The 142791-nt window shown below is 48.9% G+C and overlaps 1 protein-coding gene across 2 annotated transcripts; it reads left to right on the plus strand.

Annotated features, from left to right (window-relative positions):
- The first annotated feature begins 8485 nt into the window (after positions 1 to 8485).
- Igsf3 (immunoglobulin superfamily member 3) lies at positions 8486 to 99041 on the plus strand. 2 transcript variants are annotated; one of them, XM_057793702.1, is made up of 12 exons: positions 8486 to 8591; positions 9191 to 9866; positions 61036 to 61413; positions 63654 to 64064; positions 68163 to 68552; positions 69902 to 69961; positions 72198 to 72599; positions 76560 to 76964; positions 88042 to 88452; positions 90936 to 91343; positions 93795 to 94268; positions 95933 to 99041. In XM_057793702.1, exons 2-12 carry the CDS (start codon positions 9824 to 9826, stop codon positions 96181 to 96183), a joined length of 3633 nt encoding a protein of 1210 aa, XP_057649685.1. In that variant the 5' UTR covers positions 8486 to 8591; positions 9191 to 9823; the 3' UTR covers positions 96184 to 99041. The 2 variants fall into 2 exon arrangements, with proteins under 2 accessions (XP_057649685.1, XP_057649686.1); XM_057793703.1 differs by lacking the exon at positions 69902 to 69961.
- The last annotated feature ends 43750 nt before the right edge of the window (positions 99042 to 142791 follow it).

Below are 142791 nucleotides of genomic sequence, written 5' to 3' on the forward strand. Positions count from 1 at the left end.
CTGTTATGGGAAAATATGCTCTGAGTTCCAAATAATTAACTTGCAAGTGAACTTTGAAACTGTCAGCCGGGCTCATGTATATTTGGGGGGAGGTTTGCCAATGTCTTTGCACTCTTTTACGGGGAGAGGCAGCATGCCAGCCCAATCAGCCCAGACAGCCCTGGCGATCATGGGGTAACAGATGTCTCAGAAAAAGCACCCCTTCCAGAAGGTTCTGTTAGGCTTTGCACTCAGCGTTGGGATTCTTAAAAATCTCAGACCTGTACTGAAACACCTCCCTGTGTACAAGGAAGGATAGGCATTTTTTTCTTCACCAGAGGGACTGAGACAAATTCTTCAGAGTTTTTCACCTGGACCACAGTGTGACTGAAAGTGGCGGCCAGCCTGGGCACCCGGCCCAGCAGCCCTATGACATGGAGCAGGAGAAAGCTTGGGGGTCAGCCAATTTAACCCAGAGAAGTCACTCCAACAAGACAAGCAGCATGGCACCCAGCCTACCCACAGCGTCTGGGGCTTCTCAGTATTTTAGCAAAAGGAGGGTGCTCACAGAGGGAAGGGCAAGAAGGGGGTGATCCAAGGCTGTTAAGTTACAACAAATGAAACAGGATTTGCCGAGATTGTGAGCCAGGGAGCCATCAGATGTTCAATGTTTGGGGCTGGGAACAAGGGTGTCCCAAGGACCACAGCTGGGGTTAACTCTTGATTCTTTGACTCCAAGTGATGCAGTGTAGCCAAGAGGCTCCTTAGTCAAACCAGAAACACTGATCAGAGAGGATGTGGTTGTGAATCCGGGCAGCTCTGGGCTTAGTCATTCCGTTGCTGTAACTTTAATACCTAAGACCACGTGATGAACCAGCCTAAGTGGCACACACCTTTAATCCCTTCACTTTGGAGGCAGAGTCAGGTGGATCTCTGTGAGTTCAAAACCAGCCTGGTCTATATAGTAAGGCACCCCCCATCAAAAAAAAAAAAAGGCTAGTTGGTTTATAAACCAAAGGGGTTTGTTTAGCTCGTGGCTTTGGAGACCTAAGACTGTGGCACTGGCGTGTACTTTTGGTGAGAGCCCTGTGGCATGTCGGTACATGCTGGTAAAGTGGAGGGAAAAGCAGGTATGGGCTGAAGAGGCTGGGAGAGAGACAGTAAGAAAGAAAGGAACAAGCTCTGGATAACCTGCTTTCTTTCCTGTGGTGTGATGCCCCCACAGAGGTGGACCCCATGATCTCATGATCTAAACACCTCTTCACGGTCCCTCCACCTCTTAACACTGTGACATTGGCAGTCAAGTGCCAAGGAACCACATTAAAACTACAGCTGACACATCCTGACATTTTGGCTCTAAAAGTCACTTGAAGTCAAGTCTGAAGCAGGGGCAGAGAAATAGAATCTTCTAGATGGGCTCAGGAACCTATACTTTTAAGCGTGTCTGAATAGCCAGTGCATAGCCAGTTTAAGGCTTTCTAATTAGTTTAACCAACCTTATTTTACAGAAGGTTCTTAGAACATAGCAACAGAGTCTGCATGGGAAGCTGGAATTTCTAGCCCTGGCCAATTCCTCGCTGGACGTTGGGAAGTATGCATTAGTATAGAAATGCATACTCTCATGAGTACTGAGAACCGGGCATTTGGCTAGGTTCTTTCCACTCCTCAAACCACTAACATGAGCAACCCCACTTTGAGGGTATGTGGTACTGTAACTCACATTTATAAATAGGAACCTCAGACCAGAAAGGCTAAGTAGCTGGGAACGGAGGGTCAGACCTGCAATCCTTGTACTTGGGCATAAGAACTGCTTCAAATCCGAGGCTAACGTGGACCACATAGTGAGTTCCAGGCCAGTCTGGGATACACATCTCAAAAACCAAAACAAAAAAGCTTGACGCAGAGTTAGGTGTCACTAAACACAGACTCGGACCCCAAACTCATGCTTTAGCTTTTAGAGCCACTGTTCTCTCTCAGGAATGAAAGAAGCAAGCACAGTTTTGTGGAAAATGGAGAATGTTCCCTAAATAGAATTAGACTTTCCCCTGGGAGGTAATCCAGGCGTCAGTTGCACTGGGGCAAACCCATTCACTCCTCTAACGCTAGGTGGCGCCTCGAAGGTTCTGAGCACCCACCTGTGGGTGAAGCCTTTGGGGACTACCCACTCTCTACCCTGGTCTCCAGATATAATAGTCTCTGTGTTTGAAGACAGATGGCAGCCTGCGTAAGCTATTCCTAGTCTCAGCTCCGGGGATCCTTGTCTGTGTAGGTGGTAATCGCTGAGGAAAGCTGGCTTTCAGGAGAACTGTTGAGCGCACGCTTTGAGCCTTGCTCAGGCTGAGCTGTGAGGTAGGAGGCTCTCTGCTCTTTTCACAGGACACTTCCTGGTGCATGGAAGAGCAGTCAGCGCCACGGGAGAGTCGGGGGTTGGGGCTGTTTGTGAGAGTGTTGTCTATGCCTACTATCTTTAGACAAAACGCTTTGATCCCAACTTTCTTTCTGATGACAAAGGAGAACGTTGGTAGACACCCTTTTTCGTTTTGCCTTAAAATTTGAACGTCTTGCTGGTTTGGGGTTTATAATTGATCCTTTCGATTATAACCACCTGTGGGTCTGCAAATCTCAAACTCATGGAATCTCTTGACCATACCTTATTTAAAAACAAAATTTGTTCCCCACAGCATTTAATTTAAACGCCGGGTCTGGTGGTGCAGGCAGGCCTGAAACCCCAGCTACGCAGGAGGCTCAGGCAACTCTAGATCAGCTTAGGTAACTTAGTAGCCCTGTCTCAAAACAAAAAGGGGGCTGTGGACATATCTCCGTGGTAGAGCACTTGTTGAGCGTGTAGGCAGCCCCAAGTTCAGTCCCCAAGATTGCCAAAGCAACAATACAGATCACGGGTTGCAGCCAAGCCTGGGTTTGATCTTCAGAGCACACATGCTAGAAGGAGAGAATTAACTCCTGCAAGCTGTCCTTTGATCTCCCACAAGCACAGACACATGTGTACACAAAACAATGAATATTTAACAAATTAGGGCTAGAGAGATGGCTCAGAGGTTAAGAGCACTGACTGCTCTGCCAGAGGTCCTGAGTTCAATTCCCAGCAACCACATGGTGGCTCACAGCCATCTGTAATGAGATCGGGCACTGTCTCCTGGAAAGTGTATATATAATAAATAAACAGATTTTTTTTAAAAAAAACATTTAACAAATTAGAAATTAGGAAGAATTCTAGAAAATCTAGTCTAGATACCTTTGTTCTCTCGAAGTAGGAAACTCAGACACCAGGGTCCTCTGTGTCTAACTGTGGTACTTGCCTGGGATTCCTAGGGACTGTGTCTTCAGCCCACCCAGCCCCAGCTCCTCTTCTTGTTGTTTCTCCATCTGGCTGCATGGGCAGCCTGGGTTGAGCTCCCTGATGGGGAAGGGGTCTTCTAAGACTCATGAAATACCTACCTTGTTCTAGGCCAGTCTAGAAGGGGATTGGGAAGTTGGGGTGTAGAGGTGAAGCAAGTGGCCAGTGCGCAGGCAGGACACAGGGTGGATTTGCTGATAGGGGTCGGTCTTCCGCACTGTCCTCCCAGCCGATGTCTTTGACCCCTTCGAGTCCCTTTTCAGCTCACTTCTGCGCCTGTCTCTCATCTCTTGAAGGGGCCACCGTCAACCCTGGTTCCGGTTCACAGTTACGTTTACTTCATCCCATCGTTTCTTTTGTGTCTGGGAGACACAGGCATTTTAACCGTAGCCTTCTCTCCCTCTCCGGCAGCTGGCATAATTCTTTGCATATTGTGTGTTTCCTAAGTGTGGAATGTAGGAAGAACCCAATGCTGGGAATCCGCTATGGTGATGTAGGCCAAAAGTTGAAAGAGAAGGTTGCTAGGCATCCGGATGGTGGAGGAGAGGCAGGGTGAGAAGGAAAAAATCTGGGAAACCGACAAGGGATTACTGACTGCAGAGGTTCAAGGTTGGAGGTCCAGGTAGAGGACCCAGGAAACTGGGTTTTGGGGAGGGTGCTGGCAGTTTGATAGGGCCGAGAGTTCTCAACAAGCTGAGATGGACCTTCAAGAAGAGTCCTTGATCCGTCTTTCTCACTTTTTCCATATTCGGTTCTTCAGAGAGTGCAGTTGAAAGGTTCCCAGACTCCATCCATTCATCACGACCTTCAAGCTTACTGCCCTCAGCAGAGCTATGAACCCCTCTCACCCGCGCCATGTCAGAGGACCCCATCCATCATCTGCCTTCTGCTTCCTTTCCTGTTACAGCCCAGGATCCAAAGTGCTTCCCCGCCAACGAGGTCCTCCGGTCTGACCTCTGTGTCTGACCTCTGTGGCTTCTCGATCACACTCCTCCCGTTTCTCCTTTATGCCATGATAGAAGTACTGGGCAGTGGTAGCACACACCTTAAATCCCAGCAACTGTGGCAGAGGCAGGTGAATCTCTGAGTTCTGCGTTCAAGGTCAGCCTGGTCTACAGATCAAGTTCCAGGACAACTGGGGCTACAGAGAAACCCTGTCTTGAAAAATAAAACAAACAAAACAATTTTTTTTGGGGGGGGGGGACTGGAGAGATGGCTCAGCAGTTAAGAGCACTGACTGCTTTTCAGGACCTAAGTTCAATTCCCAGCAACCACAAGGTGGCTCACAACCATCTATAGTGGGATCTGATGCCCTCTTCTGGCATACAGTTATACATGCACATAGAGCACTCGTAAACAAATCTTAAAAAAAAAAAAAACAACAAACTTTTAATTTCAGAGCATTTTAGCTGGTCTCTCCTTCAGACATCTCGGTTTTCTCTCTTCCTCCCTGCGTCTAAATCAAGTTTCTGTTTTAATACCTCTTTGAGAGATCCTCGTTGAACAGCGCACTTAGAACAGAGTTCTGCTCCTCACCTCACCCACCGCACATACACACCACACACACATACACACCACACACACATACACACCACACACCCACCATACACACCACACACCCACCATACACACCACACACACACATTACACACCACACACACACACTACACACCACACACACATACTACACTTATACCACACACACATACACACCACACACACATACACACCACACACACATACTACACTTATACCACACACACACATACACACCACACACCCACCATACACACCACACACACACATACACACCACACACCCACCATACACACCACACACACATATTACACACCACACACACACTACACACCACACACACATACTACACTTACACCACACACACACATACACACCACACACCCACCATACACACCACACACACACACATTACACACCACACACACACACTACACACCACACACACATACTACACTTACACCACACACACATACACACCACACACCCACCATACACACCACACACACACATTACACACCACACACACACACACTATACCATCACCTCACTTTCTTTAGAACACAGGCCATTGTGCTATATATTCATTTGTTTCATTGTCTGTGTTTCTCAGGAGAATGTACTAAGAGAACAGAGATATTTCTTCAGCACATAGATGTTTAGGAAATAAACACAGGCATCTAGTAAGCAAGAGCTGAGAGACACCAGGGCCACTGTTGTCTTGGAGGAAAGAGAGAATATGTAATCTATGAGAGGAGACTTTTAATACAATGGTTTAAATATGCAAGAAATGTTCAATTTGATATGATAGAAGTATTTATAGTTCAATTACGTATACAGATCAAATGCCAAGAGTTGTTTGGGGATAAATGATAGTTCCAGGGCAGACTGCTTTCAAGGAGTTACAACGAAGGCAGAGGGGAAAGGACAAGCACACACTTTCCAATAATCTGGGTACCCCATGACAATATCTTCACTGTCTTGTACACTAGAGGTATTGAATTGGGGGGTGTGTGTGAGTGAGTTATGAGTATATTCTAATACATTCATTTTTTTGTTGAACATGCGTGCATGTATGTATCCTTGTGTGTAGATTATATGTAGAACCCAGAGGACAACAACCTCAGGCATGGTCCCTTGAGTGCTACCCACATGTTTTTTTCTGGTTTTTCTTTCTTTTTTTTTTCCCCCTTTGGTTTTTCGAGACAGGGTTTCTCTATAACTTTTGGAGCCTGTCCTGGAACTAGCTCTTGTAGACCAGGCTGGCCTCAAACTCACAGAGATTCACCTGTCTCTGCCTCTGGAGTGCTGGGATTAAAGGCGTGTGCCACCACCGCCTGGCTTTTTTTCTGGTTTTTTGAGACAGGGTTTTTCTGTGTAGCTTTGGAGCCTGTTCTGGAACTCACTCTGTAGACCAGGCTGTCCTGGAACTCATAGAGATCCGCCTGCCTCTGCCTTCTGGGATTAAAGTGCTGGGATTAAAGGCATGTGCCACTACTGCCCAGGTCACATTTTTGCTTTTTAATGTGAGTTCTTTTTGACAGAGGTTTCTGTACCACCATGTCCCACATCCGTTTAGTCCCAAATAATCACATAGAGGTCTGCATTAATTACAAACTGATTGGTTAATAAGAAGCCCGAGCTTCTTATAATTTTTTTTTTTTTTTTTTTTTTTTGGTTTTTCGAGACAGGGTTTCTCTGTGGTTTTGGAGCCTGTCCTGGAACTAGCTCTTGTAGACCAGGCTGGTCTCGAACTCACAGAGATCCGCCTGCCTCTGCCTCCCGAGTGCTGGGATTAAAGGCGTGCGCCACCACTGCCCGGCGCTTCTTATAATTTATATTAGCCCATATTACTTGTCTGTGTTAGCCCTGGGACTTGGTACCTTTTCCAGAAAGGCAGTCACATCTTGCTTGCTCTGTGTCTGGCTTCATCTGTATCTGGGTAACGACTGCAGACTGAAACTTTCCTCTTCCCATAATTCTCCAAAATTCTCATGGTCACGCCTCTACTTCCTGCCTGGTTGCCGTTGGCCCGCCTCTACTTCCTGCCTAGCTACTGGCCAATCAGTATTTTATTAAAAATAATACAAGTGACAGGATAAAAGACCATTGTCCCCAAGCAGGTTCTGGGGATTTACACAGGGAGCGCTTTACCAAACAAGCCATCTCCGCAATGTCTTTTTTTAGTACAGTATTTTGCTCCCATATAATTCAGTAAGTCCTTTGGAGTTCTGAAATCAGCTGGTTGTTTCTTTGGATGTGGCTATCCAATCAAGATGCTGCTTGCACATCTCAAGCTCTAACCTTCATCATGATCCCGTGAGTACTGATCTCAGTCATCAAGCCTCTCTTACACCCACTTGGACATCCCACAGAGTGACCCCAAGGCCTGCTCCACCCACTCTGACCCTGTAGCTGCGTGTGTGGTCTTGCTTACTTCCATTTCCTGGATTTTTTCAGCCACCCTGAGCCATGACTTCTTCAGTCTTCCAGAAAATCCCTTCATGCCTAAGCTAAGTGGTTTTATAAAATACACAACCGTCAGCCACAGTTCCCTACTCCAACCCTTCAAGGGAGTCCCCTGGACCCAAGCCCAAGGCCCAGTCTTTCACCCCTCTGACTTCTGATTCCTTATTACAGATTCCCTTCTCGCCAATCTTCCCTCCAGCCCACTTAGGGGCCCACAGAGCTGTCTGCCATAGGTACTGAGTCTTTCCCCCTCTGGGCCTCCGAAGGTGTGTTCCCAGGGCCTGTGATGGCTTCTATATCTCCTCTGCCCCTATATTCTGTTCCACGGAATTCTGCTCAGTTTTCTCTAGGAGATGCTGGCCCCATCCTGCCCAGCAGTCCACCTCGTAACACACAGAGTTGGGGACCTTCTTTGACCCCGTTTTCCAGTTATGCGGGACTCATGCTAGTGTCCCCAAATACACAACAAGCTCCTCAACGGCCGAATGATCTGACTTGCTCTGTCTGTAATGAGTCGCTTTAGCACTTTGCGTTTGGTAATATCGAATAAATATGGAGGCACTTGCATGGCGAGTACTGTTTTAAAATAATGACAGTTCATTTTTACTGAGTGCTTTTGACATATGAGGCCTTCCGCTAAGTGCTTTACAAGAGTGACGTGGACATCTCACACAATCCTATTAAGCAGGGGTTATTTCCTTTTCGTATTAGATGAGCAAACTGAGGCACAGGGAGGTTAAGCAACCGGGGTTAAGGCCCCCAGCTAAGAAGTGGAAGCATCTGGGCAAGAGCCAAGGTTGTTTTCTGTACTAGAGTGAAACACAATGTGGGGGTTCACTACAAAACCAAATTTAAGTCTCCAGCAAAGCGCTTTGCTATTGTTTATTGGGCAAAAAACGCGACCCCAGGGCCTGAGGTTTGGTGAGGGGCCACGGTACGCGAACCGGGGTTAACTTTCCATCAGCTCAGACCAGGTGGTCCGCAGCTGCGCACCGGCTCAGCCTAGGAGCTCCGGGGCGATGGGCGGGGCGAACCGGGGGCGTGTCCCTATGAGGCCACCGCCCTCGCCCCTGCTCGCCTCGCCGGGAGCTGCGGGCCAGGCCGGAGCTGGAGGGCGGGGCCTGGGGCGGGGCGGGAGCTGGGCAGCCTGAGCCGCTGCGGGAGGCGAGGAGGAAGCTGCGCGTCTTGGGAGGCGTGCGGGACACGTACCGGCGGACTATCGGCCGCTGGGAGCTGCGGGACCCCGGGCGAGGTGAGCGCGGGCGGGCGCTGATCGGGTTTCAGGGGCGCGGGGAGCATGGCGTGGGGATCGGCGTCCCGCTCCGGGCCCAAGCCCCTTCCTCCGTTCGACCCGGCGTGCGCGGAGCGGGCTCGGCCGTCGGCGAGCGGAGCCCCGGGCCCCCTTCTTCTCGGTGCCTTTTCTTTGCCAGCGTCTCAGAATCAACCGCCGGGGAGGTAAAACAATAGCGGGCCACCTGGGACGCGGCGCGCCCCGGCTCCCACGGCCGGCGCCCCGAGTCGCGGCCCCGTGCCAGCCCCGTGGCGACCCGCGCTGCCGAGGGTGGGGCTGCCCGCCGCGCCCCGCTCCGTGGACCGCGACGGGAAAAGCCCGCGAGTGAGAGGCATTTGGTGAAAGTGTTTTGAGAACAATCATAATTGCCCTGCTCTGGGCGGGGAAACTGAGGCGTAGGGCACGGAAGGTAAGACTTGTACAAGGTCAGGATGCACACACGGGCTGCCCCTAGCCCTGGGAGGGGACCCGGGTGGCTCGGCCAACCCGGCGCTTCGGCCTCTCTTGGTTTTGCGGCGGTTGTGTTGGCCTTGGATAAACGTCTGCTGTGTTTGTTTTAGAAATCTGCCGGCTTTTGTGGGACCGCTCCCGGTCTACTGAATGCCAGCTTACTTCGTGTGCATCTGGGAGGTTTTGGGGCAGGTGACAGCACCGTGACCTATCACCATGGATGGAGATGGACTTTTCGATGAAGAAACCCAAAGTGTCTTTACCAGTCAGGGTGCTTTGACTGGCCAAGGTTTTGACAAAACCTACCTAGTTCCCTCCGGGGGATCCGAATGAGAGATCTCAGACACCTTCACTGCGAAGCCAAGGACATTTCTGTATAATCAACGGATGAAAGGGTTTTTTTCTCAGACTCTCTTTCCAACCGTTTTCCTTGAGGATTAATCTACCAGAATCCACATTTCCAGTGGAGACTGCAAGGCATACAATGTGGCAGAAGCCTAGAGCGCCTTTGGAATCACTCTGGACACTGCCTTTTTAGCCTGGAGGACTCTTCTTGCCTGTACCACTCCCCTCCCCTGCCCCCAACTCTCTCCTGCCGTCGTTGACTGGATCTCGTTTTCCCGGTGAAGTTCTGTTTCCAAACTGTTCCCTGGAGCTATAAGTGGATTGGCAGTAATGAGAGATTAGGCGGTGGGAGAAGCACGGTGCCCTGTGCCTGTCTTCTTCCTGCTGCGGCTGCCGAAATGAAGTGCTTTTTCCCAGTGCTGGGCTGTCTGGCTGTGCTGGGTAAGTGAATGCTGATCAGTTCTATGGCTGCTGGGAAAGTTTAACATGCTCCCATTGCTAATTCCTTGTGGTCCTCTCCCATCAACACTGGGCTCTGGGGGACAACAAGGGGTAGCCAGAGTGTGAGGGAGTGGATTTAAGTACCAAAAGGGTCCATTTCTGACCCAGGAAGAATGGTGGAATACGGTTGTCCTTAAGCAGGAGTATTTACTACCCTGGGCCTTTGGGTGAAGCCCCTGTGGCTTAGGGATTGGTGTGTGGGCTGAGGCTTCCAGGGTTTTCACTTTTGTGTTGGTCTACATTGGTTCCAGGGAAGTTACAACATAATTCTCACCCTGTTGGGAGAGGTGGTTTGATGAATGACGGTACCTTTTCTTTTTGTTGTTTTTGGAGGGGGAAGTGGGAGTGGGTGGGCTGGGGGTTGAAGAGAGGCTTTGTCTTGCCAAAGAAGTCTGTAGGCTAAATGTGTTTGAAGACACTAGCCTTGTGTCTCAGTACCAACGAAGCCCAGCTCATGGTCCTTGCAGGAGGTGAAGCTGGGGACCTTGGAGCTGCCCGCAAGGGGTACGTGAGGATTGGTTTTCATACCCTCAAAGGAAAGTCTGAAGGCTCAGAGTAGGAGGAAGAAGCCGTGGTCTCAGAAGTGAGCCCTTGACGCCTCTCTTAAGGCTCTCATCTCCACTGTAGATTTCCCCACCCCCTTGTCCATTCTTGTGCTGCCTCGAGCACATCCCCACAGTGTATCTGCCAATGCGTCAGTTTATAATAAACTTGATAGCCGGCACTCAGCACATTCCTTTACCAGATCTCAGACCTGGAGGATGGACACACCCCCTACCTCCTTGGTGTGACTGTACCCTCTGCATTCGGAGAAGTTGTCGGTGTTGGCCCTTTGCTTCTCTGTTCTAGGTGTCTTGAATTTACGGGATTTGTACCTGGAGATTGTCTTACAAAAGTTGACAGGTGTGTGGAATGAGGGTGGACTTTGGAGTTGAATTCCCATCTCAGCCTCATCTTGATTGACTTCTGAATCTCAATAAAACATCCTAAGTCTGCAATTAAGAGATGTAAGATGTCCTTAAAAAAATCTTGACTGCCTTGTACCATGTTTGAAACTCATAATCAGTGTGTTCATTTGGTGGTGTATGAACTTGGGTACAGGCTGATGTCTTTAAGGCATCTTCTTAAAAATCTTGAGATTCTGGTAGCCACCTCAGAGTAGCAACAGCAGATTCTCCTCCGGTGTGGGAGTGGAGTCTTCGGCTGAGCTGAGGAACGAGTGTGTGAGTCCGTAAGTGCCAGCCCTTGCCTGCCTAGTGCACTTACGCACAGGCGTGCACACCTCTGGCTGGCTGAGAGTTTAGTCCCTTTGTGCTGTTGCTGGGATGCAGGATCCCCAGGTCTCCTGTGTGCTCAGGTACAGGAAAGCAAGCAGGTCGGTTTCCCTTGGCTGGTCTCTTTGACTGTATTTATAGGTGTTGTGCGGGATCTGTCATTGTGTCTCAGCTTGAATCAGCAGTTAGTAATTCATGGAGACTGGAGGATACAAACAGCCCCAACCCCCCACTCCTGCCCCACTTCCCAGGCATGGGTGTATGGTTGAGGGGATGGATGGGTGGGCGGGACTCAGGACAGAAGGAGCCACCAATGGGAAAACAAAACTATGACATTAGTACCTTTCCCTCTTCCCTCCCTCCCTCCCTCCCTCCCTCCCTCCCTCCCTCCCTCCCTCCCTCCCTCCCTCTCTTTGAGCTGTTGAAGAGATGTGAGGCTCCCTGCTGGTCCCCCTGCTGTCCGCTCTCCAGGTCCCTCTTTGGAAGGGAGCTGGGACCCTGGCACCCAGTGAGTGCTGCCATCTTCCCTCCATTCTGGCCCTAGTGTACAAAGAGGAGGCTGGGAGTGAGCTGAGTCTCCCCGTGGCTGTAAAAGGCTCCTGGGGTGGAAGGCCCGATGTGTGTGAAAGTGGAGATGTTTGGAACTGTGGAGCTCTGTCTTAACCTGGGAGAAGGACACATCAGTCTTCTTTCCTGCTGGCCGCCTGGTGTGGTCCTCTTCGTGTGTCAGCATTCTTGCTGTGTAATGTGGATCAATGTGAATTTAAAACAGCAAAGAATCCAGAGGTTTGGAGCCCGTGTTGGACACACACCTAGAATAAAACTGTACAAAAGTTGAGTCAGGTTTAGTGCTTGTGAGACTGACAGAGGACCAGCTTCCAGAACCGGCGGTTTGAGCTAGAAAATCCCGTAACCGACTGTTATGGGGACCGCAGGGTGAACTGTGAGGTGTGTGACCTTCAGGCCTGCACATTTCTGCTCCAGTCCTTTGCCAGGGTGTGGAGTTTGGTTCAGGGTCCTCTTGTTTGTTTGTTTATTTATTTTGGTTTTTCCGACGCAGGGTTTCTCTGTAGCTTTGGAGCCTGTCCTGGAACTAGCTCTGTAGACCAGGCTGGCCTCGAACTCACAGAGATCCGCCTGCCTCTGTCTCCCGAGTGCTGGGATTAAAGGCGTGCGCCACCACCGCCCGGCAGGTTTCTCTTTTATTGCCTGCTCAGGACACTGATAATGCAAGTGTCTGTCCCTATTCTTCTGACTGCCCAGTGTTCTGTTCTTTTGCTGTCCCCCATGGCTCTTCCAGTGTGCAGCCATTGGCTGCTACCACCCTTCGTGTTGCTTCCAAAGGCATCTTAGGCCTGGTCTGGTGAACAGCAGCATCTCCGCTGACAGGAGTGGATGGTGCCAGAGGGTCAGAAGATGCAGGGGGCTCATCTGAGTGTGAAGAAGAGGGAATGGGGTGGGAGAGATGGGGTGACTGGCATGTGCCTGGGCACAGCCTGTGTGAGTGACTGACATGGAAAACTGGTAGTGGCATAAGAGAAGAAAGTAGGGTTATGCCTTCTTAAAGGGGAAGAGGCCACTCCGGAAATATGCATGTCGGCTGTAAACATGGAAAGCCCTGTTCAGTTTTGTGTACCATGAAGACTTACACCTCCCAGACCAGTGTGGATGTTGCAGGTACGATGAAGTAGCTTTGGAAGTGTTAGTGAGAAACGCGGGAGATGAGCCACCGGCATGCACACAAAGCATTCGGAGGGTTAGCAGAGAGTTAGCGGGCATTGTGTTCTTCAGTGCACACACAAACGATTCGTAGGGTTTGGGAAGCCTTATGTTTGAGCAGGGTGGGATGAACTTCCACTCACTCACTTCTAGTTATTAGGGAGAGGCCAGAGGGTGCTTCCAAAAGAGATGGCAGGAAACTTTGATGTACTGATAGGCATGAACTCAGATGCAGGAGCATGGTGATCAAAGACAGAGGAGAAGGAGGGAGCAGATGACAGAGGAGGGGTTTACATCATTCAGGGGAGGGTTCTAAAGCAGGAAAGGGCATCGTGATTGATGGATGATGAGCCAGCACTACTGTTCTTACAATGTTGGAAGGGTGGTACCATTAGAGAAGGTGCTGGAGAAAGGGGTTCTTGTCTGGAGGACCGGCCTGGCCAGGACGCCTCTTGTGGTAGTCTGCCTTCCATCGTAATAAAATGCCTGACATAACTAACCTAGGAAAAGTTCATTTGGGCCTTACAGCTTTAGGGGTTGGCTCTATAGCTTTGGGTCAGAGAGCACATCATGGTGGTGAAGCAGTGGGCCAGGCAGAACCACTCACCTTGTTGCCAGGGATGTAAAAGGAGGGGCAGGAACTGGGTCCTTCTGTGCTTTTTATAAGGGCAAACTCTCAGAGACCCAAAGACTTCCCATCAGACCCCACCTCTGAACGGTGGCTTCTTCTCTCGTTACCGCCACCCCGTGGCCCAAACCTTTGGATGTATAGGGGTCATTTACCATCCCAACAATAGCATCTTTAGACTGTAAAAGTTGGTTTGAGTCACCTGTCCGTACCCAGGGCTGTGCTCTGCCCCTTTTGCTAAACTGTCCATTGCAGCAGGGCTCCAGGTATTGCTATAGCAACAGTAATCCCAGCTCTATAAACTCCAGTCCTGAGGTGAACCAAGCCTATCCCTCAGTCCTCAAGGCAACCTCAGGCAATAGGTACCGTACACCCCATCCTTTCATCGATGGGGATGTTGAAGACCAAGGAGATGAAGTAACTTACTAAAATGGATTTCTGGCGAGGTTAATGTGTTGCCCAGTATTTGGGCCCCAGGCTCCTTCAGGCTTGTTTCCTGTGCATGGCACATGGCATTTACTCCGAGTATTACCTCAGGGTTCAGTATGGCCATTCTGGCTCTGGCCGTCAGGAGGGAGGAAAGAATTAATGAAGGACTCGTGATGAATCTTGGACGTTAAGGATACTTATCAGAAGGTATGAACATTTTTTCTCATTGACTTGAACTTGGGCACAATGGCCATACTTAACTGCAAGAGCAGCTGGGAAGTTGTGCATTCTAAGTGCAGGGGTCGTGCTTAAAACCTAGGCTTATATTGCCTTAAGGAGAGGGCAGGCTTTGGCGGACAAATATCGGCCTCTGTCATAGCCACAGACTTTTAAGCGGCAGAGTATGGCGCTGAAGCCGGGACTGTCAGTTCCAAATCCAGGGTTCTAGTAGCAGACAAGCAGTCCCTTCTGAGAGTGAGGCCCAGACTCTGGCCAATAAGGAGCCTTATTGGGAAGACATGAGCTAGACGAACCAACAGTTGTTGCCGAGGAAGCAGCAGAAGCCAGCATATAATTACGAGAGCATGTGTGGCGTTCGCAGTGAGTACTGTGTTTATAGGGTGTGCGCCAACACTTCCCGCAGTGCGGCCTTCAGTATGAAGTGCTTAAGGATGGTCTCTACATGAGCCCCAGGACTGTTCTGGGCTTCCCACCAAGGGAGAAGCAATTCAGTTAATTTTTGGTGAGTGGCTTCAAAGGTGGGTATACATGTTTTAGTTGGGTTTGCTTTGCAATGCTGGCAGTGGACCCCAGGACCCATGGCACCCTAGGTACCTTAATTACCATTGAGCTATATTCCCAGCCCTCACAAAGTAAATACTGTTTTCTTGTTGGCTACCACAGCACAGTTGAAAGTGTGGAAGGAATTTTACTCTAGAACGGCAGTTGTTCTCAGCCTGGGGGTCGTATATCAGATGTTTACACTATGATTCATAAGACTAACAAAATGGCAGTTATGACGTAATAATGAAATAATTGTATGGTTGGGCATCACCGCCACACGAAGAATTGTATTACAGGGTTGCAGCATTAGGAAAGTTGAGAACCACCGAGCTAGGAAGAGTTGGAAGTAGTCAGGGTCTGGTTTTGAACCCAAGTGTTTCTGTTTGTGGCTTTCAAGCCTTCAGTCTACCAAACGGGGGTTCTGAATCTTTTCTGTTCCCTTGGTGAGTCCTTTTGGCAGCCTGGTAATCCTAAGCATAGCCTTTAAAAATGCATAAATAAAAGGAAATTGATTCTATTGAAATAGAACTATCAAAATATTTAAAAAGAGCTATGTGATCTAGTAGCATGCCTCTTTAATGACACATTAGCCCGGCAGCTCCTAATGTTGAATCCAGTAAGCATTAGTGTTGTGATGGAGATGAGCGTTGGGTATTTTGAGACTGCGTCAACTTCATTGATAAAGTGTGGTGATTTCTACTTGGAGAATCACTGATACTAGAAACATTACTGGGGAAATTAAAGGTTCACTTAGAGGCTAATGAGAATAAAGTTGTGATTCCCCCTTCTTCAGGTTTCCATACTTCCTGGATCCCCCCTACAGACAGTCAGGCTTCAATTGCAAGCCCAAAAAGTTGTGGCGGTTGGGGGAGAAACCTCAAATATTCCCTTTTTTATTTTCGTGACAGGGTTTCCCTGTATAACAGTCCTGGCTCTCCTGGAACTAGGTCTCGTAGACCAGGCAGGCCTTGAACTCACAGAGATCCTCCTGCCTCTGCCTCCCAAGTGCTGGGATTAAAGGCGTGCGCCACCACTACTCTGTGCTCTGCAAGAAACTCGAATATTCTAATTCCTAAATGTTAGCTTTTCCAGTTAAGTAAGTTTAGATCACTTGTGTATGGACGTGTCCTTGAGGTTAAAGGCTCTAATGCGGTGTCTTTCCCAGTGTTTAGAGTGGGCAGGGTGTAGAGGGGTGGGCAGCAGTTACAGTGATGGGGCATGGGGGTGACATTTTAGGGACTCAGGAAATGACTTTGTGACCTGAAGTTGAAGTAGAAGCTTCCAGTTTAGGTGGATGGTGCTAGAAAGAGGATTGTTGTAGACTGTAGTGAATTTGGGATTTGGACTTAGAATCCAGAGCTCAGTCTGCTCTCATTCACCCGGGAACCTGAAACTGGAGGAAGGGCTCCCAGAGAGAACTGTGGCCTGTGGCACTTCCTGGCCATGGGTGCCCCCGCACCCCCTCTCCCCTCCCTTACATGTTCAGCTTCCTTTGGGAGTCCCTCACTTCCACAAGCAGGCACCTGCTTCTTTTCCACTTCCCAGTGAAGTGAAGCATGGCTCTTGCTTGTAAAACGTTGATTTTTCAATTTAAGAAAATTTAGGGCACCTGTGTGTGAATGCCCCCTGATTTTCAAAGAAATGAGCAGTTACATAAAAATCCAGCTTGTAGTTGTTAAAATCACATGTTGCCAAATTCCCTCACCAAGAACCCTTTATTAAGTGACTAATTGTGAACCACAGAGGCAGGTACTCAACAAAGACCTTAGCAGCGGACCTCCCTTAACCCCAAAGTGGAGTTTGTTTTCATTGTTCAGCTCCGCCTTCAGAAGGGCGCACTCACAAAGCTGGAGGTGTTTTCTCCAGTTTAGTTTTCAAGCGGTCGTCCACCCAGTCTGTTTTTATTTTTTAATTTTTGGGATCTATAATTATAGTAGCAAGGAGAGAATGATGAGCCTGGGGCCCTGCAAGATCCTAGATCGAATATTATGTTAGCTCTCCCCGGCTGGAAGGTGGTCAGATGCATTTTAAAAAGGTTTATAATCCGGCTTTATACTAACGAGCGTTAGGCGGAGTCTCTGCCCAGCCCTTTAATTACGTTCACCAGATAGTGTCTTCTCTGCCATCCGGGTGAGGCTTCGCCGCACGCACCCAGCCCTCTAGGACAGCGGTTCTCATCCTGTGGGTCGTGACACTTTGGGGGGGGGGGTGAACAACCCTTTCATGGGGCCACATATCAGATATTTACATTACGATTCCTAACAGTAAAGTAGCAATGGAATAGTTTATGGTTGGGGGTCATTGCAGCGTGTGGAACTGTATTAAAGGGTCACAGTGTTAGGAGGATTGAGAACCACTGCTCTCTGGTGTGATAATCAAAGGCCACCAGAGAAACAAAAGGTAAATTGATAGGCAAATAGACTGGCCAATACTGATATCACACACTCTTCGAGGAGGGGTGTCTGTTGTTGGGGGGGCATGGAGCAAGAACAGCAAAGAGACTACAGGCGAGGAAGACGTTGGAGAAGCTGGTGCTTCTCCATCTGCAAGTGCCTTCTGCTTTCTGGAGCAGCCTAAATTTTAGACATTTTTCTAAATGACATTTCTGGCAGGATTTGGGGACTTCTAGAAGGGCGGGGAAGATTGTCAGTGAGCCAGGTCCTCCTGGTTGGTAAGAATTGGAGCAGACAGTTGGTCTGAAAACTGGGTTTTGGGGTCAGAGACAGGTGGCAGAGAAAGTTGTCAGTGGGAATTCTGGAGGATCCCTGGGAGAAATGGTGGCCGAGCTCCCAGGCTCCCGAGGTGGAGGGATCCAGAGATAAAGATGGGAAGCTGCATGCCTGCTCCCAAAGTTCTCAGTTCTCTGTATTCATCTCCTAATAATCAGAGAAGCAGCAGCCCACAGAGCTGGGGATCCAAAGAAGCCAGTGTCCCCCTCCTCCCCAGCCCCCAGTTTGCTGGCGCTCATTGTTCTCGTTATTACAACAGGGAGAAATGCCACCCAGCTGATCCTGGTCATGCGTTCCTTCTGTGGTGCTTCTCTGCTGTTTGCCCAGGCTTGCCTTGAGTTGGTGTTACTTTTGCTTACAGATCAGTTTTTGCCCATGACACCATTGTCTGATACTCCAGAGTGTTGTCTGCTGCCATCCCTTGCGCTGGTGACCCCTGCTCCCCGCAGGGCCTGGGTCTAGAGGCAGGCTTCCAACCTCCACTTCTCAAGGGCCCCGTCTGGCATTCCCTGGTCCCCGAGAGCTACCCATTTTGAAAGCTTTTTCTCAGAGACACTGCCCATTAAGTAATAATTAGTGTGCCTTTCCTATGTGATGATCAGTATGATAGCTGACTTTCATATGATCCTGCTGCCAGGCTTGTGCTGTGGGTTGCAAAGGTGGGTGAAGTCCACACACACCTGTGTGCCGGAGTGTTGGTTGGCACCTTGGTCCTGGTCTGGGAGTGGCAGTACTCTCAAGTATTTTGACTTCTCCAAGGTGGCCAGCTTCCTGACCACAAGTGGCGGCTTGAGGCCACTGGGACCTCAGGTAACTCAATGGTGTGCGTTCCTTATTTACATTACTTACCTTGGCTGACTTAGCCAGGAAGCACTTTCAGTGGAGAGCCGGGGAGGAGCCTGGAGCAGAGCTTAGCACTCAGTACAGCAGGTCAAGTTGCTCCTGCCCAGCCCCGCCCTGCCCCGCCCCGAGGACTCTCACACTGTTTGTTAAAAGACTTCTAGAGAATGTACACATTGTGTAATCAAAACACAGAGTCAGACTTCTTAAATATGTGTATTGTATCAGTCCAAAGAGAAAGCCAAGAGAGAAAGGGAAAAAAGACTTCCAGGGAATGAAATGTCACAATCTCTTAGGTAGGACCTGCCTGCAGGAAATGTAGAGGTTTTTTGTTTTTTTCTGTTTTTTCTTTTAAGGCAGCATTTGGTTTGAATGAAGTCATAATTTAAAGCAGTTAATAAAGTGCTGTAGGCTAGAGTATTCTATAACAGTAAGATGATGAGATACTGGTTTTAATTTAGATGATAGCGTATATTTACTTTATTATTTTTTAATTTTGAGGCTTTTGTTTTTTGGCAGAGGTAGCAAGAGAACTGTCATAAGATCTATAGGAAGTAGGGCTGGGGACTGGCTCAGTGGTAGAGCTGGCTTTGCCAGCAGGGTGTCTGGATGTCATTCCTAACACTGAAAAAAAAGAGAAAAGGGAAAATAGAGATTCAAATGTGCAGCCTCCTGTCTGTGCCTCACACCCCTTACTGATATATCTTCCTTATGATTAGTATATGGTCTCTCAGACACTTGTGCGTGGATACTCGGATGCACATCTTTCTGACGTAAATGGAGGCAAACAGAACATTCTGTTCCACAACATGGTTTTTAAGGGGTGATTTACCTCACTTCTTTTTTTCAGGCTTAATTTTATAGTCATATCAGAACTGATTTGCTTATTTTATAGCTAGCTGAAGCTGTAATTTGTAAAGTCACCGGGGAATCGTGAACTCATTCAGTAGCTATACAACAGAATAATTTCGTCTCCCCATCATCAGGCAACCAAGAGTCATAATAAAACCCTGGCCTTGAATGTTAGTGTATTTAATGAGGATAATTGACTTGTTTATTCTGAATATTTTCTCTGAGAAACACATAAATTGACAAATTAAGCACATTCATGTTTTACTGACCAGCTTGTCATAATGTTGAAATTCTGTTAGATTATAAACGAAACCCATGGAGAATTTAAGGAGACAGCCATAAACGGTGGGGTTTGTGTCTGACTCAACCCGACATTCTTATTTGTTCGTGGACTGGAAAAGAACTGGGTCTTCCATTTCCACGCAATTCTCCCAATTCACAGTGAAGGTAACTAGCCTGCAGGCCCAGGGGGTGGAGCCACTCCAGGAAGACTACCTTCCCCTGCTGCCTGCAGTGCCGGGTACCCCCTCAGAGGATGGGTTTCTTCTCAGGCTCTTTGCTATGGCTTCCCAGAGCCTGGCTCACCTTTCTCTCCACTGTCTTTCCAAAGTAGCTGCTATTTGGGGAGGTGGTTGTTGAATTCCCATCTCAGAGTGGAGACTCTTAGGCTGCAGAGTCTGACCTCCTGCCCCCCTTCCTGAGACCACCAGAGGAGCTCTTCTCTTAGAATCTACTTTAAGACTTCATGAAACCTTTTATCCATTCACCCAGGAAATATTTGAGTGTCTACTCCAAGTGCTTATTGTTCTGTTATCTCAAATGCCTCGGAATTAAAAGTTAACGCCATGACGAACAGTCTAAACATTCACCTGATAAGTATTTTTAATCTTTAATAAATAGGGGGATTAATTAAAAACACTGATACAAAGGCTCTCTCTTTCTCCACCTTTCTCCCTCTCCCTCCCCCTCCCTCTCCTATCCCTTAAGGTAAGTCTGTTTTCTGGCTGTCACTTTGACTTCCTTCCTTCCTTCCTTCCTTCCTTCCTTCCTTCCTTCCTTCCTTCCTTCCTTCCTTCCTTCCTTCCTTCCTTCCTTCCTTCCTTCCTTCCTTCCTACTCCTCAGTTCTTTGATGGCCATGGATTACTAACACCCAGGGCTGCCCATGACAAAGGGCCTTTAGGAAAGGATTTAGAACATTGTCCATGTGGGGAGACGAAAGTAATAGATGGTACAGAGAAAATTCTTTCTGTTGAAAATGTGCAAGTATCCTGAGCACTGGATTTGTGGACTATTCCCGTTGACTGCTGGGATGCTGTTTGGATACAAGGACCGACTGTCATCATCACTGTTGGAGATGCTGTCTGGATACGAGGACCGACTGTCATCATCGACTGTTGGAGATGCTGTCTGGATATGAGGACTGACTGTCATCATCGACTGTTGGAGATGCTGTCTGGATATGAGGACTGACTGTCATCATCGACTGTTGGAGATGCTGTCTGGATATGGGAATTGACTGTTGTCATTGCCTGCTGGGATGCTGTTCGGTTATGAGGACTGACTGTTGTTATTGACTGTTGGGGATGCTGTCTGGATATGAGGACTGACAGTTGTCATCGACTGTTGGAGATGCTGTCTGGATACGGGAGTTGACTGTTGTCATTGCCTGCTGGGATGCTGTTATGAGGACTGACTGTTGTTATTGACTGTTGGGGATGCTGTCTGGATATAGGGATTGGCTGTTGGGGATGCTGTCTGGATACAGGGATTGACTGTTGGAGATGCTGTCTGGATACGGGAATTGACTGTTGTCATTGCCTGCTGGGATGCTGTTCGGTTATGAGGACTGACTGTTGTTATTGACTGTTGGGGATGCTGTCTGGATATGAGGACTGGCTGTTGTTATTGACTGTTGGAGATGCTGTCTGGATATGAGGACTGACTGTTGTTATTGACTGTTAGGGATGCTGTCTGGATATGAGGACTGACTGTTGTTATTGACTGTTGGAGATGCTGTCTGGATACGGGAATTGACTGTCATCATCGACTGTTGGAGATGCTGTCTGGATATGAGGACTGACTGTCATCATCGACTGTTGGAGATGCTGTCTGGATATGAGGACTGACTGTCATCATCGACTGTTGGAGATGCTGTCTGGATATGGGAATTGACTGTTGTCATTGCCTGCTGGGATGCTGTTCGGTTATGAGGACTGACTGTTGTTATTGACTGTTGGGGTTGCTGTCTGGATACAGGGACCAGCTGTTATTGGCTTTTGGGATTGCTGTCTGGATACAGGGACCGACTGTTGCTATTAATTATTGGGGATGCTATCTGGATATGGGGACTAATTGTTATTAACTCTTGGGAATACTGTCTTTCTTGGGGAACTGGGAGTTTCACCTTTGACTCTGAATTTCTAGGAAACAAGAATAAAAGAAATAGAAAAAGGGCACCCTTCCCATTGGATAGGAGATGGTGTCCACACCAGGCTTTCTCCTTGTATTGGAGTTTTGGTAATAAAGCTGATTGGTCTTCTTTGCCTTCCATTTGTCCTCTGTCACCATGCGGGATGACTTCTGTCAAGGAGTCCATAGCCCAGGCCACACCACTGCTGGGCCCCATCCTTACTAGGCATCCTACAGCCTTGGTGGTGACTCTGAGAAGGCATACCTCTGTACTCTTCTTCTGAGATCTTCTCCCTCCAGTAATCTGTAAGTCTGCAGGTTCAAGCTGGTTATAAACTGTGCCTGGCGAACATGGCTGTGGTCCAGCGCAGGCAGCTGCTGCCCCCGAGAGCTCTGCGCTAGCCCTGCTTTCTCGCTGTGAGCAGTGCTTGCCTGAGGCTGTTCTGGTTTTCCTCGTTGGTTTTGTTTGGCAATGGTTCTGCCTTGGTCTGAGAATTCTGATGCGCAGATGCACGTACGGCACTTGTTATTTGGGGAGGGGGGTGGCATTACGCATCTGTTCCAGGCTTAGCCCCAAACTAGACAGTCCTTTCTGACTCTGCTTAGAGATGATTTGCTGAGCAGTTTTATATTGTCTTCTGGTGTTTGGGAATGAAAAACTGCTTACCGAACAGTGCTGTGGGCCTGTGGTATCACACTGTTAAGACAAAGCAAGATCCTATTCGAGCACCCTGCTTGGCTCTTTTCCTGTCCCTCCCTGGGAATAGTGATGGTCTCTGGCTAGGAGACTAGAACAGTGGGCTTCTGGGAAGGAGAAGGCAGAACCGGAACTAATGTGTCCCTAGACTTGAATTTATTTTGAAAGAATCCCGGCAGATTTGCCGCGCAGTCTTCTTAATTATAGAGGTAAAATATTCTAGAGGTGAGGAAAAGGCTGGTGGTGGCCTTGTGGGAGGAGAGTGAAGGTGTGGTAGAAGGGCTGGAAAATTCCCCTAACATGGGCTCTGCTGTGCTTAGAACATCTCAGGAGATAAACTCTTTCCTCTCTTACCCACCGCGGAGGATCTGCAGTTTCCCATATCTGGCTTTTGGGGAGAACAGGGCCTCATTTGGGGATAGATCTCGCTTCCATGTCTGCTATCTGTGTTTGACGGGGAAGGAGTGAATCCAGGAGCCTGGCGGTGCTGCTGAATGCATGGTTCCTGTGCATCCTCCCTGTCACTGTCATTCAGCTCCTGTCCTGGAGCTGCTGCTGTGTGCCCATCAGGAATCCAACTCCTGTTTCCTTCTGCATATTTCCCCCTCTGCCAGTGTGCAAGCATTCAGCTTTAATCAAGGAGCCTTTTACTCTGTGATCTGTGGCAAGGATGACTGAAGTCATGGAGAGGATTTTAAGTAACTAATCTCTTAAGACATTCAAAACATAATCTCCCCAGCCCATGAGCATCCTGCCTGCATCTGGGAGATTTGTAAGGGTTCCGCAGAGGAGGACGGATGGGCCCTGGTATTCTTTGGAAAGGCCTGGCGTCTTTCTAGCCGGCAGCAGGTTTTTGTGTGTCACTGGCAGAGGGACAAGGCCCTGTGTTCATTTGCCATGTCAAGAGAGTTCAGGATGCCCCATGAATGTGACCAGTGTGTTACTAAGTCTCCACGCTGATACTCAGAACAATAAGAAGCCAAACTGGAGTGAAGATCTCTTCCTGGCTCACTCATGATTCTGTACTGTGTGTCTGGAGCTGGCTCAGGGAGATACTGCAAAAACCATCTGAGACCCGCTGCCCACAAATGATATCGGGTTCTTTGGGACATCAGAGGTGCGGGATCTGACATTTCCATGTGCTTTGCTTCTGGTTTGGCTGTGACTTCACACGGATCTGTGTGCTGGACTAAATTGGATTACAGTGGCTCTTCAAGTTGTTGTGTATTGATTTCCTGCTTCCACCCACTTTGAATGTGAGCTCACGTGCCCACTACCAAAGGTACCCTTTGGAAGAGTTTGGTGGGCACGATCCCAAGTGCAGCCTCAGTCATTTCTCTTGGTAGAATGATCAAATCCCTAACAGTGTAGACTAATGAGGGAGATTAGTTAAATTAGTGAAATGCCTGAATTACCAAATATTTTTCAAGAAATTCACTGTTATTACTTGTAAGTAAATATTGTAACTCAGACTAGGCTAATGGAGAGCCTAATAAAGATCCTTGGGGGACCCGCTACAGGAGAGAAGAAAAAAGGATTCGCAATTAGCAGACCCATTGTTGATGCAAATGGAGTTTCCGAAATACTAGATTGTGCCTGAGAACCGTTTGTTCTCCTAAGTATTTTAAATAGTCCCCGTGAAACTCCCGGATGCAGGTAGTTTACACGCAGTGTTAAGATCTGTGTTGTTAAGACCCTAGCTCAGCCATACCGGCAGTATCAGAGATTGCATAGTTTTCTCCTCCAAATGCTCCGATACACCTGTATTTGTCTGTCACGATAGAAACCAACACGTTTAATGCATGTGTAATGTGCTCTGTGCGCTTGGCAGTGTGTGTGTGGAGGGGACCCAGCTGCCTGTGCTAGCCTATACAGCCCTAGCAGGCAATCAGCAAGGATGCCATTTTTAGACAAACAGTGAAGTCATGCCTAAGAGGATTGGTTCTCTTGTCATTGCTGACGACCCTGAGGCTAAACTGCAGGTTACTTTTGTAGTGAATGGTTTAACACTGGACTGTACACCCCTATCCTTACAGAGAGTGTATCTGTTACCTGTTGTAGTGTCTCCAGACTCTCGCTCTTGCCTGGCACAGGGTTGATACTAAGATGAACTCTATGATGTTACCAGTTTCAAAGGTCAGAGAAAGAGCCCAGTGTCAGCAGGGCCATAGGGCTCAACCTAGTATTTGTTCAGTTGTATTGAGGGTTGAACGCATGATCTAGGTGTGTCCAGCCTTTAGATATTGCAACGTGACCTTGTCATTTACAAAGGTGATGCCAAAAAAATGGTGCAGTCAAATTAAAAATTATATCATGGTTTAAATAATTTTATGATGTTGTGTTGGGCCGTACTCAGCTCTCCCCAGCTGCATGCAGGCTGCGGGCTGTGGGTTGGGCAGGCCTGCTGGTTTACATCTGAGTATTTCATGTGGTTCTCTTTAGCCAAGGAAATGTCAGCTACAGTATTTAGAAGGGAATTCCTAGACCTCAAGTTGTGTAGTCTGATACAGCCTGGGGGCACTGGAAGGGCAGAGGGGTGGAGATCCTTCTTCTTGTGTGCTTCCCAAGATATTTTTAAGCCCCTTTACAGTCCCACATGGGGACACGTGTATTTGGGGCCTGCAGTGCTGTTAATAGCCGGAGAAGCTGGGGGAGTATGCCGGAAGTCTGAACTGGAAGGCGGGGTAGGGTTGACTGGTCTGGGCAGGAAAGAGGCGGGAGAGAAGGCATCTCCCTCCAGGCCAGCACCTCTGAACCTGTGTATTCATTGGCAGATTCGTGTGGCCACAGAGCTATGGATCTTGAATGTTCCTCAAAGGCCCATGTGCTAAAGATTGGGTCACCAGCCTGTGATGCTATTGGGAAGCCATGGAACCTTTTAGGGGGTGTGGCTTAATGGGAAGAAGTTGGGTCTTTGGGGCTATGCTCTTCAAAAGGCCACTTCCTGTTTATGTCTTTATTTCCTTGCCCCCATGAGGTTGTTAGCCCCTTGGCTCCACTCTTTTTCCCTGTCATGGTGCTATGCCTTGCCACAAGCCCCAAAGCAAAAGCACCCATAACTGCGGGGTGAACCCTCTGAAATCCTGAGCCCAAACAGCTGTCATTATTTTGATTGTCCCAGCTATGTTGTCACAGGAAAGGAAGACTGACAGGTGCACACACAGAACGGTCTGTTACTTGATGGACACAAATCCTCCTCCTCGGGAGCCTCCTTTGAGCCTGGAGCGTATGTGTGGTGAGCTGTGGGCTGGCCTGGAGCCCACCAGTCCATTAGAGGCAAGAGTTGAACTGAGGAGAAGGCCCAGCTGGGCCTGTTGGAAGCCCAGCTTCTGGCTGGGGTCCCACTCCCTATCTGTGGCACTGGGAGTTGGGCCCAGGCAAGAGTTGGATCTGAGCTACCCCAACCTTCTCTTATGAGAACATCTCTGCATCTGTTGGGATTTCATGGCTGTCTTTCTAGTTTCTGTACACAAATGTCCAATTGTACCACCACACTATGAGGCTCAGCATTTTCGCACGCGCGCGCAGGGTAATTTCTAGTTCTGCTCAAGCCCAGTTATTTGCCGAGCGTCCTCCTGCGCCAGCACAGGATGAGGCTGAAGTGTGAGGGGAACACAGATGTATGACCTGGCCTCTGCTGGTTCAGGGATAATTGGCTGCTCATGTAACTGCTATTCTTTTCTCTTCCTGCTGGTTGGGGGTGGGGGGTTTGGTTTGGATGACACACCGCTCCCTGCACACCACTCCAGGAAAAACGACCCTCCTTCCAGCTCTGGAGTAAGTGCTGATCAATCTAAGCTAGTCACAGCAGTCCATCACTGAGATGTGGGCCAATGAGATTGGTCAACGAAACTTGAGAAGTCTGCTGGGGAATTCTGGGAAAAACATTTTCTCCTAATCATAGGAAAGGGGAAAGTTCCTCCCATTAGATTCTTGGAGGCAAAGCCGCTGTTTTGTCACCATGAGGAAGGCAAGTTTGTCAAGAGAGAAGAAACTGGGAGGGATTAAGGTTCTTGACTGAGGTCCTGGAGAGCGAGCAGTCCAGCCTCCATACTTTCTGTTCTCCGCGTTTATCGGACGAGCTGATATTTTTGGCTGTTTATAGTTGGAGGCAACCTGTATCAGATACTCCCCGAGTGAGCATGAAATGGGATTTCTTTTCGTGAAAGAGTGCCATTCAGATTGTCCTCAAAAAGCATATTGTTAGCAGCCAGTGCTCGGCCCTGCGGTAAGCCGGAAAGAAGAGCGGAAAATACACTGTGAGGGAACACACGAGTGAGGAGATTGCATCTGTAGTGGATGGATTCTGAAGGAGCAGGGTCTGTGTGGAAGAGCAAGGGGTGTCTGAGGAGGGGGCCAGCGTGAGCAGACCTGTGGAGGTGGCATTGTTGAAACGGGGATATTATGTCCCAGTTTCATTGGAATTCCACAATACCTCAGATTGTGTGTGTAGACTTTGACCCTTGGTTTATACCTGGGAGTACTGGGTGGGGGCCCTTGGGCAGAGGAGAGGCTGATGATCGTGGACCCTGGGGTGTGAGTAGGGGTAAGGAGCTGTACCCAGGCTGACTGGAGGGCGGGGGTCAAAGCTAAGTGGACAGGTTAAGCTACCGAAGCAGTCATTCGTAAGGATGAATTCTGAGTTGGGAGATGTAGGGAATGGAGGTGGTGGGGAGGCCATCTCAGGAAGATTGTAAAGGAGGAGAACAGCCAGCGAAAGGCGGCGTGGCTGTTGAGGGGCAGTGAAACCTGCACGCCGACTCTGGGGGCCATGTGTGTAATGGTGTGGAAAATGACATGCCGTGAGAATTTGGGAGAGTTGGATTTTAGGGAGAGGTTATTTGTTTTTTGCCATGGGGCTTTGGGGTAATGATGGGAAAGCCACGTCAGGAGGCCTTGAATTCAGTGACACAGTGGGCTGGACTCTGAGAATGAGAAGTCAGGAATTACTGTGACATGCCAGACCACGGGTCAGCGGACACACACTGGAGTGTGGTGGGCACCACTGGCTGTCGTGGGTGCAGGCTCCGCGTGGCATGTGGTCTTCAGGCTGTAGCTGCTTTCCTTTCCCTGGTTTATTCAGGGCTCTGCAGCGAACTAGAGCTTACTGGTCGGCTTCTTTTGATCCCCGGGATTCTTATTGTTTTGGACAACAGATTTTCATACTGGCTTCAGGATTCTTCAGCTGTCCAGGGGAAGGTATTTTTGTTCATGAGTGATGGTGGCTGTTCTCCCTCAAATCCATGGGCCCCTAAAAAGTCAAGTGTCTTGCATAGGGCACTGTTTGGTGACTGGACCTTCAAGCAAAAGCTCTAGTCCCTGAGTAGCACGAATTGTCCCTCACACCTTATCATTCCCTGCTCTGAAGACATTCAAAAGGCGCCCTTCTTAAAGGTTCTGGAGTCCAGAGCTAGGCGCTGCCAGCCTGCACTGCGCACTTAGTTGGGGTGTCTTCTGTCTGCTGTCTGGCTCCCATTACTCTCCTAAGAGCACAGGGCCCCACAAGTGCCGGGGGCTCTTGGCATCTGGTTTTCGTCAGGCAACAGTGAGAGTGCGGGTGGGGGAGTTGCCGGTGGGGGAGTCGGCTCTCCCTCTAAACAAAGCTGAGGCAGAGGCGAGACCCTCTCCTTCTCCCTTGTGCAGACTGTGGGAGCTCGCGCCGTTGACTCCCGAAGCACCCGGAAGAAAACCCCTCAGGCTCGGGAGACAGATGGCATTGCCCGCTTGGGACTTTTCTCTCTGAGCTGAAAAATTTAAAGATGGGACAGCACCGTCTGTCTTCCTAATGGAGTGTGCGAGTCCTTTTCCCTCGGCTTTCCCATAACCCAGGGTGTCGTCATGAGTGTTTGTCAAGGCCATTTTGCTCCCTGGCGGCCACTCGTTTTTCAGGCCCCGAGCTTTCTTCTTTCTTCTGACAGGCCCATGTCACGTTGAATCCCTGGAAGAGGGTGGTACTTTTGGCCCAGCCTTTCATTTGTCTGTCTGTCTGTCTTTCTAATCATCCCTCCCTCTTTTCCCCAACAAGCATTTAGCAGACATTTGCTTCGGAGACAGCAGCATTAGTTTGGGCAAATTATTGAACTCTTTTCTAAGGTCTTGTTTCCTGGGCCTTAAATGAGGAGGAGGGAGCATGGTGAGAGTTAGCTGGAGCCCTAAGGGAAAGCACTTGGCACAGGGCCTGGTGCACACGCAGTTCCTGCCCTAGTCAGTGGTAGGCACCATTAGTGTTGGCCAGGCCAGGGTTGCCACCCTCCTCAGCTGACCAGTCCCAGGTCGCTTTCATCATGGTGTGGCCATTTGGAGTTTGGATTTCTGCTGTGGTACATAGTTTCAGATCATAAAGTTGTGACCTTTGACCACATTGTCATCTCCCTTGGGATGTCTTTCTTGTTTCAGTTTTGATAAGGCCATTGCGACTGCCCTCCAGAAGGCTAAACTTGTACTTGGTTGTCACTGAGTGCTTGCTTACCTGTCCTGAATGTGATGGGCAAGTGCTGGAGGCTTTGAGGCGGCTACTCCGCCTCGTCCTCCGGGTGTCACCACCTAGGTCTCCCTTGCCCTTTGCTGTCACCTTTTTGACCACTTGTTACACTGTGACTTATCGGTGCCCCCTCAACATTTAGACATTTGTATTTCTACCCTTCTTTTTCTTCCCAGACTCCTGCCAGTCCTGTCCTTCTCTGGCCTGGTGGTGAGGATTCCTTTTGTTTGCCGTTCTCCCTGTACGCTGAGAACAGGACTGAGTCATCATGTCCCAGGCTGTATGTGGGGCTGGAACCAGCACTGGTCAGGGTCAGAGTGCTTGCTTAGAGATGGCTGGGGGAGGTGCCTGACTGATCACTGAGTGGTGGGCAGGGAGGGTCAGAGTCTGTTTCCCGAGTTAGAGTTGCTCGAAACATAGGCAGGTAATGGGCAGGAGCACTGGTCAGCCATCAGGCTGTCCTGGCTGGTGACAGTGGCCTCAGGCACGGTCTCTCAGCTGCCTTTTACGTCTCAGCTGAGCTCTGTCTTCCTCCAGCGTCACAGCTGACAGCTCACTTGCTTCTGCCCCTGGCCATCCAGGTTACCTGGAATATGTCTCAGTGCCACTTTTGCCTGGCCCAGCTCTCTTTGAGTTAATCGAGGAAAGTTGTCACTGTTGGCAAGCCACGCACTGACCTTGCTTTGATGGATAAGTCATGCTAAGAAAAGTGATCCGTGTGTGAACTCTTGTGTCCTTAATAGTTTCAAGTTCCTAGAAGTGTTGGGAGCTATTCTGTTCTTGGCCCATCTCCTAAAGTCTCTGTCTTCCTGGATAAAACAGCATGTTATTCGAGGCTAGACCAGGGAGTACTCTGTTTGCATGCAGCGAGGCCTGTGGGAAATGACGGGGAGCCGCAGAAGCCTGTGGTCCATGTTTCAGCCGCAGGCTTTCAGACGGAGACAGTGGCAACAAGCTGCAAGTCACAGCGAGTTATAAAGGGAACGTTGTGTGGCGTTCGAGGGAGGGCATGTGCACAACCCCTCCTCAGGAAATGAGATGCTGAGGCCAGTGCTTGACCCTGAGCTGAATGGTCAAGCTGTTGCCACTAAACCCCTGCTTTGTGCTATTTCTGCACTCCACATTCCAGCAAGCAGCGTGACTTTCTGACTTCCATGTGCCCTAGGTTTCCCCTCATCTGTGGCTTCCCTAAGTCCAGTGTTTCCTCAAGCCTCTGGCCTCCGTGAGCCCGAGGATGGTTCACCCACACTGCTCTTTAGGTCTGGCTGTGTTCAGTGTCTGTCGCTTGTTTTCCTGTGCATCTCTAACATAGCTACCTAGAGGCTTTGTGGCTCTCTGCGGTATTCTGCACGAGGAAGGCGGGCGGGAGTGGGTGTCTCCTGTCCTCCCACGCCAGTCCAGGCTTTGTGTGTTCACGTGTGTTCTTCCATTTAGCCTTACAGATACTTGAGGCCCAGAAGGTCATGTCATTTCTTCAGGTCACTGTCAACTCATGACCGTATTTTTGCGCTCAAGCTAAGGTTAAAGGAGATTGGTGTTTTAATTCATTTTATTCTGTGGTTTGCATGAAACAGAATTCACTGATTTAAAAGTATGTGGTGGTCTGAATATCGTAAAGTGTGAACAGTTGCACATACCAGCAGGAAGGGCGGCTAGGTTGGGCAGCCTGGACACACGGAAGCCATTAGGTCTATTATATTAGATCCTACTCAATGGTAGTGCCTTGCAGTTGGCTTCCTCCCCAACTTCTAGGTACTTGGGAGCAGGGGATATGAACCCTGCGATTGCAGACTTCCCTGTCTGATATGCACAGAGTCGTGCAGTGCTGTCTTTTGGGTCTGTCTTCTAGCACAATGCTTCATGTTGGTGTGTGTCTAGTTTCTTCCTTAGTATTACATAGTAGAATTCCGTAATGTGCCTGTACCACATTGAGAAGCCACTGAATATTGGTGTTGTTTCTAGTTTGTGACTGTTAAGAATGAAGCTGTGGTGACACTTAGGTGTTTGAGTGGACATAGGCTTTTGTTTTTCTTGGGTGGATACCTAGGCGTGCCACTGCTAGGCATTCCAGTGATTACATGTTTAACCTCATAAGGAATATCTAGGCTGTTTACCAAAGTGGCTGCACCATCCCCCAGTCCTATATGAAAAGGACCTGGAACTTCCGACTTAGAAGTCGGGACCTTTTTTGTAATAAATATTCCAGTGTCCCTGTGCCTTGAGCCTGCCTTTTAACATGGGGTATCAGGGAGAAGCTAACCCCTGGGGAGCCGGTTGATGGTGGAGATGTTTCCTTGGGGAAACCCTAAGCCACTTTTCCCCAAGGTTGCCCCCTCCTCCTGCTGGCTTTCATCTCTGTTATAGCCTTGAGTGTCATTAAGACTTACTGGTGGAGGTCCCTCTGCTCTGTTGGGGACCCAGTTGCAGCCTGTGGACACTGGAACAGTCTGTGCTGTGCGACTCACGTCCCATGTTTTTGTTCACACCTGAGATGCTGGCTCCTGGCCAGAGCTGGGGTTAGAGACACCTGAGTATGGGACGCTGGGGACACTGCCTTAGCATCTCTGTAGCAGAGAGAGAGAGAGAGAGAGAGAGAGAGAGAGAGAGAGAGAGAGAGAGAGAGAGAGAGAGAGAGAGACTGACTGTTGGTGTGCAGGCTCTGAGCGGGCTGTCCTGTTTTATAGCCCGTTTTAGGCCTGGCTCTCCCTGCTAAGGACTCCTCTTGAGGGCGGCCAGACTACAGTTTCCTGCATTGCTTTCCTGTTAGGTCCCCTGTGTTTTGAAAGAGCCAAAACCAGACAGGGGCGCTATCAGGTTACAGCTCTGCTCAGTGTGGAGTCTGAAGTGGAGAGGGAAGCAGGAACATGTGGTTGGGTTTACTTTTTTTTTTCCTTTGAGGCAGAATTTCCTGAGTGGGGACCACTGATAGCTAGGCATTCTGTGATTGGAGGCTCCAGTGAAGGACAGCTCAAGTCATGTTTTCTGCAGGACTGCCCTTGCAGTGTGTGGAACGTGGAAGCTCATCCTGCAGGGTGTGTATCTGGAAGCAGCCTCACCAGTCCAGTGCATGATTGGGAAAGGCAGAGAAGGCAGGGGCGCTCGCCTGCCAGCCAGACCCGGCCTTGGGAGCAAGAGTTCTTCCCGGCCCCTCCCTGCTCCTGCCAGGATCAGTGAGTGTGCAGGGTCACCTGGCCTTTCTGGACTTTGCCTTTGCCTTCCTTACTGTGGAGTTCCATTCAGTCTCACAGGGGATAAAGGATGTGTCACCTCAGAAGCCTTTAACCCGTGTGACAGTGTGACACCTCGAGGTGGCTCTGTCTCTGAGCATGTGCTTCGCTGTGGAGGCAAGGCTGGCACTCAGAAAGCCACCTGCTGTCTCTCCCTTTATCCTGTTGTTCCCATGCCTGTCCACCCAGGAGGATCGGGTGCCCAGGAGTGGCTCTGGCAAAGAAAGGCTCCCTTCTTGCCTTTGAGCACAGGCAGGTGTGGAAGTGTCTTGATGGGGCCTCTGACTGACAGTGTCAGTAATAAATGTCAGAAGAGGACCAAGCCTTTGAGGAGTGGTGAGATGTGAAGGTGAAGGTCACTCTAGTGACCCTCCTGCCTTGGCTTTGTCAGTGGCCTGGAAGAATAGGCAGACATGGTTGTGATGCATCATGGTGGGGTGGGGTGGGCTTCTGTTTGGATCTCTAGAGCAGGAACAAGAGCATGGTTTGGGAAATAGGGAATCTAGGTTCCCCGGGCCTCTCAAGAAATCAGCAGGACCAGGGGAACCTTCCACAGGCTGGGATCACAGTTTCCTTTCTGTAAGATGAGAGGGCAGAGTCGATGACCTCATTGCACTGGGGAGTGGAGCTACACAGAGGAGCTGCTTCCCATGGCAGCCTCTTGGGTGGAAGTCCCTCGGGTTAGAAGATAATTGCTTCGGAGGCCGAGGTGAGAATGGAGGACCGAGGTGAGGATGGAGGACTGCCGCTTCGGGACAGATAGGGTCCCGGAAGGGAGATGTTCTCAGCCGCACTAGGCAGAGGCACCCAAGAGTGATGGGGCTAAGCAGTTTTGCCCATGACTTGTTGGCAGGTGGCCCTGATGGCCTCTGCTGACATCTGCTACTGGAGCTCCCAGGGCTTAGCTCAGAGAAGTGATGGATGTCGCTGCCACAGAAGTGCTTCTGCTGAGCAGCCCATGTCTGCTGCATGCCAGGTCCTGGCTTCAGGACGCCCGCCGATGGTTTCTGCAGTCCCCATTCCAAACCATGGGGTTAAGTTCTTGTTAGGTCTTGTTAGGGCTTTTCCTTTGTGCACCTCCTAGTGCTGTTGAGCCAGGATACTAGTATGAGATGATATTTTGTTTCCTTCAGGGAAAACGTGAAAATGTTTTGAATCCCACTTGGTTAGTTTTTGTTTTTATTTTTGTTTTAAGACAGTGTCTCAACTCTGTGACCCAGGCTGGCCTGGAATTCATGGCAATCCTCCTCCCCAGTGCTGGGTCATCGACTTAATTCACCATGCCCTACTGTTTTGTTTTTCCCAACTCATCTTTTACCTTCTGGGATGCCCTGACCAACTCCAGCTCCTGGACCGCTTTCATTAGGCAAAGGTTCCCTCCTTACCACCTGTTCTACCTTCCAAAAGGACCCAGAATTCCAGTGTTCTTAACTATTCTCACATTTCCATTTGGAAGAAGACAGTTTGACTTCTTATCCTTGCCAAGTGATCCCAGATTTACCCTCCTCTCCTATAACCCAGCAACTCAGATGCCCCCCAACTGAAGAGTTTTGTATCTATAAATATGTGTGTGTTGTTTGTGTGTGTGTGTGTGTGCACATGTTGTGCGTGTGTGTACACATCCTCGTGTGTGAGTGTACATCCTCGTGCTTTTACAGGCTGTGTGCAAATGTGGAATCAGAGTGCAGCTTTTGCGAGTGGGTTCTCTGTCCTCCTGTGTCTGCCGTTGTGACATATGCTCTAGTCTACCTGCCCGTGAGCTTCCAGGTGACTCCTGCCTCTGCCCCCGACCTCACTGCCTGAGTGCTGGGATTGCAGATGTGCCCAGCACATCTGTGGGTTCTGGGGATTGTACTCAGGTTGTTTAGCTTGTGGGGCAGGCATTTTTACATGTGGAGACTTGTCTCCGGCCTCTGGTTTTTTAAATTTTTTTTAGTCATTTTACATATCAGCCACAATTCCCTCTCCTCCCTCCCTCCCCAACCCACCCCCATCCAACAGGGTAAGGCCTCCCTCCTATGGGGAGTCTACAAAGCCTGGTACATTCAGTTGAGGCAGAACCACGCCCCTCCCCACTGTATCAAGGCTAAGCAAGGCATCCCACCAGAGGGAGTGTGCTCCACAAAGCCAGTTCATGCCCCATGGATAGAGCCTGACCCTACTTCCAAGGGCCCCTCAAACAGATCGAGCTACACAGCTATCTCCCACATGTAGAGGGCCTCGTTCAGTCCCGTGCAGACTCCACGGCTGTCCTTCTAGAGTTCGTGAGTTCCCACAAGCTTGGGTCGGTCCTCTAGATTTCCTCATCTTGATCTTGGCCCCCTGGCCTTTGTGTTTTAAATAATAATTCAGACAATTTTTTTAAAAATGCAGAATATGAAAATAAATGAAATGTTCTGTATTTCAAATAAAAAAATTAGAAGTAAAACCTTGAGTCCTTCCTTCCTTCCTTCCTTCCTTCCTTCCTTCCTTCCTTCCTTCCTTCCTTCCTTCCTTCCTCCTCCTTCCTCCTTCCCTCCCTTCCTCCCATCCTTTCTCCTCTTTTCTTCCAAACAGGGTCTCACAATGTAGACCAGGCTAGTCTTGAACTTAGTGAGACTGACCTGTGTCTGCCTCTCAAAATATGTGTTACAATGCCTGGCTTCAGTGATATATTTTTTTTTAAAAAATTTATGTAATTTTCAAAATCCATTTGATTTTTTTAAGTATGTGTGTGCGCACGCACATTCTCGTGCCCATAGAGGCTAGAGGTGCCAGAGTCCCTGGAGCTGGGGTTATATGGAATTGTAAGTTGCCTAATATGGGTCCTAGGAACTAAACTAAAGAACAGTGCGTGTTACGTTAACCACTGAACCGTCTCTCTAGCTTTCGTTTTTGTTTTTTTTTTTTCCCTTAAGCATCTCAAAACATTTTGCTAGGTGCTGCCAGGTTGTACAGGATCACTAGAAATGTAAATTTACTAGTGTTGGTAACTTCTGAATGAAGACATAAGACAGCTCACAAACTGCTCCTGGGCCCCTTTTCTTATCCTTTAGCCTTACCAGCAGGCTCTGCTTCTCCTTGTAGGATCAGCTGCTTCCTGCAGTCATGGTAGATCTTCTCCTGAGTCTGGCAGCAAGGACCCTCCTGCTGTCATCGCTGCTCCCCTCCCCCTCTAGAGAGTCCTGGCAGAAGCACCACATCTTTCCTTCTCTTATCTTATCTTACTACTGCGGAAAATGTCAACTGGGTACCCAAGGAGAGGGAGTGAGATAAGGAAGTTCCCTGCGCTTGCTTCTTACAGTTGCTGGCTTGCGGCTCATCTTGTTTTATGTGCATCACCACCCAACATGATTTCCAAGAAAGTACAAGGTCTGCTAGTGTTTTCCCGTGTGCTACTCAAGACTCTTGTTTATGAAGCTGAATTTCTTAGGCATTTATTTTTCCATTTAAAAATTCATTTTCAGAGGAACAAGAAGGTAGCCTTTCAACCGCAGTGGGTCGGTGGAAATGTCAAACAATGCTAGGGGACACAAGTAGGGGACACTGGAATGCTGTCTGGGACTATAAATCAGGGCAGCATTGGCGACAGAGCTTTGAACAATGCCTGGTGTGGGTGAAGGGTCCCTTGGGGACAGTGAGAAGACTCTAGGTTGCAGTGGAAAGCTGCAGACCGGTTGAAAGTTCATCGGCTGGAAGATGAGTTCACCAGGCGGCTCCTGCTGGCTGTCCAGTGTGCTCTGACACCCAGCCGCTGAAACAAGCTCTCTAACTGCGTCCACGAGGACTACCCTAGAAATCATTTCCTCAAGTCAAAAAAGAGAAATGCAAGAATGGTACCTGCAGAGCGATGTCATTTCTTACAGTTTTAAGCCATGCAAGGTTCTGTGTTGTTTATGACTGTGTAGTAAAAGTCTAAGTGTGTAAGAGTGATAAACCTGGCTACTTTGGGGCAAGCGGGAGTGACAGGGTTGAGAAGGTGGCAAAATAGGGACCCGAGCAGAATCTGTGATGGATTCTTCTTTGGGAAAAAGCCTAGAGCAAAGGGGCAAAATGTCAGGGTGTTTATTATCTACACTTTCTGGATGTTTAAAATCTTCCCTATTGAAAAAGTAAGCTAGCCAGCCATGGTGCACACCTTTAATCCCAGCACTCAGGAGGCAGAGACAGGTGGATTTCTTGAGTTCGGAGCCAGCCTGGTTTACAGAGTGAGTTTCAGTACAACCTGGGCTACAAAGAGAAACCCTGTCTTGAAAAACAAAACAAATAGATGAATAAAATAAGTAAATAAAAATAATATATAAATCAACGGCTTGATGGCCACTGGGTGGGTAGAGCGCATGTGCAGATAAAAGGGAGGTGGATGGGGACACCGTGTCTTCTGTTGTTAGTCTCTTGACTAACATTTTTTTGTTTTCCTGATCCTGGAGAAATGTGTTTCTTCATCACCTAATAATAGCTCATGGCTTTACCTACATCTAATGAGTTCCGAGAGGCCAGTGGCTCCAGGTATTTCATGGACGTCTGTGTTGAGAGGTAGAGAGAGCAGAGCTAGACATCTCTAGTGGTCTGGGGAAGAGGCCGCTCTGATGCCTCCCACTGTTCCTCCGAGAGAAGATGGAACCAGAAGTGCTTCTGGCCTCTGAGTCGAATCCATCCAAAAAGCAGCTTCCTTCTATCACCTGCAGGTGGCTCGCACCTGTCTCCACACCTGTGGTTTGCATTAAAGTAGGGAAGATGGGTATGGAGGAGATGAGACCTTTGTTGAGGCTTGCTAAGGAATAGCAGGGGCTAGTAGGCAAAAAGGAATGGTTGAGTAGATGTTACAGGATGCAGGATCTGTCTTTAGTGTGTCGCAAACGGTCCATTGACCTCTCCCTGCCTGTCCATTCTCCCCCGCTGCTCCCTGTATCCCTCCCCTTCCAGCAGACCCCACACACCAACTCAGCGACTGCAGTTTTGCCCCTGACTACACAAGTGCCCCGAAAGCCCTAGCAGAATGGAATGGGGCTCCCTGCTACCTGCCCCTGGGCTGTCTGCCAGACTCATCTGCTCCCTCCATGCTCTGGCTGCGATGTCACCTGAGTGACCCGCCCTCCCACAGTACCTCAAACACTGGCACCAAATCTGCTTTTATCCTTCATCCCATGCTTGTCTCCTTTTCCTGGGACTTCCCTAGGAAGCCATTTAGGTGGAGTGGCCCAGGCTGTGAATGCTGTGTGAGCCTGGGCAGATTGGCTGACCCAGCTGGACCCTCCTGCAGTGCTGTCTGCATCCCATGGCTGTGATGGAGCTGTATGTTGTCACACAGGTACAGCCCCTCTAGAGGGCCTGGGCTGTCAGAGCTCCTTGCTGCCTTCCCCATTGTTTCTTCTTCTGCCCCTCTTCATTTCTGTTTTGTTTTCCTCCTTGGTTTTTGTTTACCAACAAACAGTAATAAGGAAAAACCTAGAGGTCTGGGCTGGGGGTGTGTAATGGCCTGGGGGAGGGTGATGGCATCCCTCACCAGGTCACAGGAGTGTTGGGAGGGGCAGTGGGGGTCAGGCTGCAGAGATGAAGTAGGGTCGGAACATCCAAGCCTTGAGCAGGCATGTTCGTGTATACTCGTGATCTGATCCTGCTTTCCTAGAGACTCAGGCTCCAAGATCATCAGACCTGTACAGTGAGTCTCTGGCCAGCCTGGGCTTCATTTTTTAAAAATGTCAAGGCCTTGAGTGTCCAGAGAACTTTGTACTTGATGTGGCCAGCCGTGGGTAGACCTGTCTGGCAGTAGTTGATGGGGTGGATTAATGAAGCCAATGCAGAGAGTAGCAGTGATAGCACCTCCAAAATACAGTAAGACCTTGGAGACTTCAGAGAAAGAATGTGTTTTCAGGATTTTGTCTGGGTGTGTTGAGGGATTCTACCCTTAACTGCATTTTCCTAGTGAGTTCAATGAAAGTAGGGATTTCACTCATCTGAGGATGTGTGTGTACATGTGTGTGTGTGTGTCTGTCTGTCTGTCTGTCTTCGTAGCATTGGGAATTAAACCCAGAGTCTCACTGTGCTAGTTGAGTGCTCTACCACCAGGCCATGTCCTCGGCCCGTGCATGTATGATGGTGAAGCAAGAAGGGCAGCGGGTGCACAGATTGACGAGTAAGGAGGAAGGCTGATGGTTTAGGTCTGCTGGACTCTGACTCCAGATGCACCGTGTGCGGTGGAGACTGGTGGGCTAGATAGAGGCTGTTACTTGGCAGGCCTCGGCCGAGCGATGAGGCCCCCAAACAAAGCTGTCTTGTATCCCTGGATCTGCTTGCTCCATCCTGGTCAGACCTAAAGGGAAACAGCATGCAGCGCTGACTAACACTGAGGGCTGTCGACAGACTGGAGCCTGTTTGCAAGAAGTGGGGAGCGGAACTGGTCCATAAGCCAGCAGACTGTGCCCATGAATGTCCTGGAGTCTCAGTGCCAGTGCCAGCATCCTGTTGATGGTATGCACTCAGCTGCTACCCACTGAATAGATACATGAGATTGAGCTTGTCCCATATCCAAGATCTCAGAGCCCTGTTGGTGTCAGTTAAAAAAGAAAACTTTGTCTTTTCTTTTCTTTTCTTTTCTTTTCTTTTCTTCTCTTTTCCCTTCCCTTCCTTATCTTTCCCTTTTCTCTTCCCCTCTCCCCCTTGCATTCCTTCCCTCCCCTCCCCTCCCCCTCTTCCTTCCCACGGTCTCCCCCACCCCCCACTGGAATCAGGATCTTACATATGCTAGCCAATCTCCCAACCACTGAACAATATCCCCAGCCCCAGAGAAGAGCTTCCCACCAGGGCTGGTGTCAGTAGAGACCCTACCTTCATAGAGGTCATTATAGAGACTGGGCGGTCAGGCTTGGGTGGTGGTTATGACTCTGCACCCCAGAAACCCGTCTCTTCTCCACTTGGGGCTTTTTGGTCAGCGAACATGGAGAATGAGATAACTGATCAGCTAGGGCAGCTGGCAATTTACAGGTGTGACCCTACCCCCAAACAATGCTTCTTATGAAGTCCGAGGTGAAATGCCCTAATTTGAAACAGCACTAGAGAGAATTTAAGCTAGTGGTGTGAATTGCAGTCCCATCTGCTCTGTTCCATGGCCCAGTAGATCTGCAGAGCCATTTGTCACAGTTTGTGTTAAAGCCTGGAAGATAAATAGTCCTGGATGCTGTCCAGGCCCTCCCATGGAACCCTGCATTTGGAACTGAAAGGGGCGGGTGGTGAGAAACCCGGGGTTGGACAGAGGAGGGTGCTGTTGTTGCCAGGAAGAGGTACCTGGTATCCCCTTCTGGGCTTACTGGTGATTGCCACGGTGCCTGGTGCAGACGGGGCTAAGCAGACCTCATCCTCTCTAAAACAGGATGACGATTTGTTCGCTCATTCATTCGTTCATTCATTCATTCATTCATTCATTCAGCTGATGTTGTTTGTTTACTTGTTTGAGCTCTTATTTTGTGGGACGTTACATTCTAGGGACTGGGGATCTAGTACCGGTATTTCTTTCTAGCCTTAATTAAGACCTAAGATGACATATATGTCGTCCTTGTTTTACTAGTGTTACTTAAGTGCAGCATTTCTTCAGACGTAAGGACCCGAGCTCAGAAATCTTTAGCCCCTGCTCTTGATGCATTTGAAGCCTAAATGGGAAAGTGAGAAGCGTTCATGAGGGCACGGATTGCAGAGTAGGTATTGTGACAGTCAGAGACGGGTAGAGCTAGCTGCTGCAGGCCTCCTTCCTAGGGAATGTGGTTCTGGGGACAGCGGTTTTGTTTGATGGGATGCCTTCTGGGAGGATCTGTGACGGTGCTGTTGTTTGCGCTGCTCTTACACTGAGCTGGGAGCAGCAGGAAAGACTGGTGATTCGTCTCAGAAGTGTTTATATTGGGCACCTAGCTCCTGGGGCACACGGGACTGACCGCAGGATGAGCAAGATTGGCTCTGGATGGTGGTGGTCCTCAGCCCAGGGGGTAAGGTGTATATGGGGTGATGTTTATGTGGTGTGAACTTACAACACAGGAGGACTTCTGATGAAGGCAGTGAGGGCAGTTCCCTAGCGGAGCAGACAGAAGGTCTTTATGTTGTTAACTGGTCAGGAGCTGGGGCCCAGAGGAGCACAGGCCTTCTCCCCGGTGAACGACTTCAGGGGCTTTGAGTCCTCCTGTGGATGTAGGCCAGAGACCCATGGGCCAGTGTTCATTTAACTCTTGGAATGATGGGACTGTATTTCAGGCCCCCAGAAGATGGTCATTATAGTATTTGAAGAGGAGAACTCTTGGTGCTTGAGCTGTAGCCTTAAGTCTTATCTGGAACATTGTGGGTGGGAAATAAAAAAATAGCCCTTTTTTCCCTGTGTGTGGGGAGTTGGAAAGGCTGATGTTCTGGGAGGCGGCTGATGCAGCCCCAGGTGCAGGCGCCTGGGAAGTGGCCAAGCTGTGAGGGGGAAGGGAGGAGAGGGCTAGGGCCAACAGGTGTTAGGACAGAGCAGACCCAGGGAGGACAGTTGATGAAGGTCAACTTAGGAAAGAACAGACTCCTGGAGGCCAGAGAGAGAGAGGGAGGAAGCCACAGTAATGGGGCTGTCTGGAGAGGCGGGCAGGGCAGACTGCAGTGGTGAATTTATCTAAATAAGTGTCTGGAATTGGTGGCTCAAGGCCTTAAAACCAGTAAGAAATAGTCCGTTAAGGGAATGGGGAAGAGGCTAGGTTTCTGGGTCCACTGCTTAGAGGCAAAGACCACAGTTACCTAATGCTACCTTAGGTCTTAGTGACTTTCAAGAATTCGGAATAAGACTTGAGGAAAGTGCTGGGTCTGGTTCAGGTTGCAGACAGGTTGGGGACACTGGGAACTGGAGTTGGGTGCTGGCTCCGGCTTCTTCAGAGTACGGTGGGCTTAAAGCAGTCAGAATGCACACAACAGCTCCTGGCTCCAGATGCACATCCCAGGTGCCTGTGGAAGTTGTAGAGCGGGTTTTTGTTTTTGTTTTTTTTAAAATCTAGGATTGAAGTGGGACTCGTGCTAGAGTCGTGAGGCTAAAGAGGAGGGAAGCACAGAGCCCACCCTCCAGTAGGGATCAATGTCGCTTGTCTGGTGGGTGAGGAAGAGGGCGGTCGCTACTGGCTCTGTAGACCCACTCTGGCCTAGGAGGGGAAATGACAGGTGAGCTGTCTCATTGCGTGTTTAGGGGTGGAGGAGAGCACCAGGCATCGTCCAGGGTTTGTCACAGCCGAGAGACAGGAAAGGAGGTGGCAGAAGACAGGGCTCTGCGGGGGGGGATGGAGGAGAGCCAGGAGGTGTTCTGGGCACAAGTCAGGGCAGATATGGGTGCTCACAGGCAATTGTGGGCAGGTGAGGATGGAAAGAAGGTGAGCGTGGTTGGACCACGTGCTCTTGTTTTCTAGTGTTTTCTCTGCTTGCTCCAGCCACCCCCTCACCTCATTTATTTTTATTACCCAAAGATTTTTTTAAGCAATATTTTATTAGGAAAGAGTTTAAAATTATCTTTGTCTGTTTTTACCATCTCCCTATATTACTTTAGTTTAAATTTTTATTCATTTATTTTTGAGTAAGCAATGCATACATATGTGCTTACCTAAAAGGAGTACAAGAAAAAAGTGGGGTCCCATGCCTTTAATCCCTGTATGTGGGAGGTAGAGGCAGGTAGATCTCTATGACTTTGAGGCCAGCCTGGTCTACTTAGTTCCAGGACAGCCAGGGGCTACCTAGTGAGACCCTACCTAAAAAAAAAAAGGCAGTCAGCACAGATTAAATCAGCTTTTCATGCTCTCCCCTCCCATCCCTTCCCTAACCCTCTCCACCTTATGGTTTCTGTGTGTATTCTCCTTTATTTTCAGCTCTTCTATGTGAACTGCCCACGTTTGCAGAACTGAACTCATCTCGAGCATTTAGGTTCAGCCTCCGTCGCATGGAGGCCTTGCCGTGGCCGTTGCCTCCAGACAGGGCTACCCACCTCCAGAGGAGGTAGAGCCGCAGGCTCAGGGATAACGTTGGCCCTGGAGTCTGTCCAGCCTTTCCTAAACCTGCAGTTTTAAGTGCTGCTTCTAATTCCAGTCAGATCCCTGCATCCTGGCTTTCTATGGTTTCTCGGTGTTGTTTTGATCTTGAGATCAGGATTCTGCAGTTTCCCCCTCCTATCACTTAAGGGAGCGCCTTTTCCTGGCACAGAGGCAGGGAACCGCAGGTGCTTTGAATCTCACAGTTCAGTTCCTGGAATTACACAACTTTGGAGCTGAGAAGAGATTTTAAGGATTATCTGTTTTCCTTTTTTTTTTTTTTTTAAATTGGTATATAGAGAATTCATCCCTAGAAAGGAAATTATAATATCAAATCCCTGTATCCACAACACATAATGCCCCCAACCTGAAGGATCCCCGCTGAACTTTATTGGGTAGATGGTGACATTCTGTGACCTTCCCTCCCCCAACCAATACCCTGGAGCCGGAGGAGAGAAACATTTGATTCAGCTATGACAGGAATGCGTGAGCTAGGGCATCTTCAGTGGTTGAATTGTGGGCTTGTGTGTCCTGCCTAGGCCTGGGGCTGACTTCTTCGCTGGCCTCCAAAGGGGCAGACAGATTGCCACTGAACTCTGGGTACTGCCCAGATGTGGCTTGAGGAAGCCATGAGCCGTGTCTCTGCAGTGCGCATCATCGATCCGTAGCATTTGAAGCTATTTTTCTCTGCAAGCATCCACAAAATTCATTACTTTACAATGAGCCTGGCAGGCATCACGGCAGTGGGGAACTCTACACGGGTCCCAGACTCTTTTTCTTCTGGAATTTTGCCGTGGCGAGTAAATCGAATGCCCAGGAAACACGCTTGTGCCGCTGTCACTCGAGGGGGAGATTTAGAACTTCTCCAGAGCGGCTTCTGTCGGTGGCCTTTGTCTGTTCCTCTGCTGTGGCCTCTCATTGTCCTGGGCTGGGCCTGCTTCCCCCCCCCCTGCGCTGGAGTTGGGTCCTGTAGTTGGACAGGTATGGCCAGCTAATCCTGCCTGACAAGGTCAGCAGCAATGAATGGGCATACTCTCTTTTTTTTTTTACCCCCTAGAGCCAGAACTTCCTTTGACAACTCTCCCAAATATGGAAAAAAGATTGAGGGGGAAATTGAAAACTTAAGCCTTCAGATCCACATACCCATTCGTTGCCCTGTGAGCTTGCCCTGTCTCCTCCTGCCTCCCAGGGCTGTTTATCTGGAAAGCTGAAGCCTTGGGTTGCACTTATCTTGAAGCTGGTGCCTGAGATGCTGCTTAAACCCTAGTGCTCATGTCACACCCGCCCGATAGCAGCCTTCTTGCTGCTGTGGAGGGATGCTGGCCCTCCTCAGATCCCTATCTTACCTTGCTGTACACAGAAGAGCTCTGAAACCTTTTCCCCCAGAATAGATAGAAAGGGGAGTCCTCTAGAGGTGCTGACTGGTTCTGAGTATTGGTTCTCAGGAAGGCATTTCAAATGTTCAACCCCATCAGGGTATATCGACCTCTACAGCTGACAGTCATTCATGGATTGTTTTCTCTTCTGGTCCTGCTTTTTTTTTGGGGGGGGGATGTATATGTATGTTGCTGGAGGTGGAACCTGGTCCGCTCCCCTAGTCTAAGCTCATGGCCTACCACTGAGGCCAACCCCCCCCCCCCCCCCCCCCCCCCCCCCCGCTCCTCCCTGCCAGGGTTATTTTCCAGTATGAATGTCTCCTTTGTCCTTCCCTCTCCTCTCTGGCAGCCTTCTGAGCCCTTCCTTGATTGAATGTGTAAATTTGGAGTCCACTGCTTTCCAGGAATGGGCTCTGCCTTGGTGACTTTGGCTTTGTCTTGCCCTTTGTGGCCAGCACAGCCTATTTGGGAGCTTCAGGGTATACAAGTGATTGGGACTGTGAGGGGATCGAATGGCAGGTGTTTTAAAGCGGCCTTGAATTAACTGTCTTCTGGCATCCTTCTGCAATCGATGGGCAGGTTATCGTGGCCTGTAAAGGCACCGGCTGTCGGATGCTTGCCGTCCTGTCAGCTCCCTCTGTCTTGCTGAGCACTGGCTGCAGGGGAAGATGTGGAGCTACAGGGCAGGGTGGGTTTCTTCCCTGCAGTGGTCACTCAAGGCCTGGACGACTCTCAGTACACCCTCTGTACCCGGAAGGAGTTCCGGGCGGCTCTCAGTTCACCCTATGTACGCCTGTCTCTTGTCCACATTTCCACCTTGTCTCTCCTGCCGGACTGCCTACCTCCTTCTCCCATTCCAGCCATGACTGCTCTGGCTGAGGTCTCAGCAGCTCTAGACTTGATCATTCCTTCTAAAACCCTCTGCTAAGACACAGTTTGAAGTGCACACCCCCTACCTTTCCTCCTCATCAGCCCTCCACTATACGGAGGCGGAAGGAACATCAAATTGTCAGCCAGCCTTCTGGCTCCACCTGGGTCCGGCTACTCTGCTCCTGCCTCATGGTTTTCCGCTATGCCCGTGTGTACTTGCCACCCAACAATACAAGACACTGTCTACTGGGCCTCCAGTTACCCACTGTGGCTCTTTAGACTTTAGGCTGCCTTCTGGTGAGATCCTGTGTCCCTGTGTGGAAATACCAATTTTCTGAATTTAAGCCTGGACCCCAACCCCCCACTTTTGTGAAACCCTCCTTGACTCCATCCCTCCCCCACCCCTTGTTCTGGAAGGACTCCTTACTTAGTTTTCCCTGTATCCTTCAAAGCACTGTTACACACCTCTTCTCCTTCCTAGGCTGGGGATATGGCCTTGTAGTTTGGCTTCTTAGCATCTTGTTCAGCAAAGAAGAAGTACCATATGTGTTTGTGGAAGGAGTGAACTGAGCCTGGAGTCTCAAAGCCTCTTTTCTGTCCCTGTAAAATGGGAACAGTCTACTTTTCTGTAGATGCTAATGCATCAGCCTGTGGAGGCCCTGGCGGAATTGCTAGTGTAGCACAGGTTTGGATGGGGTCTGGAATGACAGGCACTCAGCCCCATTTCCCCTCCTGTTGAAAACCTTGGAGAAAAGCTGGAAGAAGCGGGCACGCCTCGGGAGTGGGTGGAGTGTTGAGTGAATGTGTTTGTTGTTGTGAAGGTGACTGTGTCAAGGACACAGTCCCCTTTAGCCTCAGACCCCTGGGTATGGCAAAGCCTTCCTCTGTTCCCTGTACACATATGTGCCAGAAATGCCATTGCAGCTTCCTCCTGCAAGATGTTTACAACCCAAGACTGCTCCTTTACAGAGACCCCTACTGAGATGAGCTAAACCTGCTTCCTCACTCCCTGTATAAAGTAAATCCAAATCCATCTCCTTAATTCCGCATAAACTCGGAGTTTCTGAGCTGCAGCTGGTGTCTCCATCAGAGCTCGAGGCCCATCCTACCCCAGCTTGTCTGTGTCTGTATTTGTCCTTTCTTCATCCCTGTGTTCCCCAGTCCGGTTTCCAGGATCCAGCTTCACGGGCCACTCTTTTAACTTCAGCGCTCAGGAGGCTGAAGCAGGCTGATTTCTGTGAGTAGGGCAACCTGGTTTACATATGGAGTTAGTTCCAGGCCAGCCAGGGCTAGTAACACCCTGTCTCAGTTCTCCTCCTCCATTCCCCACAAAAACAAACAAACCCATGGGAGGAAGGTTTGTTTCAAGATAATTCCTCTCCTATCTTTTGTTGTCTTCCAGAGAAGGCTTAATCAACCTGAAGTAGTAGGGTGCACCTTAGGGAGCCCCTTATGGAAGAAATCAGAGCTGAGGCTGCATCACGGTGGGTGGAGGCTTTGGAGTCCCCCTGCTGGGTCGGCCCCTGTTGCAGATGTTCACACCCCAAATCCTGCATTCGCAGTTGCTGCAGGGCCCCCACCAGGGCTTTAGAAATAGCTCTGCACTGAGTGGCATCCTTGGCCTGTCTCTTCGTGCTCTGGCTTCTGCTTTCTCAGTACTCCTTGGGCCATCTGCCATTCCGGTGCCCTCTGTATGTCCTGGAAGGCTGATCTGAATCCTTCCAGGGCTCCTGGTGTCTGTTAATGCTGCTTGGATTGGGAGACGCCAGCAGCAGGGTTGTGTTAGAAGGCTCAGAAAGGATCAGCGTGGAATTGAAAGTTTAATAACTCAAAAATAAGGTGTTTTCAGGAAAGTGACTAAGCTTAAAAATATATAAGCAAATGAGGTCGTATCTGTTCATACAGGCCCCTGAGCAGCTAGGATCTGGGCAGAGGGCAGCTGACACCCACACACCTGCCCAGCTTACCTGACCAGGGGCTCCAGCCATTCTTTTCTTCCCAGCTCTGCTCTCCTGTCCCACCTCAAGCCTTTGATCACAATCCTGTCACATTTACACAACCTCAGGGTAGTCCGTATCAAAATACGGTCTCGTGACTCCTTCTGTGGGTTCTGCAAAGCAAGTGATTTGAGAAATTGGCCATGATTCATTGCTGTGAATTAGGAAACAGCGCGGGGAAGCAGCCCACCCTTTGTTACTCACCAGGCCTTTCTCTGTGAGGGCTAAAAGCTCAATCCTTCCCCCATGCCCTCGGAGGTGGGGGAGCGGTTTTATCTGGAAACATACTTTCAATCCTTTTGATAATTTCTTTCCTTTCCCTTCTACTTGGTAACATCCTTAAACGTTTTCAGATGTTTTTATTTTCTCTATGAGTTTTTTTTGGGGGGGGGCAGAGGTGAGGGATTGCTGGGGACTGAACCCAGGGCATACTGGGCAAACACTTTACTGCAGAGCTAACTAAACTCCTAGTATCCTTGCTGTGATTTTTAGTGGCCAGACCTCTAGTGACAGATGCTGTGATTTACTTGATACATTCTTTGGTTTGCTTTTTTTTTGTTTCAAGGAGTTGAGACAAAGTCTCACTGTGCAGCCCAGGCTGGCCTCAAACTCTTGATTTCTTTGCCTAGGTCTTCCAAGCACTGGGCTTCCAGGTGTGCGCCCCCCAGCCTGTCTGAGCTGTTGTTTCTTGGCAGGCCTCTGCTTTCTCTTGTGAGCTCCTTCCATGGTTCAGCCTGACACCTTCCTGGCCCCATGTATCCACCGGCTCTCCTGTCTGAGTTGCTGCAGAATTCATCTCTGCCCCTGGGTTCCTTTGTGTGTCTATGATGCTGACTGCTTCGTGTCCCTCAGAAGAACAAACCAGATGGGTGGGTCCACAGCTCACACCTGTGTGTAGTCATGCTCAGTGCATCTTCCTTGGATTGTGCAACGCTAGGGCTTCCCACAGAGGAAGCCCTGGACACCAACAGTGAACACCAGGGATGCGGGAAAGGGCAGAATGATGAATGTCACTGTTACCATTCATGACGAGGGTCGGGAGGGAGTCCGGTCCCACGAGGGAAGGCGGGTGTGTGTGTGTGTGTGTGTGGGGGGGGTGACCCAGGGTGGAAGACAGGTTACCCCACACAGAGAGAGCTTGGGTATAGTTTATTTAGTGGGTATTGGGAACGGTATAAGAGTAAGGGATTATGGAAGCGGGGGAGAAGGGGAGAGAGAAGTAGGCGCACAGAAGAGAAGAAAGGAAGAAAGGGAAGGGAGAGAGGCAGAAGCTGCCTCTTCAGAAGAGGGTAAGGGAGAGAGGGGGAGAGAGCTGGAGTCCAGGTGGGAGAGATCTCAGCGGGAAGGGGGAAGGAGAAGGAGGAGGAGAGATTGGGAGTGGGCAGGGCTTGTCTCTTAAAGGGACAGGGTACACAGGTAACAGATCAGACTAGCAGATTACAACAGTCACCATAAGCAACAGGTACATGGGACACCCCCCGCCCCCGGATCTGTATCAGTGCTTGAGACTATTTAATTTTTTAGTTGAGTGCAGAGATTGCTCTCTGGATAATGCTAAATATGTTTCAGGGGCCTAACCACCCGTGCTTCAATCCCTGCCCTATGCATAAATCTGGCTGACAAGACTCCAGGCCCACCTGACCACACACTGCTTGACCTGGGCCGAGTAAATACATGCCATAATGGATTGTTTTAAAAGAAAAGGCTTGGGGGAGGGAACCCCCAAACTGAGCCATTGGTGGCTCAGTAGGCTAATATTCCTGCTGCACGGCTTAGAGACCTGGAAGCCACGGTGGAGGAGAGAAGAGACTCCCCAGAGTTGTCCCATGCCTTCCACACACGCGCTGGACTACACCTGCCCACACAGTCATGCACACATTCATACGCGCACTGATAACAGCTAGTGCTCATGCTGTAAACTGCCTGGGTGCCTGAGCTTGGCCTAGAGAATACATAGATGCAATAGTCGCAACAGAGAGCATCTGTAAGCGGCGCCCTTGGAGCGCACACTGGCTGGCGGAAGGACATGCCCTAGAGGACAGAGTGTCAGGGAGGCTCTGCAAGCATCACTGCTGGGCAGGAAACAGTCCTTGTGAGGTGAAGGATGAAACTTGGGTCAACATACTTTAGGAGGACCGAGGTTAAACCTTCCAGAGTCTGACCTTGCGGTTTATTTTTCTTACACATTTAAGCACAGTAAAACTTTTTGGAAAGATGTTTCCATGTGACAGTTATCAGAACAAAGCGTTAGGCATCGCTCCATAGAATCTTCCTAGCAAAGTAACAAAGCACCTCCAATCTTAAAATAAGAATAGTTTCCGTTGGCTGATAAATAGAGCTGAGGGCAAGCCCTAAGGAGGAAGGATTTGTAATAAACAGAAGGATGGATTCTATTTATGGAGGATGCAAAGTGCTTGGGACCCGTTTCTTAAGGGTGTGGGTTCTACTCACTGAGAGACAAAGCTCAGGATCGGGGGCCTAAACAATGCTCAGGATTTTGGGGGACTCAGGAAGGTTAGTCACCAGATTAGACAACACCCACTCCAGCCTCCCCCTAGCCAGGCATCAGTCATTTTCTTCCTCTGGAGGTCCGCGTGTCAGCAAGCCTGGTTCCTCCAGTGCTTTTTCTAAGCTGGGCCTCCAACAGCACAGGAACAAGGGGACAGATGCTTGGATGAGCGGGGATCCAAGCTACAGAGCTTTCCTCTTGTGATCCTTGGGGCTGTTCTGAAATCCCGCTATGCATCTTTTCATGTCTGCTGTGCCTCTCCCCTCACCTAAGATACTCGGTGGTTATCAGTGCGGGCTTATCCCTGGTAGTTCCACCTGCCTACTGAGAGGCCCACTGCAGCTCTGCCAGGCGTCCAGAGGGACCTTGTCAGGAAGGCACTGGAGTGTGAAGAGCCCTGGAGATTTGCACAGGGCACTTTTTGAGAGTCTAACTTCCTGGACTAGGGAATGCTCTGTTCCTTTGACCATCCCTACTGAGAGCCTGTGCATTCCTTGAGGGCTGTATACCCCGTTAGTTCTAACTCCACTGCCTGGGTACTGGGGGGCAGGATGAAGACAGTGTGCTGATGGATGTGGCAGACTGAGTTCCCCCTAAGTTTTCCTGGATCAGTGGCCACCTCTTCATAGCCAGGCCTTGTTCCCAAAGCCGCTGGTGAAGCTCTTCCCAGCCTGCTGTCTCGCTCTGCTGCCCGAGTGAGTGATATTTTGACACGCCTGTTTTCAGCAGCTTATTCTAGTGGCCATGTTGGGCGTCATGCATGGAGGGCATGCTGATGACACCCCGCATCTTTTGGGAGGACATACAGGAGGGACTAAGTTTTGGAAGCCGAGGAAGCGTAGATTCTTCTGGACCTCTTTGTTTGGGTAGGCTGGCGGGGCTGGTAAAGAGGCAGAAACACAGCAGCCACCTTGCCAGCGTCAGAGAATCTGGGGAGACTGGTATCCGAAGCCCGAAATAGTGACAGCAGGGGTTGTGGATGCCCTGTGACAGTCCTCTGTGGCAGTCCTTTACAGGAAGTCACACGAAGTTTGTGGTCCATGACTCCCAGAGAACAGCGCCATGAGGCCGCTCTTTGCAGCAAGCAGCTCAAACCCAGCCCATTTCCGTCATTTCTGAGACCAGAGGAAGAGTGGGCAGGGTAATTATAAGGCTCGCATTTACAGGCAAGTAATCTGATGCCATCTTTTAATTTCCCCCATCTAGGAAACAGAAAGTATTCAGACAGAAACACTGTGATTGAGTACTGCGTTGACTCCAAGTGGGGTGGAGGGAAGTGTCTACCCTGCAGCTGTGGGCACTGGGTTGGCGACAGGCTGCAGATTGTCCACTGCTGCCCATCCTTCTGGAAGCTTCTTTCCTGTTATCTTTAGCATGGGTGTAGAGAGGGAAGCAGAACTCTGGGCTGCTTCCCTTACCTCTTCAGGAGGAGTAGAATTGAGAGCACAGGAGATGTGGTCTTTGGACTGTGTGGTGCTCAGCCTGTCGCTGGAGGAATGAGCAAGGTCCTCTGGAAGGGAGCCTGAGCAGTGGAAAGGCAGGTGTGGCTTTGGGGATGGTCCTTACTGGAGCTTCCACTAAGTGATCACTGAGACTAAAGATGGGGAATTGTATCAGTTCAGATGAGGAAAGGACAAACATGTGAAAAAGGGTTGTCTGTAATAAGAAAAAATGTATAGCTGTCTCTCTGTATCTGTCTGTCTATAATCCAAATGCCCATCGATATGAAATGACCATGTGCTAGAAGACTGTAGCTTTATAAAGGAGTGCACATCATTATAAAGTATATTTAATCTTTTAAAGATTTCTTTTCCTGCACGTGTGTATGTGCATCGCACGCATGCCTGGTGTCTTCGGAGGCAGAAGAGGATGCTCAATCCGTCGGAACTGGAGTCATGGCCAGTTGTGAGCTACCACGTGGGTGCTGGGAATTGAACTAGGATCCTCTGCAAGAACAGCCAGTGCTCTTAACTGCTGAGCCGACTCTCTAGCCCCTAAAGTATGATAGTTAGATAAGAATTCTGAGTAATACTGCATGTTTTCAGTGGCTGTGTACACACAGCCCTGTATCAGAGGTCTGAGAAAGTCGTCCCTGAAGTACATTTTGAGACAGTCTGAGACGATGAAGGGGAACAAGATCAGTACAACGATCAAAAGACTCTGTGATGGTCTGATTAAAAAATAAAAACAAAACAAAAAAGCAAAAAACCCGAAGCCAGTCTTCTGGCCTAAGTAAAGAACACAGTGTCTCCAGTGTGTCCAGGCTGAGGTTTGGCAGGCACGTGGCTTCAGCGTTTGCTCATGAAGGACTACATGGAAGCGGAGACCCTGCCTAAGACCCTAGCTGAGTGTCTGTGTGTGGGACTGGTCGTGTGCTGGCCACCGAGCCGTGCAGGTGTCAGGGACATAAAGTCATCAGAGGCAAAATGAATCATTGGTAGTTACACCTTCTTAGAAGTGGCATTAATAATTTAGCCTTTATTAATCTTCTTTAGGCCATTTCTATTTTAGGTACCACTGGAGGAGATTCACATTCTTTTCCCCCAAATACTGAAAAGATGAATGGATGAAGCTGTGCCCTTGAATCTCTCAGCAGGTCAGCTCTCCTGCTGGTTCCCTTGACTGTTAATTTGGTATCCCCGCTTCCAGCCCTGCCCTCTGCTCTGTCTTCCAGCCGCTCCTAGAGTGAGGATTCAGAAATATGAATCTGATCTGTCTCCCTGTTTACCTCTGTACCCTCCTCCGCTCTCCAGTCCTGGAAGAAGATTGCCTTTATTAATGTCTCTCTGTGCCTTCTGCTAACTGAAATTGAAGGGTCCTGTAGTCACAAGACAGACCCAGGCCACCTTCATGCTCAGCCAGGGACGCAGCAAGGCTTCCATGTGGCACGCCCTGCTCCGCATCCTCTGAAACAGTTCAGATGCCTCTATGCCTGTGAGGCCCCTGTGGATCCGACCGAGAGGCTCCTGTGGATCGGACAGACCGAGAGGGTCTCACCCGGCACCCCACTGCTGCCATCCTTCCTGTTGGGTTAGAGTAGTCCTTGTCTTTCTATCAGGAGCATCTGCTTAGATGAAACTGTTGGGCTTACCCTTCCCTCACACTGCTATCCGGCAGGTTCTGAGAACACAGCTGTGGAAGAGTAGCTCGGGCACTGGTTCTCTTTGCCGTGTAACGAATCATCCCAATGCTAAGCAGCTTAAAACGGTTGCTGTGTTGTGCTCACAGAATCTGTGGATTGGAAAATTTGGGCCAGGCACAGTGGGCTTGACTGAGGCCTTAGCGGGGGAGGTTCCTACGACTGAGAGATTTATGGCATACTTTGATGGTGTTTGTCATGTTTGTCACCCCAATCATGTTACCCCTTTTGGCCTCACCTCCCCCACCTCTGTTCTCTTCCGAGGGGACCATTTTGATGAAAGTGAGGACTCTGATCCAGTTCCGTGGACCTGTGGCTTTCTTTACACAGTGAGGCTTGGCTATCTTTGCACCCCACATGTCAAGCCTGTCTGTGGACGGGCATGGCACTGACCTAGCCATAACCTCCATCTTTAATATACTTTATTTAGTGCAGGTACATTCAGCCCCACTGTGCTCTCTCCCCTGTCTTTGCCTCAGGCCTCGGCCTCTGGGCTGCAAGGTCACTAAGCTGGTGTAACTCCTAACTTGCCAGGAGGATTAGATCAGGTCATCTGTGCAGAGACAAGCTTTGTGTCTGCCTGTCCCCTGACCTGGAAGGGGGTCTGACCAAGAATCGCTTTAGCTTATTCCACTTCCGGTCCTCCCCTGACTGAAGCTCACAGTGGGGACTCCCAATGCTGACTGATGTGTTGGTTGAAATGCACTTTGGTCTTTTCTGTCTGGAGACTGCCTTGACGCGCTCAGCTGACCTGCTTTAGATTATTCTAGGCATTTGGGGCTTTCTAGGTTCCCCATCATTTTCTTTCAGTGCCAACTAAGCTAGGAGGCAGATAGGCACCTTCTCACTTATCTCTGATACTCACCAGCCTCGGCGCCAGAGAGGGGAAAGCCATTAGTCATGTTCTGTGTCATAGAGAAAGTTACTTAACCTTGAAGACCATTTCCTCCTCTGGGAAGTGTAGCTATAATGAAATCGACCTCATTCAGTCCAGGATGAGTCCAGGTGAGGTGACGTGCGCAAAACTGAGGGCAGGGCCCTTCACTAGCCTCGTTCATCTTCATCTTCAGATGCCATATACTTGCTAATTTAAAAAGTGGAAAAAAGTGAAAAAATGGGAAAGAGGAGATGTTGCTGTTCTTGTAACAAGTGAGAGGCAACCCTGCCCTCACTATCCAGCAACTCCATACGTTATTGAAAATGCTTTGTTACTTTCTAGGGACAGGGTTACCAGCGTATTTCCCTGTGCACATATGCTACTTTGCATCTTTAACCCAAAGTTAAACATTGATGTTCCTTTTAATACTCCTATACTTAGAGCTTTTATGAAACCCATTTTTAGATCAATATCTCATATTGGTAGAAGTGAGATGAAATTTTAAAATGCTCATTTGTTGGCTTTCAAGTATTATTTGCTCTTCAGGGTTCCCCAGGAGACTGGTACACGGTGCATTACATCATTCCTATGCTTAACTCCATGCATGCATGCATGTATGTATGTGTGTACGTATGTATGCATTCATGTGTGTGTGTGTGTGCGTATACACACATGTGCACACCTGGAAGTCAGAAGTTGACCTTAGGTGTTGCTCCACAAGCACCACCAACCTTTTAGTTTTTTTATCTTAAATTTCATTTTATGTGCATGGGCGTTGTGCCTGCATGTATGTCTGTGCACTTTGTGCATGTGTGGTGTCCGCAGAGGTCAGAAGAGGTTGTTGAATCCCCTGGAACTAGAGTTAACAGATGGTTGTCAACTATCATGTGGGTGCTGGGAATTGAACCCAAACCCTCGGAGAAGAGCCAATGTTATTAAAACTGCTGAGCTAGCTCTCCAACCCCATCAACCTTGGTTTTTGATATAGAATCTCTCACTGGCCTGTAGCTCAAGTAGGCTTGACTGACTGGCCAGCAAGGCTCAGAGGCCTGCCCATCTCCCCCTCCCAAAGCTGGGATTACAAGTGGGCTTTGCCACACCCAGCTTTTTTTTTTTTTTTTTTTTAAATGTGTGTTCTGGCCATTATTACAATTGAGTCCCCATGCTTATGTGTCAAGCTTTGCTGACTGAACTGTCAAGCCCTATTTCCATATTCTGGGTATTCTGGTAAATCAGTGTGTCTGAGTCATGTGCAGAATCCTGAGTGTTCAGTGAGCACTGAGGCGTGGGGCTTCAGCTAAGGCCCTCAAAGCGCTTTGGGCGGAGCTGTCCTCAAGAGCTGTATTCATTCCCAGAGTCTGGATGTTTGCCCACCTGCTCAGTCATATATCTTGAACATAAAATATTGGCTCCTGTAGTGAGAGATGTATGTGCCTGAATCCCAAGGCATGTTTTAAGAAATGGATGTGAAGTATGTTGGCCGCTCCCTGGTCCTGAACTGCTGGGTCTTGTCACCCAGAGCCGGGCTCACTAAGTTGAGCATAGTGAATATGGATGCACCCTTGAACAAACAATGTCTCGACATTTTGGTTGTGAGCCTAGCTTTTAATGGCTGAACCGTCTCTCCAGTTCCAGACAAGCAATGTCTTGAAAGTTAGTTAGTTGACAGTGTGTGTTTCTGTAACTGGAGACAGGTGACTCCCCTACCCACAGACCATGGCTCTTTCAGACCTTGAATAATTCTTTTGAGAGTCTCCCTAGAATATATAAATAATACAGGTGATGCGGTTTTATGTTTAATCTTAGGCTTGGAAGGAGTCTTTGTTCTGTAGTGGCTCAGGATAAATTAGCCCTAATAACAGCAACAAACATTTACATTTAAAGGGCATGGGGTGTCTCTTGACTCAGGTATTCAGTAGTATTCTAGGCTTGTGATCTCCTAGGAAGCAACCGTCTTCTCCTGGCCAGCTGGATGGCGTGTGAAGCATTGACTATGGCTGGAAGACCCGCTCTTGGTGGCTCTGTCAGCCGCTAGCAGGTTAGTGTTGGCTGGTGGCACCAAGCCTCAAGTGGGCCCCCATCTGGCTGCTTTGATGTCCTCACACAGAATATGTGATTTGAGAGGAGACAGATCCACCCTCAGAAGTCATTTCCTGTGTCCCACGTGTCAACCCTACTCACCTTCTCAGGCAAAGGATGGAGCCCCTAATGCAGGGCCTCTGTGCCTGTCTTGGACACCATCCTCCTGGCGCACTGTGTCCACGAGCCTAGAAGGCATCTTAACCTATCACTGAGATGTTTTTTTTCTTCTTCTTCTTCTCCCCTTCCTTCTCCCCTTCCTTCTCTCTGTCTCTGTCTCTGTATCTGTCTCTGTCTCTCTCTCTTTCTAAGTCAGAGTCTCACTGTGTAGCTCTGATTGGCCTGGAACTAGCTATGTAGGCCAGGCTGGCCTTGAACCCACGGATATTTGCCTGTTTTTGCCTCTGTCCCCTGAGAGTGTTGGGATTAAAGGTGTGCACCACTATGCCTGGCTGTCACTGAGGGTTTCTGTGTAGGGTTTGGTTACATGGGCATGCCTCTTTAAATCAGTGGTTATTGGTGATTGAGCTTAGTCTCTAGCCACATCCTGTTCCTGTAGGTCTCACATGGAGCTGAAATTTCCAACCTGCTACTCATGGCCAACTTTGGAAACTCTAAGGGTCTACCTTGAGTCATCTCATTAGCGCATGATGTGGTTGAGGAGGCTCATTGGGTATCAGAAGCCTCCTCTCATTAATATTGCAAGGGAGTTAGGGCTTAGACCAAGGGTATGAAGTGTGTGCATGTAAATTACATATATATGCATATATATCTCACATAAATATATATACTGCAATATAGATGTTGCATACAAATGTTTATTATACTATACTAGTAACTAAAGAAGAAATTTTATACTGCAGTTGAAAATCACTTTTTTGGGGGGGGGGCAAAGCTTTGGTTCATACTCCTTGTAGAGGAGTGCAATATAAAAAAGGAAATAGGGGGCTGGAGAGATGGCTCAGAGGTTAAGAGCACTGACTGCTCTTCCAGAGGTCCTGAGTTCAATTCCCAGCAACCACATGGTGGCTCACAACCATCTGTAATGAGATTTGGTGCCCTCTTCTGGCCTGCAGGCATACATGGAGGCTGAACACTGTACATAATAAGTAAATAAATCTTAAAAATAAATATAAAGGAAAATAAAATCACTTGTCCTATGGTCCAGTATTTATTTTCTGGTCCTTTTTATGTTGTTATATATGACACTTGATGTTTCTTTTCTCATTGCAGAAGTGGAATTTGCCTATTACATAGCGATCTGAAGTGTATAGAATGCCTTAAGTTGTGATTATTATTTTTTAAAGAAATGGTCCTCATAGGGAGGAACCTGCTGTTGCAGTCTCAGAAAGGAGATGGCCAGGCGGATGCTGTGGACGGAGTTAGGTACTGCTCTGTTGGAAGGCAGCAGAGAGTAGTGTTTAGTGTCGCAGAGACTTTCCAGGGCATTGCGAGTTTGGAGTGAGGAAGTGGGATTCGTCTATGAGAAGAAAGTTCACTTTATTTCTGTGTTAAGGTGTATTCCCTGCAGGGTATGGTAATACATGCCTGTAAGCCCAACATTTGAGAGGCTGAGGCTGGAGGATTGTCAAAAGTTCCAAACTAGCTTTGTTAACTAGTGAACAAGATCCTGTCTGAAAAACTAACATAAGCAAGCAAACAAAATCTCACTTTGTAAGAACAGTCCATTTCCAGGGCTGGAGAGCTGTTTGTAAGGTGGCTGTGGGGTGGCAGAGATGGTTAATACAGAAATGGCTGGCTGCAGGAGAGCAGAGATGGTTAATAGACATGGCTGGCTGCAGGATAGCAGAGACGGTTAATAGACATGGCTGGCTGCAGGGTGGCAGAGATGGTTAATACAGACATGGCTGACTGCAGGGTGGCAGAGATGGTTAATACAGACATGGCTGACTGCAGGGTGGCAGAGATGGTTAATAAACAGGCATGGGTGGCTGCGGCTACCGTGTTTGTCAGGACAGATGGTAATCTGCTTCCGATCTGCACGACTTGTTCTGACCCTGTTGCCCTGCTCATTCAAGCACTTGACACTGTTTACCCTTGGGTGTCGGGGTATAGGATCTGTGCTTGTGCAAGGTCTGCGAGCTGAATGCACTCTAGTTAAACTCATTATCATCTATTGCACCAGATGAAATGAAGCTCAGCTGTTTTCTTTGGACAAGAAAAGACAGGAGGAGAATGGCACTTTGTGTAATCTACAGTTACGATGCATCCATTTATGGAGGCACCTGACTGGCTCTATTCAGAAAAGAGACATCTTAAGGCTGTCAGTTCTTTGTGTACGTGTGTGTGCACGCACATGTGAGTGTGCACTTGAGGCCAGCATTCAACTTCGGATGTCTTGATTGCTCTCAGCTTTGTTTCCTTTGAGATGGGATCTCTTACTGAGCCTGGAGCTCTCGAGTCTCTTAGACTGTGCACCTGTCTGCGCCTTCCTGGCACTGGGATCACAGGCCTGCGCCTCTGTGTCAGCTCGTACATGGGCGATGGGGATCTGAACTCATGTCCTTGTGCTTGTGTGGCCAATAAAGCCATCTCCCCAGCCCCAAGGCAGACAGTTCTTACGTCGGAGACACATATTTAGGATTACTTGAGGGCATTTAAAACTTGATTCCTATGTGCACTTCATGGGGCTGGTGAGATGGTAAGGACACTTGCCATCAAGCGTTGTGACCCAAGTTCAGTCCCTGGAAAGCATATGGTACAAGGAGAGAACCAACTCCCCCAGGCTGCAGCCCAGAGTGATGGCATCATAGGGGACATCAGGTCACTGTTGTTTTGTGAGGCTTCCCCCACCGCGGTTGTTCCATGTGGGTCCAAAGAGGAGAAGCAGTCCAGGAAGGAAGGTGCTAGAGTTCTCAGACCTGCCCCCAGCCTCCTTCGCAAGGGGCGAGGCATGCATGAGCTGCTCAGTGTGGGATCACTGAAGTACAAAGTCCTAATGTCAAGGAGACCTAATGTTAGGATGCAGCCAACTTGTTTTCATAGTATTGTGCATCCAGGAGAACTCGTGTTTGCTTGAATTGTCACCATGTATGAGTGTATTTCAGTTTCATAAAAGCGCCTAACTCATGTTAGGTGCCGAATACTAACTTTGGAAATTACTGTCAGTTGCCTCCTCTGTGACTTTAAATATAGTAATGGCTGTCATCAAGCAGAACAAAGCAGGTTCTCATGTCGCTTTTGTCCTGCTTAGGTGTCCTCTCCCCATGTATGTGTGTGTGCAGGGGCGTTGGAGGGGTGGGAGGGGTTTCGGGTTGGGGTGTGTGTGTGTGCATGCATAGACATACATGTACATGTGTATGGAAGAGGGAAGTCACCTTCGAACCCGGAGGTCCCCTTTCTCTGCCCACACTGCCCAGAAGTTGGCTGACTCTGCTGGCCAGCAAGCCCCAGGACAGCTTCCTTTCACTGTCTGCCCAGTGCTAGGATTACAGATGTGGGTTTCTGTGCCTAGCCAGTGGGTACTGGGGCTCAATTGTGCTCCTTATTCTTGTGTGACAAGCAGATTAACCAACTAAGCTCTCTCCTCAACCCTTCCCTGCCCTTTGTAAAACAACAAAAAAAGTTTATTATTTTCTTTTTAAAATATTTTCTGCTTGCAAGAAAATCTTTTATTTATTTATTATGTATATATTATGTCTTCCTGAATGTCTGCAGGTCAGAAGAGGGCGCCAGATCTCATTATAGATGACTGTGAGCCACCATGTGGTTGCTGGGAATTGAACTCGGGACCTCTGGAAGAACAGCCAGTGCTTCAACCACTGAGCCACCTCTCCAACCCCCAAAAGCTAATTATTTTCTTGTTATTGTTATTGTTAGCATAGCTGGCCTTTGGGAGTCTGTTGTCCTGCAGATTAGACTAGCTTGCTTTGAGGCCCAAAGGCCCTGTGAGCTAGACTGAGCTGGACCCACTAGGATTGTCCCACCTCTGTAGCAGCCGCGTCTGCTTAAGCTGAGTTTCTACTGGGTAAAAGGAAAGGTTTCGTGGGAGTGGACTGCAGTGTTGAGGAGGTGTGAGCAGCCGGGATGTGGTCATTCACCGGAGGCTACAGAAATGTCCCTAAGCAGTTATTGACCAAGGTCAGTCTCCAGATCCAGGTCCATGCTAGTTTGAGACTTAGCATCTTTTTACTGAGTGCTTTGTAGACATCCAATCTTTTTCGTCTTGTACATGAGGAAACCGAGGCTTGTAGGCCTTAAGTACCTTACCCAACGTCCCAGCTGAGAAGTGACAGAGCCAGCATTGCAACATTGTCCTCTCTGAAGTCCTTTTGTAAGATGAGACCAGGGTCTGGAGATGAAAATGGGTACCAAGGTGACTCGGCTGTATCTGGTCTGAGCTGTGCTGACTTCTAAGGTGGCTCTTCTTGTTCGAGTGGAATGGGTAGATACAGCAATCCATTTCCTCCTCCTCCTCCTCCTCTTCCTCCTCCTCCTCCTCCTCCTCCTCCTCCTCCTCCTCCTCCTTCTCCTCCTCCTCCTTGTTTTCCTTCCTCCTCTTCTTTTTTAATTTTTCAAGACAGGGTTTCTCTATGTGTGGCCCTAGCTGTCCTAGAACTTGCTCTGTCTCTGGTCTCAGGCTGGTCTCTTAACTAAACTCACAGAGATCAACCTCTGCCTCTCAAGTGCTGGGATTGATGGCATGGGCCACCACCACCCAGTTAGCAATCCATTTTCTATTGCTGTACCAAAATCCTAAGATGGAGTGTTCTGGTTTATTTATTTATTTTTTCTTTTGATTTTTTGAGACAGGGTTTCTCTGTAGCTTTGGAGCCTGTCCTGAAACTAGCTCTTGTAGACCAGGCTGGCCTCGAACTCACAAAGATCCGCCTGCCTCTGCCTCCCAAGTGTTGGGATTAAAGGCCTGTGCCACCATCGTCCAGCTGGAGTGTTTTGTGTTAAAAATTGGTTTCTTTAGCCCATGGTTGGTTGGCCCTGTGTGTTCTGTTTCTGGTGAGGGCCCTCTTGAGTGTGTCACATCATGGTGGATGGTGTCCTGGCTGGGAAGTGTAATGTGCAAGAGTGAGGAGCCATCGTATAGTGGGGCAGGAGGTCAGACTGGGAGGATTTTAAACACAGACACACAGACACAGACACACACACACACACACACACACACACACACACCACCCTTGTGGAAGCTAACTCATCCCAGCTGTCGACATTGATCCCTTCTAGTGTTCCCATGTCCTCTTGACCTTGTCCTAGGCCCCCGTCTCTTACAGGTTCCACCCCTGGCTTCTCCTCACCAACATATGAGCCCATAAGGAGCACACTCAGACCCTGTGAAAGCAGAGCAGATGCCATGGGATGAGAATCTTGAGTCTCCAGATTTAACTTTTGCCCCTGCAAGAGGATGCAATGTGAAGGACATAGGGTAGGCAGAGACAGAAGTGACCCTGGAGAGCTGTGCCTGAACCAAGAGGCAGGGATTTGATGGGCCGGGCAGAGCCAAGAGCCCAAGGGCAGCTAACCTTGGTTCAGTACTGCTATGTGCCGCCTCTCTGTGCCAGCTGGTGGGAATCTGTTCTGCTTCACACACACATACACACACACACACACACACACACACATACACACAACATGCGTGCGCGCGCTCACTCCCATTGCCGGATCTGCTGGCCTCTGTTTGTGCAGGGAAAAGGAGCTGCTCCTTGGGATGAGATGGAAGAAAGAATGCAGCACTGCCCCACCCCTCCCCCAAATAAAAAAGACTCAGTGGCTTTCTTGGGCCAGCCCCGCTAATCATGGGAGAAACATTTAATTTCAACCAGATTACAAGGCGGTTGCTTTTATTTGTTTTTGGCTGGACTTGTGCCAAGGATTCAACTTTTCCTGTTCATTTTATTAAAAACTTTATAAACAGTATTAATAAATAGATATAAAACTGCCGTATAAATGACAGAGAGACCAAATGAAATTCACAAGGGTCAGCGTTGAATAAGTAACAGAGCCACGTCCTTGTGCGATCAAATGCTCATATATGCAAATTAGATCCAGAGCTTTACTACAGTGTTTTAATTAATATTTATAAATCACAGAGTGCCTTGGAAAGGGCCAGTAACCTATTTATATTGCCATCATGTCGCACAAATAACAGATCCTCAGGGGAGTGCTGTCTGTTTTGCATTTGGTCAGAAAAGTAAGCACGTTGTTGTGTCTGTCTCCCCTTAGGTGTGGTGTCTGCACAGCGACAGGTCACCGTCCAGGAAGGACCTTTGTACCGCACAGAGGGCTCCCATATCACCATTTGGTGCAATGTGAGTGGCTACCAGGGTCCCTCTGAGCAGAACTTCCAGTGGTCCATTTACCTACCCTCTGCTCCGGAACGTGAAGTCCAGATCGTTAGCACAGTGGACTCGTCCTTCCCTTATGCCATCTACACCCAGCGAGTCCGAGGCGGGAAGATCTATGTGGAGAGAATCCAGGGGAACTCGGCCTTGCTGCACATCACAGAGCTGCAAGCCCGGGATGCTGGGGAGTATGAATGTCACACCCCCAACACGGATGAGCGCTACTTTGGGAGTTACAGTGCCAAGATGAACCTAGTGGGTAAGGAGACATTGCTTTCGTGTGGCCGGTGTCAGGCCTGAGCCCCTTCTGTTGCCGTGTACCTTTGCTGCATACTGTATGACTGAAAGACAGACTCCCCAAATATCTTAGGATACATAGGGGTGCATAAGCAAACACAATTTCCATGTACACTTGTGAACACTATTTGAGGCTGACACTTGGGAGTTCTTGTGCAAATGTTAAGAACCTCAGTGATTAACCAGGCCTTTCCTGGTCAAAGGCAATATGAGTACGTAAAGGCAAGATCCGGGAGTGGTGCCCATGCCTATCATCCCAGCATCCAGGAGGTCGAGGCAAGGCACCACCCTGTGGCAACGACATTTGTGGGTGACAGTTTGGAGGGATGGCTCAGAAGGTAAAGGGGTAAGGTCAGCGGGAAGAGAGCAAAGCCCCTAAAAGAGCAAGAGCAAAAGTCCCACCCTCCAGAGGCAGGGACAGTGGCAGTAGATAGATGCTAACAGGAGGATGGCTGCAGGAGGGCGGGAATGTGTGTGAGAGCAATCTCAGGAGAGTCCCTGCCCAGATAACCAGTGAGTTCCAGATGCTCAGAGGGGACAGAGAGCGAGAAGGGAATGAGACCATTTGAGATATAGTAAGTGATTTTAGTGATTCTCAGACAGTAATGGTTCTTCTGGGAACTGAGTGAATCTCAGAGACAGACGGGAGCTTGTGACTGAAGCTGCCCATGAACAGTTGTGTTCTTTAGTCTCCTTCCCTGTTGATCTGAGTTCAATTAATAGAAAATCCAGCGAAGAAGCAGAAGGTGAGAGCTTCTTCAGCAGGCCGGCTCTTTGGGCAGACACGCACTGGAATAGCGCTGCTTGAAGCATCCACTACTGTCCAAAGGGCCTGTCTTTAGTGTGAAGTGATCAACAGAAAGTGTCCCTATTTTGGGGTGCAATTCCCTGGACTCCATCTTTCAGAAATGATGAGGAAAAAGGACAGGTTTTGAGGTCCGGGGAGAGAGTAGGGCTCTGGGTACTGAGACCTCCCTGGCTGCGTGCTAAGAAGCTACAGACTGCCTGTCTCTCTCAATGCTCTCTGTGCTGGGGAGGTTGTAAGCTGGAAGAGTAGGGAGCATTTAGCGTAGGCCCCTCTGGTTAGCACTGCCAGTGAGAAAGGGCAGATAGTAGCAGGAGTGTTCTGATTTGTACCCAAGTCCTGAGCTCGGCAGGACCTGTTGGTGGGGCTTTTGTAATAAGGACACTGCCTTTGCTTCTTCTTCATTTCTGTAATGAACCTCTAAAGTAAGAGGACTTTAAACATCAACATTGGGACAGGAACAGGGAGGAAAACATGCCCCTGGCATGGCTGGAGCGCCTTTATCAGGCAGCAGAGGCAGCGGAGTACGGTGACGTATAGTCTTCAGAAAGATAAAGGTCGGGGGGAAAAAACCCCAGTGACTAGACACAGCAGTGTCTTCATTTGCCCGAGTCCTCTGTGTACAGCCATGGTCACTTTGATGAACCCCATGAAGGCACAGGGGTGTAGCCAGGCTTAATGGTGCCTATTTGTCATCCCACCCACTTGGAAGGCTGAGGCTGGAAGATCACAAGTTCGAGGCCACCTTGGACAACATTGTGAGACTCGGTCTTCAAATTAAAGAGATAGACTGTGGGGGTTGGAGCCCAGTGGTAGAGTACTTGCCTATCAAAGTCCTAGGCTCTTTCCCCAGGACAAGGGGAAAATAGGGAATGATGGTGGTTTTCTCTAGTCCACTCCCCAGTCCCACATCTCAGGACAGTGTGCGGATGAGGTGAACTGGGAGATGGGATGGAGAGGAGGGTCCAGAAGGGAAGAGGGAAAGGGTTTAGGAATGGAAAGCCAGAAGGTCCGGGAGCCATTCCCAGTCAGAAGTGAGGTGAAGGTATCTCAAAGCAATACCAAAACCAACATCAAATCTTATTAGACCTCAGCGATTATTCTTACACAGTTTTCTCAGGGAATTTTTTTGTTGTGTACATTTTTAAAATAAAGTCCATCTTTGCTCTGAGTGTTATTAAAATACCAAGCAGGTGTCCGTGCCAAAAATATTATCTTGGCTACCATAAAAGAAAAGTGTATTTAGGTTTATATGCCTTTCGGGGTTGTCTGTGGCCTCGAATCAATTGTTAGGGCTGCTTTTGTTGAGGCAGTAATAGTGGTTTCTGTGTAGAGAAGGTGAGTCTCAGATTCTGTAGCCTTGTAACCGTCCTCTGTTGGAACTTTCTATGTTACAGTGATCCCAGATTCCCTGCAGACCACAGCTGTCCCCCAGACTCTGCACAAAGTGGAACAGGACCCACTGGAGCTCAGTTGTGAAGTGTCCACTGAGAGTGACCAGCACAGCCACCTCTCAGTATCCTGGCTTCGGCGGAAGGGTGGTGAGAAGCCGGTGGAGGTCATTTCCCTGAGCCGAGACTTCATCCTGCACTCCAGCAGTGAATACGCCCAGCGGCAGAGCCTGGGGGAGGTGCGGCTGGACAAGCTGGGGAGAACCACCTTCCGCCTCACCATCTTCCACCTGCAGCCCTCCGACCAGGGCGAGTTCTACTGCGAGGCTGCTGAGTGGATCCAAGATCCAGATGGCTCTTGGTACGCCATGACTAGGAAGCGCTCCGAGGGTGCTGTGGTCAACGTCCAGCCCACCGGTCAGTCTCTCTCAGCTTCTTGTCCTTTACCTGGTGGGGAGTCAGACACTAGGAGGGTGTGGGGACACCTTGTTTGGTGACCATGACAACACAGTAGGGTTTTGGGTGAGGTTAGAGATGGTTGTGACGTCGGCTGGAGAAAACAGGCTCACATAGACCCAACTTGCAGTGTGTCACAGATAGCTGCCCGTACGGCCCCTGCTCTTCATCGTGTTTTCTTTACTGTATGCTACCATCCTTTATTTTAAAGAAGAAATTTGTTTTTTGAAAATGAGAGATTTTGCAGAAAAGTGTGGCTGGAGAAAAGGCTGGAGCATGGCCAAGAGCATGTATTGCTCTTGCAGGGGACCCAGGTTCAATTCCTAGCTCGTAGCTCACAACTCTTCCTAACTTCAGTCCCAAGGGATCCTTTGCCCTCTTTTGATCTCCAAGCACACATGTGATGTGCACTTATACATGCAGGCACATAAAATGAGCAAATCTTTTTTTAAAAAAATTTAAAAATGAGAGATACCATAGGAAATCTTTGTGTCTTATGACTCTGGGTTCCCATTCCTGATAGCCGTGGATGCCACCCATTTTGATGATGTTTCGATTGCAGAGGACATTTGAGATGATGAGCCTTTTGTTGGATGTGTGAACCAGCAAGCAAAGGAGATGTTAGCGTACCATTATTTTTATATTAATATTCCTGCCATTTTTTAACAACTTCTAAAATGCTTTAACACATATTGTTATGTCTGTGGGGCAAGGGAGGATGGCTTCCTCACCTCGCGGTTAAGCGTAGCGAATACAGTGCTCTGTGGTGTGGTCCCAGTAAGAACCAGATGTGTGCCATGAGGCCCGTGTGTAGTATTAGCCCCTGCTGTGGACGCTTTGTCAAGGGAAGGCCTGGCAGGGTCCCTGAAGGGGAAGCATGATGTGCTTTGGGCTGAGGTAGTGGTGGCGGCCTAGCAAGCTGCAACTCTCCACAGCTTCTCTTGATATTTCCTGAGACTCCGGGTTCTCCTCTAGGTTCTTGCACCTGCAGAACTCCATTGAGAATTGATGCCGTTGTGGCCGGCGTTGGCTGAGCTGGGGCGGGTTCTTACGTGGGCCTGGCTTTGGTTGGAGGATGGTTATCACCTATCACCGGAGGGCCTTGTCTCCTCTCCCTGCTGAGGGCTGTTGGTCCTGCTGACGACAGGATATTTCTGTGTTACAGGTGGCAGTGCTCTTGTCAGCACTGTCTCTTGTCCTCCTTGCAAAGGTGCTGGGACATTTGAGAGCAATGCTTCCGAGTCACCTGATACTGAACTTTCTGACTCATCCCGGAAGTCCCTCCTCAGAGACTCCTGGGGTGGGGCTGGGGAAGCTGTGTCTCTGATGGACTCCCCAGGTCCTTCTTCACTGGTCTGCATTCTGTCTAGTGCAGCTCCAGAGGGAGCAGGCGTGAGGATCTGAACACCCAGTGGGCGTGAAAGCAAATGGAGGTGGGGTTCTTGGTGAGAGGGGCACGCTCGATCTACACTTAGGACCAGGGCTCTTAGTGCCTTCTGGATCTTCTAATATAGAGGCTTCAGTTCCTGTTTATCATTTGCCTTCCTGCTTGGTCTTAAGATCAGTGTCAAAAAAGTCTGGGCCTAATTTCGAGTCTTAATGCTTTTAAATTAGGTTGCATCAGCTAATCTTCTTTTATTTTAATCTTACCAATTTAGAATTAGGACATTTTGAACTTGCCCTGCAAATGTATCCAGACTAAGCCAGCAAAGGAAAATTTTAATGGAAAAAAATAAACGTTGATATCTTCACGGTGTGTACATATTCAGGCTCAGGAGTTGCAACTCCATCTTCCGGCCTTTTTCTTCATGTTTATTTTAATAGACATTAGTCTTTCCAGCACTGAAGGTGTAGTGCGAGGCTCCAGGGCTGCCAAGATGAGTGACATCTCCCTGTGCGGTGATGCAGGGTCATGGGGACATGTAGAGCCCCGCTGGGAGGTCTGTTCACCTGTTGGTGGCAGCACTGGTTGTCTCTGTAACTTAGTCGAGGGGTCCATTGTAAGCGGACTCTCAGAGACACTCATAGCATGACACACCCATCGTGTCGTTGGACATGGACATCTAAAGACTGAACACAAGTGAGGAGGACTTGGGAGAGCCCTTAGGGCAAGATTAGGACCAAGTTCAAGAGACCCATGGCAGTAGGAGGTGGTCCGAGAACAAGCCCCGTTGTCAAAGGAGCAGAATGGTCAGGCAAGGCAGGGGAGAGGCAGAAAGGATGCTGTCCTGGAACCAAGGGAGGAGAGCAGCTCCAGAGGCTAGAGCTTGCTCGGGAGGATGAGGGTCGGGTCAGCCATTGGTGTTGCTCACTAGGTCAGTGGACAAGGGATCAGGAAGCCAGATGTCAGTGGGCCAGGAAAAGGGGATATAGCTTACGTCCAATTCCATAGTCAATTGATTGGGTATAAGCAAGAGCAGATTGCTCTGCAGAAAGGGGGGTTTGCATCTCCAGGAAATGTGAAGGCTCCATGGAACTTGAGGCATCCTCATGGGATAAGCAGCATCCGGGGCTGCCAAAAGAGGAAAGCCCTGGCGGTAGCCCACTTAGCCTAGGACAGATGAGAAGGTCTGAGACCCTGGGATTCCCTGTATGCCACACTGGCAGTCTCCTGGAAGGAGTGCCTTTTACGGTTGATGATGGATTATGAATCACTGTGTTTTATTGATCAGAGGGCTAATGACAATGGATAACATGGGCACGGTCTCATCTGGGTACATTGCCCTAGCAGACAGTAGCAGAATAAAATCCTTTTGCTTTCTGCCATTGTCTCTCAGGACTATTTCATATGAGATGGGGCGGAGGCCACAGCTGACATGTCACAGGTATTCTTGAGAGGGCTTTGGGTAATACAGGGAGGAGCTAGTCACGGGCAAGAAATGGTGTCTGACTCAGGAGACTGACCTGTGTGGAAGGAGGAGACGAAGAGAAAACATGCTGAGTGGACTGGAGAAGAGCAACGCTTCCTTGGCTCACACGGTTCATTTCCACGGGGAAATAGGACGCTCATGTGCTTGAAGAGCATGAGGGATGGGCTCGGGACAACTGAGGCACGGATCTCGCAGATGGTAGTGATGGCCCGGAAATGCCGCATAGGGAAAGCCATTATGGCATTGAGTTTGATGAGTCCTTAGACACTCACACTCCACCATGATGGGATTTTCCTCTCTAGTCTCTTCAAGAAGCATAGCTGGAACTGGAAGGAGTTAGGAGCCACGGGCTCCCACAGCAAGGGGAGATGGTACCCTTCCCCAAGTCCTAAGGCCTCTTCCTATCCCCTCACTTCCACCGTGAGTGCTCCTGCTACAGGGTGAAGTCTCTTGAGTCGACCACCAACTACTACTGTTTCTTGGAGTTCGTGGCATTGTTTGCAGGGGTGATACTGCTGGGCTTAGATAGATACCAGCTCTTGGGAGAGTTCCTGCCTTGATCCTTGGCCATTTCCAGAGGCGCTTGACTGTTAGTGGAAGTAGATTCTGTCCTGCTCTGTCCGAGTAAAGTCATGACCAGCGGGTTGTAGGCTGGTGCAAAGACATTTTGTGGGTCGCAGCTAGTTTGTCTTACCCACATCTAATTCTCAGTGTTCTTATAGTGGTAGAGAAGAATCTCAGTAAATCCACCGAGTTTTGATTAGAACTGGGGTCAGCGCCTGATTTTGTCTCACAGACCTCTGTGAGGTGAGTCTTACAGGATCTGCTGAGCAAACAAACGTCCTTGTAATCATGTTGCTCTAGCGGAACTCAGGCCTGGACCTTTGCCAGCTGCCACTGAGTGAGACTTAGGCTTGTCTGTGGGCGCCGGAGGTTTAATCTGGAGCAGTGTGCTCCTTGACAGAGTCCTGTTGGTCTAGATGCAAATGGTAAGCTCCCAAGAGCACCTGGGTTTGGTTGGGACTCTAAGAGTTTGCATGGCTGGAGTTGGGTTTTTCTCTCAAGATGAACACTGAGTCGTCTCTGTGGTTAGTGTCATGAAGAAGGTTGGGGAATAGGGATTTCCTGAAGCAGTTTGGGTTGCAGCCCTCATTTGCCCAGAATGCATCCAATCTGTTTGTGTTCGCAGACAAAGAGTTCACCGTGCGCCTGGAGACAGATAAGCGGCTACACACAGTGGGCGAGGCAGTGGAGTTCAGGTGTATCCTAGAGGCTCAGAACATTCCTGACCGGTACTTTGCCGTCTCCTGGGCCTTCAACAGCTCACTCATCGCCACCATGGGGCCTAACGCTGTGCCGGTCCTCAACAGTGAATTTGCCCACCGTGAAGCCAAGGGACAGCTTAAAGTGGCCAAAGAGGGTGACGGTGTCTTCGTACTTAAGATATACCACCTCCGCCAGGAAGACAGCGGCAAATACAACTGCCGGGTGACAGAGCGAGAGAAGACTGTCACTGGCGAGTTCATCGACAAGGAAAGCAAGCGTCCCAAGAACATCCCCATCGTCGTCCTTCCCCTCAGTAAGTAGAAGTGCGTCGTTTCCTATTTCCTGGTGCAGTGACTAGTGCCATATTGAGAAGTAGTGGAGAGAGAATAGCTCCAGGCAGTACTGGGATAAGAGGACCAGAGAGAGGGCCTCTCTGCCTTCTCCAGCCCCCGGTCTACAAAGCAGCAGGGGCATGTCTTGGCTGGAGATGGTACTTGCAGACTTGAACTCACGCAGCTTGGTGTAAAACACCAGCCTTGCCAGCTCAGCTTGGGAGAAGACCAGGAAGTCATTTGCTCTTCTGGAGGAGTTAAATCCCAGAAGAAGTGGGTAGAGGCCTGCCTTGAAATCTCACTTAAGGAGAGCTCATCTCTTATGGGAGGATTTGGGTATCATCAACTGCATTGTTAGGAAGGATTTGCTGTCTGGGTTTTTCCAGGTATCAAGGCGGGTAGTTCCCTAATTGTCTCTTCTGTACTGAAATTGCATTGTTAGAAGGTGGTGGGTGGTAGAGCACTTGGCTGGCGTGCACGAAGTGATAGGTTCATCCCAATGTGCACATAGATGGTCAGGGGATGGAGTGTCTGTCTTACTGGAGTGTGCTTTGAGAGCTCAGGCCTCTCAAGGCTGCTCCAGGGGCTCTGCCTCCATGCACACTGACTGTGTCAGGATGGGTGGTGCCCTTCTGGGAACTTCAGCGATGAACAGAGTGCATGCATGCTGTGTTTAAAATATCCATGGTGTCGAGATGTTCTTATTAATCTCTTTTCTCTCACAGTTCTGTTTTTAGCAAAACGTTAATCAAAACTCACAACGCTCTGATTTTTAAACAAGATGGTCCAGTTTAAGAACTAACCTTTAACCTTTTCTTAGCTCCTAGGACTGTTCCTCCTCTTAGCCTTGTAATGATTTCCTTTACATTTTTATTTACATGTTTATGTGTTTGAAATGTTTCTCTGTTGAGTGTGAAGTCCAAAATGGATTGAGGAGGCCTGTCACCCTTCTCTCTCTTTTCATCAATGGGATTGTTTTCTGTCATGCTTGTTGTACTTAACACACACACACACACACACACACACACACACACGTAACCTTGAACTCTGGTGCTTTTCTTGCAATTGCATGGTGCTTTGCATAGAGTAGGTGCTTGCTGAATATATGTACAGTTAAAACGATCAGATTGAATGCCCACACTCTATCCTGTTTTCCTGTGCCTGCCCTAACCACAGACTCCGTGCTTTTAAACTAATCTCTCCTTGTTTCGTGAGGGTGGCTGAAGGGCGGCCACCCTGTTTGCCTCCTCTATCTTTGTACTAAAAGATTTCCCCCAGCCCTTCCAAGAACTTGTTTGATGATCTGTGGCCTGCTATATTGCTTTTCCAGCAGATAACTGGGTAGTTAAAGTCCCCCAGCAGCACCAGATCCCGCCCCAAGGCCACTTGGGTAAGTCTACTGAAGAACAACAATCAATCGGTAATGGTGATAATGCCCTGGATTTTAATGGCACCTTTCCTCCTAAGAACCCAAAGTGCTTCTGCATAAACGATCTCTCTGCTCTCAATCCTCCAATCTCCGTCCAAGCTAGCGTTACATCCATCTTGTGAATGGAGACGTCAGAGCACACACAGGGAAGTGTCTGATCCGGTTGTTCAGTTAGTGGTTGAGCTTGCAATTGCATTAGGAACATTTGCTCTAACTCCAAACCCGCTGCTCTGCGCTTAGCCTGTGCTCCACCAGCAGCCTCCTGATTGGGAATTTCATTTATGAACACACACTCAGATTTTGAATGATTCTGTCCTAGTTTTCATTCAGTCCGGAGGATTTTACCTTGTTCTAAGCCTGGGAACCCAGATAAATAGTTCAGTGCAGCAGCAAATCTGTGCTTGTCCAGGCCTCGGCTGCCAGAGGCTTTCCTTCTATCTAGGTTTTCCAGGCTTCCTCCAAATAGCCATCCCGAATGTCCTTAGGAGTCCACTGGGGTGGCAGTAGTGCATACGACTGATGTCCGACAGGTCGTTTTTCTGCATGAGACAGACCAGACGGTTTTCTTCCTTGATCCTGAAGCTGTCTTCTGCATCTCACCTCGAGCTGAAAGCAGTGGGGAAGGATATTGGTGATGACGAATAACACTGGGGCTGTAACTCAGCAGTGGAGTGCCTGTGGAGCACCCATGAGCCTTAGCTTCAACCTCAGTTCTCCCACTTCCCCATTCTCAGTGTCATGATCCTAAGTAGACACTCGGTAGAGTCCCAACTGTGCACGTGATAACTGAGGCTTGGTGAGAACACCAGGATTCCAGTCAGGAGGCAGGCAGTGCGGCCAAGCTCCGAAGCCCTGCCGACAAGAGCCTTGCCCTGGGCAGGCTGTCCTCTGAGGCCTGCTCTTCCCACATGGTCCAGACCCACTTCCTGTGGAGCAAGCACAGCCTACTCACTATGACACAAGCTAGGCGCTGAGGCCCGGTGCTCTTCTTTGCCGTTTCTGTCTGTGGGGAAATGAAGGGGGGAAGAATAAAGTGGATCCAAATGCTGCAGTAATCGGGTGCTTCTTGATCTGGGGTTTGACTTAATCGATTGTCAGTGGTGCCTAGAAAATTGAATCCAAATTGATTATGACACTATGTGTTGTGTTGTTTAATTTATATGAGCTTATTGAACTCAATATAGGTAATTATACAAAATAATATATGCATAATTAGGAAAGTGTTAGCCATGCTGTTTATGAAGGCAGAAATATCCGAGTATAGTAAGATCAATCATGATTGTGGACACCGCCTTTAAAAAGCGCAGTGTGTTACACAATCTGTGTGATTGTCTTACTTGCTTTTTAATCTTTTGTAAGTTAAAAATGGTATCATACAGAAGAAGAAGCTGAGGCTTGTCAAGTTTGAATCATCCCCTTGACTGAGACCAGATATCCAAAGGAGTGGCAAAGGCTAGACCAAGCTAGGCTGGGATTGAAGTTCTTATCCCCACTTTTGCTTGGCAGACTGTCTGGGTGGCGAGCAGAGGTGCCCCAGGGCTGAATGAGTGGGTAGGACAGGGGAGCGGTACATAGTGAGCTTCTGTGTTAATAAAAACATGAAACTTCGCTCTCCACACACTCCTGCTGAGGCTAGACCATCTGTGCCCCATTTTCCACACACAAGCATGTGCCATCTTCCAAATACTTCCTGACATTTTTTTCTACTTCCTAATATTTACCCGAAGGATTCAAATGGCACACTAAGGATTTTATAGCTTTTGTTTGACTGCTGTAACTCCAAGTGCTGGAAGATTGGGGTGTGGTCGGATTAGGAAGTTTTTCCTCATGCCGAAACTCCGAGCCTTGAACAGCATCTGAACAGGTCACCCAGAAATAATTTTATGCTATCAACACCCTGTCATTGTATTGAATTTCTCAGGTTCTGATTTACTCTTAGGTCTTAGGACCTCATTATTCCAATCCACTCCACAAGCAAAGAGCATTCTAGGCTACCAGATCTAGGAGGCAATGCCCGGTCTGCACCAGCCAGATCGTACAGCAGTAAGTTGTCAGAGCAAATCAGAATGGTTTGGCTCCTTTGACCTTCACTGTCAGAGTCATGGGATTTGGTTTGCACCCTTCTTCTGGTGTCACCTGTGAAGAAGGCGCCATGGAGACCGTAAACCCCCAGTGTGGCACTCTCTCTCCTCCCCAGAAAGCAGCATTTCCGTGGAGGTGGCCAGCAATGCCAGCGTCATCCTCGAGGGTGAGGATCTGCACTTCTCCTGTAGCGTCCGCACAGTGGGCAGACTGCAGGGCCGCTTCTCTGTCATCTGGCAGCTTGTGGACAGGCAGAACCGCCGCAGCAATGTCATGTGGCTAGACCGGGACGGCACCGTGCAACCGGGCTCGTCCTACTGGGAGCGCAGCAGCTTCGGGGGCATCCAGATGGAGCAGGTGCAGCCCAACTCCTTCAGCCTGGGCATCTTCAACAGCAGGAAGGAGGACGAGGGCCAGTATGAATGCCATGTGACCGAGTGGGTACGGGCTGTGGATGGAGAGTGGCAGATCGTGGGAGAGCGCCGTGCCAGTACCCTTGTCTCCATCACGGCTCTCGGTGAGTGAGCAGTGAGACCATGGCAGATGCTTTTTGCCAGGCTCCTTCCCTTTTAATCAGTGTTCTGGTTGGAGGGCCTGGGGAGATGCCTCAGTTATTACAGTGCATCCTGTAAGCGTGAAGATCTGGAGTTCAGGTTCACAGAACCCTGGTAAAATGTTGAGTGAGCTCAGCATCCTGCCTGTTGTAGGAGGCCACTTGTTCATTTCCCGGCTGCCCAGACTCCTGAAATAACCACACAGAAACTGTATTAATTAAATCATGGCTTGGCCCAATAGCTCTATCTTCTTATGGGCTAACTCTTACATATTAATTTAACCCATTTCTACTGATCTGTGTATTGCCATGTGGTTGTGGCTTACCGGGTAAAGTTCCAGCAAATGTCTCCCGTGGGGCTACATGGCTTCTCTCCAACTCTACCTTCTTTCTCCCAGCATTCAGTTTAGTTTTCCCTGCTTACCTAAGTTCTGTCTTGTGCAGGCCTAAGACAGATTTTTTATTAACCAACAGTATTCACAATATACAAAGGGGAATCCCATATCACATGCCTGTAATTTTAGCCCCAGAAGCTGACAGACATGGGTTCCTTAGAGCAAGCTAGCTATCAAGACCAGCCATTATCAGTTAGCTCTGGGTTTGATTGAGAGACCCTGCCTCATCTAATAAGGTGGAAGAACAATTGAGAATGCCTGACATCAGTCCTGGGCCTGTGCATGCATATGCACACACAACCATAGACAGACATGCATATACTCATATGCATCACATCACACACATGCACACATACACACATACGCACACATGCGCAGCAAAAAGGAAAACAAGTTTTGATTAGAGATAATGGTATCTTCTAGAGTGTTTTATTGAAGGGCTTGAGGATACTAACAGTAGGTGGTGGGTGGGGCACCTGGGGCTAGGAACTCCTGTAGGCTGATGCCATCCCTGGCGCTGGGTGAGCTGGGTGGTATGAGGACCCTAGTGGATAAGTGCCATCAACTAGCAGGACACGGCTGTGGTAAAACTGGCCTGGAAAGGAGGAATGACCAGGTATAGTGATAAGTTTCTCCCACCCACAGGGTGTCTTACTCAGCTGCTCACAGCCCAGCCCCCCAAAGTGTCTGAACAGGATGGAAATCCCATTGCCCATGACACAGCATTTGCCCCACGTCTGGCCGAGTCTCAGTACTCAGCTCAGTTGTCCCATTTAGGCCTGTGTTTTTATCTCTTCCTCTATGAAGCTCCCACTTAAGAAAAAAAAAAAAAAAACATTTCCTCATTTGCCCGGAGTGAAAAGATACCTTGAGATCTGCAGAAACCAAGTGTGATTAGATTTGTGCCTCACGGGGTATCCAAAGAGGCTTCTTTCCGTGTTATCTGCCAGATGCAGTCCATCTATCACGGTTTTAAAAGACCAACCTCCTGCTTTGCTGGGAAGATAACTTATTTTGTCAGGCCTTCTGTTGTCGGTCCCCATTCCCAGGGACTGTGTCGCCACCTCAGGTAAGGCTGGTGGTGCTGTCGAGCACTCAATAAAGACAGCAGCACAGGGTAGATCTGCCCACGACCAAGTCCGTGTTCTCCCTTCTCGGATTAGGGCAGCACTGGCTTTATTCTTAAATGTCTGTTTTCAGTTTTCTAGTGATAAAGCGTTTTCCATTTGATGTTTAACTCCCCCGTGCCAGGGCTTCCCTCCAGCTGCCTTGCAAAGGGGGGAAGCCACCTGTCACTGTTCTAGGAATCCTTGGGCTTTTCAGGGTAACAAGGTGTCTCCCCAAGCAAGGCATGCAGTAAAAAGAGACATGCAAGCAGCAGGAAACAGGAAGCTGCTCTAGACCCCTGGCGTTCTGTGGTTGCTTGTTTGGTTAGACTGGCTGCTGTCTAGGTCCTGAAACAGACACAGCATCATGTAACCCAGATGCAGCCTGTGTCCCCCTGCACCTCACTGCGATTGCATCAGCTTTCTGAATGCTTCATACCAAAGATGGGCTTGCCTTCTGCAGTCACCAGGCAGCTCTGATGTCTGTGTCTAGAAACTTCCTCCAGTGATGATTGCAGTCCCTGCTGCCTATGCTTGGCACCACTGTGGACTTGGACATGGGAACCTGGGAGATGGTTCTGAGATCTCCTACGTGTAGATTGTTCCCCACTGAAGACATTAGGGTATCCAGGGAGGGTGATTCAGGGTGCTTTCCCTGGAAGGAATTTTACAGTTTCAGGTAATCTACCCTGGGGGTGTTCTTAAGCTCACCATGTATCTGGCCGCCCTCACAGCCAGGACAGATGGAGTAGCACTCCCTTGGATTCCCGAGGCCAGCTCTGCTCACTTGACCCTCTCTCTAGATTCCCTCTAGAACTAGGACCGTGGTTGTCCAGCCAGCCATAGTCTTTATCTAAAGTAAACAGCAACGCATAAAAATGTTTGTATTGCTATAATTAATAATGGATCTTCTTCAACCGTGACAGATGTGCGGATGAACTAATAGGCTGCCCACAGACCATTGTGACTATGAAGGGATACCTTGGCTATGTGCACTTGGTCTGTGTCCACGGTGTAGGCCTGTGTTGCTTTGGGCACCATGGCTTCATATGTGAAGCCAGAAACACCCAGTGCAGGACCTGTTCCCTGGCATCTCCGATCTTTACCTCTCTTATGGCATGTGTACTACACACCACTGCCTAAGTGGCCATCACGGCCACACAGGGTTGATCTCTGTGTCTTCATTTTTTAAATTAAAGATCCAGAGAGTTCAGCAATTTTTGCCAACCTGTTCTCTAACAACTCCCCAGGGAAATCCCCAAGATTCTTACTGTGCTTTGAGTTTTACCTGCAGACTTTAAAGTATTTCATCCCTTTGGTTTCTTAGACAAACTGCATATTTTCTAGACTGTATATGATGTCCTACATACTCATTTAAACTTCACAAGGACCCTTTACAGAAAGGAAAACAGAAGCAGAGGGGACTTAGATTATTTACTCAATGTCACACAGCTAGGAAGTGTCCAGAAGGTGACTGCCTGCAGAGTTGGTGCCTTTAATCAGTCTGATGATTCCCCCGGGCAGAGCAACCCCAGGCTGGCCCTGGAGTGAGGTGCACACAGGGCTGTACCCTGACTCTACCATTTACTACTCACAATAGCAAGCAGTTTACTTGACTTCTCTGCACTCTGCAAAAGGGGCAGCAAGCCCACCTGAGCTCCCAGTGCTGATCCAATGAGGGGTGAAAGCAGAGCCTCCCACACCGGGCTTGGCACGCAGCATTCAGCACACACCGACCAGCATTACTTTCATATGATCCTCGCCAATGTGCCCATCCACACTGAAGGAACTGTGACTCCCTTGTACCAGAGAATGAGCGTTAGAGGCCAGGGATGCCTCCCAGTCAGTAAGAAATATTGAGAGACCACAGCCCACTGGGACTGCAGGAACCTCAATTTCGGAGTGATGCCCCACCCACCTCAGGTGTCCATCTACTGAAGACCAGGCCCTCCTGCCATATGTCCCTTAATACCTGTCTGAACCTAGGTCTTGTGGGGACTTAGAGGAGAGGCTGACGTCATGCACTAGAAGACCAGGGACAGGTATCTAAAAGTGTTGGGTACATGCAGTGAAGGAAACTGGCTTTGCACAGAATTCTGGGATTGCTAGGAATGGCCGTGGCTTTGGTATCTTAGCTTAGAGGAGGTAGTGCTGTAAACCCACACGAGGCGCTCCGGTCTCACTGGGAGGAGACAGGGCCGGGTTGCTCAGAATAGCCTGGGCCCTCTTTGTTTAAAGTCTTAGGAACCGTTGAGTCGGGCCTCAGCACAGCACCTAAAGAAATAGCTCGCTCGCGACCAGAAAGCTTAAGAACCTGCAGCCTCCACTCTGACTGCCAGCTTTGCCAGGTGACCCACATTTGATGACACACTACCCCAGAAAAGCCAGATACCGTCTGCCTTACCTCTCTGCTCTCCCTGCAGAAACGGGTTTTGCAGTCACAGCCATCTCCCGGACGCCAGGGGTGACCTACAGTGACTCCTTTGACTTGCAGTGCATCATCAAACCCCACTACCCATCCCGAGTCCCTGTGTCGGTGACATGGCGGTTCCAGCCAGTGGGCACGGTCGAGTTCCATGATCTGGTGACCTTCACGCGGGATGGAGGGGTTCAGTGGGGAGACAGGTCATCTACCTTCCGAACTCGGACTGCCATCGAGAAGGCCGAGTCCAGCAACAATGTCCGCCTGAGCATCAGCCGGGCCAGTGACACGGAGGCAGGCAAGTACCAGTGTGTGGCAGAGCTGTGGCGGAGGAACTACAACAACACCTGGACAAGGCTGGCGGAGAGGACCTCCAACCTGCTGGAGATCCGGGTACTGCAGCCAGGTGGGTGCTCAGGTTCCAAGGCCTCCCTCCTGTAGGGCCCACGTGTGTCTGCATGACATGGTGAGAGACATGGGGGTGTGTGCTTATGTGGTAAGAGACATGAGAATGTGCCCTTAAATGACACAGTAAGGAGGATGTGTGCTTATGTAACACAGTGGGGTACACAGGGATGTGCGCATATGTGCTATGAAGATATGTGCTCATATGATGTGAGATACGAATGTTTGTTCTTTCCTGACATATATGAGGGTGTGCTTGTCCATGATACAAGAGCCGTGAGGATGTCTGCTCCTGCTTATGTGACATGGTAAGACATTGAAGGGCATCTGCTTGCATGACTGAGAGATGTGAGGAAATAGAGTACTGAGCCCTGGCACAGCATGTTTCCCACTTCTGAGAAATTCCAATCACATACACCCCCTTTCCTCGGTGGCTAGTTCATGTCTTGCATGCGTTTTCTCCCTGTGTGTTTGTAGGTGGCGGGCACTAGGACACTTCTAGATCCTCCAGCATGAGACCCCTAAGAACAGGACGTCGTCCTACCTAACCACAGCCCCGTTGTCATACTCAGGAATTCATCATTGCAGTCTCGTTACCCGCAACTCCCCAGTTGTCTCAGCAGGATTTTTCAGTGTAATCCCACACACACCACACACACCTCCAAGGAGACTTCAGTTAGGGAGCACACAGCACTTGGAGTTGTCCTGTCTCTTTGCACTCTCTTAACCAAGAACTATCCCCAGCCTGTGTGTGTGTGTGTGTGTGTGTGTGTGACATTAAAACATGGGCAGGCTGTTCCGATCTTTAAACCTGTCTCTTAAAGTCCTGGCAGTAACTTTGTGTGTGGGATTTCCCTTAGAACTTAGAGGAGAAAGGAAAGACATTGGTATTTATCGAGCTTCTCTGCCCCCACCCCCATTAGGAAGAACAGCCCTTTGATTACAATTTTACATTTCCTGGAATAATTAAGGGACTAGCCTAAGGCCATAGGCCTGGTCACTGGAGGAACCATGTGGTTTTTTTCTATAGTCTTCTCTTAACTCATTTCCTGTCATATGGGCAGAATTCCTTTCTCTTGTGGAAGTCCATTCATTCAGAAGTCACTAACTTGGCGGGCATTCTGCATGGAGATGCCTTCAGACACCTTCACCAGGCATTCCACTGACTCGAGAAGTAACTTGGGTTTTTCTATCTGTTTTGTGACTGACTAGGTTGGAAGGTGATGGCGCAGAGTGCCCAGTCTAGGATGCTGTACCCCTAGAATAGAAAAGGCACCCACACAGCCAATGGTGGTGTTTAGAACTTACAAATAGTTGAGTTGTTTTGTTTTTTTTGTTTTTGTTTTTCCTGTCTTTCTGACCCACTCAGTTTGCAAACATGGTTTGGACCTTGTTCTCCCGTTATGATTAGTGTACCCAGACTGGTCACATCAGAGGCCACAAACAGGGAAGTTTTTAGCATGAGAGGTTAAAAGGGGTAAGGTCTGAGTTTATCCTTCCCCTTGCCTGACCCCATCACAGAGGCCTCTTCTGTACCACATTTGAACAAATGGGTTTTGTAGATGGTGAGACTGTGTCTGGCCAATTAGAGCTCAACTGGGCCAACAGGATGCTGAAGAAGAGGCTTTCTTCAGTGGGCGTTCAGGTTAATGGAGGGCTAAGCGGAGACCCCATTTGATGTAAACACTTGTCGAAGACGGGGAGATAACCCCTGGCTGCCTTATGGCGTAGAGTGTGTGCGGGTGGTAATTGTGTTTTTGTTGTCTTGTCTGCCGCTCAGGGTCCGTGTTCTAAGTGGCAGTACTGTCACATGGTTTTGCAGCTTGCAGAGGTAGCAGAGGCAGTGACCCCGAGACCTTGCTTGTCTTTGCCCCTCTGAATAAGCCCCTACTGTTTGCTGTTTTGTTACTACTTGGAATCAACTAGAGCCCTGAAGCCCATGTGTGCACTTAGTCCTTTAAGGTTCTCATTGCTTGGATTCTGATTTAAATTTATGGTGACTCTTTTGACCACCATGAGCCGTGACCAAGGCTAGTTAAGTGGTAGAGTTAAAATTCAGCCTGAGGTGAGAGGCCAGATCCCTTTGACTCCACACACCACACCTTCCCATCATACCCTCTCATCAGTCTCCTCACTGTGGGCTTAGAACTGCCTTCATGGCTCATACACATGAGATACACGGGACGGAAGGGTCCAAGCAGGGCCAGTCCTGCTCTCCACACCTGGAGTGCCGTTGAGAAGGCTGAATCCAGCAACAGCATCTGCTTGAGCATCAACATGCCACTGAGACTGTTTGTGGTTTCCCTGGGAAATGTCTCCAAGTAGTGCTTGGCACTGGAAACTTTTGAGCATTCCCAACTGCCACCGTCTTCAGGAGGCTACTGGGCCTGCTTGCAAAAGATCATTCCACCTGAGCTTGTTGGCTCTTGACTCTCCCTCATTGAAGGAGAGGTCAGAAAGGGTCATGGGACCCTCACCTGAGTATTTAGGCACCCCTCCCAACTAGCTGTATTGCAGTTCTGTATTAATTGCGGGTGGTCCATGGGGAGGCTAGAGTGCATAGGTGCATAGTTGGGCAAAAGACTTAGGAAAATGAGCTCCATCTACAACAGCTGTGGTAACCACGATCCCTGCTGGGCGCATACCTTCCAGTGTGGCTGCCTTAAAGGCGCCCCGCTCCTGCCTGTAGCCTCTCACCTACTGCTCTGTAACTAAGCTGAATAAAATCATTGGTTCTCCCAGGTAAGCTTTGATAGCATGAATTCTGGTTTGCTATTGGGACCTTGAGGGGTGAGGTGTTGCTTTGTCCTCCCTAGAGCAAAGTTCCTGGCATAGCTGTCACAAGGCCTGCTCATATGGCTGGCTCTCTGGAGACTGGGAAGAGCAGCAGTGTGCGGCTCCCAGCATGGCTAAGGCACTGGAGCGCATCCCTCAGTGTTACTGTTTCTCCTGTGGTAATTATCTATGCACTTAGCACTGAATCCTTTCCAAAGAGCTTTTCCTTGAACGCCCAGCTAGTACAGGTGCTTTCCTTTGGGTGCAGGGAGACAGTGCTAGAGACACACTAGTGCGGTGTGCTTTCTCACTGACTCTTTTTGATAAGTGAACAGTCAAACAGTGCCCCACCCCCAGCGTCACCACCATCAGCAATGAGTGGGAGCTTGGAATTTGAAGCTAGGTATGCCTTAATGAAGTGCTAGGAGTGGAGAGACTTTGCCCTTTTTGGAAACCATGTAATCACATCTTCTTCCTTCTGCATTCAACCCCATAACATTCTTTATGGGGGATATTTTCCCTTGCAGGTCCCTGGTGTGTGGAAGTCACAGCAGTGGTAGGATAAATAACAGTAGCAATGTGTGGCTGTCACCATTGGAAATGTCTTACTTCTGATGACTTGCTTCATTCTTCCTTAATCCATACAGGGTCAATGGCTTACAGATGAGGACCCTGCCACCCAGGGTGAATAAGTTGCCCAGTGACTCATGATAAGTGGAAGAGCCAGGATTCAAGCCTAAACAGGCAGTCTGGCCCAGAGCTAAATTTTTAATTTTATTATATTATCTACTTTGTAGATGATGAGCCAAAATTATACTTACTTGTGTTTTCTTCTCTCCATGGCACCATTTGGTACAGTGTGTGTGTTGTGTGTGTGTGTGTGTGTGTGTGTGTGTGTGATGCAGGATTTTTCTACTCCCATGGCTGCACCCTAGCACCAGGCACTTCCTGTGAATGCCCTGTCTGGTTTTGCCATCCGGATTCCCTGGACTTTTGTAGCCTTAAGGCTACAAAGCATTTGGAGCTACCTTGAGATACAAGTTGTTAAAGAGAAAATCAAATATATACCTATTTCGGGTTCCTTTATTTAACTTCTGCCACAAGGTGGCTCTAGGTCCAGGGGAAACCAGTGCCAGCCTCCCTCCTCCCACCCTCCCCGTAGAACCTTCCCCTTCAAGTCTGGGTTAGCATCTTCCAAAGGGTCGCCATCCACCCCTAAAGAATATTTTAGGGAATGTTCTTATTTGAGGAGAATCAGCAAGAAACCCAGGCACTGGTAACGGACTCTGTTCATTTATCATCAGCTTCTACTGTTGCAACGTCCTTTGTCCCAGTCAAGTTCTTTGTGGTCTGTACCCAGACTCCTCCTGCCAGAGCCACTGATGGTGACCACACCACTGCTGTTTACTTCATCAAGCTCTCTGGTTAGCTGGCGTGAGCAACCTGCTGTCAGCAGTGACTTGCCATGGATTTATCATTGGCCACCTCCAGCCCAGCCCGTAGGTGTGCTTCAGAGCCTGTGATTCCCCAAGGCAATGCTAACTTCCCTTTCTGCCTTGATTTAGTCTAGTCTTCTCTGAATGATGCCGTAGTCAAGACTTAGCCAGCCCAGTGTGTTCCATTCTTGTTCGGTTCTTTTTTTTTTTCTTTTAACTGTGAGGCATCATCTTACTTCCTTCTGATTTTCTTCAGTTCCAAAAACACCCTCCAATTTCACATGGCTAAATACAGAAGCAATAAGGGAAATGTCAGCATTCACTTAGCCAATGTTTATGACTATCCCTTGCTCTGGCTATTAAATATTGTGCATTAAAATTGACAAAGCAATAAACAAGCCTCCAGGCGGACAGCGTCCGCTGGTAGAAGGCTGCTTGTCAGTGGGTGCATGCTGCTGGGATCGGACTGATGGGCAGGTGGATGAATATTTAATGCCCTCTGCCTGCTGCCAAATCCGTTTTCTCTGTGTTCTCATTGCTGACCTGGCAGATTGGGCTAGCTGAGGGCCCTTTCTGTAACTGTATGAGTCCAAGGTCTGTGAACGTGTGTCCTTGTCAGGGCTGCCTCGGTTCTCCTCCTTCCTACCCACACAGCTTCTGCCTGCCTGTTGTCTCTGCAGGGCACGTGAGTAAGAGCCCCAAGAGGAGTTCTCAGCCTCCATTCATGCTTCGGCCTCATTGCCATTCTGGCGGCTGGTATCTACCTGAAGCTTGTTACTGGTGTCAGCTAGTTAGGGTCACCGCTCTGTCTGTAGACAGGTCTGGCAGGGTGGGTATGCCAGGCTCTCTGCTAATTTGCTGTCTCACCTACCAACTCTTGCTGCTTTCCCTTCGCCCCACCCCTCCATACCCCTGTGGGCATGTTCGAACACCTGCTGAGACCGCAGAGGTGGCTGTCACACAGGACTCCAGTGCAGACTGTCTGGGAGAGAAGGCAGGGCATTCAGACCTTCCAGATGTGGGCTTAGCCAGCACAGAGAATGGACATGTGGGGGTGGGGCAGTTCATACTTTTTAAAAGTGAGAGTGAGCCACATGACCTGGGTGGGATTCCGTGTCTACCAGATCACTGGCTCTGTGACTGAGAAAGCATCTTTGTAAAATCGGGACTAATATTTACTTGATAGGACTAGCGAGGAACACAGTTAATATTGGTAAAGAGCTTAGGGTAGGAGGTAGCAAGAGATGAGCCTGTTAAGGAAGAGCGCCCCAACTTGGGGAATTAGGAATTTGGTCACGTGTAGACCATATACCCCTTTCATTTAATATTTTCTTTTTAATTGTGTGCGTGTATGTATATGTCTCCCTGTGTGTGCATATAGGGATAGAGGTACTTGGATAACCCAGAAGATGGCGTCAAATCCCTTGGAGCTGGAGTTATAGGTGGTCACCAGCCACCTGACCAGTGCTGAGAACTGAGCAAAGGTCCTCTGTAAGAGCAGTACATGTAATCTCTGAGCCACCTCGCCAGCCCTCATGCACCCGTTAGGTGACAGTTGGTCTTTACTGGCCTGTAATGAAGTTATATAAAATCCAGTGTGACATTTCTAATCACATAACCTTTAAATAGGGTCAGGGTCCCCAGTTGTACTCTTTGTTTGGTTTGGTTGGCCTCAAACTCATGATCCTCCTGCCTCAGCCTCCCAAGTGCTAGAATTATAGGTATGTGCCACTACATCTGGCTAGGAAGAATAATACATATATTCAATATATTATAGCAAAATGCATCTCACCATAAATAAGTACTCAGAGACAGTGACAGGGGGACCCAGTCCTGGCCAGAGGGGCTGTGAATGCTGCCCTTAACTGCAGAGTGACAGCCACTACAAAAGGGACAATAAAGATCCCTCCTGATTGACCTACATATTAAAAACGTGGGGGAAAGAGTGCTGTGTTAACTATAAAAGCCAAGTAGGATTCGGCCCAAAGGCAGCATTCTCACTCCTGTGAATGCCATTTGAAAGTCACAGAGGACACGGGACAGAGCTTTACTGGAGAGAATTTGAGCCATTAAATTTCTCCCACTCCCTAAACCAGTGTAACAATGAAAAGACTTTTTGCCTCCAGATCCCTGTGAAGATGAGCTGTCTGCGGCAGGGGAACAAGGGACTTGTCTGCCCTGTGGAGAACTGCTGTCCAGGGACAGGTTGTCAGTTTGGGAGTGACCACTCTCCTGCTTGCTCCCTGGTCTGAGGGAGAGTTTATTAGGGCTTAGAAGGTCATGGCCATGCAGAGGGAGAAGAGGAACTGAGGCTTGGCAGGGGCTGGGGAACTTCAAGTGCAGTGACTTCATGAGTGGCAGCTGCTTTTGCTGCCTGCTTTCCAAAGTGTGCTCTCATGTGTTTGTGCGTGCTGAGGGAGGGGTACCCCCAGAGCTCTCCCTTCTTCTTAGTTTTCTGGTGGCCTGCTTCCTTGCACTTGAAGCGTCTCCTACCCCAGCCCCTGGCCTCCTCTGTCCCTGGCATTCCTGTCAGATGTTGTGGAGAGAACGGAGTCTCCCCTCCTCGTCTTTGTTCTCTACCCATCTCTCCTCACCTTTCCTCTGCTCTCTTCTTGCTCCCCGCACAGAATTTGCCGCACCTCTACACCTGCGGCTTCTCACACTTGAATACACCTGAAGAGCCTGCGGGCTCACAAACCCTCAGGTCCCTGGGTGTCCCTCTTCCCCATCTCTGACCCAGTATGGGTCTAACAAGTTCCCAGATAGCTTTGCTACTTATCCTCTGAGTCCTCTCTGAGAGCTACCGGTGAGCAGGATCAAGAACCAGCCCTGGGACCCCACAATCTTGGCACTGACCTTGCGAACTGCGTCCACCATGCCCAGCCACTGGCTCTTCCCTGATCAGTACGCAGAGAAGTTGGCCTGTTTCCTGCTCTGGGTGCCTGGTCCCTTTTGATTTTCACCTGTTGACCACCTGCTCATTTGTTTTTTGGAGCCCAACTCAGGGATCACAGCTGTTTTGCAAGGTTATCTCTTTCATCACAGTCAGAATTAATGGCTCCTCTTTCAAAAGATTAATTGGGTTTTTATTTAATCACCCATTTATTAATGTGATTAGCAATGACTGGGTCATAGTTCTTTGCCCAGACGCGCAAAAAGAGACCTTTGCAAAATGGCCCTTGGTGTGAGGCAGCTATGGTTGTGTTTTAGGAGAGTTTGCTGATGGAACAAGTGTATCTGCCCGAGCAACACACACACACACACACGAAACCGATCCGGAGGATGGGTGGGTTGGCCGGGGAGCAGCCTCCATTCTCTGCCGCTGCCTCCACCCTTTCCCTCTCCCTCCTCCATGTAGCCCTGCTCCTCTTAGCTCAGCGGCCTTTCCTCCACTGAGAGACTTTGATCCCAAGCCTGGGGTGGAAACTGTCCAGCTGCCACACGGAAGGGCATTCCTGTGAGTGATGGGAGCTGCTGGGAAGGCGGGTGCCGCTGTGTGAGTGTGCTGCACAGCCGGCCACCGCCATCCTGGCAGGCCTCTCTGACTCTGCTCTGGCCTCCCACTGCATTCTCTCTTCTGGTGATTGACTGGGGGATTAACTAAGCCTCATTTCTGAGTGTCTTTACATTTGCCTAGGCATTCATTGGTTCTCCAAGCCCAGCGTTTGTTTCTCTGGTCTAAGGCAAGTCTGTTAAGGGTCTTCTTCAAATGGAGATTCTGACTTAGTGGGCCCCAGAGTCTGTTTCTAAGAAACTCACCCTCCCCCCTCAATTGATCTCATGCTGCTGCTCCATAGCACTTAGAATGTTTTGTTTATTATTATTTTATGTATATAGTTTTTTGCCTGCATGTATGTCTGTGTGCCGTGCGTGTGCCTGGTGCCAGAAGAGGGTATTTGAGTCCCTGGACCTGGAGTTATAGATACTTGTGAGCCTCCTTGTGGGTTCTGGGAATTGAACCCCGGCCTCCTGGAAGAACAGTCAGTGCTCTTCTCTCCAGAATTAGGATTTATTTTTTTTGTGGGGGGTGGGGGCGTGGAGTGAGGGAAGGAAGTAGGTATGTGGCATAGCACACACCCTTGGAGGTTAGAGGGCAACTGATGGGAGCCAGTTCTCTCCGTCCTTGGATTTGAACTCAGGTTGCCAGACTTGGCAGCAGGTGCCCTTATCCTCTGAGCCAACTTGACGGCCATATCTACAGCACTTTTAAAAGTCCGGTTGCCAATTATATCAGTGTCCCGTTTAATTATGAGCTTTGATCTTGGGACCAGAAATAGAAACCAAAAGGGAGTGAGAAGAGCTAAAACTTACGTAGTGTTCAGGGTACACCCAGCCTGGTACTAGACTCTGTAGCTACTGCATTTAATCTGCCGGGCGCTCTGGAAGAATTAGATGCACACTTCCGGTGCTCTCGCTGGCAGATGAAAACACCTGCTCTTAAAAAGTCCAGGCTGTCCTAAGGGGGGGAGGGGGGGCTAGCAGCCGCACCTTGCCCCAGGCAATGCTGAGACAGGCCTGTGAATGCTTCCTAATTAGCGTGGAGCCTCCTCCGGGCCTCAGGACGTGTCCTCCCTACCCCTGAGACTTGGGAGGAAAGGCAGAGCTTAGAGTAAGAGCTGACCCCCTGCCCATCTGTCAGACAGGCACCAGATTTCAAAAGTACCCCTCTTTTAAGCTCCCCAACACTTCATAATATTTTGACACGGGATGGCAAAAAAAGAAAAATTGGAAATGCTTTGAAATATTTCTCTTCCTTGGCTTCTGGTTTTCTGACCATGTGACTGACTTGAAGTTGAGTCATAGGATTCCAGTTTAACATATGCGGTTACTATAGCAATTGAGGTTTCCTTAGTAACAGTTGCAAAAATAATCTGGCCCCAATTAATAATACATTTTAAAGCTCTTTCTACTCCACACAGAACAACCCAGTTCATCTGGCCGTACACCAGATAATTCAGGTGGTGTCGTCTGCACTGATTGAGACACCATTTGCATGTGGTGAATTGGGTCGGAAGGGATGAAAGCGAACCGGTTGTTTCAGGCCTCGCCGGTGTCCGCTCGGAAAAGTTGTCCAGCAGCTGATGCCAGCCCAGTCTCCGGGATTCCCAGGGTGTCCCGAAGGACTTTGTGTTTGACGAAAGGAGAAAGTGGAAGACTGGAGAAAATAGAGGGCACTAGAGTGTGGGGCCGTAGCCCATCTTGGTGTTGCTCCATGGCTTGAGCTCTGTGTGTGAATTCAGAGGTCCTTCATGAGGAGAAAGTCTGCCTCGGCAACACAGGACAGATCCTCAGAGGTGCTTCTGTAGGAATGTGCTGGGTGCGGACCTGCTGCCTTCTCGCCACAGCCTCAGATCCGTCCTGAACGCCCGTCTGTGTGTTACCTGACACACAGGAGCAGTCTATGGCTGTCAAAGCTCTCCTTCCTTACACACGAGACTCAGGAGTCCCAGGGTCACAACCAGGGGCCCAGCTCACACCGGGACAGTTTTTGTGCGTTCCAGCTGCAGTACTCTCACCTTAAGGAAGCAGGCTGTGCAGCCTGGCCTGGAGATGGGCCTGGCTAGTCGACAGGGGCCCCGGCTGCCCCCTCGCTGTGGGACCTGTACCATACCCTGTTTCCCTCAACTGGCAAAGTGGTCCAGAACCAGGGGTGAAGACAGGAGTGGGGTGACTCCTGCTTCCATGATCAGCCTACTAAGAGAATTGCCTTCTCCTTTCTTGTTTTTGTTGTATTTTTTCGGTTTAATAGGAAGGTTTTTAGCTTGGTAGGGAAAAGCAGAGGCAAGTGTAATGATGCCCAGGGGAAGAGTCTCCAGTTATCACCCTAGGATACATTTGACTAGAGTTCGGCTTCTTGGCCCTTAAAGGTGAACTTTGTCTCCATTATTGAACAGGGATATCTGGAGTTGGCCATCCCTATTATCATCATCTGGAGTTGGCCATCCCTGTTATTATCTGGAACTGGTCACCCCTATTGCTTCTGGACTGTGATGGTGAGGGTAGCGAGGCTGGTGCCCGCTCTGCTCTGACCATTGTTCTTCTCATCAAGCCTTCCGTAACTGTCGGTTGCCACATCTCCAGCATCCCAACAAACATCGAGGGAGGGCTCTCTGCTTTCCTGAGCCTACACTGCTAGGCTCTGGGGTGCAGAAATGAGGAATTCCACCAGCAGTTAGCACTGTGAGTCTGGGACTGTCCCACTCTCAGGGGTCCTCAGCCTTTTACAGCCTAGCGGGACAGTGGGTGATGGAGAATACCAGCTGTCTGAATGGAAAAGCTTGATCTCTGTTCCTGGGAACTCGGAGTCTAGGGGAGAGGCGAGATGGGGGTGCAGGGACAGCCTGGGTATCAGAAGGCAGCAAATGAGGAAAGACCATGCCTGTTGGGATGAGAGGCAGAAAGGTCAAGAGATTGAATGGAAAGAAGAGTCTGGCGGGAGGGGGCAGAAAGGACAGAACGACAGGGGGAGTGGCCAGAGCTCAGGGTAAAGGGTGGGTTGGGGGAGCTGGAGAATCTGGAGGGCGGGTCCTAGGCGATGAGTCAAGACAGTTAGGCAAGGGCCAAGTTCTGAGGGGGCTTCGTGCTGGCCAAGTGACTTTCTTCTGTGAATTCTATCAGCAGTTGGGAGCCATTAAACTTTTAAAGCAAGGTCAAGTTATTGTCAGTTTGGCATCTTGGCTGGGGGCAAGCAGTGGTGCAAGGAGAATGGACAGAGCACAGGAGGTAACAGGAAATGGGTGAAGGATGTTAGTTACTTCATGGTATATTTCCTGTTGACAGACCCCGCCTCCCAGCCTGGAAGTGAGCTTGGGACAGGCCTCATTTCCATGGCTGGGTCGGTCCTAAGTTGCCCTCTTCCCTTCACAGTGACAAAGCTGCAGGTGAGCAAGTCCAAGAGAACCCTCACCCTGGTGGAAAACAGGCCCATTCAGCTGAACTGCTCAGTCAAGTCCCAGACCAGCCAGAACTCCCACTTCGCTGTGCTGTGGTACGTCCACAAGCCCTCGGATGCAGACGGCAAGCTCATTCTCAAAACCACGCACAGCTCAGCCTTCGAGTACGGAACCTATGCCGAGGAGGAGGGCCTGCGAGGCCGGCTGCAGTTCGAGCGGCATGCGTCAGGCGGCCTGTTCAGCCTCACCGTGCAGAGAGCCGAGGTCAGCGACAGCGGGAGCTACTACTGCCACGTGGAGGAGTGGCTGCTGAGCCCCAACTATGCATGGTACAAGCTGGCCGAGGAGGTTTCAGGGCGCACAGAGGTCACTGTGAAGCAGCCAGGTAAGAATGGAGTGTGTGGCCCTCATAGGCCTGTGGCTTTCCTGCAGAGACTAGGGCCTGGGGAGCTCTGTGCCCCACCACGCATGTGCATAGGCATGCTTGTTGCCTGTGTCTCCCAGTAGATGAAACCTCCTGAATGAGCACAGGGATTTGTTTCTTCATCAGACTCCCAGCAAAGCAGTGGGACCAGGGACAGAAGTCCAGCTGTGGCCTGATCCATGCTGGATGCAAGGGCATCATTCCCTTCCTTTCCCTGAGGATGCTATGTTCTGGGATCCCTCTGGCCACACAGTGACAGTTCCTCTGGTGCATAAAGCCGGAAGCCCGTCTGTGAGGTGCTTTCTGTGGCTGTCCGTCACCGTGTCCTGGGTCCTGTCTGCCTGCCGGACCACATTATGAACTCAAGCTGCACTCCTGCCTCAGCCTCCCAAGTAGCTGTGGTTACAGCTATGCTGTAGTGTGTCACTAGGGCAGCCTTCTGAGAGCTGATTGACAGCTGCTATCAGGCCTGCCAGAGTTCTTGCTCTGCCTCTGCCTTCCATCCTAGCTTGTCTCCTTTAGGATAGCATTATTTTCGCCCCTCTGACCCCCACCTCCCAAGGTCTCTTTTCTAGCCACCAATCCTTTTCCTTTCTTCCTTTCATTTGATGCCAAGAAGGCCTACTTGGGTCCTAAATATATTGGAGGAGTTTCCCCACCTAAAGCTGCTGTCGAGCTAAGTGACAATGCCAAGGGTTACAAGGGTCCCCATCAGCAAGCGCAGTGACATCTCTCTATAGTGAACTCAGTGCAGAAAGCTCACAGGGTGCTGACTACGACTGTTTTTGCTTTTTCAGTTGATTTTATGGTTTGCGTCCTCATCTCTTTCTTTTTCTGTTTCTTGTCCCCTTCTCTTTTCTCCTGATAAGCAACCATACATTACTGAGGCTTTGCAGGGACTCACGATGGAAAGCATCATAGTTTTGCAACTCAGATATAGTGCCAGCGTTAACATCTCATACATATATTTTAGCCAAGCTGTTTAAAAATAGAACCATTTTGTTTTTTAGCCTTTTATTTGCAACAGCAGTCTTCTATGTGGCACAAAACATTTAGACAACACTGAAGCATAGAGAGTGAGCGAGTCAGGCTCTCCTCTTTACAAGTCACTCGGGGGTGCTGGTCCCAAGGCTCTTTTGTTTAGCATCTTCTGGTACAGAGAGGTCCATAAGGGTCTTTGTGAAGTTTCAGGGATGCTATCAGCAAGAGCCTTGGTTTGTGCACTTCTTCCATGTAAGGAACCCTTTTCTGCAGCTGTTTACAGCTCCCAGCCCCATCAGTACCATCTTTTCTGTGCTGATGTCACATTGTTCTCTCTCCGCCTTGAAAAAGAAGCCATTTGGAGGCCCATTGTCTGTGCATATTAAACTGGGTTTTCCTTGCCAGTTCCTTTATGGTTCTGGCTCTCTGCATGGTCCATCTATCATGTGGTCAGACTTAAAAGTTTTTCGCTAGCATAGGCCTGGTGGCAAGGACCTATAATCCTGGGTTCTTAGACAGCTTGAGGCAGGAGGATCCCAAGTTCAAGGCCTGCTAGGCTATAGAAGCTCCAGGCCAGCATGGGCAACTTAGTGAGACAGTTTTCCATGGGTTGGTGATTGTCTACTCCTGTTCTACTGCTGAAAGGAGACACCGTGACCAAGGCAACATATAAAAGAAAGCATTTGATTGGGGGCTGGCTTACAGTTTCAGAGGGTGAGTCTGTGTTCATCATGGTGAGGAACATGGCTGCGGGCATGGGGCTGGAGCAGTGGCTCCCAACTACTGCTGATCTGATCTGATCTGAGCCACAAAGCCCAGGCAGAGACAGAGAGAGAGAGAGGGAAAGAGAGAGAGAGAGACAGAAACAGAGAAAGAGAGAGAGATATGAGAATGGTGTAGCCTTTTAAAACCCCAGTGCCTGCTCCAGCAAGGACACACCTCCTCCAGTAAGGACACACCTCCTAATCCTTCTCAAATAGTTCTACCAACTGGGATCCAAACATTCAAATAAGTAAGACTATGGGGCTGTTTTCATTCATAGCACCGCAGTGATATTTCAGTAATACAGTACATGCATAGCATGTGCAGGACCCTGGGTTCAACTTCATGTTTATCGCTGGGAAGGGGCTGTCACTCTGCCCTCGCCTGCCCCTTCTCTTGCTAACTGCCTCTTCTGTCATCCGCGCACTTTGGAGTCTCTGCCGTTAGTCTTTTCTTGCTCATTTCTCCTCCTCCAAACATCGAAACCTCTTAGGGAAGGGTTCTGAACCAGAGGCAGCTGTTGCTGGGCTCTGGACTCCCACACAGCCAGGGATCCAACACACTTAAGAGTGCCACGTTTGAGAAGCGTGCGTGGGATGCCCTCCTGTGCTCCAGGGACACCTGTTTAGCTACCCTCTCGAGGGTGCTGCACACTGCCTGCTGTCACGTCACCGTCACCGTGTCTCTTTCTCCCTGTTCAGACAGCCGCCTGAAGCTCAGCCAAGCCCAGGGGAACCTGTCTATCCTGGAGACCCGGCAGATCCAGCTGGAGTGTGTGGTCCTGAACCGTACCAGCGTGACCTCCCAGCTCATGGTTGAATGGTTTGTGTGGAAGCCCAACCACCCAGAGCGAGAAGTAGTGGCCCACCTGAGCCGGGATGCCACCTTCCACTATGGTGAACAGGCCGCCAAAAATAACCTGAAGGGGCGGCTGCACCTGGAGAGCCCTTCTTCCGGCGTGTATAGGCTCTTCATTCAGAATGTGGCGGTCCAGGACAGTGGGACCTACAGCTGCCGAGTGGAGGAGTGGCTGCCCAGCCCCAGTGGTGTGTGGTATAAACGAGCTGAGGATACAGCTGGACAGACAGTTGTCACCGTCATGCGACCTGGTAAGGCCCCTACCCTTCCGTGTTTCTGTGTTAAGAATATTTTGGATGCTTGTATAGGCACTTATCTCGTCTCTGTGACCAAATGCCCAATGAGAAGCAACTTAAGGGAGGAAGGGTTGGTTTGACAGACGGGCCCATCATGGGGGGACATCAAGTATGAGGCAGCTAGTCATGTGACATCCAGTTAGGAAGCAGAGAGATGTGGGTGCCGCTGCTTAGCCGGCTTGCTCCCTTCCTTCTGGCTCACCAGGACCCCAGCCTGTAGAATGGTGCTGCCCACATTTGGAGTGGGTGGGTCTTCCCTTCTCGGTGACCCTCTCTGGAAATGCCCTCCTAGACATGCTCAAAGGTGGTGTCTTCTACGTGATTCCAAATACAGTCGAGTAAAGGGTAACTGTCACAGTTCTTAAGAATGATCCGCATGGCCTGGAGAGATGGCTCAGCAGTTAGCAGCACTGGCTGCTCTTCCAGAGGACCCGGGTTCCATTCTCAGCAGCTCACAGCTGTCTGTAACACCAGTTCCAGGGGACCCAACAGCCTTACATAAGCAGTGCACATAAAATAAAAATAAATAAATCCTTTGATTAAAAAAGCAAGAAATTGTTTGCAGCTAAGCATGTGAACATTTGTATTGTACACTTGTATTCTAAATTCTCTCAACTTGTTTTTCCTGTGAATGGGAATTTGCACATCAGGCTTTCTCCTCGGGGAATTAGATTTCTTAATTAGAATCAAAGCCAGCAGTTAATTATTCTAGATCATAAGACTATTTTCCTTTTAAAGCATACATTCAGATCGGAACAGGTGGTTAGTATGACGTAAACCTTGAAACACTGGCCCTGTGTTCCGAAGTTGTGCCGGTGGGTTTTCAATAGGCAAGGCTGGCTTCTTTAAGCAGAAAGCAGTAAGGACCTCCAGCCGCCACTCCTGCTTCCAATCATCTCACTGGCACTAATGACTGTTCCATGTGGCCTTTTGTTCCTCTTGTCTCTATTGCCATTTCTAAAGTGTGTAAACGCATATAATTACTGGGTATAATTATTGTTACATTTAACACATAATTAAGACTGAGATGTGCAGCGTCCCCATGCCTCCCGTAGCACTGCAACACCATTGAGCCTTATCAGCAAAGAGTCAACCATCCCTTGAGGACACGGCATGGAACTGAACTTGCGACCTGTCGGTGTAAACGCCTAGCCTTGTATCTTCCGGGCATCTTGATGTGCACTCCCACGGTCCTTGTAGCATTGCAGGCTCCTCTCCTTGTGTCACATCTGATTTGAGCTGGAGTTGGAGTCAGCAGCTGTACTGTGTGCCATGCTGTCTCAGGGGAGGGCAGTGGTTGACTTCACCTGCGCTTGTCCCTGCTGGGGGAGAAATCCCCTCCGAGTTCTCTTCTTCTGTGTACATAGTTGGCTGTTCTGCTGCTGCTGCTGCTGCTGCTGCTGAAGAAGAAGAAACCTTGCCTGGAGGCTGGTGCTTCTCTTTCCCTGGAAGTAAAGTGTAGGGAACAGGGAACGGCAGCTGGACACACTTCCCCAACTCCTACCCATTTGGCAGATCACTGGGGAAGCTCCCCATGGAGTGGGCAGAGACAAACATTTATGGAGAACCAGCTAGGTCCATGCCAGTTAGAATGATGTCTAGTCTTCCTGGTAGATTTCTCTAACAAGGAAAATGAGCCTGAAGGAAATTTCTGCACAGCTGAGAGCAGACAGAGTGGATGCAGGTTTATGTCCTGCTGTAGACGTGATCCCAGTGTGGCCCCTAAGCCTGAGACCCTATACACAGTCTAGAGTTCCCCTCCATCTTCCCTCCCTCCTGCCCTCCCTTTCCCTTGTTCATTTATGCATTTATTTAATTAATTTTCTCATGGGGGTGGTGAGACAAGGTCTCGCTATGTAACCCTGGCTGTCCTGGAATTCTTAGACCAGGCTGGCCTTGAACTTACAGAGATCTGCCTGTTGTTGCTTTCCAAGTGCTAGGATTAAAGATGTATGCCACCATACCATAAAAGAAAAGTTTTTAGATTTAAAATTTTTATTCTATGTGTATGAGTAGTGTGTGTGTGTGTGTGTGTGTGTGTGTGTGTGCATACATGTGTGCGAGTGTGTGCCTGGTACCTGCAGAGGGCAGCAGAAGGTATTAGGTCTCCTGGAACTGGAGTTAAAGATGGATGTAGGCCACTATGTAGCTGCTAGAAATTGGGCCCCAGTCCTCCACAAGAGCATCAAGTGTTCTTAACCACAAAGCTATCTCCCCAGCATCAGCACCACCATCCCCCCCACCACCACCACCGCTTCTCCTGCAAACCCTTGGCATCTGGCTTATTGACTTGGGTTCTGGGGCAGCTTGAACTCAGGTCTGTGTAGCAAGCCCTTTCAGCTCTGAGCCACCTTCCTGGGCAAGTGAATCAGCCTTTTTCCCTTCTCTGTTCTTGTCCCTCCCCAGATGCCGCCCTGCAGGTGGACACAGTGGTCCCCAATGCTACCGTGTCTGAGAAGGCAGCTTTCCAGCTGGACTGCAGCATCCTGTCTCGATCAAGCCAGGACTCCCGCTTTGCCGTGGCCTGGTATTCTCTAAGGACTAAAGGTGGAGGAAGAAGAGGCAGCCTTGGCATTGAGGACCAAGAGGAGGAGGCGGTATCAGAAGAAGAGGATGGTGAAGACCCGACAGAGAGGATGGTCCTGCTAAGCGTGGGACCTGATGCTGTCTTTGGTCCTGAAGGCAGCCCCTGGGAGGGCAGGCTGCGCTTCCAGAGACTCTCGCCCCTGCTGTACCGGCTCACGGTGCTTGAGGCGAGCCCCCACGACACAGGCAACTACTCCTGTCGTGTGGAAGAGTGGCTGCCCAGCCCTCAGAAGGAATGGTACCGGCTAACCGAGGAGGAGTCGGCTCCCATTGGCATCCGGGTTCTGGACACAAGTGAGTTTCCCCAGTTACACAAGAGGGGTGTCCCTGTTGTCCTTGCAGGGTTTGGAAAGTGAAAGAGCTTGGTTGTGGGTTAATAAGCACTTTTCCTCACTGCGATGGGCACTTACTAGTAGGGTTTGAGATGTGGAAGAATTTGACACACTAGCCCACATTGCTGACTGACCCTTAGTTACCCATGCAAAAAAAAAAAAAAAAAAAAAACGGGCTAGGAATTAAAATGATGACAAACCATATGGCTTGTGTGATCAACCTGATGTCTACCTGAATCAGTACAATCTCACTGCACGCGTGTCTTGCTTGGTGTTTCTGTTACACATTAGAATGCCAAGTCAGCCTGCAGTGACTTAGCGAGTGTTTCCAGACTACAGGAGGGAGGGAAAAAGGGAAGCCGTCAATCACGCCTTCCCTCATGTCCCTGGGTCACTTTTATTCTGGAATCTGACTTAGGGGTGGGTGTCACAGATTTTGCCTGGTCACTGGGACCAGCCTAGAAGGACAGAGCCAGGGAGTTTGGAGAGACACAACAGCAGCCTATCACCTCAAATGGGTCCTGAACACAGTCTCCTTCCTGTGAGGGCCTTTCACTCCAGAGACTAGAGGAAATGCTCTTTTGATTGCCCGTTTGTCAAAATGTAGAGTAGATCAGGCCGAGCATGGTGTTTGCTCCAGTAGAATCGGCTTAGAGTTCAGAAACTGAAGAAATCTCAAGTTTTTACCCTCTTTTCAAATCAGTTTGCTCATCCTGTCTTCTGTCATCTTGATTTGAGGTTCAGGCTGCTCGGAAATCTCTGCCCATATCACTTCCTGTTGACCTCATGTTACGTGAAACCAAAGCTTTTATGGGTTGAGAGTGGTTGGCCACCAGTAACTTGATAGAAATTGCAAACCATGAGTGTAAGCACGTGCTGACTTAGTTCTGATGGTGTGCAACTGTCTGACAGAAGGGAAATGGAGAGAGCCTGAACCGATGTGCACCAGTGTCAGAAATGAGAGTGTCGAGGCCACGCTTGACCTGCTCTGTGGATCCCTGTAATAAGCTTCGTGAACACAGGGCTCACTGGGAGACCGGCTGCCTGCCAAGGGCTAATAGTTACCGTGCAGCCTGACCTAGTATCGGGGCTTTCGCTTCATTCTCTACCACGTCTGCTGTAAGCCCACCCTGTGCAGGCAGACACTGGACACTGTCCATGGCCCACACTGAGTGGATAGTGTTAAGCAAGCGTCTTTCCGGTACAGTTGCTCCTTGAAGCAAGCAGGCAGGCAGGGAGTGTGCTAGATTCCCTGAGAGAGGCGTCTACAGCAGAACTGGGCACAGAAGGACCTGGTAGATACCCGCTTACCACGAAGGGGGGGTGAGGATGAATGGGGGTCAGCTTCTCTGACACTCCAGACATCGAGTTCACGGTCCATAAGATCAACTTTAGTGTAAGACTGTCCCAGTAGAAATGGAAACACTGTATCATTTGAACTGAAGGGGAACAAATGGCTGGGGTGTTGTGAGAGACTTAACAGGGAAAAGTCTCCCGGTCACTGGAGGGGGGGGGCTAGGAGAGTGTGTGGAAGAGCTCCATAGGGCAGGTGACCCCTCCTCTCAGGAGCAGGAAGCAGTTCCTTCGAATCCAGGCTCCCCCCTGACAGTTCTTGCTGCCTTCCAGGTTCCACCCTGCAGTCGCTCATCTGCTCCAATGATGCGCTCTTCTACTTTGTCTTCTTCTACCCCTTCCCCATCTTCGGCATCCTCATCATCACCATTCTGCTGGTGCGTTTCAAAAGCCGGAACTCCAGCAAGAACTCAGAGGGCAAGAACGGGGTGCCCCTGCTGTGGATCAAGGAGCCGCACCTCAACTACTCCCCGACTTGCCTGGAGCCCCCAGTACTCAGCATCCATCCTGGAGCCATAGACTAAGGGAGGCGACCCCCAGCAGACGTTGCCCATGGCAGGGTCGGGTCAGAGGAGCCCTGTGGGCTTTTCCTCATTGCTTCATGCTCTGTGATTGGACAGGCGACGGCACCCGAACTCTGCGGTTTCCCTGCAGGAACCAGTCAGACCTGGAGTGTGTTGGAAGATCCCGGTCACAGAGATGACTGCCTCCAGGTGGCAGTTCTGGTTAGCTCTTTGCACCCAACATCCTGGGTTTCTAGTTTTTGGTTTTGGTACCGTAGTGCGTAGCTCCAGGTGCCGCATCTACTCGCCCGTCTGTCTCGTGTTTTCAGATCGGTGCTACGGGGTTTCCTGTTCTGTGTAATGTACTCTTTTAAGCCCCTTTGGTTCTCACCGTGTGGATCTCACAGTGTTGTGGAAGGGTTTCTCTCACAACTGAAAAGCAAGAGGAAGATGACTTTATAGTAACAAGAAATCTCTTCCAAGACATTTTTGTTTTTGCACATTTGAAAATGCCACCCGTGGATCAAAATACACCCAAACATTTTTTTTTTTTTACTTTCTTAGCAAGACTTGAAAAATATGTGTAGCGTGGGCCCAATTTGTATCTTATCTTTTCCCTCAGCTGGAGTTGTTGGGACCACTTTATAGTCAAGATGAAAGCATTGAATTTTGCTTCAAAGAACTGCGCATGTGCAGAAGAAACCCTGCGGAACCCCATTAGGATTAGATGGTGTCCAGCGAGCCAATCTGCCAGTGGGGGCGAAAGGGGATCCGGTCCTTGCCAAAAAAAAAAAAAAAAAAAAAAAAAAAAAAGGCAAACCAGCCTGAAGGATGGGCCCAGCGTTCCAGATGGTGGCGCCTGGTTTCCGAGGGTTGCCCTGAGCATACATACCTACTATTGTAGTGACCAAAGCCAGTGATTAGGGAGGGAGGAAAGAAGGCTTGTCATCGGCAAGCTCAGTCTCCTGACTGAGCAGGCAGCTTTCATGTGCAGGTGCTTTGCCAAATCTTCAAGGGGACAGGTCCAGTGAACCCGGAAGGTACTGCCTGAGTGGAGTGCTGTGGCCAGAGTGGCGGCTGTGCGTGGCCCCATGGAGGGGTACGGGGGTGTCTCTAGAACCCATTGGAGAGGCTGGAGGAATTCTCACCTCTCTCTGTCTTCCTTCCAGATGATGAGGTCTTCCTTATCCGTCACTGCTCTCCCCAAATCTCACTGCTGTGGGGATTTTGTCCTAGGAGAGGACCAGGAGCAACTTCTTGTGATCTTTGCTGTCCCCTAGTCTCAACAGACAAGGGAACACAATGTTGAGTCAGGGGTTATCCCTTTCCTTTGTTGGAATGTGTGTGTGGTTTTAGGGTGTGTGTGTGTGTGGTTTAGGTTGTCTGGGTGTGTGGGTGTGTGTGTGTGTGCCATGTGTGCTCAGGTTGTCTGGTTGTGCTGGTGGCTTTTAATTTTCAGCCCACAAATCAGAAATCCACTGCCCCTCCCCAGGCCAGATGCTTAGCTGCCCTACAGCCTCGGCATCAATCGTGAATCCTGCCTTTTGCTCACCCTGAAGACCTTGTGAAGCTTCCCCCCTCCCCCATCTTCACCAGCCATACCTTCCCATGGGAATTTGCATCCTGAGTCCCAAGATAGAGAGCCCCGTGGAAAAAGCTGCCCAAGATTGTAGAAGTAAATCTAACGAGAATAAGCAAACATGGAAACTCCAGGAGTTCCAGGCCTCTGGACCATGTGGTTACAGGTCTTTAAGGGGTCTACTGGGTGTGGGCGCTTGCAGGGTAGCAGAAGAGGAGAGGGGAAGCAAGACAAACCTTCCTCTTCCCTCCTCCTCTAGTTCTCTGAGAGGTGTCCAGGCACCTTAATTCCTCGGGTGCCTACCCTGCTGGTTCTCATTTATGCTGCATCAACAAACAGAGGGACCAAACTGGCTCAGTCAGGAAGAAAGAATGTCTTTTGTTCTGTTCCTTCATTTCATGGGTGTGGGCTCTTGGTGGGTAGTTGCTGACTCCCGGCTTTAGGCTGAGTCAACGAGGGAAGATTGACTCCGCCACTGGATGGGGAGACGCCAGAGGGCTGGCCTGGATTAACATTTCTGATGGGCTCTTTCGCCATAGAAAACTGATGCAGCACATAAGTATGCAAAACGGTTGCAGGACGTTTGCAAGGAGCAAAGAAACCGAAGTCAGTATTTTAACAACTGCTTTTTGTGTGTATGTTCTGGGGGCTGGGGATGCAATCAAAGTTGAACTCTGAGCTTTCTATGAAAAACAAACCAACAAAAACCACAGGGCCTCTCTGTGGCTGGTTCTATGGACATGTGTTGTCAGCTGAATGGTGATGGTGCCCTCCAGTGGCTGGATGACCTCACTGCACATTGTGTGCTGAGCTTTGGTTTTCTGAGTTCAGAGAGAAAAGGACTCCATAGAGACTCCTGACACCTGTCCTGTCCACTGTGCTAGGCCTGTCCCAGGACACTCTATGACCACACCCTCTCTCACCAGGGTGTTTCTGTAGCAAGTTTTCATATTCGTTTCAAACAATGGTTTCTCTGCATTCATTGTTGGAGAGGGATGGGTTGAAAAGACTATCCGTGCATGAAGTAGAGAGCTGTTGGTTTCAGTTTTTTTTTTTTTTTAAAGGAAAAACTATTTGTAAGCCGCTGCACTAAGACATTTTATATACACTGCAGAGACTGTAGTAAATTATGTTGACAATACGCTGTTTACATTTTCTGGAGTCCGATACCCTCCTGCCCCTCACTGAACCAGCCACCTCCGGCTGTGGGACTGTGCTTGGTGGGTGGCCTGGAGTTCCGCCCTTGGCACTGATGTACCAGATTCGAATTTTACGAGCTGTAGCTTTTCTATGCATGCCCTCGCCCAGCCTAAATTATGTTTTTGTACAAATGATAAAAAAAAATCTTTCTCAAGATCCTTTTGCCACATGCTGAAGTGTATTACAACTCTACGCCTACCCCATTAAGACTGCTGCCCCAGGAGCTGTGACATGGAGGAGCCAGAAGATGACATTGGGAGGGGTTATGTGACTCCTTTTCCTTTGGTGGGAAATTTAGGGTAAGAGGACAGTGATGCAGAGAACCTGCCGGCTCATTGGGGCCTCTGCAGCAGACCCCACCGTCCCGTCTCAAGCCCCGTTAGTGTTCGTGAATGGAAGTGGGCATTTTCCCGGGTAGACATAAGGCCAGGAGCTGGACAGTCTCAGGCAGTGAGACTGAGCACCAGTCACCGAAGCCCTGAGATACTGTAAGCCTGGCAGTGGTCACACCTTGTTGGGTCTTTACAGTTCACTGGAAGTGCAGAGGGGGAGGGCACAGAAGGCTGAGAGCAGAGGAGGTGCTCCCTTCTTTCCCATCTCCGTTTTCAGTCCACCTTACCAAGGCTGGGCCTTGTGCTTTCCTCTGCTTCCCGCCCTGTTTGCTGTGTTCTTATCACCTTCGTGCAGCTGCTAGCTTGGCCCCAGTTAAAACTGCGACTGCTGATCCCTCGGTGCCCACAGTGATTCCATGTTAAGTCTTCTGTATTAGTTTTGCTTATGAGGTAAAAATGTGACTGTTGATTTCTTAGGTACCCATAAATGGTCCCCAGCTCAGTCATACGCATTAATTTTGCTTGACTCCCCCCTCCCCATGCCCTCTTTCCACCAGGAACTAAATTTTAAAAGGGGAATAGAGTGTATTGAAGTAAGACCGCCCCATTAAACCCTGGGGTTAAGTGAACGTGTCCCTCCCAAGAGGTGTATGATGAAAATGACCATCTGTGTGTTTGGGCTCGGGGACTGTGTCTTGTCACTGTGTCCCAGATTCCTACACTGTAATTCCCAGCGTATGGTGAAACCAAAACCCAGAGCAACAGAGAACAGCCTGCCACAAAATGTGGTCCAAGCCCCTTGGGCCATCTTTTCTTACCTTCTCATCCATAATTCCCCATGGTAACGAAGGGAACACTGGACCACACCATGCCAGTCACAGGATGAACACACATCAGACAATCCTTTAAGAAAGAGAAGTAGAAATAGTTCAGCCTGGGAGGGAGTTTGTTGGCTCTCTGCCAAATGCGTTATGGGGTATCGTAAGCCACTTTTGATTCCTGAAGTCTGCTATGCAGGGCCCATCGGCACATCTAGAGATTCTCAATGGGAACACAGCCTTTCTCTTAATGAAAGGCCTGGAACTGGTCACTGGGCTCTGTCTGACAAGTCTGTCAAACTCACCCAGTACAGGGAGACCACGACCTGAGGCGCTTACCCGGCCCCAGGCGATAGATAGGGCTGACCATTCTGCAGCTCGCCTCTGCCTGTGCTGACAGCCCTTGCAGCTCAGTCCCAAGCCCCATTCCTCTCAGTCCCTTCCTGTGTGGGCAGGGCAAAAGACTCGGCCCCTCGCTATGTCTTGGGCAAGCCATTTATCTTCTCCAAGTCAGTTTCCTCACAATAAAGATAGAAGCAGCAACCCTGTGAAAAGCAGCCAGTGATACCCTTACCCCTGCTCACATACAACACTCGCTGTTCCTTCCCAGCTCCAGTACAGACTTCCGACAGCTGCCTCGTACATGAAATGTGACCTCTTCTGCCTTTCCCAGGTGGGGGACATTCTGACTGTCAAGGGGCGGGGGCCACGCCTTGCACCTGCCTAGTTCCCAGGATCTACAGGTAATAAAATGAAGATTTCCACGGGATGGAACTTCAGTCCCAGGAATTCAGTGACAGCCGTTTGAGACATCTATGAGTTCCTGTTCACACGTCTGTGTGCCTGGGGCACCACCTGGGGACGAAGGAGAGACTAGCAAGGAGCGCACCTCAAGTTCACAACTGGCAACATGCCTTGGTTGGACAGCAGAGAGTCCTGTTCCCAAGACAAGCATGCCTTCCTTCCTTCAGCTGCTCGGGGCCAAGCTTGATGCTTCTCTTTGCATGAAAGGGGACAGCCAGGAAGGATCTGGAGGGGCAGGTCTGAGACTAGTCATTTGGCCTGGAATCTGGTGGGTTGGAAGAGTCTAAGCCTGTGAAAGCTAAATCAACAGGCTCAGACTGGAGTGCTTGGGGGCCAGGAGAATCACTCCTAAGGGACAGAATGGATCTGACAGCCCGAGCTCAGTTGGCAGTGCCTTCCTGACCTGAATTCCCTGGGGGCACTGAGAAATCAGTAGCCCAACACTTGGGAGACAGATACAGCAGGATTAGGAATTTAAGGATAGCTTTTACAAGTTCTAGGCTAGCCTGGGCTATGAAACACCCTGTCTGTAAACAAAGAACAAGGAGCTATGAGACTAGCCCTAAGGTTAAGAGTACTTAATCTCTCTGTTCTTACAGAGAAACAGATTCACAAGAGCTTATGATTCCAGTTCTGGGGGATCTGGTGCCCTCTTCTGGTCTCCTAGGACTACTGCATACATATGGTGCTCATGTCCTCACACACACACATACATAGATAAGAAAGTAAATAACAATAATAATAAAAGTCCACACCCAACAACAGGGCAATGGAAGAGAGAAACCAAGGCTACTGGTAGTCCTTGGGAGATTAAGGAAAGGAAGTGCTTGTGTGAGGCACTCCAGGGAACCCCCCTTTCTAGCAGTTATCTCAAAGGGCTCCTTTTACTATTTGAGGAAAAAGTAGGAAGGAGATTATCTTGTGTGAGCTGAGTCGTGGGGAAGAGGAAACACACCTCTTGATGGGCCAACCCCGTAGGGCAAAGCCTTCTGGGAGTGGCAGCCCCTGCCTGACCCTCCACTCCTCATTGCCTTCATCGGGTTGGCATGGCTGTGGGAGGGGGTCACACAGGGCAGCAGGAGAAGTGATGGGTAATGTGCATATGCTTCGTCTGCTGTTTAAAACTAAACCTTATGTCACGACTCCCAAAGATGGACTGGGGGGGGGGTCACTGGACCCCTGTGTTTGTTCCTCTTCCCAATATGACCACATTGAATCAGTCTCCCTCTGCTTTCCATCAAACGTCCTTTTTCCTTTCCTTCCTCCTTTCTGCCGCCTTCATTGGCATATTAGGATGAGTGTCTGAACTCCTTTTTTTTTTTCCTTTTTTTGAAACTTCTAGAACCCAGGCTTGTACTCTAAAAGCTCCTGAAATGGTGTCCCTTTGAATCCATGAATCCCTTCAGAGGTCACTTCAGCCAGTCGACCTGTGTGTAGGATCTGCTTTACAGAGCTGTAATGAGTTTTTACAACTGAGTGTTGTAGCCCCATTAGAGGTGAGCCTTCTGGGAGACTTGCCTACATCCTGATGATGACGTAAGTCACAAAACAATTCCACACCAGTTCAGAACTATGAATAATAAAAGGGGAAAACTTAAAGGTCACTGTCCAAGATAACAGTCATCTGCACAAACAGAAACAGCGTCTAGCAGCTGGAAGCGGCAAGAGAGCCGGCACAAACTTACAGCTGCTTTTACAGTTTAAGAAACCACGCCCAAGTGGGCTGGTATTGGCAGAAGGATCGGAATGTGCTCCCACAGCACATCCCCAGAAACCTGAGAAACATAGGGAACAGTCCTAAAACTGTAGTTAGACCAAACATATAACACATGAAAGAGAGGGAGAAGGAGGGAAGGAAGGAAAAGAATAGAAATACTTCACAAACACAAATGGCAATCACCCAAGTTAGTAATTTTCCTTCTCAACTCAGATGGACTCAGAATCACCTGGGAGACACACCTCTGGGTAAGTCTATCAGTGAATTTCCTAAGAGGTTTAACAGGGAAGATCCATCCTGAGTGTCTGTAACACTCGTCCCATGGGGTGTGGTTTCAAACTGAAAAAAAAAAGAAAAGGAAGCCAATATTTCACTCAACCTCTTCCTGTGGTCTCTAGGACACCAGCAATGTTCCTGAAGCTACAGCTAGAGCATGTCTTACTGGGAACCAGGCTGTATCTCACAAAGGATATACTCATTGCCCTGAAAGTTGCATACCTGACTTTTTTTCCCCATGAATTTTGGGAACTCTTAAAGATGGACAGTCAGGCTGGTAGTGGTACATGCCTTTAATCCCAGTACTCAGGAGGTAAAGACAGGAGGATCTCTGTGAGTTCAAGGCCAGCCTGGTCTATAGAGCAAGTTCCAGGACAGGCTTCAAAACTACATAGAAACTGTTTTGGAAAACAAGAAACCAAAACAGCAACAACAACAAAAAGATGGTCAGTCAGTGACATGGAAGGTTCTAGAGGGTTTTGAATGGAATAAATTTACATTATGGAAATGGTCTCTGATAGCTGTAGCTTCAGTTTTGAACAAATGAATCTATGAAGTGCTTAGAAGCAGAGGTACATGAACAGATTTTCAGTAGCAGACGAAGCAGCAGAGAGGTAGCAAGACATCCTCAAAACTGTTTATGGCACTCAGCATCGCAAAGGACTAGCCTGAGATAACATCAGACAGGGCTGTATACAAACCTCAGCAGAAATCCACTGGGGCAGCTGAGGCAGTCATTTGGAGCTCCCTGTTCCCTCAGGCATTGCTATATCATGGAATAAGCAATAGTAACCTCTGCTGGCAAAGGGTTCCTTTATAGCTGTGTTCAAGGACACAACATTTTTTTTTTTTTTTTTTTTTTTTTTTTTGGTTTTTCGAGACAGGGTTTCTCTGTGGCTTTGGAGCCTGTCCTGGAACTAGCTCTGTAGACCAGGCTGGTCTCGAACTCACAGAGATCCACCTGCCTCTGCCTCCCGAGTGCTGGGATTAAAGGCGTGCGCCACCACCGCCCGGCAGGACACAACATTTTTAATACCCTTAGCTGCCTACTGTTTTCCCCTCTCCCCATTAGACAGCCAGGGGCGAACCTGATTTGGAACAGGGTGGGGTCTGTTTTTTATTTTGAAGAGACAAAGGATCCCCCTCCCACCCCATTCCCAGAGTCTTTATCAACAGGTTTAAAGAGCACATGTTGATTTATCAATATAATAGGTATTATGAAGTGTGCGTGTGTTTTAATAATTCCGCCGCTGAGTGGAGACTGGCCTGTAGAGAGGAGCAGGGGTCCCAGAAGCAGCAACACAGGCACAAAAGGGGTGGAAGCTTGGGCTGGCTTTGGAGGGAGTGAGAAATGCCTGGCTTTGTTATGAAGGCAGAGCTGGCATGGGTTGGCACTGGCTGACTTCAACAACACATGGACAGGACCAAGCAAGAGTTTAAAAGCTGGAGGCTTTGGTTTGCGAGCCATCTTCCTGGTAAACGTAGCTCTCACCCCTCATCAAAGAAGCTTCTTTGCAACAGACAGATACCATCACAGAAAACTATGACTGTAAATACAGAGAACAGCTGGTCATGGGGTGCCCGTCCTGACAGAAACAACTACAGCACTGCTTCTGCACCCCAGACTCAGGGAGGATGGGCAGGAAGTGGGCCTTGCAATCATGTGTCCTGGAAACGACAGAGAAGCTGTTCTCAGGATGCTGTAACCGTATGGCTGCTAAAACTAGATCCAAGCAATGCCAACACCAGTAAACATACTAACCTAATGTGGGGGGGAGAAGTCTTGTGGGACCCCACCTCAGACGAAAAACTGCTGGCAACTAACTGCTGAGGGGGACAATCAGTCTTCCCCACAGACAAGTCTCCTGGTTGACTACCCAATACCATGTGATCAGCCCTGAAATCAGGCACATACAAGCAATAGTAAATAGGTAGTCAGAGGTTGGATTTATATATTTATGTGTGTGTGTGTGTGTGTATATATGTGTGTGTGTGTGTGTGTGTGAATATATGACATAAATAATATAAAGGGGCCACAGATTTGAAAGAACCTGAAGAAAGAAGCATGGAAAGGGCCAGAGAGAGGAAAATAAAAGGGGTGATGATGTGAATATTTTAATTTTTTACAAATCAAAGAGGTGGCTCAGTGTTTAAGAACAGTGGCTGCTCTTTCAGAGGACCCAGGTCCAATTCTCAGCACCCACATGGCAGCTCACAACTGTCTGTACCTCCAGGTCCAGGATATCTGACACCCTCATATGCAAGCTAGACACCAATGCACGCTTTTTAAAAAAAAAATTAAAAAATAAAAGACAGTAGGGGTCCAGATGTTACCTTATACAACATACAAATCTGTTGCCCAGGTGTTTTATGTTTTTACCTTTAAAATATGCTAAAGCTAATTCTTTGAAAAGTCTTATAAAATATAAGCAAAAAAAATCAGAAACAAAAACAGTTAACCTGACCTTGACAAAACATGTTAGCAGCTTTATTATTATCCATCGGTTTATGCAGACCTGCATCTTCTGCTGTGGCTGTGACTGTGGCTGAGTTTGCCTTTGTCTCCCCGTCTGGAAAGTGAGCTCTTTGTACTCAGGCACTGATTCCTCTTTCAGACGCTCCCTTTATTGGCTCACTTTAGTTTCTTGCATCCCCACAGCAGTGTTCAATGGGAGCCTCGGAGGATCCAGCTTGTCAGCTGTTGTCTCTCCATCTGTGGTAATTCACGTTTTTGCGTGACATATGTCCGCACGATTTGCTGCAATCACACTCGGAGAGTCTTGTGTTTTTCCTGAGAAATAGTAAAGTCAAACCCAAACTGTTGTAGCGGGGTAAGTAGTGCTTTGCAGCAACGTAATTTTTTTTTTTTTTTCGTTTTTTGAGACAGGGTTTCTCTGTGGTTTTGGAGCCTGTCCTGGAACTAGCTCTTGTAGATCAGGCTGGTCTTGAACTCACAGAGATCCGCCTGCCTCTGCCTCCCAAGTGCTGGGATTAAAGGCGTGCGCCACCACCGCCCGGCAACGTAATATTATTGTATGCTTTGTATAGACATCATTTTCTTTCTTAAATTTATTATTTTGTGGGTACCGGTGTTTTACCCTTTTACTTTTAAAATGTGCTAAATCCTTTTCTTTGAAATGTCTACTAAATGTGTATTATCTATTACTCAAGTGAATATAAGCAATGCCCGGTGTCCTGGTGTCCGTGGAAGTCAGAAGAGGGAATCAGATCCCCTGTAACTGGAGTTAGAGAGGGTGGTGAACTGCTCTTTGGGTGCTGGGATCCGAACCTGGGTCCTCTGGAAGAACAGCAATGTTCCTAAGCACTGGGCCATCTCTCCAGCCCCCCTTTTCCTATCTTTTCCTTCCTTCCCTCCCCAACGCTTTCCCCCAAAGTCAGACGACGTTGTCCAGACTGGCCTTGAACTTCTGTTTTTTTGTTGTTGTTGTTTGTTTTTTTTTTTTTTTTAATGTATAAAATATTCTGTCTGTGTGTATGCCTGAAGGCCAGAAGAGGGCACCAGACCTCATTACCGATTGTTGTGAGCCACCATGTTGTTGCTGGGAATTGAACTCAGGACCTTTGGAAGAGCTGGCAATGCTCTTAACCGCTGAGCCATCTCTCCAGCCCTGAACTTTTTTTTTTTTTGGTTTTTCGAGACAGGGTTTCTCTGTGGTTTTGGAGCCTGTCCTGGAACTAGCTCTTGTAGACCAGGCTGGTCTCGAACTCACAGAGATCCGCCTGCCTCTGCCTCCCAAGTGCTGGTATTAAAGGTGTGCGCCACCACCGCCCGGCAGCCCTGAACTGATCTTAAACAGTTGTTCTGTCTCAGCCTCCCGAGTAGCTGAGGCCGTAAATCCTTGCCATTGCATCAGGGTATTGGGTAAAAAGAACAAGCTCAGGCAGGTTCAGTACCTCATCCAAGTTCACACAGCACAAAATGGCATAGTAGCTTGAACCTTCTTGTGTGTAGCTTTTTCCTTTGCGTTCCTGGACGGAGGGTAGTCATAAGACTCAACGGACTATCACAACTTACAAGGCTTATGAAATGCAGGAAGTCGCAAGGTTTGTAAGGCCCTTCCCCGAGATTATAAGATCAGAAAGGGATTGCTGGGAGAGAGGTCTACTCTTGTGAAGTCCTCTGCAGCGTGCCTGAGGAGGAGACAGGTGGTGCGAGTCTACTGGTGGTCTGGCAATGTGAGGTAGACATGTCTTCCCGCAAAGCTTTCTCACAGGGGGTGAGAGTAGATTGTTCACCTAGATCAGGGCTCTTTTACCAGCTAGGTGTAGCCAGAGGAAAGGCAAGAGCCGCAATATTGGCCTGGAGTCTGTCAGGTCCAGGACAAGCACCAGTAGCAGGCACAATGGGCTAGGCTAAGCAACATAAGCTAGTCCTACCAAGACTGATATTGCTGAAGAGAGGCCTAGTAGCCCTGCAAGAGCAGTGGCTGAGTAGCCCTGCAAGGGCAGTGGCTGAGTAGCCCTGCAAGGGCAGTGGCTGAGTAGCCCTGCAAGGGCAGTGGCTGAGTAGCCCTGCAAGGGCAGTGGCCGAGTAGCCCTGCAAGAGCAATGGTACTGGGCATAGGAAGCAGGATACATCATGGAGAAAGACTGGATTCGGATGGCTAGATGGCGGTAGTGCCTTTTACCCCTTGTTCTTGTGCTGAAACGATTGGCAGGAGTGATGGGCCCTTGGCATGCGGTCCTGGACCTTGCTAACACTTCCTTTCTAGTATTTCTTTAGCCATGCCAGATCAACAGGAGCCTGCTTGGCAGACCAGTGCCCATGCTCCATTCAAGAGTTTCATTATATAACACTAACATTTGAGTGAGCGGGCCAATTTGGAAAGCATCTGAAAGAACAGCAGAAACAGAAGCTGAAGAGTTTGAACCAAGGCATCCTACATGGGTGGGAAGAGGCAGTCTCAAAACCCATACATTTAGGCAGAAATCCCAATGTCAAGGGCGAGTTAACCTCCCTGCAAGTTTCGGCCATGGAGGCCCCCTGAAGTTCCATAAACCATGAAAGGTATTGCTGCAGTTGTTTTATGCTAGAATGACTTGAAGACATCACGTGTTTTGGTTGCAGTAAGTCAAGCCGGGACTCAGCTGGTGGCTCTCTCCCTAATGGATGATGGCATCTGTGGGAAGGGACGGTGTCCGGCATGCTACTGGGGGAGGGTAGGGTAGTCATCAGCCATCCTGCTTGGTTATGGACTCTGGCTGCTGGACTACCAACATATCAGGAAAGATGTGCCCGCATGGTGCAATCTGACATGATTGTCAGGAATGCAGACAGTGGCTTTCTGGTTGGATGTAAGGCCCACTTCACAGGAGGGAATTCACGTCTGGTAAGATAAAAACAAGGCAAAAGCTGTGGCTAGGGAGGTCATGGGCCCCATCAGGGAGGCCATTACTGCTGTTTTGTTAAATGGATGTGCCTTCCGTTTGTCTTCTGCTAGTTTGTTTATACCCATAGATCACTGATGCTGCTGCTTTCCTTTGCTCAGGCAGGGAAACCACTTCTGTGCAGTAGGTGGTACCTACCACAGAGACTCATAGCTTAAAGGAAGAAAATAATCAGACGTCTATATTACCCACTCCAAGCCTTAAGGAACACTGTGGAAAAGGGGCGGGGAGAATGTGTGAGCCAGAGGAAGGGCTGGGGTGTTAGGTAGCTATGTCCACTGAGCTGAAACATTCCTTCCTGCGAAGAGGAAGGAAGAAGGGATGTTAGGAAAGTTACAGGATTCCCCCTCCTCTGCCCAGGGTTAGAAAAACAGTGAGCAATTGCTGGGGGCTGGAGGGCAGGGTGCTGGGCTCTTTCCACTGAAACTGAGCAAACCCTCAGGGATGCAGCTCTCTTGGGCTGTCACCCGTGGTAATGTAAGCAACCCTTGGCAATTGGTTGGTTCACTTGGGTACACGTGATCCTCAAAGGCAGAAACTGTGCCAAGCGGGGCTGGTTTATTCAGACTTCTGTTCTGATGCAGAGAAATCAACATTACCTGGATTTACTAGACACACACACACTGGGTATGAGGAAGGCAATCACACAAATTCCCAGACCTATTTTCTTCCTTTTTTTTTCTTATTAGAAAAGAAACCTTAGGGATAAATAAAAGCATCACACGACAAAATTAAACAGACTCAAAGACTATACAACTTAATGAATGTGTGCACAGTTAGAGTTAGCATTCAGAACGGAAGCTGTGGTGTTCCCCACTACAGCTTCCACTTGTTTGTTTTTTGAGACCTAGAGCTCATTCTGTACCAGGCTGGCCTTGAACTCACAGAGATCCACCTGTCTCTGCCACCTGAGTGCTGGGATTAAAGGCACGTGCCACCACACCCAGCTCCACCTTTCACTTTCAATATCAAAAAAAAATCTTATGAACCTATCTACTATCAAAACAAAAAGTCCATGACTGAGTTAGAACTAGATAAACAATTTTGCACTCTCTCTCTCTCTCTCTCTCTCTCTCTCTCTCTCTCTCTCTCTCTCTCTGGCTTTGTCTAGGGTAGTTTCTGCTCAGTTACAGAAGACTGTCCATAGCCTTTTCTGTGGGGTAACCAGAAACTTGTACTTGAGGGACCTCTTCACATTCTCTAGACAGAAATGTTCCGTCTCAGGCCTGGGAGTGAAACCCTGATACAGTCATTTGCATATGACATGTTGTTATGCCCAAATCCGCGAAGTCCCCACACAAGGAAACAGAGTCTCTTATGTAAAAGCAAAGAGCCTTTATTTTTAAATCAAGTTTACAAACTCGGTCTCTCCACATGTCCAACGTATTGGAATAACTGCAGAGCCCTGAGCTCAATTAGAATTGGGCTTTTATAGTAGTAAAAGTGGGGGTGAGGGGTCTCTGAGGCTCAGGACCCCTGATTGGCTGACATTTGTCTAGGGGTGTCCTGGTGAGGCGCCCTGGCCGGTGATCCTATCTACCACGGTTGGAATGTTAGGCATTTCCTTTGAAAAGTCTCCTCCTGGGCGGTGGTCCAGGTAATCTCAGTTCCTGCTACCAGGTATTGCTTCAGGGTAAACTGCTGAGACGCGTATTAAATTTATTAAATTTATCGAGGGCCAAGTTCTACTCTGGCAGGTGATAATGGTTGGAAATAAAGAACTTCCTTTGGGTGACCTGTCCATATGTAGCTAATCATGGCTGGCCCCCACGTTGTGACCAGGAAACCCTTAGGAAAGAGCTGTGGAGCTCTTGTGTGAGCTCCCCAACATCTGCTGCTCCTCGGGAGGAACACGCTTTGCATCCTCTTTGACCTCATCCTTTCATTCCCTGCCCCTGGCTGCTTTGGCCTCTTGCCGTTCTCACCTCTTGCTTGTGCCTGGGCTGATGATTCCTTAGTCTGTGGCTCCACAGATCAAACCAAGACCAGGGCAAGTAAGAGAACCTCTTGCCTCGGGGCACTGAAATGACTGCATGCCTGCTCCCTGCCTCGAAAGTGGGACCACCGTATATTAAATTACATGCTTCATCCATGTTCATCAGAGGGGTCCACATAGGCGTCTTCTCAGGAAATGAACTTATCTTGATCCTCCTGATTTTTGCTTTATTTTCATAAAAGGGCTAGGGATGTAGCTCAGTGAAGAGCACTTGCCTGCCATGCTTAAGGCTCTGGACTCAATCCCAGCATTATGGAAACAAACAAACAAAAATACATAGTGTTCTCTAGTGCGGCTGTGGATTCTCCAGTGTGTGCCAGAGTTTCCACTGCGCTGCTGGCCCATTGCTTTGTGTGCATTTCACCTATGCAACAACTAAAAATAAGAAGAAGGCACGAAGTTCCATAAATAAAGTCAAAGACTGATAAAACATTCAGATGAATAAGAAGGTAATGATCCCGTGCATCATAAATGAGTTGCCGTGGAGTTTCCCAGCGAGGGACCGAGTGTCTGGAAAGTAGCGGGGATTATAGGAATTTTAATAAAATGATCAATAATGTATTGAAATGCTGTGAATCAGACTTTGGAAAACATACTTTAAAAGCCTCGAGTTTTAAATAGCCCTATAAGAATCGGATCCCCCAAGGCATGCTGTAGCTGTCTGCTCTGTGTACCCAACACAGGAACAGTTGGAAGTAGACATGACCTTCAGGCATGCTGGGATTGAGTATCTTGAAAGGACAAGACTGGAAGAGAGCCATCAAATACAGATAGAATATGGAGCAGGTAACATTTGTCACAAGCCTCCATGTTGGGGGCCATCTGTCAGGGTCCAGTCTCGACAGAGTTCACACGTTCCTAGGTAGGAGCATGAGGATCAGAATTATTAAGCAAAAGAAACAGAGATGAGAGAAATAAAAGACAGAAACAGAAACACGGGACGCCACGGAGAGGAAAATTCAGTGAATACTGAACTACCCGCGGGTTATTTTCCACATGCTAAATACTTCACTCCAAAAGGGGGGGGAGGCAACAGACTTCATTAACACGATATAAGGAATGGACCAAGTATCCTGCAGGCAGCCACTTCCTAGAACCTCCTGCCAATCACCTTTGAAGGAGCAGGAATAGCAAGGTGGAGCCGATCCACATCTCTACTCAAAATACTAATTAACCACACCCTAGGTCAGGATCTTTTGTTTGGAGCCACATCTGTTGTCGACAACTCTGAAAGAGTAAAATTAAACTCAGAGTCTCTGACCTTTAGTCAAGGTAGAACAGGCTCCCCCACCTGTGGGCCCCACTAAAATTAATTTTAATGGTGCATTTTATTTAACCTTAATCCACAGCATTTCCTTTCAACATTGTTAGAAGCAAACGTTAACGAGAGATTGTCTGTTCTGCTCTTTCCTATTAAGCCTTCACGCCACATTCCTGTTTGCCCTAGCGGTGAGTGGCGAGTGGCCGTTGCATTGGATCTGTAGATTTAAAGGGAAACATCATGAAGGAGAAGGACTTTAAGTACCAAGGATAAGAAATAAAAGGAGCAGGGCAATGGTGGGGCACACCTTTAACCAGCTGTACAGGAGACAGGAAAGCATGGGAATGGGCAGGAACAATGGGGGGTGGGGTGGGGGTGGGGTGGGGTGTATGACCTGCTCTTGCAAAGGACAGGAGTTTGGTTCCTAGCAGCCACATCAGGTAGCTCACAACCACCTGTAACTCCAGCTCCAAGGAATATGATGACTTCCTGCCTCTTCAGGAGCATACACTCATGTCCTGTGAGCTCATGTGCACGCACACACACACAATTATAAAAGGAGTCTTTAGAAACCTTTTCGAAAAAGAGAGCACAAGAGGATGTTGATTTGGCAGCTCAATTCTGCACCAACGATTCAAGAAACAAATTGGCTGCCAAGGGTATATGTAGGGCCAGTTTCCAGAAAGTCTTAATCTTGGGGTACAAGGGTTTGTCGCCAGCTGAGAGGACAGATGACTGAAGTCCCAGTGGAGGTGGGGGAGCTGTGACAACATGACTGATGCAGGCGGATCTCTCTGTCTTTGGCCATCAGAGAGAAGTCATGAACTTGGACTGAGGATAAAAGGACAAGGTAAGACCAGGGTGACCCCACCCAAGGTGACACTTAGCTTCAAAGCTATTGTCAGAGCCTGGACATCAGCTGTGCCCCTGATTTGCTGAGTGCTCACTGTTAACTTCCCAGTCCCTCTGAGCACAGTCTATGTGCTGGTTTGAATAGGAATGGCCTCGTAGGCTCATAGATTTGAATGCTTGGTTGTTATGGAGTGGTGCTATTTGACAAGGATTAGGAGGTGTGACTTTGTTGGAGGAAGTGTGTCACTGGGGGTGGGCTTTAGGGCTTCAGAAGCTCAAGCCAGGCCCAGAGGCACTGCCCTCTCTCTTCCTGCTGCCTGCAGATCCAGATGGAGGAATCTCAGCTCCTCCTCCAGCACTATGTCTGCCTGCACGCCACCATGCTTCTCACCACAGCAATAATGGCCTAAACCTCTGAACCTGTGAGCCAGCCCCAATGAAATGTTTTTCTTTATAAGAGTTGCCATGGTCATGGTCTCTTCACAGCAACACAACTCTAAGGCAATCTTTACCTGTAGCCTGATGATTCTCCCCCTCTGGGTGTTCTACCCTCTAACCCCCAAATCTCAGATTCAGTCTTACTTTACTCGGTTCTGCTCAACTGCAGCCCCCCCCCCCATTATTTGTACTCTCCAGTCCCACCATTCTGCTTGGTTTTTCTCACCAGCCCCTAATTTCACTCAGCACTGCTGGAGACTCTGCTGTTGTGTGCTCTGCGCCCCCTGTAGACTCCAAGAGGGCAGGGGCTCTCTATTGTGCCTTGAGCACTTACCACAGTGCCCGGCACCTCTCAGGGACTCCGCAAACATTTGATGAATGAATAAAGGAATAAGACCAACTCTCTGAGTTCTGAGGATTAAATTAGCTGATAAGTAAACCTCTGAGGAGAAGTGCTTGGCCGGTGGTGAGCCCTCTGCCAGTGTTTGTGCAGCTTCCGTGGTTCAACATTGCTTCTGAGGGGACATCGCCTCCGTCTCAAAGCAATGGATTTCTGGAGAGCTTGGTGGAAGAAGCAGGCTGCTCACACCGGCCTGGGTACAAAGATGATGTAACCTTCTTTTCTGTCTGCACACCCACGGAGCATGCTCACCCCTAAACCGGGAACAACTCGCCTGAGAATTCCTGGACGTATTTGATATCCAAGCTGGCCTGGACTTTTAAAGAGCATCTGTGGCTGTTCTGCGGACATACAGATGCGTGGAGGGAGGCTTTCCTTCCCAGGTGGCCGCTGTTCTGATCATCCAGGAGAGCTTATGGGAGTGCACGGTGCTACCTGCAGAGCAGACAGGAGCCACTGTGCGACCCCAAAGCCACAGCCAGGAGACTCTCACTGGGAATCAATGCCTAAGGCTGCCCTTGCTGTCTCAGCGCTGGGACAAGATTTTAATCTGTGATGTCAGGATCCAGAAGGAAATATCAGGATCTACAGAGTTGAGTGTTGAAACTCTAGAGAGACTTCTTGTCCAATGATCTTTTTAAGAACAGTAACTGCTAGCCGGGCGGTGGTGGCGCACGCCTTTAATCCCAGCACTTGGGAGGCAGAGGCAGGCGGATTTCTGTGAGTTCGAGACCAGCCTGGTCTACAAGAGCTAGTTCCAGGACAGGCTCCAAAGCCACAGAGAAACCTGTCTCGAAAACCCAAAAAAAAAAAGAACAGTAACTGCTGCCTTGGTTTTATTTCTCGCGCTGTGTTAAAATAGCCCAGCAAAAACCACCTTAGGGGAGAAAGGCTTTATTTTCACTCATGGTTCCAGGTCACCTCTGTCACAGCAGGAAAGCAAAGGCAGCCAGAACACAAAACCACGGCCCACATCGTCTCAGCGATCAAGAGCCCAGAGATAGCGCATGCGTGCATGGGCTGACTCCTTTTCGCTCACTGCAGGGTCCATTCTGGATGATGGTTTCCATTCAAGAGTGGGCCTTTCTACCTCGAAAACGCCGTTAAGAAAATCCCGCACGGCCGGGCGGTGGTGGCGCACGCCTTTAATCCCAGCACTCTGGAGGCAGAGGCAGGCGCATCTCTGTGAGTTCGAGGCCAGCCTGGTCTACAAGAGCTAGTTCCAGGACAGGAACCAAAAGCTTCGGAGAAACCCTGTCTCGAAAAATAAAAAAAAAGAAAAAGAAAAAGAAAGAAAGAAAGAAAGAAAGAAAGAAAGAAAGAAAGAAAGAAAGAAAGAAAGAAAGAAAGAAAAAATCCCCCACGGGCGCTTCACAGGCCAACACCATCTAGACGATTCCTCACTGTGACCCCCTTCCCCGGGTGATTCTTGACTGGGTCCCATGGACAGTTAAAATTAAGCATCAAAGCCGCCTAAATCTACAGGCCACAAAGAGCAGGAGAATAAGATTTTTATGCTTGCCTCTAGGCCCATATTTCTATTTGGTATGGCAGCCAGGCTCTCAAGCCATAGTTCGCACCTGAGGTGGTCACTTAGCCTTCCAGATAGGCTGTTCCTACTCTAACAAAGGGTCAGGATGCTGTTCTGCTCCTCCTTTGTAATTTGGAGGATGCCTAGGATAGAGATGCTAATTCAGGCCTATGTACAGAGCTGGCATACAGAGCAGCAAGATAGAAAGACGTGACAAAATGGGCATAGAAAGGTGAGTGTGGTCAAAGGTGTGGACGTGACTAAAGCCATTCACCTGGTTACCTAGGAAACAGAATGCTAATGAATTTCCCCCTCAGCTTATGTTTTGGTATAAAGGCTGTTTGGAGACTAAAAGAGAGGAATTTTTCAGGATGTGAACTCAGGATTTCATGAGGGACCACTGAGAATCTCCCTCCTGATGAAGCCCTGTGAGTTGTGTCTTTATTCCTGCTCCTCCACGCTGGTCCAAAGAGATAGTTTATGTTGGGGGCTGGTCCAGAGAAATAATTTAGGGTTCAGGCTGGCACCAGACCCTGACACTTGCCTCATTCATTTTTAAGAACAAACTCAAAGAAATCCTGCCCTCCAAATTCTGTAAGATACATTAGCCTGCCCCTAAGCAAGTACCACCCAAGTCTTATTTAGAAGCTGCCCTCAGCATCAGCTGCAACCTCAGGACCCAGGGAAAAACTCACAGAGGGATTAGTGGTCAGCACTGAAGGATTCTGATTCATTAACTGCAGAGTTAAAAGTAAGGTGGTGAGGGGCCTGGAGAGATGGCTCAGAGGTTAAGAGCACGGAGTGCTCTTCCGGAGGTCCTGAGTTCAATTCCCAGCAACCACATGGTGGCTCACAACCATCTGTAATGAGATCTGGTGCCCTCTTCTGGCTTGCAGCCATACATGGAGGCTGAACACTGTGTACATAATAAATAAATAAATCTTTAAAAAAAGAATATGGTGGTGATCAACTTTTCAAAATGAAAAAGTTGAAAACTGAATTGCACTTATGTCATGAATAAGATGATAGATAAAAATGGGGCTGTTGTAAAGATATTTTGTTGTTGACGCAAGGTTTCACTGTGTATCCACCGGACTTGAAACTCACTACATAGACCAGGCTGTCCTTAGCTTACAGAGATCTGCCTGCCTCTTATTTTATGAGGACGGGGGTTTTGCTCGCATGTGTATCTGTGTGGCCAAGAGAGAGCCTTGTGACCAGAGGTACAGACAGCTGTGAGCCGCCATGTGGGTGAAACCTTTAATCCCAGCACTTGGGAGGCAGAGGCAGGCGGATCTCTGTGAGTTCGAGACCAGCCTGGTCTACAAGAGCTAGTTCCAGGACAGGCTCCAAAACCACAGAGAAACCCTGTCTCGAAAAACCAAAAATAAATAAATAAATAAATAAATAAATACATACATAATGTGTGTGTGTTCAGTCCTGCTTGCACCTGAATTTTCTTGCACTTTTTTCTGTTTCCCAGGTCCTATTGCTAGTGCCCTTTGCTCATCTACATCTCCATTGACTCCCTCAGATGTATTTACTCCTGTGCATAGTGTCTCTGTGTGTACATTAGGTGTGTATGCCTGTGAGGGCGGAAGGTATCCAGAAGAGGGCGCTACCATTCTTCTGTTCCTTTCTTCCTAAACTTGGAACTCACTCTTGACTAGGCTGAAAATCAGCAAGCCATACTACCATCCAGTGTCTCCCCGCCCCCAGAAGCTGGGGTTACAGGCCTTTGTGGGATCTGAACTCTGGTCCTCGCGACTACAGAGCTAGAACTCCGAATCTGTTACCCATCTCCCCAGCCCCGAGGAATGTGTCAGTTACGACGGTTACTGAATCATCCCCTCTTGATCTCCATCTCGGATCACTTTTGGTCTTCTTTGCTCCTTGCCAGCCAACTTCTAGAAGGCACCCGTGGGCCTCCCTGTCTCCCTTTAGCTGCTCTCCCTAGGTTGTGGGCCTCACATGCTTTCCCTAAGTCACCTGAAGGTCTCTCCTTCTCCTGAGCCCACACCTGCTACCAAGTAGTCACGAGACATCTACTCTGTGTTTACAGGGCCCCTTACACTTGCACTGACCCCAGCTTAGAGCACCAGCCTCCAGCCCAGCTGCAGGGCTCTTCCTTCCGCCCCATAGGAAATGACGTCACCATCTACCTGGGAAAAGGGACCTGACACCCCTCCCCTCCTTACTCACACGTTGTCATTCCTCTGCTCCTGTCAGTTCTACCTCCCAGATGTCTCTTGAGCCCACCCATAGGGACTGACCAGGAGACCATTGCTCAAGGCAGACACGGAATCTGCCTGCTGCTGACTGGCCGCTCGCTCTCTCCCCCGCTCCTCCACTGTCTCCCACACCGAGCCAGAACACATAGACATTTTGATTATGTGAAGATTTAGAAGCTTTGTACAGATGACATCCATTTACTGAAGGCATCAGGCAAAGCTGGATTTAAAAACAGTGTAAGACTTACAACAAGAAATATACATCTATTTTTTTCTATATAGTCTACCAGGCGCTCTTCAAATTTAATGAGAAAAAGACTAGCAATCTGACAGGGAAAAAAAGATGGCAAAAGATGTGAAAAGATTGATCTCAAAAAAAGCAGTGTAAGCCATCAACAGGAAAGATGCTTCTAGCCTGAAGGTCAGAACAGCACATCTTCAAATAGCAACAAAAGGTTGCTGGTGGCCAGTAGCGAAGTGTGAGAATCTAAACCAAAGGGCACAGAGAAAATATGTCTCAGACATCACTAATGGAAATGGGAATTGCAACATATTTTTTGTAAGTCGTACTACAGCTTCTATTAAAACACAAAATTGATTTGCTCTTTGATTCAGCAACCCCAACCCCACTCCTGCATCATCATTTTATAAATACAAAGCCCACACACACATGAATGAAGTTATGTCAGAGCTGCTGCAGTGAAGAAATCCAGGGACAGAAGGCCCCTTCGCAGGCTAGAGAGATGGCTCAGTGGTTGACAGCGCCGTTGCTGCTCGGTTTCCAGCACTCACAGGGTGATTCACAACTGTCTGTAACTCTGGGTCCAAGGGAGCAAATGCCTCTTCTGTCCTCCTCAGACACCAGGTATATAAGCGGTGCACAGACACATATACAGGCAAACACTGTGCACATCAGTGGGGTGGGGTGCAGCGGAATTTCACTATTGTGGCATGCCAACCAGTTTCTGTAGAAAGAGGCCACCCAGACGCGGAATAAGCACACAGAAAATGTATTAAATAAAACACTGCTCAGCCTGTTAGCTCAGGCTTCTTATTAACTAACTCTTACATCTTAAGTTAACCCATTCCTATTATTTTGTATTTTACCATAAGGCTTGTGGTTTACTGGTAAGGTTCCAGAGGGCAGGCATCTATCTCCTCTAGCAGCTACATAGCATCTCTCTGACTCCACCTTCTTTTCTCCTCTATCTCTGCTTGGAATTCCTGTCTTGCTCTATTCTACCCTGCCATAGGCCCAAAGCAGATTCTTCATTAACCAATGGTAACAAACCACATTCACAGCATACAGAGAGGAATCCCACATCAAGTTATGATCTATGAACACCTTAGAATATTGTATAACTAGATCATTGGACTTGGTGGGGTCATAAGATTATTGATGAGAGTAGGGCATGGTGGCTCACACCTTTAATCTCAGCACTCAGGAGGCAGAGACAGGCAGATCACTTTGAGTTCAAGGCCAGCCTGAGTACATAGAGAGCTCCAGAACAGAAAAGGCTGCATAGTGAGACCTTTTCTTTGAACACACACACACACACACACACATGAGACAGGAGAAAGGTAAAGGAACATATACATAAGACCACTTTATTTATTTATTTTTTTTTTCTTTTCTTTTTTTCTTTTTGGTTTTTCGAGACAGGATTTCTCTGTGGATTTGGAGCCTGTCCTGGAACTAGTTCTTGTAGACCAGGCTGGTCTCGAACTCACAGAGATTCACCTGCCTCTGCCTCCCAAGTGCTGGGATTAAAGGCGTGCGCCACCACCGCCCGGCCATAAGACCACTTTAATGAAACAATGCACGTACATGTATTATATGTGATACACATCTGTATATTATCAAAATAATGAAAGATATACCCTACGGTTTAAGATAAATTGTTTTATTTAATGTGTATGTGTGCATATGAGCCACAGCACATGTGTAGAGGTCGGAGGACAACTTGGAGGAGTTGGCTCTTTCCTTTCCTGATGTAGGTCCTGGGGATCAAACTCAAGCCACAAGGCTTGGCAGCAGGTGCCTTTACCCACGGAGGCTTTAAAAATACAGCTTATTGAACTAGAGGCTGTTATGGGTGCTTATGGGGAGGGTAAGGCATCTAAACAAAAAACAAACAACAAAACTCTGATAAGACTGGGTGAAAACACACACAGGATTATCTGCATTCTGGCACAATTACCTGCATGTGCCTACGTGCGATTCATGTTTTAAATATATTTGTTCTCTCTCAAGCACCCTCCTTTAAAAACTGTTTTTATGGTTTTTGATCTATTTATTTTTTGTGTGCCTATGTAGACGTGCATGTGCCCCGATGACAAGAACTAACTTTTTCTGTGGGCTGGAAGGAAGACTTGGCTGTTAAGAGCATTTGCTGCTCTTGCAGAGGACCCAGATTCAGTTTCCAGCACCCACACAGCAGTTCCAGGGGATCTGAAGGCCTTTTCTGGCCTGCATAGGTACTGTATACACTCATGGTCATATATGCAGACAAAACACTCATATACATATATTTAAAAAAATTTTTTTTAAAGAGAGTACATGCTCTCTCACACACAATGTCCTGTTTTCTGACTACAGACTCTGGAGTGGATACATTGAGCTGTCTGAAGAGGAATGGGGTTTTCTACGTCCTCAGAGGAAAGTTAGAGTCTATTTTGGCTAGTCTTATGTCAACTTGACACACACTCTAGAGTTATCTGAAAGTAGGGAACCTCAATTGAGAAACTTCTTCCATTAGATCTGGCTGTAAGGCATTTTCTTGATTAGTGATTGATGGGGAAGGCCCAGACCCTGGTGGGTGGTACCATCCCTGTGCTGGTGGTCATGGGTTCTATAAGAAAGCAGACTGAACAATCCAGGAGAAGCAAGCCAGTTAACTGCATCCTTCCATGACCTCAGCATCAGCTCCTGTCTCCAGGTTCCTGCCCTGTTTGTCTTCCTGTTCTGATGACGTTCTTCAATGATGAACTACCATGTGGAAGTGTAAGCCAAATAAACCCTTTCCCCCCAAGTGTCTTTGGTCATGGTGTTTCATCACAGCAATAGTAACCTTAACAAAGATAGGTCTGTTCTTCTGTCTCAGTTGTGGCCCATAAAGTCACAATGGAAACTGAATCAGCCCTGAACCTCTTGGTCCTAAGGAGCACAGGGTCAGATTCCCAGGTGCCTCTGATCAAAGCATATCCATTAGCTAATCCCCACATAGGTCTGTTTGGTGTGTGCTTCTGTTTAAAGATCGGGAATCTTGATTATCCAACCTGATGAGATTTTGAATCACCATGGATACAAACTCGGGGTATGTCTAAGGAATATATCCATAAACACTTTAATAAAGCAGAGGAAATCTACTCTGAAGATGGGTGGCATCAGCCTGAGGGCTGGGGTCCCAGAATGAGTATCTCTCATTGCTTCCTGGCTGTGGTTGCTAAGTGACCAACAGCTTCACGCCCCTGCTGCTATCCAGGCCTTCCCCACCATGATGGACTGCATCCTTAAACTGAGAGACAAAGTAAGCCCCTCCTTTTCCTGGAAGTTACTGCTGTCGAGTGTTTTGCTATAGAAATGAGAAAAGCAAACAAAACAGACTCACTGTTGATTCATTAGTAATGGATCATTAGTAATTCACAGTAAACCACACTACAGTTAGGGCCAGATAGAGCTTGGCTAACATATGCTTTTGTAGTAATGTGTGATAGCCTTCTCACACTTAGGAACTAGCTGAGCTTCAACACCACACACGGGAACCCTTTAAAACCAAGAAATCAACACAAAAAATCATAAACATGTAAAAAGCATGGTTCTAAACTGACTGTAACCTCAATACTTGTTAAGAACAGCTAAAGTCAAAGGCAGCACTTTGGTGGGCTCCACCTCAGCTGAGAACGGTTCCGGGGGCAACTTAGGGCCCTGCTCATGCCTGAGAATGCTGCTGTGAATAATGATTCAGAGAATACACATAAATATTATCAAAGAGGCAGATCTCAGGTAGGAATGTGCTGCTTGCTCTCTCTGTCTCTGTCTCTCTCTCTCTCTGCATACATACATGTGAATACAGGTACCTGAATAGGCCAGAAGAGGACATCAGATCCCCTGGAGTTGGAGTTCTAGGCAGTTGCAAGCCACTTGACATGGATGCTGCTGGGAACTGAACTTAGGCTCCACCCTGGAAGAGCAGTGTTGTGCCCTTAACCGCTGAGCCACCTCTCTGGCCTTCAGTGTGTGTGGCCTGTTTGTTTTGTTTTGTGACATGGCCAAGGCCATCTGCAGAGCCCAGGATGATTTCTGTACCAATGCTCCTGCCTCAGTCTCTCCATGCTGGGATAGCCGCAAGTCCAGCTTTGATAGTGTCTATTTCGATGAGTCTGGCTAACGCTTTTGTTTGTTTGTTCCAGACAGGGTTTCTCTGTGTAGCCCTGGCTGTCGTGGAACTCACTCTGAAGACCAAGCTGGCCTCGAACTCACAGAGATCCACCTGCCTTTGCCTCCCAGGTGCTGGGATCAAAGGCGTGCGCCACCACTGCCCGGCTGATTCTATTTCTTTACTTGTGCAGTTTATTTTGGGTGCCGGCTGCTGTTCACAACAGCACCGTTACTTGTCATTGTGACCAGTGTTTTTCTGTTTTTAAAGGGATGCAAATGCTTCTTAAGAAAATTAATTTCAAACCTAACTTGACTTTTCAAAGTCTAGAAAATAAATGTCTCAGAGAAGAATTCAGTTTGACGTTTTAGGCAGTTGAAAAGATACAAAGCTTTTTTGTTTTCTTTGTTGTCTGGAGTTGCCACGCATGCCAGGTCCCTCTGCAGAATGCCAGTGCTTTGAGTCCAGAAGTATTTTGCAGGTCTGGGAACACAGCCTTCTAGTCCCTGGACTGGCTGGGGAGTGCAAGGGACTGCCTACTGTTCCTGGGACTGGCTGAGGGGGGCGCACAGCATACTGCTCCTGAGACTGGCGGGGGTGGGGGTGGGGAGGGGCACAGCTTACTATTCCTGGGACTGGCTCCAGAGCCTCCCTGTGACCGTGGTCTGTTTCAACACACATTCTACTTCTGGCCTGGAGCCAGACTCTGCCAAAGCCCCCCCCCCCCCCCCGTTCTCCTGCCTGCCACTCACCCCACTTCCAAGTGGCTGGCCAGGGACCAAAGGGGTTTTCAGGGGTTTGTCCAGGGACCAAAGGCGACACTAACTTGAAGCATGCAACTATCCTGCTGGTATCACTTCTCCTCATTTCTCTGTCCCTTGGGAGCTCTTAGAGGAAGCCATGCACCTTGAGGACGTGGTCCCAACTTGTCCTTTTCTGCTGACCGGGAACCCCCTAAGTCTTGAAGGATGTTAACCGGGATGAAAATGGGAGGGGCAAATGGTTGACACCAGCTGTCACCAAAATGAAATCCGCCAGCTGATTCTCCTCCACAGGAAACACTTGGAGGACATTTCCCACAAGGTCGTGAGTGGCATCTAAGACCTGTGTCACTTCACCTTGGGATACTACAATCAAATTTACAAATTGGGTTTCTGCTTCCTGAGCATCCCGTTTCCATATAGTAGCCACACACGGTGATTTAATACAATCTGTTTTCATATTTTAAGTACATATTTCAAATTTTAATATAATTCTGTTTTCACATTTTAGTTAGGGTGCTGTGGTGGTGTATGTCTTTAATACCAGTGCTTGGGAGACAGAGACAGGTGCATCTTTGAGTTTGAAGCCAGCTTGGTTTTTTAGGTAGATTCCAGGCCAGCTAAGACTACATAGTGAGATATTGTCTCAAGAATAAAACCATACACAGACACACAGACACACACACACACACACCAGTTACCTTTTGGTCCTCGGTCTCAGGACAGGCACATTTTAAGTGGTGCATGGTAGCATGTGGTACCACACAGGTTAGCACTGGAGCAGGCTCAGTCCATTAGTGCAGAAAGCTCTGCTGGCCAGTTTAGACAGGAGCTATTTGGGAGCACTAATGCTCAAATGTAATTTCCCAATGTGCTGTTTCCATATGACAAGCTACAAATAGCACAAAGCCCCCTTGGCAATGCACTGTTAGCCTGTTGGCTGTCCACTAAACAATGTCAGAGAAGGCCGTCAAAAGAAAGTTTTTACCCAAGGAATAAATGTTTTGTGAGGACTATTTTTAATACATATTTTTAAAGGTGTAATTTTGTGTGTGTGTGTGTGTGTGTGTGTGAGTGTTTAGCTTGCATGTATAAGAGCACCATATGTATGCTGTGCCTGCAGAGGGCATTGGATTCCCTGGAACTGGAATTAGAGGCAGTTTTGAGTCACCATGTGGGTGCTAGGAACAGACCCTTGGTCTTCTGCAGGAGCGGCAAGAGCTGTTAACTGCTGAGCCAGCCCTAGGAGTATTTGTAATGTACCACAGTGTTATAATTACTCATTAGTCTCCAGAAGCTGAGGTCATTTCCTGCTCTCAGGATGTCTTAGCTAAGGGGAGGGGCACTGAGCACCTACGGGTCTTGACAACACATTAGCTAACTTCACTTAAGTTCCTTCAAGTGGAGAAGATGACCACCTTCGTGCTTAGTACAGTTCATCCTGAGGAACTTCCAAGAACTGATCCTACAGAAACATTCCATTCCTTCATTTAACCTTAATACCTTTGATTGGAAAGCAGTGTAACTCTTGACAGAGAGCCCTGAGGAGGGCCAGAGGTAGAGTGTGAACAGCCTAGACAGCTGGTTGGAGGGGACAGAGAGCCCTGCAGCCAACCCTGTGGCTGGGGCTTGTGGATCACTGGCCCAGCTCTAGGTTGAGCCCAGTGCCCTCTGTGGGGAGGAACTGTATGGTGTGGCTGTCCGGATGCCTGGGCTCATCTGTACTAGCCCGAGTGGCTGTGGAGCACGGGACCGTGGCGGTCCACGTGGGTACGGCTGCCAGCGGAAAATACACAATGGAGTTTTAGGACTTAGTCTGGCAAGATGTAAAATACCTCATTAACAATGTTTATACTGTTTGCTTGTTGACATGATAGGGTTTTTAATCCATTGGTATAAGAATCTATTATTCACCGTGAATTAATGGCAATGTTCTAAAATGGATGGCAATAATCATACAGCTGTGAATACATAGGTTTGTACCCTTTCAATGGGTGCATCGTACAGTATGTGAATTATGCTTCAATCGAGGCTGTTTTTGTTTGCTTGTTTTAAAGAAGAGAAGAAAGGTAAGGAATTAGAGGAGGGTAGAGATTCTCATCTAGACTTCTCCCTTCAGCTTCTTTACCAAGACTGAGCTCTTAGCATAGGCCAGTGTGGGTCCTTCCGGACTCTGGTTATTTTCCCCACGCTATTAGGGAAGGGAGTTTCCAGGCTATGAAGTACTTGGTTGGAAGCCCCAGAGCCAACAACAGTCTAAGCACACAGAGGCTGGGGAGCCGGGGAAGGCTATTTCACCAGAATGCCAACAGATTATCTAACTCTCCTCCTGGGCCTGACATCCAGTAAACAAGTCTCAGGGCTGCCTGTCTTGGGCTTCTATCCCATCATGCTGTGTGCTCCCAACCCTCCCCCTTCTCCTGCATTGTCCTCTGGGCCACCAACATCCCAACCAGTTCCAGTTCAGCTGCAGCCACCCGTCCCCACCTCAGGCCCCTCCCTGTGGTTCGGTGCCTTTTCTCTGCTTCCAGCATTTTCTCCAACTCTCCTCATTCATTGTGAGTTGAAGGCAGAGCTATTGCTGACACAGTTCTACAAAGGAGGGGACAGACAAGGATGCGCCCAAGGTCATTTGGTTGTAGGAGGCAGAGTCCTGGAAGCGTGTGCCGCCAGTCTTCTCTGTAAAGTTCGGAGTCCTCAGAACACCGTCTCCAAGCTTGATTTTGTGGCTGCCCCGCAGAAGACCTTTTCCTTCATTCAGTATTCTCTGAAGAGCTGCTTCCTTCTAGTCACGTGAGCTTCACATGGCGCAAAGGCACCACAGACGGTGTCTAACTCCACTTCATAGCTTTAAATACTAGAGGAACCTTGGGCCTATGGGACGGATGAGAACACAGAGAGGGAGGTCCCTAAACAAGGTGTTAGAGCCCATTCGATTTGAAGGATGCTCAGTGGTTTGGGCTCCACTCCCTTGCATAGCATGACCTCCCAGCATGCCTTGCAACAATTGCCCTCAGCAGCTGCCCTCCCCTGAGTCAGCTTTTGCCTTGCAGCAGCCTGAGGATATAGCATGAGCCCGTGAACCACACAGGAGTGGACCTGGCTATTGCCAGCGCTGGGTGAGGCTGACAGCCTTGGCCATCTTTCTTTCTTTCTCTTTCTTTCTTTCTTTCTTTCTTTCTTTCTTTCTTTCTTTCTTTCTTTCTTTCTTTCTTTCTTTCTCTCTCTCTCTCTCTCTCTCTCTCTCTCTCTCTCTCTCTCTCTCTGTCTCTCTCTCTGTCTCTCTCTCTGTATATGTTAGCACACACACCCCACTATGAGGTCAGAGGACAAGTGGCTCTCTTTTTCCTCACATAGACTCCAGAGAACAAAGACACCTTGGGGAGGGCAGGCGCCAGCAACTCTAGCTGAACCATCTTGCCATCCTCTTTCTCGCGCTTTTGTTCTTTCGTTTTTGAGACTTCATCTCATGTGTAGCCCAGGCTGGCCTCAAAAGTGTGATGACCCTCTTGTCTCAGCCAATGCCGGGGTTACAGGTGTGAGCCAACTTCTTGGTTTCCACAGTGCCTTCCCCCAAGATTCTTCTCTTCAGAAGAACAGTTAGAGTTCATTAGAGCTGGCTTCCATGACTTGATGTAGAGATTGCTCGGAAGCACCCAACCCCCAAGGTCTCCTTCACCAACCTCCGGGGTCCCCTCACCTCCACTTAGAGGAAGCAGCTCCGATGGTGTGTTAGGTCTGTGATGTGGGGTTGAGCTTCGCAGGCGGTTTCCTGGGAGGGACAGCTGCTCAAACCACTTCATCAGCTGGTGTCTCCGGAGATCTGGCATCCTGCCAGCCCAGACGGCGCCTGGTGCCCGGAGCAAAAGAAAAATGTGTGTGCCCTCACGAGCATATCTTTATGCCTCTTATTAATAGTTAATTGTTCTAGAATATTAAGGTAGCTTTAAAATATTGAAATGTAGGTATATTAAAGCTCTTTATTATCTTAAGTTTAAATATTTTATTTATTAAGAAAATCAAAACCAGAATACATTAAAATACTGCTTTCCTGGTATTAACAAAAGAAAGGCTATTAATAAAACTTCAATATCTACCTCTCTGCTTATCTTGTTTTAATTAATTTAATCAATTAGGAGCATTGACATCTTTGGGGATTTCTCCTGACCAAGTGGTGATGTTTAATGATCTTTAATTAACTTTCCCTCCACTGTTAGTTTTCTGGATGGTATTTTATTTTATTTTGCTCATCTTTCATTGCATGCATTATCTTTTAAAAAGTGGTGCCTTCCGGGAGAGGCCAGGGGAGGCCATTGTTGAAGGTGCAGCCCGGTTGCAGCAGAAGACCCCAACATTTTGGAGAAGCCAGTACCATGGGGTGACTACCAAGAACAGCAACAGCAGCGGAGTGGAGCCTGCTGGGCCTCAGAAGACAAGCTGTGTGTGCTACAGGGGGCTGGACAAATGACCCAAGCCCCTTGGAAGAGTCCAGAAGATCGTGAGTGAATCACAGGCATTGAACACGAAATTATTTACACTTTTGGAGTTTGGTTTTGCTTTGCTTTAATTGTGACTGTGTCTTGGTTCTTCTTTCTGGAAGTAGGAGAGTATTTAGTTTATTTTTGATTTTATAGGAGTCCACAGTTGAGAGACTATGAATTTTAAAAGACTTTGGATTTAAAGAGATGGGCTATTTAAAGAGACTGAAGCTTTAATGTGTTCGAATCTGTAAAGGCTGTGGGACTTTCAAAGTTATTTATGTTTTTAGTGTGAGATCTTGGAGATGGATGGAAAAGGAAAGGTTAAGACTTAACAGTGTGATGTTTGTGTGTCAAGTTGACAGGGAGATAATAGGGCTGGATAGTTTTCTGTCAACTTGTCACAAGTTAAAGTCATTTAGCTTGAGAGGAGAGAACCTCAGTTGAGAAAAACGCCTCCATAAGATCTGGCTGTAGACAAGCCTGTAGACTCTTTTCTTTTCTTTTCTTTTCTTTTCTTTTCTTTTCTTTTCCTCTCTCTCTCTCTCTCTCTCTCTCTCTCTCTCTCTCTCTCTCTCTCTCTCTCTCTTTCTTTCTGTTTGTTTTTGAGACAGGGTTTCTCTTGGAACGTGTCCTGAAACTAGCTCTTGTAGACCAGGCTGGCCTCGAACTCACAGAGATCCGCCTGCCTCTTGAGTGTTGGGATTAAAGGAGTGTGCCACCTGGCTCCATTTTCTTAAATGGTGATTGATGAGGAGGGTCCAGTCCATTGTGGGTGGTGCCATTCCCGGGCTGGTGGCCCTGGGTTCTACAAGAAAGCAGGCTGAACAAGCCATAAAGAACAAGCCAGTGTGCAGCACCCCTCACAGCTTCTGCATCAGCTCCTGCCCCCAGGTTCCTACCCTGTTTGAGTTCCTGACATGACTTCCTTCAATGATGAACTATGATATGGAAGAGGAACAGGAAGCTCCCGAGAAAGTGATTCCCAGAGCCTCGCTTCTATCCCTAAGAGTGGGCTCTCCACAGGATCTCGGTGCCTTGTGGTAGGGGGAGAGTTCCTTGCTGTTTCTCACTGCTATAGATGTACCCAGATGCTAACATTGTTGTGGCATAACCCTTTAAGAGTCTCCCTCGAGTCTCAGAGGAACTTGGTGGGTCAGGTAGAGTCATCCCTTCCTGTAGACAAGGGTCAAATGTGATGATTCGTGACAGGGTATCCAAAGTCACCCAGCACTAACCTGGGATCTGAAGCTGGGCCTATACTATATTGCCCGTCCCAAGGCAGGATGGTAAGCCTTTTGTCTGCCCCGTCCAAGCCAGGACCCCTACCTCAAATGTGCCACATCAGTCCCGTGCTATGCAGTGGATTGCAAGAAGAAGCCTGTAGTTTTCCATGCCTCCCCAGCCACACCCACTGGGTTTGCCAGCCGTCCATTGCTATGACGAAACACCTAAGAGAAATCAACTTCCGAGGGAGGGAGGGAGGGAGGGAGGGAGGCCTGGGGATATCTTAGTGGCATGCTTTCTTAGTGTGCCAAGCCTTGGATTTGCCTTGTAACACCACAGGAACCAGGCATGGAGCCACAGATGGGTAATTCCAGCACGTATGAAGTAAAGGGAAGAAATTCAAGATCATTCTTGGCAATATAGACCTGTGATCCTTATATCTACGACAAGGATGTAACCCCAATGACTCAACTTCCTCCCTAGGCACTATCTCCTAAGGGTTCTGTCATTTCTAATGGTGTCATAGGCTTTCCAGAAGCCTTCCACACCTGGGCCTTTGGAGGATAGTCAAGATCCAGCCACAGCGAGTAGTCATTCTCTTGTAATTCTGCATGTTTCAACTACGGAAGCAATGGCAGAGGGACGGAATGAGAGGACTAGGGGTTACCCAACTCCTGGCACATGGGGCTTCTGGAGAACTTCTGCTTCTAGAAGTGACTCACCAGGTCACATGACCTTGCTCTCTCTCTCTCTCTCTCTCTCTCTCTCTCTCTCTCTCTCTCTCTCTCTCTCTCTAAGGAATACTCACTGCTGCCTCCTGTGGGTACACTAGGTGCTCAGGCCAGAAGGCTGCCCACCAAGGACGGGCAACTGAGACATTGTTCTGTTGCTAGTTCGTGGGCCTAGAGGAGCTGGGCTCCCAAGCCTCTTTTGTGTCTGTTCTGTTTTCACCCGTGTCAGGTAAACTGGTGAGATATGATTGCCAAAGAAAGGGAGGCATTGTTTCTGCAAAAAAATGAGCTGACAGGTTCACAAAGACGAACTAAGGATGCTAAAAGATTATTTTTGAATGGGGTGTAGGCAAGGCAATGGGAGAGAGGAAGGAAGCCAGCACATTTTCACTTGTTCTACAGAACTAAACCAGAAATGACACTCAGGCACCAGGGGCGTGATCTTTATCTGAAAGGCAGGATGCTGCACAGCCGCCCTGAAGAGATGTACCCTCAGTGAAGATCGGGGCTCCGTGTTGAAATCTTGGTGAGGCAATGTGAACCTAAGGCCAGGCATGGAGGTGCATACATTATCCCAGCACTCAAGAAACAGAAGCTGGTGTGTCTCTGCGTTGAGGCCAGCCTGGTCTACAGAGTGAGTTCTAGGACAGCCAGGGCTACACAGAGAAAGACAAAAGCATGTGAGCCTTCATATAGCTGTCATTTTATATTCTTGATGATTCCAGCATGCATTTTATTCCTCTGTCTCCTCCTTCCCTCCAGCCTTTCTCCTACGAAGCCTGTCCAGCCAGTAGAGCTCATAATAGCAATGTGGTCTGGATCCTGATATTCTTTCCCCACTCATGGATCAATCACACGCCTGAATAGACACAGCACCATGACTTCATAAAGGTTTATACCCAATTTTTCTGCCTTTGGTCTGATCTCAGTTATTCATGAAAAGCCTCAAATCTTCCAATGATACTGCCAAGTTATTCTCTTAAATGTCTGAAGAACAGTCCCAAACACTCTGCTTTTGAAGATCCTTAGCTTTCTGTCCAGACTTTGTCTCCTGCCATAAACAAAAATGTAGTACAGATACCATGCATATAGCCATGTGTTCTGATGTCTTCTACTTCTATGGAAATACAATGTCAAAAATTATGTGCATTTTATATTTAAAATAGCAAAGTGGGAAAGCACAAACCTTGCATGCACAAGGCCCTGGGTTCAGTCCCCAGCACTGGAAAAAAAAAAAGGAAGGAAGAAGGGAGGAAGGGAAAAAGGAAGGAAGGAAAGAAAGAAGGAAGGAGGCGGGCAGGGAAGAAGGCAAGTGTATTTCAAACTCAAGCAAGAAGGAAAATCTCAATATGCGCAGAATCATAACTTTGTGTCCTGTGCTGACGGGTAAGATTTACGATGTAATAACTATTTGTCTGTTGCTGTCAGAAACCATGCAAAAACAAACAGGAAATGAAGGCTTAAAAGGCCTGTATATAATGTGGAAGAGGCTAGAAAATTGAAAGTAAGAGAAACATGAAATATCAGGATATGAGCAAAGTTAGAATTTATGAGTCACGTGAGACAGAAACTAGTACAGTATAAAAACGGAAAGTCAGTTGTTCAAAAGAAAAGCGCAGGTAAGCAGACAGACACACACACACAGACAGACACACTGCCATCCACAGCACATTTGCTGCAAGCTAAGCTCTATGCTAAGTGCACTGGTTGCATCTTGCCCTTTCTGAGGCCTTGGCAGTGACAGTCCTTGGTACAGATGGGAAAGCAGAGTCACAGATGAGAGGCCACAGGGCAAATGTCAGACTCAGCCAGTAGAGACACAGCATTTAGCCCCAGTGTGCCTGACCCCATACTCCTAGCCGAGAACCACCCAGAAGGGCTGGCCCCACTGGGGACTAAGCTGGCCCCAGAAGATTGAGGCTGGGTTCCAGGCTGGGTTTGAGCAGGGGTTGAAAGGGAAATGGGAAGGGCCAGAAGTGCTGACACTTGGTGTAGTCACTTTCCTGAGACTTCTCTGGGGACCAGAAGGCTGGTTCCAGTCATATAAGGCTTCCCAGGGCCTGAGGTGGGGCAGGAAGGGCAACAGACATACTGTTTATAAGGGTCACTGTACCAAATGAGGTCTCATAGGATGTGAGCAGCAGCCGGCCCAGATGTTACACCACACCCTCAGCCGGTCATCATGGGGACGTTAACCGTCACAGCAAGTTTAAGGATACGTGTATTTAAGGGACTGTCACTATTATTGGCTCAGGCTCCAGAGGGAGCTACGAGTCTTGTGACCAAGGCTACTTACTGCTCTTGCTGACACCTTTCTTTCCCTTCCCCCACTAGCTTTCCTGTGACAAGAACCTGTGAGAACAAAACACAGAGAGATCTGGAACAGCCACAGGCTGTGGCCCACAGGCGAAGGGAAGCAGCGGGTGCTGTGAGTGAGCGAGCGCAGAAGCTGGAGCAGCTCTGAAGACCACGTGTCTGCTGCTGTCCAGTCAGGAGGCCCCTGATGGCACCGCATCAACTCCACCTGCCTCCCAGGAGCCCGTGGGAGCCCCAGGCAGCACTGAGGAGTTAGTCAGCATGAATGTTTCTGAGGGCTCAGTGTGGTGGTAAGCTAAAAGCCTTGCTGGCTAAGGATCCAGCTGAGCGTGGCCCTGGCCCTGGGTGACTGTGCTGCTGCTCCGTTCTGGCTTCCACTTCTTCCCCCACGGCAACATGAATATGAGTTAGGTGGGGTAATGCGTACCTATAATTCCAGCACTTCGAAAGCTGAGGCAGGGGGATTGCTGTAAGTTTGAGTGTGATACCAACCCATGTCACTTAGCAAGTCTCTCTTCAAAGACTAACCAAACAGCCAAACAACAACACAGCCTTAATATGGGGCTGCATCAAGTACACTACATAAAAACAGCAGGGCTTCCTCGAGCAGCCCCTGAGCAGGAAGTGGCCCAGAACATTGTCCTAGGTCAGTCCCAGAGTTGTGGCTATGATGCTATGAAAAGCCTACGGGGCAGTATCAGCAGACTAAGATTTAAACCTCTATTACTCCATGCATAACGGGTGGCCCTCCCCTGAGCCTTGGTCTCTTCTGCATGATAGAGCCATAGTGTCCACCACCTTGTGATTGCTTCAGTATTCAGGGTTCAGTACCACATGTCAAAGAGCTGAGGAAGCTGGGGCACATCACAAGCATGTACTCGACAGACCCAGCACACCCCTAATGTACCTGTGATTCAGCTGCACTCCCGACTCCACTTTGGTTGCCTCTCCCCAAGGAGACGTGTCTTGTTAGGGTTTCTATTGCTGTGAAGAGACACCACGACCATGGCAACTCTTATAAAGAAAAACATTTAACTGGGGGCTGGCGTACAGTTCAGAGGTTTAGTCCATTGTCATCGTGGCAAGAAGCATGGTGGCATGCAGGCGGACATGGTGCTGGAGAAGGAACTGAGAGTTCTACATCCAGATCCTAATGCAACACGAAGAGAGAGTGACAGGACCTGGCTTGAGCATCTGAAACCTCAAAGCCCACCCCCAGTGACACACTTCCTCCAGCAAGGCCACACCTACCCCAACAAGGCCACACCTCCTAATAGTGCCACTTCTTGTGAGCCTATGGGGGTCATTTTCATTCAGACCACCTCAAGAGCACAGACAACATTTATAAGAATTTCACTTGGCACAGGGCTCCTCACTGTTCGCTCACTCACTCACCTACTCTCTTGCCCACCCTGGAGGAGGCGAGGCCTCTGGTCTAGACTTTCCACGTGTTTGACAGCCACTCAGAGAGGGTGATCAGTCTGCCTATAGCCTCACTTTTTGAGCCAGGCCTGACATCAAACTCTGTGCCCTGTATGGGATGGCACAGCAGCAGCTGATTCAAAATCTACAATTACTTTTCTTTTTACAGTGAAAGAAAATCTCATACACACAAATGAGGTAACGCGCCTGTAGACTCTTAAGGTGTTCAGCTCCTCCCCCCCTCCGCCGCACCTCTCCCTCAGGTGACAGCTCGTCATGATGCCCATCTCTTGTATCTCTGCCTCCACTCTCAGGCTTGTGTTGGAGGAGACTTAGAGGTTACCAGGCAGTGGTACACTTCGATTCCAGCACCCAAGAAGTGGAAGCAGGAGGATGAAAACATTCAAAGTCATCTTTGGCTGCATACTTCTTGGGCTACTGAGTATGTCTAACCTCAGGACAAACGAAGCGTAACAATCACTGAAGTGTAACGACACTCGCTGGACAACCGTGGTGTCTCCCTTCCATCGCGGGCAGGCAAGACTGTGGCTCAACCACACGAGGGAGACTCCTACTGTGCATCATTAGCCCGGGAAAGGGGAAAATTCCCAAGACCGGTTTCCACCCAGTAACAGTTTTCACACCATGGCGAACGGAAAGTCCTGGGCTGAATCATCATAAGCGGGGGACCATGTCATCAAAGTCCCCTCCCTTCTTCCTCCCTGCCCACTTCTTTTCTGCAAATCTGGTCTATGCTCTGCACTAGAGGTGCAAAAGTCAGTGGACATGACCCAGTCCCTCTCTGATGGCATCTTGGACCTCACGGACTGCAAGGGTGGAGTGTGGTCACCAGGCTGCCAGACCTGAGATGGGGAGAAGCCCAGTGTGCCAGAGTAGCTGCCGGGGACCTCAGCCAGGCTGTGAGGTCAACGGACACACTACTGTGGGCAGTGACTAAACAGACCCATAGACCAGAAGAGCAGCCACAGGCTAGGAGGGCAGGAGGCGTGGAAAGGGAGCTTTCCTGACTGAGGACTGGGCTGGTAAAGTCTCAGTAGATGGGAACACGAGTGTCATACAAACTGGAAGACAGGAAAATGCTGGAAGAATTTGGGGTGGGAAGGGCTAAAGATTCTGGAGACAGGGTGGAGGCTGTTTGGCTTTGTTAAAGAGAAGGTTTTCAGACTTCTAAGTACCTTGTTACTCCGACAGGGGGATAACAGTAAAGGGTAGTTAAGATCAAGTGAGTCCACTTTACCTCTGAAATAATTCACCAGGGTCAGCAGTTGAAGGCACAGGGCAAAGCAGTGGACATTTGGACAGGCGAAGGAGTAAGGAGAAGATCTGGAAGGGAAGAGCTCCAAGTTTGGACCTAGACCCCGAATCAAAGCTGCGTCCCTTGGGCCACCTTGGAGGACCTCAGAGCACTAGACTGTATCAGAAGGATCTCAAGGCAAACGTTCAGCAGAAAGCAAAGGGACCTTGCGCATTTGCCACAAGACATTGCCTCCCTTCATGGTAAACGTGAGAGTTAGCCGTTCTCAAATCCCTTCTGTACAGAAACGAAGAAAACCCTAGTGATCAGGAACTTCTTCCTGGGTTGATCATACATTACCCAAACCACTGAGGAGCCCATTCTCCAACGGGGAAGATGCTCAGGTCCGCAGCTGAAATTCGGATCAACCCCGCGCACTGAGGGAGATGTGGCCCGATGGTTGCTGTGTTCTAGGTGAAGTCCGAGCCTTTCTGGCCACGGCATAGGCACACAGATCTTGTGCTTTGAGCCGCGGGCAAGCTGTTTAGGCTGCGGACTCTGATTCCCATCTGCAAATTGGCTCAGCGCGAGAAATGAGAACACGCAGGGGTTCAGCGCGGCATCTGTTCCCCGTGGCAGCAGCTATTATAATAATGATTCTCCGTGATAAGTGGGAAGCAATCAGTGACAGGAAGTTGGGGACATTTGCCTCTAGAGAATCCTTGCCTGTCAAACAGGACAGCGGCTCCTCGGCCTCAGCTGCTGGCTTCTGAGTACTTTTCAGCCCAAGAACTTGAACAAGCATCACCTGGTTCTTCCAGACATGCTGATAGTCCTAATGTATGATGTTGATACGTAATTAAAATATACTAGCAAAATGGCAGCTTGACCGGTGATTCACACCAGTAATCTCAGGACAAAGGAGGTGGAGGCAGGAGGACAGTGAAGTCAAGACCAGCCCAAGCTACGCAGTGAGGCCCCATCTCAAAAACAACCCCTGCCCCCCAAAATGAGGACAGTGAGGTGGATTGGCAGGCTAAAGGCTCTTGCCACCAACCCTGAGTCTGATCCCTGGAACACATATGGAGAGCTAATTACTTCCGGCTCTCCTCTGACAGCCACACATATATGCTAGCACACATGCGCAACCCAACACGAAATAAATTCATAAAATACAATAAAAATATTGTTAAATCTCCACAAAAGTTAACCATAGACTACTTTCTGGAACAAAACTGAGCTGAGGCAGTTAAGAGAGCTTTCCAAATGTCAAGTTGTTGTGGAAGGTTGAATTTGTCTGCAAATTAGACTCCAAAGCTCACAAAAGACCATCATGTCCTGCTGAAGGAAAATCCTGCAAACGGCTATGTGCAATGGTTATTAGGAAATGCATGCAAGAGCCTCTACTGAGGGGTTTTGAAGACAGCAATGCTGTTTAGGTATTTGTACTAGGGCCATTCCTCAAAGGCCACAATAGCCCTATAAAAACGACCCCTTATTCCCCCCCAATTTAGAAAATTAGTGTCCTGGTTGTTCTCAGAGCAGATGGTAAAGGGATGCAATACCACAAAGTTACACTAGAGGGAGCTCTCACACAAGCGATGTGGTAGCCCTTGGGAGCTGAGAAAGGGCAGTCCACGCCTGGGTGGGAAGACTGCTGTAGCTTGAGCACAGTCATGTGATAGTCTGCTACAGATTTACAGAAGCCAAACTTGGCTTTCAGTGGACTTTTTGACCAGCCTTCTTTCCTGGTGACGCTGTGTGCTAGCTGAGATTACTCCTGGGCGTCTACACCATGTGCTGTTGCTTCCTGGGCCTGTTTCTCTCACATTAAACCCTGAGACCTATTGCTGCCCTGCTGCTGGGGCTGAGAAAGGAGCACATTCATGTTCCAGCACCAGCTGCCACTTTCCACAAAGCTCTCTTCAGAGTGCTGAGTTCTGGGTTTGCCACTTGCCGGCTGTGTAACCTTGGGCAAGGCCAGCCATCGCCTTCCCGGGTTTCCTCATCTGTGGAACAGTTGGTGCTAATTTCAAAATGATTTCCAATATTAAATGGAGATGAATGGTGGCCTAGTCAGGGTCACTATTGCTACGATGAAACATCATGACCAAAAGAAACAGGGAGGAATGAATTTGTTTTCCACTTCCTTAGCCTCAGTCTGCCATTGAAGGAAGTCAGGACAGGAACTCAAGCAGGGCTGGAACCCGGAGGTGAGAGCTGATCCAGAGGCCATAGAGGGGTGCTGCTTGCTGGCTTGCTCCCCGTGGCTTGCTCAGTCTGCTTTCTCATGGAACCCAGGACCACCAGCCCATGGTTAACACCCAACAATGGGCGGTTAACATCCCCTATCAATCACTAATTAAGAAAACGCCTAGGGGCTTGACTACAGCCCAATCTTATTGGAGGTGGTTTTTCTTAGCTGAAGCTCTGTCATTTCTGATAACTCTAACTTGTGTTAAGTTGACATAAAACTAAACAACACAAATGGGAAACACCTTTAAAATGAAGTCTATTGAGTTAGCCACGTTATTAATTCAAGCAGGGCTTGGCAAACATCTTCTATAAAGGGTCAGTCAGCAACGACTCTGACAGATGAGTGTGTTTCAATAAAACTTTATTAAAATGAGGAGTGAATTGTGTTTGGCCTAGAGGCTTTGTTTTACCAACCCCCACCGCTTTGGAAAGGCATGTGAGCCTGGGGTGGGTTTTGTGTCTAAAAGGGTGTGAGAAAAACAAGAGCTATGTTTGGTGCTGTGAGTTTATAATCTGTTACGTGAGAAGCTGAGTCAAGAAGATTATAAATTCAAAGCTTGTCTGTCTTGAGCTACGGAGTGAGTTCAAGACCAGCCTGGGACTTAGCAAGAGAACACTTGCCTAGAATACTTGAAGCAAGTGCTTCAGACAGAAGGAAGCAGAAATACCCAGGAGATGGGTGGGAGCCTGCTCGGTACAGATCAGTCTGAAAGAGAACTGCATGGTTAAAGGCAAGGCGGATGAGAGAGGACATGGGGATATACAGGCCACAGTGACGACCCTGGACTGCCGCTGGGTGAAATGTAAGGCCTTGAACCGGAGAACGTGGTGACTGGTCTCAGGTTCTGAAATAATCACTCTGGATGGAAAGAAGCTAGGCGTGGGGTCGGGATGGCAGTGGCATTCCCTGGGAAGTGGTTTAAGAGGCGATCACAGCAGCAGCTTCCAAAGTGGTAGAAACGAGGCAGAGGAAGCCAGCGGCCCTCCTGTTGAGCCTTTGCCCTCTCCTCTCCACAGTCTTTGAGAGTGCGTGTGGAACCCTAGGGTACCTAGAAACACAGTTCAAAACTGTATTTGTGTATCCAGCACAGGCTGGAGTGTCTCTATGGGCCCATTCAGCTCTGGGTTCCCATGCTGTGTAAGCCTGTTTCCTGGATCACCATGGGCTGGCTCATTCAGAGGAGCAGGCCTGGCCTCCATTAGCCAGGCCTCTGAAGACTGGACAGGTTTCAGGGTCTGAGGAGAGGGATTTTGACAATTAACTCTGCTCCTACAAAATGCGTGGGGAGCCCTGTGTGGTGGAGATTACAACATGAAGCGAGATCAGGGAAACTTACTCGCTGGGGTGGGAAATAGGAAATCACATAAATGGCCAAGCCCCATATCTGAGGCATCCCTGGTCTCCTTTCTCTTACATTTCTTCTCTGTGGCTCTGAGCCAGTGGTTCCCAAACCAGGATGGCCATGATGTCATTCCAAAGAGCTTGAAGGTATGCAAACTCCCATGGTGCTCCTAGCTAGATTCTGACTCAGCTGACCAGGGTGCAGCCTAGGAATCGGCAGGTGAACAGTCTTTCAGGGATAATAAAGAGGTTAGGTTTGGCATCTACGGGACTGTTTTATCTTCCCGGGTCTCCTCAGCTGCCCCCCTGGCTTCCCTAGGTTTGGATTAGCTCCCAGATCTCTGTTGGGTGGAGCTATTGATATGAGAGCATTCACCACTGAGATTCAAGGCCTCATAGATCACACAGGGACGGGGGCGAGGGGGACCCTTCCAGGGGGACCCAATGTGGAGTAGTATCCCCTGTCCAAAATCTGAAGGAAAGCAGACGTTCCCAAGCCGTAGATACGAGCAGGGAAAGAGCGTAAAGAGGTGGTATTTTTCCCTTGGTTACCAGGAAAGGAGCCCAGGTCCAGAACCATCAGCTAAAATGATTTCTGACTCAGGCTTCTTTCCCGGAAGCTGTGAACTTTATCCTCAGCAGCCATTAATCTAATATTAAGCCCCTTAACCTTCCTAATTGTTCTCTTTCAGTATCAGCTGGCTTCATATTAACCTTTCAGTCTTGCCTATAATGCAGTTACCTCCAATTCCAGCTGGATCTGATTTAGAAGCTGCTGCGGCAGATCTAGAACTTTCCTCTTGCTGCCCCTCCCCCACCCACCTCTTCTCCTCACAAAGTGATCTGTTTTCCTCAGCCTGCTGTGTAGAGACCGCCTGACTGCCATAGGGGCTGGGAACAGACCTCGGGCTCTGGGGTCCAGGCCGTCTCTCTTATTTGACATGGAGGTTTTTGGTGGGAAACAGCCATGGCCTGCCAGAGAGGCCTCAGGTGGGCACTGAGGTACTGGTGTTGAGGCATTGCTCTCCGGTGTTCCCTTCCCTGCCACCTCTCTCTCAGGAGAAACCCACCCAGGTGCAGGGAAAGGAAACATTTGGTCCCTGTCTGTCTTGGGTTCCTGTTGGGCATGGAAAGGCCCTTCCTTCAGCTCCAGCACTGGCCTGTGACTCTGCCTCTAAGCTGGGGAACACTCTGAGGCCATCCTGTGACTAGCTACACAGCCTGAGCTCAATGCTGGACTTTGCAGTTTTAAAGAGGGAAGCTGTATCTTCTTGGGTCATTGCTAACCAAACATAAGCCGTGAAGGCTCGGAAGAGCTTTGGTTCTCCTGGGAAGGGTACTGGGAATGCTTCCTTTCTCTGTACACTCAGGATAGAAAGCTAATAAGAACTTAAAAGTCACAACTCTAGCCCCTGCTTCATGAGCCAGAGCTACAGAGTTCAGTTAGGAGAGATGCATGAGGAAGGGGGAGAAGGGGTGGGTTTTGCCAGCTTTACCTGCCCATCCTGAGCAGGCTGAGAGCCTGAGGACAGCCTTCCCATCAGGGCTCTGGCTAACAAAGCAGAGGAAAAGAGTGAGGGAAATTTTCTTTTGACCTGTTCTGACAGAGGCCTCCTGGCTACGATGGGCCAAAGTAGCCCCGCCCCCTTGTTCCACGGTTGCTAGGCCAGGTGTGAGCTTTGATGTCTTGGTGAGGGTGCCTTGCCTAACACATCAGCATTAGGTTCCAGAAAGACCCCCCCAGATCTCTCCCTCACTGAAAGAGAACTGAGGGCGGGAAAAGGCTACCTGCCATGTGTGGCTCTCTTAACCAGGCCTCACATACACACTAAGCCCCTACCTTCTCCCCATGTCCTGTCTTTGGGCTCCATCTCCACAGTTCTCTGGGTTGCTAGTCCGAGGGATGTCCTGGGCAGCGCTGGCATGACTAGACAGGTGTGGGTTCTCCTACATTTTCTCCCCAGCGGCATCCAGGGCCCTAGGGGCCTGTCTTACTGGTTAGTTGTGTGTCAGAACCCAAGCTTGGAAAACCACAGTGTCAAGTAGACACTTCTCCATGACATGGAGTCTTGTTTGCACACACGCACACACTGAGCCTTAGGTAAGGAGTGGTTAGAGAAACCAGGCATGCCACGATGGACAAGTCGTGTATAGAAAACCATACTCAGTGGGTTCGTTATCATTCCCCCATGAATGAGGAGAAGCTCATGAGGTCCCTCACATAGGCAAGTTAGTGGTTGCTGGGGGAGGGCTGACCATACTCCTTGGTGGTGTAGCCATTTGTTATATTGTCCTTGGTCAAGTAAATATATCCCCATCTCATGCCGTCAGCAAACATGTGTCCCCAAAGACTTTAAAAGTGTGAGGGGGCATTTGATAGGAAGGAGGGGATTGGCGGGAGTGGGAAGGGAATAGAGAGAAAAATAGGAATGTGGCCACAGTACAGTGTGTGTGTGTGTGTGTGTGTGTGTGTGTGCGCACGCGCACACTTAGTGATTGGGAGCTCACGAATGACTGGCTTGCATCAGACCCTAAGCCATGTTTAGGATCCCCGCAGCCTCACTCCCACACTGCCCTGCCTGTATGCTGTGGCTTTTCTCAGGCTCACGCCTGGGGGGAAGGGGGGTGTGCAGGCATTTCCATAGCAACCAATTGTTCTGTCTCAGAGTCAGGATTCTCACGACAGGTGGGTTACAACAGAGACGGAGTTTTCTAGGAAGTCTCTGCTAACACCAAAGAGGATGAACGGAATGGGGTAAACAAGTGTAAAATTTTCCATGCGGTCTCAGCTGTTTGCCTAGACAGCAGTGACCGTCTAATAGGCTCGAAAGGACAGCACTGGCTGAGTGAAGGTGCCTCGGAATGGCTCCCATGGGTCGGCAAGAAAGGGCAGAGGAAGGGCTTTGGGGTCCTTTTTTTTTTTTTTTTTAAAAAAAAAAGCTTTTATTTAATTTTGTTTTATGTGCATTGGTATTTTGCCTGTATGTGAGAGTGGAACCAGACTTACAAACAGTTGTGGGTGCTGGGAATTGAACCCGGATCCTATGGAGGGCAGTTAGTGCTCTTTACCACTTAGCCAACTCTCCAGCCCTGGGGCTTTGGGTTCTTAAGGCAGAAGAGGAGGTGCACCAGAGGTGGTCCTTCACGCTGGCATGCATCCCTAGCCAGAGAAGGCACCTGGTTGATCTGGAGAGCAGAGCTGAGGCTCCCAGGCATGTTAGTCACCTGCCTGTCCTGGTCCTCATCTTGTAGATGAAGTAAGTGGTTTAATTGTTCCACACTTAAGTCCGGTCTAATGCAGAGGCCTGTTTAAATGCTGAGACTATATATTGCCACAGTGAATTGACTTCTAAGTTGTATGTGAGTATGAATATGTATACATTGGAGGGAGGCTGCTTGTTCATCCCGGCCTCCCAGAACCAAAATAATCACACAGAAACTGTATTAATTTAATCACTGCTTGGCCCATTAGCGCTAGCTTCTTATTGGCCAGCTCTTAATTAATTTAACCCATTTCTATTAATCTGTATATCACCACGTGGCTGTGGCTTACTGGGTAAAGTTCCCAGCGTCTGTCTCCAGCAGCTGCATGGCTTCTCTCCAACTCCGCCCTTCTTTCTCCCAGCATTCAGCTTAGTTTTTCCCCGCCTAGCTAAGTTCTGCCCTACTTGTCCAAAGCAGTTTCTTTATTCATTAATGGTAATCACAGTATACAGAGGGAAATCCCACATCATATGTGTGTATGTATGTGAGTGTATGCAATATGTGCTGAAAAGAATGTATTGTTTGTGTGGGTATGTGAGTCCACCATGCCTGCTCCTATCAATGCCAGATGTCAATTATTTTCCTCTATAGCACTCATTTTTTTAAAAGTTATTTTTGGCCAGTACTCAGAATTGAACCCAGGGCCTCACCCAAGCTACTGGTCAGGCATACTATCATTGAGCTACAGCCCCAGCCCACACATTGTTTTTTTGAGGCAGAGTGTCCCACTGAACCTGGAACTCATTAATTGGCCAGACCAGCTGGTTGGAGAGCCCTGAGACCCTCCTGTCTCTAACTTCCCAACCCTGGGGTTACAGGCTCATGCTGCCAGAGCTTGGCTTTGCATGTTCTGGGGATCTGAACTAAAGTCCTCACACTTGTGGCTTGTGCAACAAGCACTTTCCTAACAACCATCTCCCCTGCTGCAAATGTTTTCACAGAGCAGAACAAGGTCACTTCTCATCCATCATTTCTGCTTTTGATTAATATTGACTGACCACTATTGTGGCAATATTAGTCCACAGGAATAAAAGTAGGAAGTAATTGGGACCCTCACAGCAGGATGATAAGGCTTCTACTCAGAGCCACAGGACCCAGGTTAGCATTCAGGTGTGAGCAGTGATACCCCAGGTAGTAGCTGCAGAGACCTCTCTATAACCCCAGGTGATCCGAGAACTAAAGGCAGGAAGTGGTAAACCTGCCTGAGGGGTGGTGTTGGGCAGAACCAGTGTCTGTGGTACTTCCGAGTGGCAAACAGGATGCTGGGGCAGCGCTCTGACCTCTTTGTTCTTTCCTAAGGCCCATCATTCTGAATGAACAGATCACACAAAGAGGAAGAGATAACAGCTTCAAGGGAAAGAAAACAGGCAGATGCAGAAGGAGAGAGGATAAGATGCAGGGACAGAGGTTGCAGGTCAATTTAGAAGAGACTTGAGACCATTGTCATTACTAAGGCCCTGGGGTGAGGCTGAGAGACGTGCTCCCAGGGAGCCAAGAACACTGAGAAAACAGATAAAACTGCCCAAGGCCTGGAATACATGGTTGGCCTCTGTGTCACCCTCCCTAAGGCTGGCAGGGGGCAACGGACAATTCTAGGTCAGGGCAATATCAACATCCTTCCTTACTCAGGAAGGACTGGTGGGAAGGCTTATGTTCCTGTGGTCAAAGGTGAGTCTCTCAGTCTCGGAGATAGCCACCCTGAATCTTCTTTGTCCTAACAGATATCCTGTGGTGTCTCCAGTAATCTCTCAGTACAGTATGCCTCTACCAACAATTCCTTCACATTTTCCATTATGCTAAGAATTCTTGGGCCCCAAAAGGCTTTATCTATGTCTTCAAGGGTTCTGGAGTATGACCAGGAATTGCTTATGCCCATGAAAGTTTATATGAACTCATTAAATACTATTTAAGGGCTAAGCCAGGAGTGTAAGCAGAGAGGGCCATAGGGGGTGGGGCCAGGGAACATGTCATTTCCCTTGAGACTGGCTGATCAAGAAGTCTATGTAGAAGGAAAGTGGGAATCAAACGGGGCTTGCAGGGTAGATACAAAAAGCAAAAGAGGTCAAAGCGAAGATGAAGATGCACAGAGGAGAGACAGGCTCAGAGATGCAGGCATTTAGCCATGGTGATAGCTAGCAGTCTCCTCAGAGGAAACGGGGTACCAGAAGGGAAGGGCAGAGCTTTCCTGTCCTGGGGATGGTAGTGCCCTGTCAACATGGACCTTGGTTGGCATGCTTGGTGTGCCACTCAGTGGCCAGACAGCCCGGATGAATGCTTTCACGTCTGTTTACTTAAATTTCCTCAGCTACAAAATAGGATTTGGTGATAACCGCTTATTCAAAAGGCTGTTGGGA

Source organism: Chionomys nivalis, chromosome 18, assembly GCF_950005125.1.
Source record: "Chionomys nivalis chromosome 18, mChiNiv1.1, whole genome shotgun sequence".
Classification (NCBI taxonomy): Eukaryota; Metazoa; Chordata; class Mammalia; order Rodentia; family Cricetidae; genus Chionomys; species Chionomys nivalis.

Excerpts from the sequence above, each read along its gene's own strand:
- Igsf3 (XM_057793702.1), top strand. The coding sequence starts at position 9,824 with ATGAAGTGCTTTTTCCCAGTGCTGGGCTGTCTGGCTGTGCTGG. Across the intron at positions 9,867-61,035 it reads GGGCTGTCTGGCTGTGCTGG|GTGTGGTGTCTGCACAGCGA; the intron begins GTAAGTGAATGC and ends GTCTCCCCTTAG. Across the intron at positions 68,553-69,901 it reads CATCGTCGTCCTTCCCCTCA|CAGATAACTGGGTAGTTAAA; the intron begins GTAAGTAGAAGT and ends TTGCTTTTCCAG.